A 144,179-nucleotide genomic window follows, 5' to 3' on the forward strand; every position below is an offset into this window, starting at 1 on the left:
GAAATGATGTTACGTTACCCATGGTGCTTTTCAAGGGGAGTGTAATTGGAGGCAATGGTGATTGTGATTGATGCTCTCTCTGACTCAGTCAGACCCCGCTGATGATATGTGGCCACATTCACAGTTGTTCTCCTGCATCTCCATCACGTGAACCTCGTCTCAGTCGATGGACAGGAACCACTTCACTGCAGAGGATAGACGCAGATTTCAATTCAAATTAAAAATTTCAACTTGTGTATTAAATAAATTCAATGCACACAGACTGAAGTAGTCTAAGTCTTTGGTTCTTTAAATTCTGAATTGAAAACATAAAATTTTGTAGTTTTTGTAGTTGTCTCAACAAATTAGAATACTTCATAAGACCAAAAAAAACAAAACATTTTTTCTCATGTCCTCTTGACAATTTATAACCTTTATTTTACCAGGAAAGAAGCACATTGAGATTAAGAATCTCTTATACAAGAGCGTCCTGGCCAAGACTGACCCAATAGCCCATAGATTCTCTCTGGGTTTCAGGATTGGTAACCAACACCATGGTCATTTAACCAACTTTTGGTGCTTTTGGCAGTGTGGGCAGGTGCCAAATCCTTCTGGAAAATAAAATCAGCATCTTCAGAAAGCTGGTCAGCAGAAAGAAGGATGAAGTGCTCCAAGATTTCTTAGTAAACGGGTGCAGTGACTTTGGTTTTCAAAAAACACAATGGACTAACACCTGCAGATGACATTGCACCCCAAACCCCAGATTCTGGAAACTTAACACTGGACTTCAAGCAGCTTGAGCTATGAGCTTCTCCACCCTTCCTCCAGACTCTAGGACCTTGGTTTCCAAATGAAATACAAAACTTGCTCTCATCTGAAAAGATGACTTTGGACCACTGGCAACTGTCCAGTTCTTCTTCTCTTAGCCCAGGTAAGACGGCTCTGACGTTGTCTGTGGTTCAGCAAATCTCTCGACACGTCTGTGTGTCGTGGCTCTTAATTGCCTTGACCCCAGTTCTCTCAATTTTTTGTAATCGATTTTGCTTGACAGTCCTCATAAGGCTGTGGTTCTCTCGGTTGGTTGTGCATCTTTTTCTTCCACACTTTTTTCTTTCCACTCAACTTTCTGTTAACATGCTTGGATACAGCACTCTGTGAATTGAATTACTGAAATGAACTTTTCCCACAACATTCTAATTTATTAAGATGCACCTGTAAATCAGTCATTCTGTGCATTCTGTGCATATAATCTACAGAAAATAAAAGGATTATTTGATTTGGTCACAGTGATTTTAAAGGAATAGCTCACCCAAAAACGAATATGTGCTCACCTTCGGGAAATACCAGATCAGGATGAGTTTGATTCTTCATCAGGTTTGTAGAAATGTAGCATTGCATCAGTGTGTGACGTCCCTGAGTCTCCTGATCCCATTGGTCCTGGACGTGGGAGTTCCTGATTGGTCTTCCTCATCCTAATTGATAATCAGTTGTGTATAAAAGAGTGTTGTGTCTTGTTTAGAGCAGGCACTCCATGGGGATACTCTCCTCATGAGTGGCTCATTGTGTTTTGCTTACACATGTTGTCAATCTTTTGTTTTCCCTTAACCCTAGACTTTTGTTTATTATTATTATTATTGTTACTGTTTGTTATATGTTTAACTCAATAAATCTTATTTTTGAATGAACATTTCCGTTTGATCCCTCTTTTGTGTTATGGCTTGAGCTGGTCGTAACATAAAATTGGGCGCTCGTCCGGGATTGCTGCATGTGTAAGTAAATACATTAATGTCCTTAGTGTGTTTACCTTTTTGGAATGAGTAGACTTCAGGTATTTAGTGTTCTCAGCTGGGTTAAAATCCTTCCATCGAGACACTGTTTGTTATTTTTTTTGTTATTTTGCCTTTCTTATTTTTGAAGGTTATTCTGGGCGGAGGTTTTAAATCTCTGTTGGGGGTACGCTTCAGGCTTTTGGTGTAAAACGCCAATTGTCCATGAGTTTAGCGTTTAAATACCACCCCGAGTCCGGTACACCTTTGAAGATTAGTTAGGTTTAGTTAGTGTTGTTTATAGTTAGGATCTGGAGTCTCTCATTTTTCATTTAAGGTAACACTTTGTTGTTTTTCTGTATCTCTGCGTATTTGAAGCCTGCTGAGTATGAGGATAATTTGAGCGATGACTTTTGGTAAGTCTTTATTTATCTCATAACCAAGGTGCGGGTTGAAGCTAGAGCGTGTATGTGTGACAATTCCGGGCGAAGTGGCTGATGGGATTTGTAGTTCTAATGCTCTAGTTTAGCGCGGCGTCTCACGCGTGTTTTTGTTTTGCTATTGTGTTTCTCTGCTGCATCTTTTAACAGATATGTCGTCGGTAATTGAGGATTTCTTCTCATTTCCTTCGGAAATTCTACTGGAAAGATGTACGAAGGATGAGTTGTTGCAGATTGCCGAGCGCTTTGATGTGGAGGTAACGAGTAATGATAAGAAGCTTAAAGAAACACTGTTGAAAGTTGTGAAAAATGCACTTTTTGAGCGGGGCGTTTTAGAGGTAAGAGCTCAAGATATTGATCCTGAAGAGTCTTTAACCTCTCCTCTTGATGCTGCCGATCGAAATGTGAAGTTTAGTGAGATGTCTCTCCAAGAGAAACAGTTAAGTGTTGATGCGGAAAAACTACGTGCTGAGCGTGATGCTTGTGCACTGAAAGAACGTGATTTAGAAATGAGAAAATTAGTGTTACAACAGGAACTTGAGTTACGTAAACTGGAGTTGCAATCTGAAAGGGAGGAAAGAGATTTTCAGTTGAGGAAATTGGAGTTAGAATTGCACGCCCAAACAGTTGAAACTCCACGTCGCGCATCGTCTGTTGAAACCTTGTTTACTGCACCTGTTTTTGATGTTTACAAAAACATTAGACTTGTGCCACTGTTTTTAGAGAAAGAAGTAGAGAAGTATTTCCAACATTTTGAGCGCGTTGCTGAGTCTTTGAAATGGCCAAAAGAATTTTGGACCTTACTGTTGCAATGTGTTTTAGTAGGAAGAGCTCAGGAAGTTTATTCAGCGCTGACTATGGAACAAAGTGGTGATTATGAAATCGTTAAGACTGCTATTTTGCATGCTTATGAACTGGCACCTGAAGCATATCGCCAGAAGTTTAGAAGTCATTTTAGGGTTGAAAACTGTTCATATCTTGAGTTTGCCAGAGAGAAGGAAAATTTGTTTGACCGCTGGTGTACTTCAGTAAAAGTGACCACCAAAGAACAGCTTAGAGAATTGATTCTTTTAGAGGAATTCAAAAACTGTGTTCCAAATACTGTTGCTATGTATCTCAATGAGCATAAAGTCAGTAAAATGTCAGATGCTGCTCTTATGGCAGATGAATTTGTTCTTACTCATCAAATTGCTGTTAATCATTTTAATGATTCAAGTAGATCTAAGTTGAGCGTTTCTGTTAAACCTAAAAAGATGGTTTCACACCAGAATGCGGTGTCAAATTTTCCTGATAATACTTCCGTTACACGTATGAAAGGTGTGATGGTCTGTTTTTATTGTAAGAAGCCAGGACATAAAATCTCAGACTGTATTGCTCTCAAAAAGAAAGAGAAAGGTGTTAAACCTGTTGGTTTAATTACTACATCAAATGTGAATCATACTCCTGCTCGAGTTAACAAACAGATTGAACAAGTAGATATCACTGAGATGGAGAGTGTTAAACATAGTGTTGATTTTGCACCATTTATCACCGAAGGGACCGTGGCTTTGCCCAATTCGGATGAGACTGTACCTGTACGCATCCTACGAGATACTGGGGCGGGGCAATCTTTTTTGTTGGAAGGACTTTTGCCCTTGTCTGAACGTACTGATACAGGAACACATGTACTGGTTAGAGGACTTGAGATGGCGTTTATGGAAGTTCCACTACACCGCATATATCTTGATTCTAAACTTGTGTCAGGTGAGGTGATAGTTGGAGTTCGTGCTATGCTTCCTGTCTCAGGTGTCACTTTCATCCTTGGCAATGATTTAGCCGGGGGAAATGTTTGGGAAAAGTCAGACACTGGGGTTCCACCTATAGTAGCTTCTGCTGTTGATAAATTAGATGGATCTTCTGACTGTCCGAATTTATACCCTGCATGTGCCATAACTCGAGCAATGGCTAAGAAAAATCTGTCAGATGAAACTGAAAATATTCTCTGTGATACTTTTATCGTATCTGAAAATTCCTCTCAGCCAGAATTAAGTACTGTGTGCACAGATGGGGAAAATGTGATCTATGATCCACATGCTGTTGATGACCATAAGTCTAATCTTCTGTCAGAATGTCCATTTATCTGTGATGACCCTGTTAACACATCTTGTTCTTTATCTCCGCTCTTTAGTGTGACTCGAGATGATCTTATCAAAGCACAGCAGGCAGATGATACTCTTCGAGAATCGTTCTCTTTAGCTCGTGAACAAGACAAGACTTCATCTCCCTTCTATTTTTTTCAAGATGGTTTGCTATATAGACAACAACCTATGAGCTTTGACTTTTCACTCGATCCTAGGATCCAAATTGTGCTTCCACTTGATTTCCGTCAAGACCTCTTAAAACTATCACATCAGAGCATGACTGGACATATGGGGGTACGAAAGACCTATGATAGACTCTTACGAAAATTTTATTGGCCTAGGTGTAAGCGAGATGTGATTAATTATATACGTGCATGTCATACTTGTCAAATGACAGGGAAGCCAAATCAAAAGGTTCCATTAGCTCCTTTACAACCTATTGCTGCAGTTACAACACCTTTTGCACACCTGATTATTGATTGCGTTGGTCCTTTACCGCGATCTAAGGCTGGACATGCATATTTACTTACCGTAATGTGTCAGACTACACGTTACCCTGCAGCTTATCCTCTGAGATCCATTACTTCCAAAGCTATTTTAAAAGCTTTAACAAGCTTCATGTCAATTTTTGGCATTCCGGAAACTATTCAGTCTGACCAGGGTTCAAATTTCATGTCCCGAAACTTTTCTAAGGTCATGCGACAACTTAAAGTTAAGCATAATATCTCAAGTGCCTATCACCCGCAGAGTCAAGGATGTTTGGAGAGGTTCCATCAGACTCTTAAGTCACTTTTGAGGTCGTATTGCGTTGAGCTTGACTGTGACTGGGAGGAAGGTCTACCATGGATGTTGCTCGCCATTCGTGAGGTGGTGCAGGAGAGCATAGGGTTTAGCCCTAATGAGTTGGTGTCTGGACACACTGTTAGGGGCCCTATTGCTGTCTTAGCAGATGAGTGGACGAATTTTGATTCTCCTGAGAATGTCTTAGACTATGTAAGTAGTTTCCGTTACCGACTGTATGAAGCTAGAGCTATTGCTCTACGGAAGTTAGCCAAATCTCAGGGAAAGATGCAGAGGTTGTTCGATCGTAAAGTCAAGTCCAGACAATTTCAAGCAGGTGACCAAGTGCTGGCATTGTTACCTGTGTTGACTACTCCTTTTCAGGCTAGGTTTGCTGGACCGTATACGATCGCGAAGTGTTTTCCAAATAACAACTATTTATTAAATACACCCGATCGTCGAAAGAAAATACAGGTGTGTCATGTTAATTTACTAAAATCTTATGTGACTCCTGTTCCTTCTCTTTTTGTTGATGTTGTGACAGCTACTGAGACCGCAGAAACAAGTGTTTCGGAAACATCTATAGAGGCGGAAGACCATCTAGAAGAGGTGAAAGGACCTCTCGAGGAGAAGTAGAAGGCCGGTTGAATAATTCTGAGATTCTTGTTAACTTGGCTCACCACTTGTCTCATCTGTCTGAGTCAGAGAAGGCTGATATAATTGAGGTGGTAAGCTCGTTTCACTCTCTCTTTTCTGATATTCCGACTCGAACTTCTGTCGTTGAGCATGATATTGATGTGGGCACGGCTCAGCCAGTGAAACAACATGCATACCGTGTCAACCCTATCAAAAGGAAGTTACTTCAGAGAGAGGTGGATTATTTGCTTGATCATAACTTGGCGGAACCCAGTTTTAGCTCTTGGAGCTCCCCATGTATTTTAGTGAGTAAACCTGATAGTTCATATCGTTTATGCACGGATTACAGGAAGCTAAATTCTTTGACAAAACCAGACTGTTACCCTCTACCAAGAATTGATGACTGCGTTGACCGTGTTGGCTCCGCACAATTTGTGAGTAAATTCGATCTCCTGAAAGGTTATTGGCAAGTGCCATTAACATCCCGTGCTAAAGAACTATCTGCTTTTGTAACACCTGATAGGTTTCTGCAGTACACAGTCATGCCTTTTGGCGTTCGAAACGCTCCTGCTACATTTCAGCGGTTAATAAATCGAGTGTTGTCTGGGATGACCGGTTGTGAGGCTTATCTAGACGATGTTGTTTTATACAGTTCTTCTTGGTCGGAACACCTTGATCAAATTAGAGAGCTTTTTGTGCGTCTAGCTAAAGCCAACTTGACTGTCAACCTTGCCAAGTGCGAATTCGGAAAGGCTACTGTGACGTACTTAGGAAAGGTAGTGGGCAGGGGTTGTGTGAAGCCGATTCACGCTAAAGTGAATTCAATCTGTAGTTTTCCCAAACCAACTACCCGTCGTGAGTTACGACGATTCCTTGGGATGGTGGGTTACTACAGGGGGTTTTGTCATAGTTTTGCAAGTGTAGTTGCCCCTCTGACTGATTTGTTAAGCCCTAAGAGACCATTTCAGTGGTCAGAGCAATGTCAGTGTTCCTTTGAGAACGCCAAATCCTTATTGGCAAATGCTCCGGTGTTGGCTACTCCTAATTTTGAAAACCCTTTTTTACTTGCTGTTGATGCAAGCGCTTATGGTGCTGGTGCTGTTCTTCTACAGGAGGATTCTAACGCAATCGAACATCCAGTCAGTTACTTTTCAAAAAAGTTCAATCGTCACCAACAAGTGTACTCTACAGTGGAAAAAGAAGCGTTAGCCCTTATTTTAGCCGTTCAACATTTTGAGGTCTATTTGAGCTCTGTATGTGGTCCGATTACAGTATACACCGACCACAATCCGTTGACTTTCTTAGATCGCATGCGCGGTAAGAATCAGAGAATAATGAGATGGAGCCTTATTCTTCAACCTTTCCACTTACAGATTAAGCACATACGTGGCAAGGATAACATAATTGCGGATGCTCTCTCGCGTATGTAGACTGTCCTAGTAGTGTCCGGTACTCTTCTTCTCTCTCTTTTCTTTCTCTTTTATCTCTCTGATATCCTAGGGCCCAGGATTCCGGGAGCGACATGGAGTGGGATTTATTGAGATGAGTATTAAGTGTTGGATATTCACATTAAATGTTTATTTTGCATCAGTTCTATTTTTTGTTATTTCTGTTTTCTTTTGTCGGTTCTTTAGAGAACCTCCTTTTGGATTGGGAGGTGTGACGTCCCTGAGTCTCCTGATCCCATTGGTCCTGGACGTGGGAGTTCCTGATTGGTCTTCCTCATCCTAATTGATAATCAGTTGTGTATAAAAGAGTGTTGTGTCTTGTTTAGAGCAGGCACTCCATGGGGATACTCTCCTCATGAGTGGCTCATTGTGTTTTGCTTACACATGTTGTCAATCTTTTGTTTTCCCTTAACCCTAGACTTTTGTTTATTATTATTATTATTGTTACTGTTTGTTATATGTTTAACTCAATAAATCTTATTTTTGAATGAACATTTCCGTTTGATCCCTCTTTTGTGTTATGGCTTGAGCTGGTCGTAACACAGTGTCTCATCAATGGATGCTCTGCAGTGAATGGGTGCCATCAGAATGAGAGTCTGATAAAAACATCACAATAATCCACAGCACTCCAGTCCATCAGTGAACATCTGGAGAAGACAAAAGATGAAACAAATCCAGCATTAAGATGATTTTAACTCAAACACATAGAGTCTATAATCCATAATAACACAGTGAAAAAGTGCATTTGGACTCTCATTCTGACGGCACCCATTCACTGCAGAGCATCCATTGATAAGACGCTGATGCAATGCTACATTTCTACAAACCTGATGAAAAATCAAACTCATCCTGATCTCAGATGAACTGAAAGTGAGCACATTTTCAGCAAATGTTAATTTTTGGGTGAACTGTCTCTTTTACTCGGTATGCAGCTCTTCTCTGAATTCTCACAGAAAGCGCGTGCATCATTCTCTGCATTACAACGGATGGCATCTTCTTACTCTTCCATTTCTATATTCTGACATGCTAATGCAGGGATCTTAATATGGTGTCATACATCAGTTGACAATTACCCCGTATACAGGCATCAGTCTTTGCCAAGTCAGAAATTCATCAGAGGTGGACGGCTGTCTGGTGTAATTATATTACTCTGACACGCCACACACGTCATGATGAGATGCAAGAGCACTTAAGACCAGAACTGCAGATAGATAACATGAAGCTCATCGAATGGTTTCATCATTATTGTTATTACAGACCAAACACTGACAAATCTGTTGCATGTCCTCAGAAAAGATGCAATGCAATTAATTTAGCCAATTCAAAACTTCAAATGTTGAAATTTCTGTTCAGGAATTAAAGACTTCATTTTGAGTAAAATAGACCACATCTTACAGTACAGTACAGGATGCATGTGTTTGAGCTGTTCATTGATATTCCAGATCAAGAGGAAAAAAATCAATTCATTTACAAATGTCAATGTGTACTGAAAAAACAAAACAAAACAAAAAACAATAGTTTTCCAAAAACAAACATTTCCAAAGAAATTACAAAGAAACACACTGAATTAAACATGAAATTTTGTAGTTGATGTCTTTACTGCGAATCATGAAATAGATTCAGAATTGAGTAGAATTTGAAAATTGATTTTGAATGAAAGGAAGAGGAATTTGCTGATTGCAGTTCAAAGAAATTAAACACAGATGATTCTTCCACCCTCAACCACAAAAGATTAATTATTAATAAGATAAAATATATGAAATACAAATTTCTTCTATAAGAAATTTACAAGAGTTCTTAAATAAAAATATCTGTGTCCCTGCAGCACAGAAGCAGTCATCAGTGTCACAGACGTATATTTGTAGAAATAGACAACAATACAGTGTATGAGTCACATTTATACATTTCTCTTTTATGCCAAAAATCATTAGGATATTAAGTAAACATCATGTTCATGAAGATATTTAGTAAATCTCCTACCATAAATATATCAAAACTTAATGTTTGATTAGTAATATGCATTGCTAAGAACTTAATTTGAACAACTTTAAAGATGATTTTCTCAATATTTAGATTTTTTTGCCCCCTCAGATTCCAGATTATCAAATATTGTCCAATCAGACGAGAGGACGCCAGAGCGGCAAGAGACTGATTTGTTTGGAAAACTAAAAAAAAACGACAACCTGTCAGAATAAAATTTTGGTATAACTTCAAGAAATTTAAACAGAAATATAGTACTATTGCACAGTAGATATGCTATACATCAAGTAGGCCTAATAGCTAATAATAATTATAATAATAGTTTATTAAAAAACACAGAAACTCTGTCTACCCACCTCTACAAATGTCTACAACCCAACAAAATAAAAGTTCGGTCTAACTCAAAAAAAAAAAAAAAGTAAGCAATTGCACAGTAACGTATACTTTACAAAAAATCTACTAAAACGTTAATGTTTATTATTATTGTCAGCTAAACAGTATGCTTCCCCTCTCACACATCTGACACTCATCACCTGTGTCTTAACCTTAATGTCTCTCCTGTGATAATGCCCCTTACTTCTATCACACTTCTATCTCTTATTAAGTGAGATCACATTGTATGGTCACTTATTCCTTATATGAACTGTTTCAAATGCAAGACATTGATTGCATGAGATTAAGTTTGTAAATGGCAGCCTGTGCCCTTTTGTAATGTGTACATATACTATTTATCATCAAACTGTGATAACTGTGACTAAATTCAGTATACGGGTGATAGTCATATAATTAGAAGATCATCAAAAAGTTGATTTATATCACTAATTCCATTCAAAAAGTGAAACTTGTATTTTATATTCATTCATTACACACAGACTGATATATTTCATGTTTATTTCCTTTAATTTTGATGTTTATAACTGACAACTAAGGATAATCCCAAATTCAGAATCTCAGAAAATTAGAATATTAGAATATCTCGCTTCAAAAAGGACTGGACTGATGCTGAGTGGTCCACAGTTATGTTCTCCGATGAAAGTAAAGTTAGCATTTCCTTTGGATATCAGGGTCCCAGAGTCTGGAGGAAGAGAGGAGAGGCACACAATCCACGTTGCTTGAGGTCCAGTGTGAAGTTTCCACAGTCAGTGATGGTTTGGGGTGCCATGTCATCTGCTGGTGTTGGTCCACTGTGTTTTCTGAGGTCAAAGGTCAACACAGCCGTATATATTCTCAACATGACCTGATTATGAAAGCGTCTATATAGCGGAGAATGGGAGGAGATTGAGAGCGAATGTATGCCACCGGCCGATGCTCTCGTGCCAAACTATATTTACTGCTCTGCTGAGTGTGACCATTAAATAACGCCGAGTTCACACCTTTCATCTCACGCAGTGTTTCAGAGTAAACTGGATTTATAGGGTCTGTTATTAGATATGCAATATGCAAAAGGAGCCTCAGAAGTCTGGGTTATTATATTATTCAGTCAGGCTGCGCTCTGATTGCTGGACTGTGCAAACAGGCTTTGGGATGTCTGCTCTGTCATTGGAGGAGACGAGCTCTCCGTTCCTCTGGCGTCAGGTCAATTATTCACCGTGAGGGAAGCGCACCTGTGTCCCGAACGGCTACGGCTGATGTAGTATTGGACATTTCCATGGCATTGCCAGGTGATGGATTCGAGAGGCTCGGGTTCTCCGGAGGTGACCTTCAGCACAGAGCTCTTCCCCGAGCGTTCCCAGCGGACTGAAACAAGCATAGGCTCTCAAGTGAACAAAGAAGACATGCCACTGCGTCACTTTTTATTCCCAGATGTATTAACTACTATATATCATGAAATATCTCGATTCTCAAATATGTGTAAGTATATGCATTTTGCACCTTTATAGATTATGTTAGTTGATCTGTAATGTGCGATGGGCAAACTATAAAATTCATCTTTTTACTTATGTCATGCCATAAAATATTTAAATACAACTGACTTTGGATTTGGATGTGAACACTGAAAAAAAAAATTCTCTTACTTAGTATTTTAGTCTTTCTTTTTAGTATAAATATCTAAACATTCTTGAATCAAGATGAATTACTGTACAAGTAAAAAAAATGCCATATGCTGTTTTTTAATTAAAAAAAAAATACTTTTTAAACTTTTTTCCTAATTAAGGAAAAACTAAGTTCAACCATTTAAAAGTTTCGGGCAAGAAAAAATACTTTTATTAATCAAGAATGTATTAAATTTATATAAAGGGCCAGTAAAGACATATATCATTTAAAAAAAGATTTTGTTAAAAATATACCTTTTTCTATTCATCTGTGAATCCTCAAAAAATAAAATGAATCACGGTTTCCTCAAAAAATATTGTGCAGCACGACTGTGTCCAACATTGATAATAATCAGAAATGTTTCTCGAGCAGTAAATCATCATATTTTCATGATTTCTGAAGATCATGTGACACTGAAGACTGGAGGAATGATGCTGAAAATACAGCGGAGCATCACAGAAATAAATTACACTTTAACACAGATTCACACAGAAAACTGCTGTTTTACATTAGAATAATATTTCACATTTATAATGTGTTTTTGATCAAATAAATGCCTTTGTTCCTTGGTGAACAGAAAAACTCTTTCAAAAAGTCTTTTGTCAACAACAAGTCAACAATGTATGTAAAAAATAAATGCTTTAACATTATTATTGCTTTTGTGTTTCAAAGGTAAAAAAAATAACAGCATGCAGATTTTGAACATTTCCGGAAACTTTCCAAAAATCCCTGGAAGATTCCAAAAAATACTGGAAAGTTTCCAAAGTTTCTGTAATGTTTCAGAAATTGACTGGAAATTTCCAACCCCAGAAACAACATGACGGTGAGCAAACAGTACCAGAATCTGACCTGATCATATTTCTCTGTATTTCTGATCAAATAAATGCAGCCTTTCTTACAAACCCATTACAAAGTCTGATTTATTCCTAATGTTTGACTGGTCGTGTACATCTGGCAATGCGAGATCAATAAAAAAAGTGTTCTTAAATATCTTCTTAAGTGATTCTTGTCATGTGGATGTTCAGACAGATCCATCAGAAGAAAGAGAGATGATCTGAGATGTCCCACAATGCCGTTCTGACACACACACATGTGATTGATCATATTAAGGTCCCTGTTCTATAGATTTATGCATTTTAATTCCGCTGATGCTCTTTAACATGTCTCATCCTCATTCAGACTCATTACAAATGCGATAAGAGCGGTTGTTTATATGCGTGATAATTTATGGCACTCGAAGAGTTTCCTTCATGAGCATCATTTTCAGAGCGATGGCTCTTGTAACACAAGCATCTGTCGGTACATTACTAAAACAGAAAACAAAAGAATCTGCTGAGCGAGTCTTGATAATGTCACTGACTTTCTTTTGTTCATAGCAGTTAGGACCGTGGCAAATCGTTTTCCAGTAAAATATCCAAACGTTATTAAATCAAGATACATTTACTGGAGATTTTCTGAAAATGTTATGTTTTGGGTTTTTTTAAACAAGAAAGGATCTGTCAATGATGACAGAAAAATAATCTGGTTTCGCCTTCGAATTGCATTTATTTTTCTGACCCCATTGGCAGACATTTTTTTTTTCTTGTTTTAAGCAGAATTTTTTTTTTTTTCAGAAAATATGTCACCCTGTAGTTCAAAACCTTATGCGTCAAATTTCCGAAATTCAGATTTATGCATCATCTGAAAGCTGAATAAATCATCTCTCCATTGATGTGTGGTTTGTTCGGAGGACAATATTTGAAAATCTGGAATCTGAGGGAGCAAAAAAATCTTTAAAGTTGTTCAAATGAAGTTCTTAGCAATGCATATTATAAATCCAAAATTACGTTTTGATATATTTACGGTAGGAGATTTACTAAATATCTTCATGGTACATGATCTTTACTTAATATCCTAATGATTTTTGGCATAAAAGAGAAATGTATAAATGTGACTCATACACTGTATTGTTGTCTATTTCTACAAATATACGTCTGAGATACTGATGACTGCTTCTGTGCTGCAGGGACACAAATACTCAGTCTTTTTGCTTCTCAAGTATCTTGGTTCAAGAATGTTTAGATATTTATACTTTTTTTTTTTTGGTGTAGAATTGAAAACCAAATAATCTGCTGAGCGAGTGCCGGACAAACTGATGACTGCATGCTCTAAGAAAGCTGCAGGACAGTAAAGTAAAAACTCTTGAGTTTCTGTTGTTTTTGAGGTGGGATGCAAGACTCAGCATCTCTGCCTCGCCAAAACAAGCTCGTGGTGCTGCTGGGCCGACATGTGCAGCGCTGCAGGGATGAAGAGACGAGCTCCGATCCAGAGCCACAGCTCCACTGGAGCGTGCCGGAGCCCATGGGCTTTAGATGAGAGCGGGGCCACACGGTGCGCTTTGGCCCCGCACCAGAGAGACAGGTGAGGGACCTGACGGGGTTTAGAGACAGGACCGTCGCCTCGGATCCACACCCCTCCGTGTGTCGACTCCGGCTCCAACTGTTGATGTGTCTTCATACCAGCGTGTGTCAGCTGCTATCAGTGAGCAGAGCCACTCAAGTGTGCAGCTCCAGTCTGCCACGGACAGGCCCCAAACCTGGAGCCGCTTCCGCCATCCTGCTCTTGCTTTTGTTCAGAAATCAGAGCGACTGACTGGCCTTTGTGCTAGCGAGCAGACGAGCCGGACGGAGGAAGTTGGCGTGATGGAGGCCGTGCCAATTTAGCGCAAAACAGCGGGTGGACATCAAAACGGGAAAGAAGAACATCTCTATACTAGCTCAGTTATTTCTCACTCAAATGGAAACATTTCCTGAAAAAAGAGCTGAGTTCTCTTACATGCAAGTTCTCAAACTGTTCTCATATTTGCTAAGATACCAACTGTATAAGCTCAAGCATTTTCATTTTCAAACATTTCATTGCTCTAGACTCTCACTGTATAACTAACAGGGACTCAATTAGGTCTGGTTTTATCGCTGACGAGGCAAATGAGAAATAACTGAGCAATAACATTCTCCTTTGGGAATTCTCTTCAGTACTTGTCACACTTTCGAACAGTTTTAAATCGGGTATTCATGATTTCCTCATATGAGATCTCTTTTAGCAATACAGTCAAATGGGGACATTTTCTGAATTCTGAATCTAAATTTAACGCTGGAGCGTGTCATATCAGAAATGTCTCACATTAGATGGTTTAGGTGACCCGACATGAATGATCATAAATATGCATGAGCTCGCCAAACTACATAAACAAAACAAAGCCTCTTGGTTCTCGTGTCCCAACAAAATTAAGCATTTCATCAGTTTGGCCCTTCACCACGACACTCACAATTAATGACGTCTAATTCGAGCAGCAGACGTGTGACTGATACGTCTATTAGAGGCACAAAGACGACATGTCAGCCATTAATCAATCGCATCGAGATCATTTCACTGATGATCATCCTCACAGAAGTGTGAAGCGTTTCTGTATTCTCTGGATCTGTCAAGACGAATAGAGTTCACCCAAAACATCGATTCTGTTATTATTTTGCTGTGAAAAAGGAAAGCAGAAAGATCATTAAAGGGCTCATTTTTACAAACACTACTGTTTTATAACCTTGGGGGATTGTAAGATGTTTTTGAAAAAGTCGCTTCTGCTCACCAAAGCTGCTTTTATATGATCAAAACACATAAAAAATTGTGAAATATTATTCTAATGTAAAGCAGCTGTTTTCTGTGTGAATCTGTGTTAAAGTGTAATTTATTTCTGTGATGCTCCGCTGTATTTTCAGCATCATTCCTCCAGTCTTCAGTGTCACATGATCTTCAGAAATCATGAAAATATGATGATTTACTGCTCGAGAAACATTTCTAAGTCTTGAAAACAGTCAAGCTGCTGAATATTTTTGAGGAAACCATGATAGATTTTATTTTTCAGGATTCACCGATTCAATCACAATCGTCATTTTTGATCAGTTTAATGCATCCTTGATGAATAAAAGTGTTCATTTCTTTCTCAAATCTTTCTGACCCTAAACTAACACACCATTAACAACAGTCTCTATGACTTTAGTCTTTATGTGAGGAACAGACTAGAGCTCAATATTCTCATTATTCAATCCAATTTTACATAAGCATTCAAATTAAAACTGAATGTCTGGAAATAAACATGAGATCTGAGAGCTGCTAAGGAGATGATAATTAGTGAAGTGCTGTAATTACAGTCTGTTCTTCACACAAATCAAATCATCATTTGAGATCAGAAGACTTGGAGTACAAAATCCTGAGGTGCATGGAATTGGGTTTCAAATTATCAGTATATGTTTGGATCAGCTATACTGAATGGTCAATAATGTCAATGAATTGTTCTGTTAATTAACAAAAGCATGCCTCGTGTGGTGATTTTTAGAGCCAGCTCTTGTAATTAATTCTACATTATTAAGCTTGATTTTCGTGCATATTTTCTGTCTGTTTCTGTAAAGCATCGTGGATTCATTAATCGGTTTTGAAGAGACAAAAGCAATGTTTCTGCTTCTTTGCAGCAGATGATAAAACCCAACGAGTTCACATCCGCAGTGTGAATCCCAGCAGCTCGATCCGAGCAGAAAGGTCACAGTCACGCTAATAAAGAGCTCCAGCCACGACAGAGACGCAGATCCGCTCTCAGAGAGAGAAACCCATCAGAGATTCAGAAACACAGCTCTATCATTCATAAGTGTGCCCCCTGCAGTTGAGTCTCATTAAATGGACAGATCAGGAGGAGGAGACGCATGATCATTCACTGGCCTCTTCTCATCCACATCCATCTGTTATGTCACAAACTCACTTCTCCTGCACAGATTTTAAAGACACATGGATGATAAACGAAGCCAAGAGCACAGAGAGAAGCGACAGCAGGCAGCAAACACTAGTTCAGAGCATGTGCATGCAGCAGTGAGGTTGTTTAATCTGGATTCTGTGCAAATGTATGTGTTTACTTGAGAAAAGCGAGTGAGATGATGCACAACTGATTTAAGAATAAATAAATAAATAAATGCATGCGGCACATTTAGTGCAGCTTTAACCCTGTGTAAAGCCTGACATATAAAATAATAGTCCAAAAACAAAACTGTTTTATTTTAAATGGAACCATTGACTGAAACATTTTTTTATGAAAATTTTGCATATGCATTTTATGTGATGTATTTTAATGCATCAGGCATTTTATGGCTCATGTAGTCTGATACAGTAAGAAAATGGAGGAAAAACATTTAAATTTTATCTAGCGACTCAAACTGATAAATATTTATGTGATGAACTGAAATGAGATTTTTCTAACAGTAGAGCAGATACTGATATAAACTGACCTGAATATCTCTCTGTATCTCCAGTAATGAGATGAGATGTAAATGATCCGCACATATAACGCAGTGACTGAGAGCTGAAGAAATCAAGGCTCCTCAGAAGATGTGAGATGTTCTGGAGGCTTGTGAAGATCATTCCTCCGCTGAGGAACAGTGAAAGTAAAGCTTCTGGAAACAAACGCTCCTCAAAAGATCCTGAGGATCAGATTTGAGACTCTAAAACATGATTGATGGAGAATCAAGTAAAGCTGAGCGGCTTCAGTCCAGAAAGAGTTCATCTGGAGATATTACTGACCTTATTCTGACCTTTACTTGATCACAATCAGGAAAGATGTGGGAGATTGTGCTCCAGCGGCATTATGGGCTTTGTTAGTTTGTGCTCTTTGTGCAGCAGATGATCGTCTCTAATTAAACATCAGACATAAAACAAAGAAAGGCTGGATTCTAAAGGTCTTTTAATGAGTCCTTGTCCCGACATTTAGAGCGGATATCAGTGCAGGCCATGTTCTGTAAATCAAGGCTCATAAAGTTAATAATACGATTGGTGATGATAAGAGGAAAGGTCAGCTCACAGCTCGCCTCTTCTCTCAAACACACAGACGTGAGCCTGTGGAAGACACTTCCAGAACATTTCAGCCGTGGAGACCATCTAATTAATAGTTTCAAATGGTTTCCTAAAATGTTTTACAATAAAAAGAAATAAACAGTAGGTTATAAAGGTCAAGAGCTCTGGGACAGAAAAGAGCCACACTTGAAAAAAACTGCTTATTTGCAGTAAAGTTTGCATCAAAGCAGGATTATTTTAGTTAAATAAAACTAAACCTGAAACTAAAACCTCAAAAATAATATTAATAATTTTTGCTACTTGAAATAAAATAGACATTAACTGAAATTAAATAGAATAATATATATATATATATATACTGTATACAGTGGTGGCCAAAATTAGTTTTTGTTTATTAAAACTATACAAAAAATAAAACTACTAAAGGAAACAAATTCACTAAAACTTTAAATAATTTAACAATAAAATATAACTGAAATAAATGACAAAACCTTTATAAACAGTAATTATATATATATATATGTGTATTTAAAATAAAAATCTATAAAGAAATGTGGTAAAATAACAAAACTTTACATTTTAAACTTAAAATATGCAAATTAAAATTTTCTTTAACTTGTACTAAAATAACTAAAATTTAAATAAAATAAACAAAAACTATATAGGTATACATAAAAACTTGAAATAATTAAAATAAAAATGGAAAAATGTTATTCTATAAAACTATAAAAATACCTCAAAGATATTACTATAACACCGCATTAAAGTAATGTTTGCTATACATTTTCAACAGAGTTTTGCTTTTTTGTTTTAACAAATTATAAAAATATAAAATATATTTCACAAGCATAAAAACAAACACCATAAACTAGTTGCTCCATTTGCAACAGCCTTAAATTATTATTATTTTCTTTAAAGAATAAAATCATTAAAAAGAAGCAAGTGAAGTGCTGCATTTAAATAACTGACGCCATACATCAACAAAAACCTTCATGACTAGACCTACATAATGGACTTACAGCATTAATGGACAACTTTAAGTGCTTTTTGTCATTTCTGAAGCTTCACAGACATCAAAACTGTCACTGTATGAAAAAAAAGCTTTGTAGAGATTCCATAACATTCTCTCTTATGGCCAAAAACAGCATACAGGTTTATACCACTGTAAATAATGGTCGAATTTTCTTTCTTGTGAGCGAATGGCTCCTTCAAAGACCGGCCATGTATCGTGTCCTGCAGATGGGTTTATTTATATATAATTTGGCTATGATTGCAGAAACTGGATCTTTTTGTTTGATATTTCTTGATGTCCTCTGTTAATAAGTCTCATAGGACCGTCAATCAGCACAGCTGTCCAGCTTCCCACAGTTTGCTACTCATTTGAATTGTTCTGAAACCTATGGGATTTAAATCCTGCCATGATTCAAAACTGAAAATACAGGTCTGAAAGGTTGAAACTAAGTGTTCGAAAACTCACAATCTTACAAAAAAAAGTTTTGCAAGATTGAAAAATAAGATTTGCAAGCTTGCAAAATGTAAAAAAAATAAAAATATCTCTGCAAACATTATGTTATTTTTTAGATTTCCTTCTTCAGAACTGCAACATTTTTTTACGATGTTGCGCAAATAAATTTTCAGAGTTTCAAATTTGTCAGTGTTCTCCCACTGTATTAGATTGTTTTCCAGGTTTGAAACCTTGTAAATGGTGATCTGAAAACTGGTGTGCGAATGTGTGAATTTTTTTTTTGAAACTCTGAAAACAGAGCTTTGCAGGCTTTCAAAGTGGTAAAAAAATTACATCTCTTCAAACGTAATTTTGTTTTTGAGTTTTCCCTCTTCAGAAGTGCAACACCCTTTTTTATGGTGTTGTGCAATCATTTTTTCAGAGTTTCGAATTTGTCACTGTTCTCCCAGTGTATAGTTTGTTTTCAAGATTTGAAACCTTGTAAATAGTGATCTGAAAACTGGTGAGCGAATAGGTGAAAAAAAGTTTTGAAACTCTGAAAACTGAGGTTCGAAAGGGCGAAGCTTATTACATTACATAACATTTGCACTTCCATTGCAGAATATTTTTTCAGAGCTGAGTTAACAACAAACACTTTGTGGAGATACGCACACACAGTTGTGAGCTTGCGTCTCACGTGATTTGTGGCAGTGTTGTCACGCAGCTCTGCTCTGAAACTCTGAAACTCAGACTGAGCGAAAATGAAGCTTTGCAACCTCGCAAATAAAAAAAAGCCTGGAGGGAGGGCCTTCTGCTCTTGGCCAATGCTTTGCTGTCTGCTGACGTACAGTCCAATCACAAGTCGTATTTACTGGAAAGGTGGGATTGACCGACTGCTCCGCCAATGACAAAAGCGCACAGGATACGCAAACAGAGGATGCACAGATTTCTGTCCACAAGGCGGTCCCGTCGCGGTCCAGTTCTAAAATAAAGGTTTACCCACTTGTCGCTGAAATTCACCATACAATTGCGAGTAGCTACTGAGTTTACCACTGATAGACCGGCGGTGCATCAGTATACACACTCACCTCACTTTCCTCAGCTGGCGACTCACTTTCCTCACGCAGCGAACGATTCACTTTCCTCACGCAGTGGACCACTGACTCTCTCTTCATGTAGAGACCGAATATTACAATTAAAGTGACTTCAATAGTGCATCCAAAAGAATATTTAGATATTATATTGAAATATTCAGAAAGGTGTACAGTGTATTTTTTACTTTTATTAAAATATTTCAGTAAAATTATAAATAATTGCCTATTACAAATTTATGAATGCATGGTTAACTTTTTCTGCAATCACTATAGGCTATATGTATTGAGACGTTTTAAAATCTATATTTTGTAAAAATAAACCTGAATTATAATCTAAACATCTGTATTTTCATATATATATTATTAACACCCTTAACACGGTGTTTTGTTCCTTGAATTCATCAGATTTTCAACGAATCAAGTGAGCCAGTGATTCAACAGTCCATTCAAATGGACTCTTTTGTTTCCTTTCTAATAGAATCAGGCGTTTTGAACGAAAAGTTTTATTTGAACGATTCAATAAATAGCCTACTTAAAACCATGGTTTTGCTGTCACCTACTGCCGTTTTTATTGTCATCATTATTTATCAATGACAGGCCTAAACCAGACAAGGTGCAAGTGTGTATACTGATGCACCGCCGGTCTATCAGTGGTAAACTCAGTAGCTACTGGCAATTGTATGGTGAATTTCAGCGACAAGTGGGTAAACCTTTATTTTAGAACTGGACCGCGACGGGACCGCCTTGTGGACAGAAATCTGTGCATCCTCTGTTTGCGTATCCTGTGCGCTTTTGTCATTGGCGGAGCAGTCGGTCAATCCCACCTTTCCAGTAAATACGACTTGTGATTGGACTGTACGTCAGCAGACAGCAAAGCATTGGCCAAGAGCAGAAGGCCCTCCCTCCAGGCTTTTTTTATTTGCGAGGTTGCGAAGCTTCATTTTCGCTCAGTCTGATATGGAGGTAAATCAGTAGCAAAACTCGAGAGGTTGAAGATCTGAATGTGAGAACTTGTCATATTAATATTTGTATTTGTAAGTTAAAATTTACACTCACAGCTCTGATGTGAAAAGCTGAATCTTTCAATTTGCACACACAGACAATGATCAAAACACCCGTGTTTTGAATTGGAAGTTGTAGATTAATAGTCACAAATGTGTAGAATGACATTCACACAAAGAAAATGACATACACACATGTTTACGACATATTTACTTTTGCACTTTACTTCAGTTTCGCTGCACAACGTCAAGTCGGCACTTACAACCTCTCAGATCTGGAAGTACAAGTTCAAATCCTAGCGCTCTGACTTTTGCTACTCTTTTTGCCGTATTCTGTTGCAGAACTCACTTGTGCACTTGTATATGCAGATGTGAGAGAGCAGAGCTGGGGGCGGGGCTTTGGTGCGAATGAAGACATTTTATTGGTCGATGCCCGACCAATGAACAACGCCAATTGTTTTCACTGAATATCCTTAGCTTTGACAGGATTTTAAGACACTGCATTAATTTTGCCATTCAGGTATTATCTGGTAGACAAATAATGCAACATATTTTATATGTATATCCCACTGCATATTGCAGAGTAAACTCGCTGTACCAGAGCATGCTTTGATCTCACCGCCACGCGGTGACGTGGTTCATGGAGCTATCAATAGTACTAAACTAAGCGTTGTGTCAATACGCTTGAAATGTATTAATTGGGACAGACAGCAGTTTCATTATATATGCAGCGATTTCTAGTAGTGATGGGATTTATGGCTCTTTGAGGGGATCCGGATCTTCGCGATCCGTTCCTTTCAAAGAGCCGTTCAAAAGAACGGCTCTTTTGGCTCTTTTTAAATATTTAGTCAGTTTTAAGAAGCCAGCTTGGGGGCATCTCAGTTTATCCAGGAAATAATCACTGGGAGGAATGATGAGGTGAGATTTGTAGCCAAATAATTAAAACTCAGATATCACACACCAATATCTGAGTTTGAATTATTCTGAAATATTGATTATTACCTCATTTGTCATGTGTGGACTATATTCCATAGGGTTGCACAAATCCCTCTGCTTAGACAGTGACATCACTATTTTGGATTTACCTTTAGTACAAAGTGTGTGTGTGTGTGTGTGTGTGTGTGTGTGTGTGTGTGTGTGTGTGTAAAGCTACGTTGACTTATGTTATTCATACAATACCTACTCAAATAAACATCAAAAACAAAGCCGGCTGCAATGAATTTCTGTGCAAAACAGCTTTTACTACAAACACTTCCACACAAGAACATTGTTATCACACAAGAACATTTTGATAGAAAACAAAAAATATTTAAAGTAGATAAAATTAGAATAAATAAAATGGAAATGTCTACATACTACATACTATTACTACTGTAAACTTTGCAAATAGGACATCAGCCCCTTCAAGTCAATGAACAATAACAAAGTGGGCTGCAATGAACATGCACAACTAATAACTAATATCATCACGCTATAAAGGGTTGGCCTGCGCTGGGTGCGCCCCTCCCCCTATAACTGTTCTGTCTCGCGGAGGAGCTCATTTGTGTGCATCTGTGTGAAACACGCATAGGAAAAAAGAACGACAGAAAGAACGGCTCCCCTCGAGCCGCGACTCGGCTCCCATCGTTCATGTTTATGAGCCGTTCAAAAGAATCGGTTCGTTCGCGAACGTCACAACTCTAATTTCTAGTCATTTGTAACACATAAAGTGCATTGATTATGCATGGATTACTACATTGACTAATGACTATGCATTACAATAGCATTTTATACTGGAAAATGGAACAGCATTATGTTTTCTTACTCCTCCTTGGCAGTTAAATGTGACTAAACAATTAAGTGTAACTTTTAACCAATAAAATAACTGTACTACATGTTAACTCAGTCCTGTTTAGGTAATTTGAAGAGATCATGGTACTAAATAATATGCGCAATAATTATGATCCATGAATGACCATTTGAAATATAACATTTTCTAATATGGTTATTTATACTACAATAACTGTAGTATTTAGGTTTAAATTCCAGTGCAAAGAGGCACGCTTTAAATTAGAGGCATATTCATATGCAATTCCATTGCTTAAACACTAGATGGCCTTGTTGATGTTTAATAAATACATGTATTTAGCTCTACTAGTTGCTCAAAACAGTATTTCTGGTCATAAGTGCTTATTTTTTAGGTTTTGCTGTTTAATGTACATTTAGACATTATTAAACACTCGATTTTTATTAAAAAAATAATAATAATGTTGCATTTAAAAAGGTTCATTACTGACAAGCAAATTAGGAATTTAACCCAATGAAGATGTTAAAATTATTTTTACAAAACATAAAAATAATAAAAACAGCATTATATTGCAACTCTGGTAGAGTGATATGCAGTCCGCCTCCGGCTCTGCTCTCTCACATCTGCATATACAAGTGCACAAGTGAGTTTTGCAACAGAATACCGCAAAAAGAGTAGCAAAAGTCAGAGCGCTAGGATTTGAACTTGTACTTCCAGATCTGAGAGGTTGTAAGTGCCGACTTGACGTTGTGCAGCGAAACTGAAGTAAAGTGCAAAAGTAAATATGTCGTAAACGTGTGTGTATGTCATTTTCTTTGTGTGAATGTCATTCTACACATTTGTGACTATTAATCTACAACTTCCAATTCAAAACACGGGTGTTTTGATCATTGTCTGTGTGTGCAAATTGAAAGATTCAGCTTTTCACATCAGAGCTGTGAGTGTAAATTTTAACTTACAAATACAAATATTAATATGACAAGTTCTCACATTCAGATCTTCAACCTCTCGAGTTTTGCTACTGATTTACCTTTATAGTCTGAGTTTCAGAGTTTCAGAGCAGAGCTGCGTGACAACACTGCCACAAATCACGTGAGACGCAAGCTCGTAACTGTGTGTGCGTATCTTCACAAAGTGGGTGTTGTAAACTCAGCTCTGAAAAAATAGTCTGCAATAGGAGTGCAAATGTAATGTAATGTAATAAGTTTCGCCCTTTCGAACCTCAGTTTTCAGAGTTTCAAAACTTTTTTTCACCTATTCGCACACCAGTTTTCAGATCACTATTTACAAGGTTTCAAATCTTGAAAGCAAACTATACACTGGGAGAACAGTGACAAATTCGAAACTCTGAAAAAATGATTGCACAACACCATAAAAAAGGGTGTTGCACTTCTGAAGAGGGAAAACTCAAAAACAAAATTACGTTTGAAGAGATGTAATTTTATTTTACCACTTTGAAAGCCTGCAAAGCTCTGTTTTCAGAGTTTCAAAAAAAATTTCACACATTCGCACACCAGTTTTCAGATCACCATTTACAAGGTTTCAAACCTGGAAAACAATCTAATACAGTGAAGTGACATTCGGCCAAGTATGGTGACCCATACTCAGAATTTGTGCTCTGCATTTAACCCATCCGAAGTGCACACACACAGAGCAGTGAACACACACACACTGTGAGCACACACCCGAAGCAGTGGGCAGCCATTTATGCTGCGGCACCCGGGGAGCAGTTGGGGGTTCAGTGCCTTGCTCAAGGGCACCTAAGTCGTGATATTGAAGGTGGAGAGAGAACTGTACATGCACTCCCCCCACCCACAATTCCTGCCGGCCCGGGACTCAAACCCACAACCCTTCGATTGGGAGTCCGATTCTCTAACCACCAGGCCACGACTTCCCCGACAGTGGGAGAACACTGACAAATTTGAAACTCTGAAAATTTATTTGCGCAACATCGTAAAAAAATGTTGCAGTTCTGAAGAAGGAAATCTAAAAAACAACATAATGTTTGCAGAGATATTTTTATTTTTTTTACATTTTGCAAGCTTGCAAATCTTATTTTTCGATCTTGCAAAACTTTTTTTTGTAAGATTGTGAGTTTTCGAACACTTAGTTTCAACCTTTCAGACCTGTATTTTCAGTTTTGAATCATGGCAGGATTTAAATCCCATAGAAACCTAAATATTTTGGCAGCGAAAGCTAAAAATGGTATTTCTGATTGCAATGCTCTGCTAATGTCCCGTCTTTGGTTTTGAGCCAGTATAAAGTATTTTTAGTTCTGCGTCAAATGTCCTTTAGAGATTTCTATCATATTTATTCAACCTGTCCTGTTTTTTGTTTAGTTAAGTTTAAGGTAATACATAAGTATCTTGATATAAATCTTGTTTAATCTAAAAAAATCTACCTCATAATATAAAAAGAAAATCTATAAAAATCTACCTCTGCTCTAAACCATAGGGAGCCCTTTTAAATTAGGAGATTCAACAAATCCTATGTGTTGTTAACAAAGTGGCCACTAGTATTCAGTATATTCCTGTACGCTATAAGAAAATACTATTTCAGTCTCTCTACTTAATTTCACATTTATTTCAACGTGCAACTTGCCATTTCTATGTAGTCATTTGTGATTTTTTTCTTCGGGCAAACAGAGGTCATTTCAAACTGCTGGAGAACAAACGCCATCACTTCAGAGTCTCACTTGTTAATTAGCACTGAAAAATAATAATGAATTGGCAGTTTCATAAATATGAAAGTCAAATAAACTCACCCGCAAGAGAAGATGTGTTCTCACTGGTGTATTTTTCGAATTCATTTTCTCAGTGATCTCTGCTCAATTCCCTGAGAGCGCCCCGTTATGGACTAAATCAATCAAAGGCCTGACTTCATTAATTGCGGGGAGGACCTGGGGCACGTTGTAAGTGGGGTTACTCGTCAGCCCGGAGCCGTGATGGAGGACGGGCCGAGCCTGAGAGAACCAATTTGTGCATCAAAGCCTGCAGCAGGACAAGAGCGCACTTAATGCAGATCACTGGAAATGCATCATTATATGCACCATTTACCAGATGCCCATTTAACATGCAATAATTAGATCAATGCTCTTGAGAAAGGAGGGTGGGCTGTATAATGGGGTCCCCTGCCATAACATTAACCGCACCCCAGGGTTGTCAAAATTATTATTTGGAGGGTCTCATTCTTTTGAGTGCTTGGGAACGCCAAAGCAATGCTTTTGTGTCGTTCTGCCATTCTTTCATTCCCCGTTTCTCCATTATTCTTTCGGTCTGAGCACATCCGGGCATTGAGCAATGTTATTCGGGTAGTTACCCTAAAAGATGATTCAGCCTCTGTACATCCACCAAATTACACTTCCATTCACATGCTGCACTCAGGGCCGCAGACATGAAAGAAAACATCATTTCTTATTGTGATGGAGCCGTCTTTGTGGCATTCACCATCCTCGTTTCTGCTTTTAAGATAAAACCAATAATGAGAACATCGGAGTGCTTAGAGTTGTAGCCGTCCTCTTAGACAGACAGATTAACAAATGCTGTTTTATCAGAGCACTCCCAACAATTGGACGACATGCTCGCTCGATCTGTCACGGACGATGGGAAAGCATTTGTTCTGCTGCTATGATATACGACATCAAAATTAATCACTGAACATTCTATTATTATAATCTGTTTAAATGATTTCGCCCTCGTCTGAGTAATTACGAGCCAGATTTACAAAACAATGCTAATGCAGATACAAAATGCAACTAGCCAAATAATCATCCATTCTCAGTAAAGCTAAATTAATACACTTATAACACAAACACTTCCTTTCAATTGCAATGTTTTGTTTCTGTTGAAAAGTTGAGTACCCACCACAGTATTCTGGTGTAAATATATCTGACACTTGATAGATGCTCTACAAATCAGATGCCAACATTTATAGACAGTGTGGACTTGTGTTACCATAAAAAAGTTACACTGATTTTGAATTTGGGGAGTAAACAGACCAACAGACAGACAGACAGACAGACAGAAAGAGCGACAGACAGAGGAACAGAAAGAGCAATATACAGACAGAGCGACACACAGACAGAGCGACAGAGAGAGCGATGGACAGACAGACAGAGTGACTGACTGACTGACAGACAGACAGACAGACAGACACAGCGACAGACAGACAGAGGAACAGAAAGAGTGACAGACAGACAGAGAGATACACAGATAGAGCGACAGAGAGAGCAACGGACAGGCAGACAGACAGAGTGACAGACAGACCAACAACAGACAGACAGAGCGACAGACAGAGGAACAGAAAGAGTGACAGACAGAGGAACAGAAAGAGTGACAGACAGACTGAGAGACACACAGACAGAGTGACAGAGAGCGACAGAGTGACCGACAGAGCAACGGACAGAGCAATGGACAGACAGAGAGACAGACAGAGTGACTGACAGAGCAATGGACAGTCAGACAGACAGAGTGAAAAACAGACAGAGTGACAGACAGAGTGACATATACAGAGAGACAGACAGACAGAGTGACAGACAGAGCGACGGACAGACAGACAGACAGAGCGACAGACAGAGGAACAGAAAGAGTGACAGGCAGACAGACAGATACACAGACAGAGCGACAGAGAGAACAACGGACAGGCAGACAGACAGAGTGACAGACAGACGACGACAGATAAACAGAGTGACAGACAGACAACGCGACTGACAGAGGAACAGAAAGAGTGACAGACAGACAGATCGACAGACAGAGTGACAGACAGACATAACGACGGACAGACAGAGTGACAGACAGACAGAGCGACGGACAGACAGAGTGACAGATAGACGGACAGACAGAGTGACAGACAGAGTGACAGACAGAGTGACAGACAGACAGACAGAGTGACAGATAGACAGAGCGCCGGACAGACAGAGTGACAGACAGAGGAACAGAAAGAGTGACAGGCAGACAGAGAGATACACAGACAGAGCGACAGAGAGAACAACGGACAGGCAGACAGACAGAGTGACAGACAGACCGATGACAGACAAACAGAGTGACAGACAGAGCGACTGACAGAGGAACAGAAAGAGCGACAGACAGAGAGAGCGACAAACAGAGTGACAGACAGACAGAGCGACTGACAGAGGAACAGAAAGAGCGACAGACAGACAGAGTGACAGACAGACATAACGACGGACAGACAGAGTGACAGAGACAGAGCGATGGACAGACAGAGTGACAGATAGACAGAGAGATGGACAGACAGAGTGACAGAAAGACAGAGCGACGGACAGACAGAGTGACAGATAGACAGAGAGACGGACAGACAGAGTGACAGACAGACAGAGCGACGGACAGACAGAGTGACAGACAGACAGACAGACGAACAGACAGAGTGACAGATAGACTGACAGACAGAGTGACAGATAGACAGAGAGACGGACAGACAGAGTGACAGACAGGCAGAGAGACGGACAGACAGAGTGACAAATAGACAGAGAGACGGACAGACAGAGTGACAGATAGACGGACAGACAGAGTGTCAGATATACAGAGAGACGGACAGACAGAGTGACAGACAGACAGAGCGACGGAAAAAAAGTGACAGACAGACAGAGAGACGGACAGACAGAGTGACAGATAGACAGAGAGACGGACAGACAGAGTGACAGACAGACAGAGCGACGGACAGACAGAGTGACAGACAGACAGAGAGACGGAGAGACAGAGGGACAGATAGACAGAGAGACGGACAGACAGAGTGACAGATAGACAGAGAGACCGACAGACAGAGTGACAGATAGACAGAGAGACGGACAGACAGAGTGACAGACAGGCAGATCTAGAACAACAGCAGATAAGCTCATCGGAGGCTAACAGCTGTTAGCTGCCTTCTGCAGTACTTTATGGAGATCCTAATGGTGTAATTTATGAAAGAAATAAATACGTAACAGATCATTAGCATTCTTCTTTCCTCCTTCGGCGGGATGTGAGATGGCGCACACACTTCAGAGTCGTTAAACCCAACATCCTCTGGAATGCTGGGAAGAAGTAAAGGGCATGGGGGGTTAATGGATCTCAAGGCAATCACATGGTGCCTATATGATGCTGAATCCGCTTATAGGACTATAGATTGCATAATGTGATTGTTGGGATGTTTGATGAAGCATTGGATGCCATCTGATGCTGGACTCAATGGAAAAACCAATGCAAGGAGTCGCTCAGGTAGCACTATTACGATCTGCCTTCCATCTGTTCAGGAGCTATAAAAATCACACTAAACCTGATATAATTTCACAGTCTTATAGCCCATAGAGTGAGTCACGCTTCACCATTTACATCGCTTATAATCCAGCTGACTTCCAGATGAAAGCTGACTAGGGATGGGAACTTAATTGAGGGAAACACTTTAGCGTTTGCAGCCGTCAAAAATTAAAGGCCAATGAGGATTTGTGTTGTTCTTTTGCAATAAAGCTCATTTGCAGGCATTTACAGTGAATGAAAGAGCTTTTATGAGACGTTAATGCTTATGTGTTTGATAAACTGACATAATGCTGATGAGAAACACATAATCACTTGTTTCTGTACATAGACATCACAGCTAATGCACGAGTGAACGTTATCGCTAAGATGATGCACTTTCACCTCTGAGGAGACAAATAGGGATATATTATTGCAGTTGTTATTAAATTACTTTTTATTTTTGGAAGTTTTAGTAATATCACTAATCAAAAATTACGTTTTGATGTATTTAAGGTAGAAAATTTACTAAATATCTTCATATAACATAATCTTTACTTAATATCCTAATGATTTTTGGCAAAAAAGAAAAATGTCAAATTTTGACCCATACAATGTATTGTTTGCTATTGCTACAAATATACCTGTGCTACTTTTGTGCTCATGTTTAAGATCTCTTCTTAAACTCTACAGAAGACACATGTGAGATTTCTGGAGTCTTAACCTCAGGAGAAACATCAGAGGCTCGAGAAAACCTGAGAAATGACAGAGATGCCGCTGGGTTATTGTGAAAGCGATGTGTTCATGTCAGACGTATAGATCCGATCTCTTCCTGGTTCCTCTGGCTCTGGAATGCCAGCCTGTGATTGGCTGTTGGCTGTTTAGTGTGTTTAGCTTTGCAGATAAAATTAAACTGGCTGTGACATGATTAATGGAGGCAATTTCCCTCAGCAGTCACACGGTCATATTCTGTGGCAGCCAGCGTGTGTTTCACTGTGTGTGTGTGTGTGTGTGTGATGACAGAATGTGGATGTGCGGATGGCACAATGTCTGTTGTGTTTGCAGGCAGTGTACATACATTAACAGAAATCACAAATGAGATCTCTTCAATATCGCAGTTTTTCCCTGGAGACGGTAATCAAATTTAATTTGCTTCTCTTATGTTTCTCCAGCAAAAAACAAAACAAAACGGCTTCATTAAGAGTTTCAGAAGAGATATCAATGTCAAAAATGTTTTCATATTCACAAAGACACTACACTGGTTTCCAGTACAGTTATCTAAACATTCAGAAGCAAAATGACTTGGGACATTAAGTTCTACTTTCTGAAAAAAATTATGAAAATAGAACAATCTGTCTTATTTTTCTGACGTTTTTCTTATTTTTGGCATGAAGGTTTACCATGAAGATTTTATTATTATTATTATAATTTTTTAGAAAAGTACCTATGCTTCCACAGTAAATCTGCATTTAACGGTTTCAGTAAATCTTTATTTAAAGTTTAGGTACACCGCAAAAAAACAAAAAATAAAATTCTGCTAAATGATTAGATGTAAGTTTTCTAGTACAAATCAAGATACATTTACTTGAGAAGCAAAATAACATAAGATATTAAATAAATATTTAAATAAGATATTTATATTAAAACAGAAAACAATATCTGTCAGCGGGGTCTGAAAAAAAAATCATTTTGACCCCACTTATTTTTTCTTGCTTTAAGAATGAATTAATGAATGAATGAACAAATAACTTACTTACTTAATTTTGATAAATGCCATTTTGCTTCTCAAGTAAATGTACTTTGATTTAACCTCGATAGTTATCATGCAGCGAGTGTAAACAGTGCTAAAACTAAATGCTGTCTACTTTTTATTATCTTGAGACTAACACCGTTGATATTTCATTGATATTTCAAACATCTAAACAATAGCAGTCTCTGGGTTACTTCAAAACAAATTCTCAATAGATTATCATAAACGTAAACTACATGAAAATGGACTCTTTATTTCCTGCTCATATTATTGACTGAGATATGAAACATTTAGCTGATGAAAATGAGACAACAGCGGCGTGGGATCATGAGGGATTCCCGTTTAATTACATATTAATCATTGATAAGCTGAAATCCCCTCCGCTGTTGATGTACAAAGAGGGATATTGACGAAGTGTCAGCCGTAAATCATCTGAGCAAACAAGACCTGAGTTTCACAATCAAACACTCTTTAGATAGTTATTCTGCAAAAAACATCTTTTCCGTCCTGTTTTCAAGAATAACAGCCATAAGCAAGAGAGAAATAAATCATTTTTTATCAACAAAAAAGCTTGTCTGGTCTTCTGCTGTCAGCATGAATTATTAACACGCTCGTCTCTGCGTACATTTAACATGATTCAATGAAAAGTGAGTGAATGAATGCATTTCTGAAACACGGAGCCGGTCTGGTTTGATTTGATTCATCTGTCCATCAGGTTTGTTCAGAGAGCAGAGGAAGTGATGGATGTGTTTCCTGTCTGCCTGTCACTTCCTGTTCCTCTGATATCAGTGAGAAGCTGTGTCCACGGCTCTGAAAGATCCGAACTCATTTAATTGAGAGGATCGATCGGCCGTACTAAAGTAAGATGTACAATAAGAATCAAACTGCAAAGAATTCAACAGAAAGAATTAATCTGATAAAGATTTCAGAGAAACGACCCTCGACCCTGAACTCAACCAGAGACAACCGAACTCAAACCAATAAATCATTCATAATAAAACAAAACATCCATCTTTATCTCAAGCTGACTTGGGTCCAATAAACTAGATCACCATCACGAAAAAACAAAACAATAGATAAATCTTTATTTTTATCAATGTAGCTTTCATATTTATTAATAATTCTAATGATTTTAGTAGTATGATGATTGAGCTGAGATATATATTATATATACACACTCTTAAAAATAAAGGTGCTTAAAAGCTTCTTCACAGTGATGCCATGGGAGAACCATTTTTTGGTTCCACAAAGAGCCATTCAATCTCTTTCTTATCTTTTTATAATCTGAAGAACCTTCTTTCGCCAAAAAAGACGTTTTTGTGAAACTGAAAGGTTCTTCAGATGTTCACGAATCTTTATGGAACCATTTAGACAAAAAAGGCTCTTCTATGGCATCTATGGTAAAATAATAAAGTGGTATATATAATAATATAATTAATAACATTATTACTAATTATTAACAATCATTCCTTATTTTCATTATTTGTTTTAGTTTATTTATTTAATTTATTGTGTTTGTTTATTTCCATTAGCTATAATGCCTAATCATTACATTTAATTGATTTCTAGTCTAATGTCTGCTGTCTAATAATTTATAATCACAGTTTGTCTTTAAGCATTATTAATTTAAATGAGTATGATTAAACAAAAAAGTACAGTATACTGTACTAAAATATTAAAATGCAATATTCTAAAATATTAATATATTAATATTGTGAAATATCATATTAATGACATAACCTTATTAATTTATATTATCAAAATTAGCTTTTTTAAAATATGCATGCATGTGTATGAATGAAAAAATATTTTTAGATTTCTTTTTCACTCTCCTGGTTGTGGTCTGATCTTAGCCATTATTGAATTAAAAAAATATATATTATAAAGTATATATCATAATAATACAACATTAGTAATACAATTAATATGTTTTTTTTTTTTTACATTTAATGCAGCTTTCTGATCTCCTTTCTAATCATTTTAAAACACTGAAATTTAAACAGAAGTACAATACTGAGATAATATTAAATACAATATAACTTCATAATTATTGAATGAGTATAGACAATACAATATTTTCTGATATTTTCAGAATGATTTTTATTCCTGGTCTCTGTTTTAACCATTATTAATGTAAATAAAAATGATAAAAAAATAATATTATAATAAATTAATATAAGTGATTCTATTCGCATACAAATGAATGAATAGTGAAATATGTTTAACAGAATTTTATTTTACTCTGGCAGGAGCATATTCTGTATGTCGCATCATGATTATAAGCTCCAAAATCATGTCTGATGCAACACAAATCCACAAACCCATCAGGTGAGATGATCTAGTTTGGTGTCTTTGAGATCAGTGTGTGGTTGAACATCTGTGCTCCTCCACGAGTCTGCCTCCTCGCAGCGAGATCCGAGCCACAACAAGATCAGGAAGCCCAAGCCAGAGCCAGAATCAAAGCGAACGGAGCTGGCAGCAGAGCAGCCGTTTATCAGCCCAGATAAAGGTCATTTCACTGGCCGCCGGACGCCCCAAACACGGCAGGGGTGCAAACCAGCCGTCAGATGCTGCTGCTCGATAGCAGCCGACCTCAATGTTTACTGAGACTGTAACGAGTCCCGAAAAATAAACAGCAGACATTAATGCAGAGGAGAATCAAAACCAGAGCTGTCTGATTAATCAACATACTATAAATCCGAAAACATAATACAATTATCAAATCACAAATGCTAGGATTTACTTTACTAAAAATAACATTATTTGGTATGATGCAATGTGTTTATGCAGTTTAAGGTTCAAAAAACACATTATTTTCCAGATGATGTTCATTGTTGTTTCTCCTCTATGCCCCGCCTTCTGAAACGTGTCGATTTTACAAGGCTCATCGTTCTGAAAAAACGAGGTGAGCTCTGATTGGCTTGCTATCCAATGTGTTGTGATTGGCCGAATGCCTCAAGTGTGTTACTGAAATGTCACGTCTCTTTACATACTGTGATGCCAGCAGCACGAGACCCAGTCCAGCTGCTCTCCTCGAGCACATCCCATCATCCGTTCTCTTTAGCAGTTCACTCAATGTACTGTTAGGAGTGACTGAATAACTCGGGATATTGGTTTATTTCACGTCAGAGGGAATGTAAGGCACATTTATAAACCAAATAACTTAAGTAATTTGTCGATTAGTGGAGATGTAAATGGTTTCAAATGATTCAGTTCGATTTGGTGACCTGGTTCGACCGGTTCACTAAGAAGATCCGTTAGCGATCCAGCCCCGCCCAATGATTTTACAGCACTGCCTGTTTAGCCCCGCCCAATGATTTTACAGCACTGCCTGTTTAGCCCCGCCCAATGATTTTACAGCACTGCCTGTTTAGCCCCGCCCAATGATTTTACAGCACTGCATGTTTAGCCCCGCCCAATGATTTTACAGAACTGCCTGTTTAGCCCCGCCCAATGATTTTACAGCACTGCCTGTTTAGCACCGCCCAATGATTTTACAGCACTGCCTGTTTAGCACCGCCCAATGATTTTACAGCACTGCCTGTTTAGCCCAACCCAATGATTTTACAGCACTGCCTGTTTAGCCCAACCCAATGATTTTACAGCACTGCCTGTTTAGCCTCACCCAATGATTTTACAGCACTGCCTGTTTAGCCTCACCCAATGATTTTACAGCACTGCCTGTTTAGCCCCGCCCAATAATTTTACAGCACTGCCTGTTTAGCCCCGCCCAATGATTTAACAGCACTGCCTGTTTAGCCCCGCCCAATAATTTTACAGCACTGCCTTTTAGCCCCGCCCAATGATTTTACAGCACTGCCTGTTTAGCCCCGCTCAATGATTTTACAGCACTGCCTGTTTAGCAACGCCCAATGATTATACAACACCTGCCTGTTTAGCCCCGCCCAATGATTATACAACACTGCTTGTTTAGCCCCGCCCAATAATTTTACAGCACTGCCTTTTAGCCCCGCCCAATGATTTTACAGCACTGCCTTTTAGCCCCGCCCAATGATTTTAAAGCACTGCCTGTTTAGCAACGCCCAATGATTATACAACATTGCCTGTTTAGCCCCGCCCAATGATTATACAACACTGCTTGTTTAGCCCCACCCAATGATTATACAACACTGCTTGTTTAGCCCCACCCAATGATTATACAACACTGCCTGTTTAGCCCCGCCCAATGATTATACAACACTGCCTGTTTAGCCCCGCCCAATGATTATACAACACTGCTTGTTTAGCCCCACCCAATGATTTTACAGCACTGCCTGTTTAGCAACGCCCAATGATTATACAACATTGCCTGTTTAGCCCCGCCCAATGATTATACAACACTGCTTGTTTAGCGCCGCCCAATGATTTTACAGCACTGCCTGTTTAGCCCCGCCCAATGATTATACAACATTGCCTGTTTAGCCCCGCCCAATGATTATAAAACACTGCCTGTTTAGCCCCGCCCAATGATTTTACAGCACTGTCTGTTTAGCCCCGCCCAATGATTTTACAGCACTGCCTGTTTAGCCCCGCCCAATGATTCTACAGCACTGCCTGTTTAGCCCCGCCCAATGATTCTACAGCGCTGCCTGTTTAGCCCCGCCCGATGATTTTACAACACTGCCTGTTTAGCCCCGCCCAATGATTTTACAGCACTGCCTGTTTAGCCCCGCCCAATGATTATACAGCACTCCCTGTTTAGCCCCGCCCAATGATTATACAGCACTGCCTGTTTAGCTCCACCCAATGATTATACAACACTGCCTGTTTAGCCCCACCCAATGATTTTACAACACTGCCTGTTTAGCACCGCCCAATGATTATACAACACTGCCTGTTTAGCCCCGCCCAATGATTATACAACACTGCCTGTTTAGCCCCGCCCAATGATTTTACAACACTGCCTGTTTAGCCCCGCCCAATGATTTTACAGCACTGCCTGTTTAGCTCCGCCCGATGATTCTACAGCACTGCCTGTTTAGCCCCACCCAATGATTCTACAGCACTGCCTGTTTAGCCCCGCCCAATGATTTTACAGCACTGCCTGTTTAGCCCCACCCAATGATTCTACAGCACTGCCTGTTTAGCCCCGCCCAATGATTTTACAGCACTGCCTGTTTAGCCCCACCCAATGATTCTACAGCACTGCCTGTTAAACCCCGCCCAATGATTCTACAGCACTGCCTGTTTAGCCCCACCCAATGATTCTACAGCACTCCCTGTTTAGCCCCACCCAATGATTTTACAGCACTGCCTGTTTAGCCCCGCCCAATGATTTTACAGCACTGCCTGTTTAGCCCCGCCCAATGATTATACAGCACTGCCTGTTTAGCCCCGCCCAATGATTTTACAGCACTGCCTGTTTAGCCCCGCCCAATGATTATACAGCACTGCCTGTTTAGCCCCGCCCAATGATTTTACAGCACTGCCTGTTTAGCCCCGCCCAATGATTATACAGCACTGCCTGTTTAGCCCCACCCAATGATTTTACAGCACTGCCTGTTTAGCCCCACCCAATGATTCTACAGCACTCTACAGCACTGCCTGTTTAGCCCCGCCCGATGATTCTACAGCACTGCCTGTTTAGCCCCGCCCGATGATTTTACAACACTGCCTGTTTAGCCCCGCCCAATGATTATACAGCACTGCCTGTTTAGCCCCGCCCAATGATTATACAGCACTGCCTGTTTAGCCCTGCCCATTGATTATACAACACTGCCTGTTTAGCCCCGCCCAATGATTTTACAACACTGCCTGTTTAGCCCCGCCCAATGATTATACAGCACTGCCTGTTTAGCCCCGCCCAATGATTATACAGCACTGCCTGTTTAGCCCGGCCCAATGATTATACAACACTGCCTGTTTAGCCCCGCCCAATGATTTTACAACACTGCCTGTTTAGCCCCGCCCAATGATTTTACAGCACTGCCTGTTAAACCCCGCCCAATGATTCTACGGCACTGCCTGTTTAGCCCAACCCAATGATTTTACAGCACTGCCTGTTTAGCCCCGCCCAATGATTCTACAGCACTGCCTGTTTAGCCCCGCCCAATGATTTTACAACACTGCCTGTTTAGCCTGTTTTTTGTCTCGAGCAAGACTGTCCGACATTTACATTACATGATTTGACTGATTTTTTTACATATAAAGGGCGACAGCTAAAGCTCTGCATTTCAGCCCGAGCCCGACGGGCCCCGACTTATTTATGCCCCTAGGGCCGGGCTTCGGGCCAATTTTCACGTTATAGCTCACATGCGGGCCGGGCCTCGGGCCTTTTTTGAGTTATCCTTCTATTTATATTTTTAGACATTAATAAAAATAAAAAATGAGAAGTTGACGTCGACGATAGAAAAAAAACCTAGACATTTCATAACCTCATAACTTTCATAATCTGATAATTCAACCCGTTATAATTACACTGACATACTGACATGACAGTCTCATGCACGCACGCACGCTTTTCCATCAGCGCGACCCACGATTATACTTCACTTATATCCACCTACTGTAGTAGTAGCTATTATAGGCCTCTAAATTAATGTATTAATCATAGCGTAGTTGGCCAACTAATAATTATAAAATGATGATTCATGCAGCGGCGAGCATTTCTGTGTCTGCACCTGTTGTTGCGGGTCACGCAGCAAAGAGAGCGATGGCCGAGTTTGAAAGTTTGAAAACATTGTGAAGCAGGAAGAGGATGACGACGATGAAGTACAGCAATACATGTGCCTCAATCACAACATGGAAGGTGATGGACGATATGTGCTGCTATGGTGGAAACAGCACGAGACCCTGCTACCGCAACTGTCAAGACTGGCTCGCTCTGTCCCACCAGCAGCAGCAGCAGCGAACGTGTCTTCAGCGCAGCGGGAAGAGTGATAGAAGAGAGGAGTGGGTTAAAACCTTCCACTCTGGATGCTATTCTTTTTCTCCATGATGCTCTGTAAGAGACTGTTCTAACTTTTCATTTGACTGGACTTTATTTTTGTTTAACTGTTGGAAACTAATGGAAAAAAGAATGGACATGTTCTGTGGTGCATTTTTGAGGCAAGATAACCTGCAAGTTTGTTTTTAATTAATTTAATTTGTTTAGATTGTAGGCTATTTCTCATTTCGTTTGCGAGAGCTGTTGCGAGCCTGCCTCAGTATTTCACATTTTTTTTATTTTACTCACTGTGGTTTAATAAATAAACATATATTAAACTAACTGTCTGTGTGGTATGCTTGAAGTGTTTTATATCTATGGATTTTATTGTAGCCAAGTAAAGTATTAGCGTTAATTTGAAAGGCTTAATTGATTAAATATGTTTTAGGATACTCGCTGTCGGCTCGGCTGATTAACGTTAATTGTCATTTTAAAAAAAATGCTCCAAACATTTTTCTAAATTAACTTGATCAAGAAATGAAAAGAAACATAACACAAAACTGACCCCTTTTTTAATTGTTGCAAATAGGGCAGGCTTCTGTTGTGTAATAAAATAAATAAATAAATAAATAAATAAAAACACAGGCTCGTGTCGGACTCGGGCAGATAATTCTGATGAGCTGTCGGACACGGGTCGGGCTAGGGCCTGAGCGTCTCGGGCCAGGGCCGGGCTCGGGCCTAGATTTGAGGCCCGTGCAGGGCTCTAGCGACAGCGCACTGCATTTAAAGAAATTATCATTCATGTTTTCATGAACACTGGCCAAATTAAAAAACAAAACTAAAATTAAATAATCATTGAGAGCAAGGGGGGCTCCTGGTGTTTCGGGGGCCCTACATAGCTTGCGTATTTTGCGTATAGGGAGGATCGGCTCTGACTGTGACAATGCTATGTTAAAAATATTGGATCCGACAGCAATGTCACAACTCATGTGAGTAACTGTCTTTATTACGTGATCACTATTGCTTTGTCTCTTCTTACAGATCGTTTGATATATTTTGACTTATTTATGCGTTTTTGACCTAAATCACTGCAGCGTCCATCTATGAGGAATGTATGCTGTCAAACATAAACAACTGTTAGCCAATCACAGCAGTGGGCGTTTACTTCTGATTTTACAATCGGCCACAACTATTCAAACAGTGTTCAGATAAGGGGGTTAAAAACAGGACACAAAGTAGCTTATTATTTCTAAATTTTGTTTTTTGATGCAAAAATAAAAGTGGACAGAAATAAGGACAGAACATATAAATAGTAATAAAAACAGTATTAGCATTTTACGTGAATGTTTTTATTTAGTAATTTAGTTGTTTTCAGTAATAATAATAGTAATAATAATAATAAATCTTTGAATATATTTCTTTTACAATTATATTATATTATATATTATTAGCCAAATTGTGCATTACAATTACAATTATTTAGTAATAATGATAATAATCATAATAACAATTATTATTACACAAAGTTTTTCCCAAATTGTGCAGCCCTACAAACAAGCACACAATACCTCGAATAAAATATTTCATGTTTTAAATTAAAGAAGTTAATTCATTATTATAATTAGTATAATAATTACTATTATTATAACTTTCTAGCCGAGTTGATATATAATCACAACATGTTGGCTAAACAAATTATTTTTAACAGAAGAAACAGTCGAGCTACAGAGAAGGACAGCAGCTTGTGAGTGTTTTGCCTTGTTTTCTCATCAGACTAGTGTGTGATCGTCATTGCTAGGAAAGTTTTTGGTTTAAATTGTGTGTGTCTTACCCTGGTTAATACGTGCTGAAAGTGGCGCTTGGTTTTGCGTTTGCGGACTGCCTGGTTTCGATCTGCTAAATAGTGAGGCGTGGCCAGCTGACTTCAATCACAGGTAATCAGGCTAATACAAAAGCGCTAAGTTTCACCGCGGCAGCCCTCGTGTGAGCCCTCCTCGTGTGAAGACGGACGAGTGTAAAGACAATCGACTCTACCTGCGTGACTCCACCGAGCAAGGACACGGACAGGGCACTTGAGTATTGCTTTTCTCCTCTTTCTTTACTTTTTGTATACCTTGTTCTCAAATATCTCTTACACTTGTAGTCACTATGTGCTTTCAGATCTCTACTATCACTATTAACACTCGGAGAGCATGCTATGTACGTCGCAGGAAGGCCTGTCTGACAAACCTACGGCCTGTCCCTCTGACCTCTACTACTACCCTCTCTAATCCAGTTGGTCTCTGGAACTGCCAGTCTGCAGTTAACAAAGCAGACTTCATTTCTTCTCTTGCTTCTCATTCCGGTCTCAACCTCATGGCACTGACAGAGACTTGGATCAAACCTGAAGATACTGCCACCCCTGCAGCCCTCTCCACTAATTTCACTTGTTCCCACACTCCTCGTCCCACTGGGAGGGGTGGAGGTACGGGTCTCCTTATATCAAAAGAATGGAAATTTGATCTTCAGCCATCACCTACAGGTACTGGTTCATTTGAATCACATGCCATTACTGTAACCCACCCTGTTAAAATCCACTTTGTGGTCATTTATCGTCCCCCTGGTCAATTGGGAAACTTCTTGGAGGAGTTGGATGTGCTGCTATCAAACTTTCCTGAAGATGGTACTCCTCTGGTTCTGCTTGGTGTTTCAACATCCACCTAGATAAACCCCAGGCTGCTGACTTCAAAACTCTGCTCTCCTCATTTGATCTCAAGCAAGTGTCTACTACAGCGACTCACAAATCAGGCAACCAACTGGACCTCATCTACACGCGCTGTTGCTCTGTGGACAACTCTTCAGTTGCTCCACTGCACACCTCAGACCACTTCCTCATTACTGCTGACCTACCACTTACTCCTGAAGCGGCTCACACTCCAACGCAGGTCACCTTTCGACGGAACCTACGCTCACTCTCTCCATCTCGCCTATCTTCTGTGGTTTCATCCTCGCTTCCTGCACTCTCTCAGTTCTCTGCTCTGTACACAAACAGCGCTACGGACACTCTTTGCTCCACTTTAACATCTTGCTTGGACAACTTTTGCCCACTGTTGTCTAGACCAGCACGCACTGCCCCATCTGCCCCCTGGCTGTCTGAGGTTCTCCGTGAACATCGCTCTAAACTCAGGGCTGCTGAGAGGAAATGGCAGAAATAAGAAACTCTACAGACCTCAGTGTGCATCAGTCTCTCCTCTCTTCCTTCTCTGCAAATGTCTTCACGGCTAAAAAATCCTACTATCCGCCGCCACTACCTTCTCCATCGACTCTTACAGCAGACGACTTTGCAGTTTTCTTCACAAATAAGACAACATCCATCAGTGACCAATTCTCCACACCGCAGACTGAGGACAACTTCACAATGACCGACCCACACTCTTTCTCCTCCTTCTCCCCACTCTCAGAGATGGAAGTCTCCAAACTTCTCCGTCCAATCATCCTACTACTTGTCCACTTGATCCGATCCCCACTCACCTCCTTCAAGCGATCTCTTCTTCAGTCATACCTTCGCTTACTCACGTTATCAACTCCTCTCCTCACTCTGGAACATTTCCCTCAGCATTCAAGCAGGCTCGGGTAAGCCCACTGCTCAAGAAACCATCACTAAATCCAGCGCTTCTTGAAAACTACAGACCGGTATCCCTTCTTCCATTCATTGCAAAGACACTTGAGCGAGCTGTGTTCAACCAGCTTTCTATGTTCCTTGTACAGAACAACCTCCTGGACAGCAACCAATCTGGCTTCAAAAGTGGCCACTCAACTGAGACTGCTCTGCTCTCGGTTACTGAAGCCCTGCGACTAGCAAGAGCAGCTTCAAAATCCTCAGTACTCATCTTACTGGACCTTTCTGCTACAGAACATGCCAAGAAAAATCACAATTAGTATTTTCCTCAAATTGTGCATCTCAAGAATGAGAAGTGTATATTTTCCACACATGCAGCAGAATCCACACGGTGTTGACTTGATTCGGTGTGACGCAGCGGAGCGGGTCAGAACAGGCCCGTCTCTTTGGAGGGTCACATTATCTAAATCAGCTCCATTAACCCCTTGTGGACGGAAGCATTCTGACAGTCGCACAGCTGCAAATGAGCGGCGCTAAGCCACTGCAGCGCTCTCGTCCTTTTCTGATTTACATACAAATTGATCTTGAGGTAAATCAGTTGTCATTTTTCTGCAGGTCACAAGGAACATGGAGAGATAATGAAACGGGGCCGTTGAGTGGAACGGGGCCGCCCAGATGGGGCTCTTCTGTTAATGTACTCCCTAAAGCCATCAGACGTGCAAACACACTCCAGAGCCGGTGTTTAAACACTCCAAACACATCTGATCTGGCCTTCACAAACACACACTTCAGCACACAAACTCTGATCTGAGATATCTTACCAGGAGTTTCACAGACATTCATCATGCTTCCAGAAAAAAAAAAAAAAATGTAAATCCAATTCCAAACTGAATTAAATAAAAATGCATATCTACAGTGTATGTGTGGCAGCTCTGTATTAATATTCTGCTAACATTATTATTATTAAGTATTAAACTCCTGCATTTAATTGAGCTGACAGGGTTTAACATACAGACTTTCTTTCTTTGCTTATTTATTAAAAAATGCTCAAAAAGTTGCCCCATGTATCATCAGCCTAAGAGAAGTAAGAATATATAAAAAAAAACTATAACACCAGTAAAGCGTAAGTAAATTATACATAACAATTTAGCAATATTTTCCATGCAAAGAATTAAATTTTTTAAAATATATATATATATTTTTTTACATTCTTCTTTGTTTGAAATTTCTGAATAAAGCTATTATTATTATTATTATTATTATTATTATTATTATCCAGCTATACTCATATTTAATCACAAAATTGTGCAGCCTTACAAACAAGCACAGCAAACCTGGAATTTTATGTTTGATTCTTGAAAATGAAGAAATGAAAAGTTTTAATATAATATAATATTCATAACAACACTAAAACTCTTACTCTTTTAAATAAAGAAAATTATACATAATGAATTAATTTAACAATATTTTCAATATTATTAAAATGAAATAAAATAATTAAAAATAAAATAAAATAAAATAAACAATTTTCTAATTATTCTTTTTAAAAATGTCCATGTGAAATTTATATACGAATATAATTTATTTAAGCATCCAAACTGCTTTTACAGATAAGTAAAGTTAAAGACATAAAATGAATATTTAATAAATAGATCTATTCTAATATGATGAATATTAGATTAATATACAAAGTTTATTATTGTAATTTAATATCAAATACAATAAGAAATTGTCATACATTAATATTTTAAAATAAAATCTAACATTAAAAATGTTAATAGCCCCAAAAAGGTAAATTTTTATACAAGTTGGATGAAGATCAGATGAGATCTGACCCTCATTGCAAAGGTTGACAAAGCCATTCAAAAACAAACACTAACATTGTTTTGTCTGGACATGCATGTCTAGTTATTAAAATAAAAAGTATGAAATCAATATTTATTGATTAATATATTCATATACTCCAGATATGGTCAAACACAATTTGGCTTCAGTGACAGACGGATGATTTGTGTCTGGAAGTTCCATCTAAATTCACGACACCTGAATAGATGGAGTAAATGTTGACTGTCATTAATGAAGCGAGGCTCCGCCCACCACAGATTGACAGGAGCTCGTCAAGGGCCTCCAGGGGGTGGAGCCAAGGGGACGAATGGATCGGACCATTGCACTCCATTAATGTTGTCACGGCAAGATGAATAATGAGCGGTTTCTGTGGTGATGAGAAGAGCCAGACGAATATTCATTTGCCAGCGTTTCTATAACTAAAGGCTGTTTTGTGATCCCTGGAGAGCAGAGTTTACACTTAATGAGCTGCTGAGGGATAATTATTATGTTTAATACACAATCTAGCTCATATCATCACCAGAGGTGCGGCGTTTTGACCCGTCTGAAAGACAGCAAACAAGTCAATCAGCTTCATGTCAACTCAACATAAGCACTCGTTTTCATCTGAACCAGTCCAAGCAGATCTCAGGTGCACAAAGATCTGTTAATATGAACCAAACCATTTACTTAAAAGCTCTTTTAAAAAGGGCCATCAATATTTCACTTGTATAAGCCAATGCATGGCTATAAAGTTGTGCATGCAATTCTTTAGCACAAAAATACAGACGTAATGGGTTGCATGGATGTAAAAGCATCTGAGAGAAAGATGTAGCTAGAAGAGTTAGTAGCATCACTTATTTAACAACCCAACATCTGACATCATCTCAGACATCATTATTATATCATACACATCCATAAGCAGACACACTCACGACGCATGTTGTTTTCATGGATCTAAAGGTTAATGGTCATCTGTGCCCCTCGAGCTCATTTCCTCCAGCGCTCTGGCATTTCAGACCAACTCAGAGATCATATGTGTTAAAATTACACAGACAAAGCTGGATCAGACAGCAATCGAGTCTAGACTGCCGTCGTGACTTTCAGAAATCAGACAGATCTGAGTCTATATAAAGCAGCACCATGTGAATCCACCACAGATGAGCGTGATTAATCGTGGATCAACCTGACTGCCAAGATCACAGTCTGCAATTAAGACCTCAGTATGAACTCCAACATTTTTAACAAACTCACCCACAATCAAATGAACTGAACTGCTGTCTATAATAACTACAGCACTGCTTCACAACCAGGAGTCCACCAAGGGCCTCAAGATGACTTCAAATCACCCAAAATAAGACAAAACAAGCTTTAAAATAAATTCCCATGACTTCTTATTTTTTAACCAGTTCATTTATATGAATGAACAAATGAACCGATTCACTAAAAAGAATCATACTGGATATAAAGCTGTGCTTGCAATTAACTGTGAAAAGAAAAAAGAAAAATTAATTGCACTTATTATTTTATAAATTCCCTTATAAATTGTCGTTTTATTGATGAACTAGGGTGTCCTGGTCATTGAAAAGCTGGATATATGAGATAATATAAAAGTGTGATTTCCAGTCAAGGAAGCTAATGAAATCTTCAAAAAAGTTATTAAAGTTAATACAAATCTTTTAAACAATTATACTTTTGTTGATTTTGATTGATTCTGTTGTCCTTATTTCACTTTGTATAAAAGTATCTGCTAAATGTCTAATTGTTAATTATTAAAAATTTTTAATTAATAAAATAAAAAATCATACAAATGTATAAAATATTAAAAAAAAATATTGATAGACTTAAAAAATATAGAAAATAATAAAATCATGCAAATTAATACAATATTTTGAAGTTATGGACGTTATTATAAAAAATTATAATTTAAATGAATAGAACCTTAAAAAGGTATAGAAAATCATCTTTAAAAAGACAAGGACATTTTTATAGTAAAATGTAAAAATAGTAAAATAATAATAACACTAAAAATAACACATGACTAGAAAATTAACTGATTGGTCATGAAACATGTAAAACCTGAAGATAATTGTTTTCTCTAAAATAATGGAATTTAATTATTCCATTTACTCATAATTATTTTAATAAATCATTTTATTAAACTGACACTCCTGGTTTCTGTAAATACAAAACGTGTGAAAAGTGCCTTTACGAGTACAGTAGACATATCAGAAACATCTGCAAATATTGTCTTTAACAATGGAAGTCAAAAAGGTTGAGTTGTGTGACTTGTGTGAAACCCGACTGGGGAGAAGCCAAGCATCCCTGAGAGCTCCATGAAGTCTCTCTGTGTTACTACGGTAAACAGTGTCAGGTGAGAACATTTATCTGATTACATGCGGAGGAACGTGAGCTCTGACGGTGCATTACAGCTCACAGTTATTAAAGCAGAAACAGGTGCCGGTTTCTCTCTGGACGTTTGATCCTGGTTGTTCACGCTTCTCTCCCCGGAGGGATTTTACTCATCTCCTTGTCTCCGGGCCGCTGCGCGCCGCGGAGTTTAATAGAGTCTCGCCCTCATCTTACTCCAGGAGAGGCTGATGGATGGCAAATGCTTTACACTGGCTTGCATGACTAGATTCAGACTGTTTGTCTATTAACTGTGTGATACAGCCGGAGTTCATCAGAACAAACACACTAAGAGTTCACACAAACATGAAGATCTGCTAAAAGTGTGCCCAGTTCAGGATGAGTTTGTGTCTTCATCAGGTTTGGAGAAATGTAGCACTGCATCAGTGTCTCATCAATGGATGCTCTGCAGTGAATGGGTGCCGTCAGAACGAGAGTCTGATAAAACATCACAATAATCCACAGCACTCCAGTCCATCAGTGAACATCTGGAGAAGACAAAAGATGAAACACATCCAGCATTAAGATGATTTTAACTCAAACACATAGAGTCTATAATCCATAATAACACTTCCTCCAGTGAAAAAGTGCATCTGCTGTTGTTTCTCACATATTTGTTTAGAGCTGTTTAAACGCTGCTTGATCTGTGCAGATTTCTCTCCTGATTCAGACCAGAACACTTTTTCACTGGAGGAAGTGTTATTATGGATTATAGACTCTGTGTTTGAGTTAAAATCATCTTAATGCTGGATGTGTTTCATCTTTTGTCTTCTCCAGATGTTCACTGATGGACTGGAGTGCTGTGGATTATTGTGATGTTTTTATCAGACTCTTGTTCTGACGGCACCCATTCACTGCAGAGCATCCATTGATGAGACACTGATGCAGTGCTTCATTTCTACAAACCCGATGAAGACACAAACTCATCCTGATCTTGCGAATGTTTAAAGTGAACTATTCCTATAATGCCATTTCTAAACTATTCCTAAGTTCACATTATTGCACATTTGTCAGATTTTCAAATACTTTTTGCCTCCAATCAAAGTTTGTAATGCTGTGATTCCCCAGAAACATTAGACATCCGGCAAGTCTTGAGCTATAATATGTCTGGCTGCTATTTTAGTTCATATTTCATGACCGAGTTGCTATCAGCTGCAGGAAATGACCTCGTTCACACAGACAGAGGACAGAGAGAGAGAAAAACTGAAACACTGTTATCAAGCTAAATGTGCCATTCGAAACCTACAGCTCTTCTATATACAGTAAATGGAGTATAAAATAACAGTCATCCTGAACATACTTCTGAAGTGCTTTTCTGAGAAACTTTCTTCTTAAACTCTAATGCTGAATTTCAGAAACAAACACAGGTTTTTTCTTCATTCTCTGGAACTAAACAGAGCAGATTTTATGAACTCCAGATCTTCATGCAACATCAACTTCAACATATTCATTCTATTGGGATATTTCTGAAAACGTTTTCATCAACCCAAAACAAACAACACAACTGCATCCCATAAATGAGTATATCTTAAATATGATCACCAGAAACCATGTGGACATGCTCTTATAATTAGCTCAAAATCACATCTTTGTACACATATGTAAGCTTCAACAACAAACTGAACAGATATTAAACAACAGCGGCCCTCCATCAAACAATATTCAAAACACTGTCTAATAATTCTTATTAGTCATTAACATGAATGTTATTCAGCACATACTTCATATTTACAACTGCAGCCTGTATACTGTAATTTAAATGTCCTTCTCAAGGTGAAGCTTTGCTCTTGAATATTAATTACATTCCTGACGTTCACCCAGTAGACCTGACTACTGAAATAAAGACATTACTAATTAGCTGCTGAATTAACAAAACCTACTGTTAAAAGGACACGGCTGATTAATGAGGATGAATAAATTAACGTTTATTAAGCTACTTGACTTTACTTAGTGGAAAGTTACCAGGCCTGCTTTCTATGATGGTCAAAACAAACCAAGATGGGCCAAACGAAGCTTTGTGCAACTCTGAATCAAATGAACCATTTGCGAATCGATTCATTGATTCGTATTGCTCGATTTACCACAGAGTCGCAGCATGCCGTGAAATAAAACAAAAACGGCAAATCTTTTCATGAAAGTGTTATCTATTAAATATAATCCACAAATAAAACAATATGATTTTATAGGTTTTCTACAACTTGTGTTCTTTTATTAATGTATAAAGCGTAAGTTTTGTGTGTTATTAGAGGGGTCTTGCAAACTAGGTCAATATCACTGTCCTTTTATTTTTAATTACACAGTATTCAAATTCTTGAAGCTAATTAAAAAGAAATAAGAGGAAAAAAAGGAAAATATGTAACGCTGTCAAAATCTCACGATATGAGATAATTGCGATATGAAGTCCACGATACAATATTTATTGCGATATTTAAAAAGATAAATGAAGAATTGGGAAAAATATTAATTTTGTACATTTTAAAGTTAAATTCTTTTATCTAATGCACCTTGAGAGGTCAAAACGCACACTAAACTCACAGCACATGAAATAAACGAATTTACTGCGTTCATTTAATGTGAACGAAATCATTCTGAGACAGAAAACATCGGATCACGAGCTGATCATCTGAACGAGGTGAGATCTTAACTTTAAAACACGCTTGATGAAGGGATTGCGCATATTGTGCTTTCAGTTTGAGTTCGTTTGACAGACAATGTGCCAAATATAAATTTTTGTTAAATACACTTTTTGCCCGGAAGACCTATTGTTTCATATCGTCAAGTGAACACGATAATATCGAGACGGTTTTGCTATCGCGATATCGCGATATCGATAATATCGTTACATTGCTAGCGAGCGCACATTCACAAGCGATTTCAATATTGAAAGTGCAGAAATTACATATAATATTAGCAGAATTTGAATTGAACTTTTCCACTCTCCAGACAATTTGACTACCCAATTTTTTATTAACCAGCCATTCATAACTTCCAGTAGCCAAAAAAATTAATAGTAATAATTACATAAATAAACCAGCAGCTTGTGGCTGTATGCCTGTATCCTCTCTCTCTACATTTTCTTTTCAGTCAACTTAAAAATCACAAATTGTTCACAATAACTGCTTATAACATGTTATAGCCTCCAATTCTCTCTCTACATTACTTATTTATTTATACATTTTTTAGGATACTTTTAAAGATATATCACTTTTTATATAACTCATGACATGTTGTCATGGCCGAACATTTTGTAAATATAATATAAATGGTTCCGTTTCTTTTATTCAGGTTGCATTCAGTCGTATATTCTACATATATATTTGTAGCGAGTCGTGATTTATTGGTGCCCATATTTCTGACGTCTGTGTTTGGACAGAAGTGTTGATTATAAATCATTTCGAGCAGAAAGGAAGGCTATTTTCCTGTGTCTTTCTAACCAGCAGCAGCGTGTAGAAGCTCTTGCATTACTGTCCCCACAGGCCCGGCACAAATGCCACTTCCTCTCCAGTAACACCACAGACCCACGGGGAGATGTGAAAGCAACGTGTCCACAGACATCTCCTTCATAATACAGCACTATCAAGGTTACATGTCCGTGCTTGTGAGCGCTTTATCCGAAATCACTGTTGAAATTGCCATGATGGTTATTCAGCAAGGCAATCGAGCGCCACCACGCTTCATAAATGTGACATAAGGGTCACATTTTTTAAATCGAGATTTAAACATCATATGAAAGCTTTCCTTTGATGTATGGACAATATTTGGCTGAGATACAACTATTTGACAATCTGAAAAAATACAGTTAAACTTATATTATGTTTAGCTCATTTAGCAGATGCTTTTATTCAAAGCGAATTACAAACGAAGACATGACAATGTCATGAAGACAAAAGAGCAATGATATGCATGTACTATAACAAGTCTCAGTTAGCTTAAGTTTATTATTATTATTATAAATATAATGAAAACAGATTGAATAGAGCAAGTTAGTATTAGAGGCCTAGTTGTTCAAATGAAGTTCTTAGCAATGCATATTACATGATCTTTACTTAATATCCTAATGATTTTTGGCATAAAAGAAAAATGTATAATTTTGACCCACACAGTGTATCGTTGTCTACTGCTGCAAATACATTGCTAAAAATTGAGTGTTTACTATTGTTCTTTTGAATGACTGAAACACTATTTACCCATTTAATACTGTAAAGCTGCTACAGTATTATTGTTAAAAGCGCTGTATAAATAAAGGCGACTTGACTGGTTTTGGGCCCTCGACACTTCTTCTCATTAAGAGCTCCTCCACCGAGTGTGTTTTTATTCACGACTGCCCTCATGAGTGCGCCAGCATGTCAGAACGTTTCATTTCGACGCGTGCATGAATTGATGGCTTGCTCGCGTCCGCTACAGGTCACTTTGCTGTAAAGCCATCTATCTGAGGACGTCTCTGTAGCCGTGCACACATGTTGGCCCCGATTGCTTCTGTGGGGCGAATGAATGCAAGGAAACACATGTGTTTGGATCCCTGTGAATCCGTGCGTGCGCGAAGCCCGAGGCGATGACAAGGCCATCAAACCGCATGTGTCAAATATAAATTGCTTTGACCTTTTTCCTCTCAGACTCGTGGCTCTGTGTCGGCAGGGGACGTTTTTAATATGAACTGAAAATAGTGTGAAAGTCTGCAAAATATTAGAGCGATGGAAAATGCAGAGAAATAACGAAGGTGAGTTTTATTCTCTGTGGGACAAACTCAAATGATCCTGAATATTTTATGCAATTTCCCTGTGGATGCGCAGATAACCTTGAGCGCAGTATGTTTGGATGCTGACTGGCCAGATTTAACGCTTTCCTGCATCTTTTTACATCACAATGTCTGAATGCTGTATAACATTTAATAAGGTATTGATTAAATTTAAACGAATAGAATGCATTCTTTTGGGAACGAGTCTAATTAGAAATAGTGATCAGCAAAAGCGTGTATCATTTATGAGTTCTGTGTTATTCGCTTTGGCAAGGTGAAAGAGCACTTTATTAAATTATTCTCCAGCTGGATCCATATTTTGTAATATTTTTCTTAATTAGTGCTGTTTGCTGAGTCGGGCATCGCTGTAAATGCTGCTCAACCTCAGCAACATTGAACATAACAGAAATATGTTCCAAAAACATTTTGCTAACGATACTGTTAAGATATGAAAACTATTTGTTTATTTTGCAAACATTATGGGAGAACTGCTTTTGCTGACACTTGTAACTTTTATTAATGTAAAAAAACAAAAAAATCATGAACAATGTATGTTTTTGTGCTAATGTTTTGAGAATGTTATTAAAGGCCAACCAAACAAACAATTTATTAATATTAATGAATGTAAGTTTGTAACTTTGAGAGAACCTTGCCAAAAAATTCTGAGAATGTTCTTTGTTTGCTGAGCCAAAACCACCCAGACCTGAATAGCAACACACTAAAATTGTGATTTATTTGGACGATTTCGGGATGACGACCTTCCTTTTTGGTGTTTTTACATTCTATAAATAGCCACTGCATAATAATTTAAAATTGGGAGTTCATACCTCATAATTCTGACTTTCTTTGAATTGCATCTTGTGATTCAAATTAAACATTATAATGATATTTGCTATTTATCTCACATAATAAAAAAGATAAATTAAATTATTGCAATTCGTATCTCACAAATCTGACTTTCTCTCAGAAATTCTGAAAAGAAAATTGAATGGCAAAAAACAGAACTGTAAGATATAATTAAGAGAAAAAACAGAATGGCAAGAAAGTATAGTAAGTCTCTCTGATTTTATATCTTGCAATTCTGGGTTTATATTTCATAGTTAGACTTTTTTTTACATGCGCTCAGATTTGCAAGATTTAAACTCAGAAGTGAAATACATCTTGCAACATTTTTTTTGTCACAATATAGAACATTTCCATATAAAATGTTTCAGAAAAACATTCCATGTTGAATGTTTTTGTGCTACGTTGTGAGAACATGACTAAATTAACACTCTATTGACTTTACTAAAAGAATGTTTCTTTATAACATTTGTGAAGAAGCTTTGAGAATGTTCCCTGTTTGCTGGGCAGAAGCCACCTAGCAATCGCATAACAACACACTAAAAATGCGAAGTGGTTTTGGGAAGACTGGATCCTCATTCTTGATGCTTTGACATCTATAATAGCCGTAGTGCAATGATTTCAAATAAGGAGTTTGGCCCAAATTTTCCAGAACTGGATGGTCGCCTGGAAACCGGAACAGCAACAGCTTGCCTGGATGACTGATGAATAATCCTTCAAGGATCATAATCTAGCATAATTAAAACATAATGCAATATGTTGTTTTCCGCCGTTCGACTTCACCTCTTCCTCGCGGCACCTGAGTCGACCCATGACGTGTTGTAATTAGCAGGATTTAGTCACGCTGCAGTCACTATGGTGAAGTGCTATTTTCTCCCCGAGCCAAAAGACGCCCATTTGCTGGAAAACACAAGAATGCTTTTACCTCCTGCTTATTCATCAGTTCCATTAGATAGAAAAATCACTGCGAGTGTAGAAAGCACTTTTTCCCGTGCTTCTTTTGTCTGGCTGTTGCTATGACAACGCATCGTGCCAAACAATACAGAGACTTGGGAAAGATGGGTCACCGAGGAGCATCTGGATTTGTGCCGATTACTGCACTCAACATCGCTGAGGTGAGAGCGAGTCAGTGTCCTCTGCTCAAATAACACCACTGACGCTTCACTACAGTTCCCAGTGTGTGTTTTAGGCTTGAAGAAGGAATGACAGATAAAATGTCATGTGCAGACAGAAACGAGGGTCAGAAATGAACACAGAAGATCCAGCTTCACTTTGGTTTAATTTAAAAGTGGCAGCTAACTGGGAACGTTCCCACAAAGTACACTACTGCTTCTTAAAAGTTGTTTAACTGATATATATGTTCTCATAATGTTGAGAGAAAACGTTCTGAGATCTTGGACTGGTTGCAAGCTCTTCTTAGAGTTGCTGTTTTGTCAGGTGTCTTTTTTAATTATATGATGTCATCACGTTGTTGTCTGGCCGCCAGCCAATCGCTGCATTGCTGATCGTGGTTTCGAGTACTGACACATCGCCGCTTTTAAATTATCTCAGAAAGCTAAAAAATTACACTAGTGCTACATCAGAATCAAATAACTAACAGTTATTGAAATGAACTGAATCAACATTGAACTAAACTGACTTGAATTGAATTCTTTAGAGCATTAAGTTGAATTCGTTTAATGATTGTTGAATTTTGAAACATAAAAACTATTATTTTCGTGTTTAATTACTGCAAAGCTGCACTGAAACAATCTGCATTATAACAAATGTGAATTGATTTGAGGCTAATTCAACCATGACCTCATTCATCATTCAGTTTACACCACTTCTGAAATAGAAACAAACTAAACTAACTAAACTGAGTTAGCTGGTCATACTTGGTTTAAGTCTGCCCAGACAAGTTAGACCTCTCTAAAAAAACTCTCTAAAATCACAAACTATGCTAGTTTGGTGGCCATTTAAGACCAGCAGACCACTCAAACGATCTCTCTCTCTCCTCGTGCTGGACATATCAATTGAAATTTCTGAGGTGAAACTTTTGAAATAGAATTAATTTCCGTTCAGACAGACTCTGAGGAGGTTTGAAATGAAGGCTACAGAGTCCTTCTGTTTGTGACGTGAGTGTTTCACGGTCTAGTCTGTGATTTAAAGTATAAAGATGGAGGTAAGTTTCCACACAAACTCTGTCATACTTCATTTGAATTCAATGGAGATCTTATTCTTGTTCCACAACTTTTCCATGATGCTTCACTCACAGGTCCCAGGGCCAAATAACAACATAAAAATGAGTTGACTATGGAAGGAAAGTTTTTTTTCCAGCTGATAAACAAAGAAACATTGGCAGCCAATCAGAATCCATCGACTTTAAAGACCTTGAGGATTTAAAGCAACAGACAACATTTAACAGAATGTTATTATTCATTCATGTGGGAGCCAAAATATTTATTGCTATAGATTATGAGTGTGAACAGACCTATACAGATATAAAATGAATGTGAATCAGCTGTGATAAATAATTAAACTTAGCTGAATCTGAGACATCATTGAGATCCGTTCTGAGACCCATTTGAGATCTTCCCAAACTGAGAAGTTTCAGCAAATGGCTCCATTTGCTCCTCATTTCAAACAAATGATATTCTGAAGTCGATTTTTCTTTCCTGTGGGTTTTGAGGCCCGTTCATTTCTCAGACTTGACATATTTATTGTTTAATATCATCATAGGTGATTATATTTTATTGCAGTGATGTTCTCTTTGATCATTAACGATCCTTTTCCTTGGATATTTAGGCCGCATTTCATTAGACACACAGCAGGCTGCAAACTCCAAATAAAAGAAGTGGCATAAATAAAGCCATCGAGTGCAGCTAATAATCGAATGCTCTTGACCTCAGAGAGGATTTCTTCAGTGAATGAAGCACTAATGGACGATTCCAACAATGCAATGAGATATACAAAAGACAAAGAAACGAAGAAGCCAATCGGTCTGTATGTGATGGCACGGGCGATTCTCAATGCAACGGGAGGGTGAAGCCTTGCTCTCGCCACCTGTTATTTAGCGCTGATGGCTCGTCTGATGCGTCGGCACGGTTAAACTGTACGCAGAGGATGGGTTCCAGCTGGGAGATGTGTTCACACATGCTCAGCGGCCCAGACACACACACACACACACATATTAGCGTAATGAAATGTGTACAGATCGTAATTGCAGTAATAAAGAGCTGCTTCCCTCGAGGACGCCTGCAAAAACAAGTCACATGCAACCAGGCAGAAAAACAACCAGAGAAAGAAAAACACCAAACTCATTCTGTGCATCTGCTGTCAGGGGCCCGGGATGCTTTTGAAGATCACAAACTGTATGTATCTAACATATATTGTGTGTTCTTTATATTGATTTTGTCATACAATCTTAAAAATAAAGATTCTCTATTGGCGTCTGTGGATATATGAAGAACATTAACACAAAAGGTTCTTTATAGCAAAAAAAGGTTCTTTATTGCAAACTACAAAATGGTTTTTCACATTCACTAATGTCATTTAATGTAAATATTTATCGAACTTAGTAATTTAGTTCAAGCACTCAGCATTGTATTTACTGAATAAAATCCAAAACTTGTTTTTCACAAATTTTTGGCTGTTTATTGCAAAAATCCGTTTTGCTTAGGCACGTCACACTTTAACACTAAATATTTTTGCTTTAGAGAAAAATTTGCAAAGCACCGAAATATTTGATTAGCCATTACTCAGCAGAAAAACTGCCACAAAGACAAGACTACTCAGAGCAATGCCTAGAATACTGTAGAGGATACTGTCACAGTGTCTGGGTTGTGTCCCTGGGTTTCCACTAGATGTCCTCCTTTCTCACGGTGTCTGTCACCTTATTAACTGTCTGTTCCCTTATTTGGTCACCTTCCTCCTGTTGAGTAATTGATTGTTCCCCACCTGTCTCCTGTTCCCTCATTATCCTTCTGTGTATTTATACCCAGTCTGTCTGAGTCTGTGTTACGGAGTCCTTGTTTAATGTCTTATGATTATTCATGTCCGTCAAATCAGTCTTGCCCTTGCCTTGTCTTCTTGTCTTGTTTTCATGTTTGGATTATGTTTGGTTTTGACCCCTGCCTGGACTGTTTACCCCTTTGGATTACCCTGTAATAAATGACTTACCTGCAATTGGTTCTATCTCCGTGCCTCATTGGATCCCGAACGTGACAGAAGGACTCCGTCACACTAGGAACCAGCGGTATGTCGTTTTTCCGTTCCCCAGCCAAGATGGTGGAGCGGCGAACCAAGTACCTTCGGCTGATCGCCCTCCGCCAAGAGGGCAATGAAGTGGGGGCCCTGGCTCAGGTGTTCTGGTCCCTGGCCGAGGGCATGGGCTACAACGATGCGGCCCTCAAGGACTATTTTAATGGCGGGCTGGATGATCCAGTGTCTCAGGAGGAGATGGCGCAGTTAGAGACACTGGAATTCTGGGAATTCGTGCGCTACCTGCAGCATCGGCTTCGGTGGGATGCCCCAGCCACTTCTGTCTCTTCCGGCGGGGTGGTCATCAGCCCAGCACCACTGCCCAGGATGGCAACCAGCCAAGCGCCACAACCCAAGATGGCCGCCAGTCCAGCACCACTGCCCAGGATGGCTACCAGCCAAGCGCCACAACCCAAGATGGCCGCCAGTCCAGCACCACTGCCCAGGATGGCTACCAGCCAAGCGCCACTGCACAAGATGGCCGCTAACCCAGTGCCAATGCCCAAATTGGCCACCGTTCCAGCGCCACAGCCCAAGATGGCCGCCAGCCCAGCGCCAATGCCCAAATTGGCCACCGGTTCAGCTCCACAGCCCAAGATGGCCGTCAGCCTAGCGCCACAGCACCAGATGGCCGTCAGTCCAGTGCCACAGCACAAGATGGCCGTCAGTCCAGTGCCACAGCACAAGATGGCCGTCAGTCCAGCGCCACAGCACAAGATGGCCGCTAACCCAGCGCCAATGCCCAAATTGGCCACCGGTCCAGCGCCACAACCCCAGATGGCCGCCAGTCCAGCGCCACAACCCCAGATGGCCGCCAGCCCAGCACCACAGTACAAGATGGCCGCCTGTCCAGAGTCATGGCCCAAGATGGCTGCTTGCCCAGCGCCGCTGCACAGGATGAGAGTCTCAGCTGACCCTCCGGAGTCGAGTCAGGTGCCAGTTGACCCTCCGGAGTCGAGTCAGGTGCCAGTTGACCCTCCAGAGTCGAGTCAGGTGCCAGTTGACCCTCCAGAGTCGAGTCAGGTGCCAGTTGACCCTCCAGAGTCGAGTCAGGTGCCAGTTGACCCTCCAGAGTCGAGTCAGGTGCCAGTTGACCCTCCAGAGTCGAGTCAGGTGCCAGTTGACCCTCCAGAGTCGAGTCAGGTGCCAGTTGACCCTCCAGAGTCGAGTCAGGTGCCAGTTGACCCTCCAGAGTCGAGTCAGGTGCCAGTTGACCCTCCAGAGTCGAGTCAGGTGCCAGTGAACTCTCCAGAGTCGAGTCAGGTGCCAGTGAACTTTCCAGAGTCAGGGCTAGTCACCGCTGGTCCTCCAGAGTCAGGGCTAGTCACCGCTGGTCCTCCAGAGTCAGGGCTAGTCACCGCTGATCCTCCAGAGTCAGGGCTAGTCACCGCTGATCCTCCAGAGTCAGGGCTAGTCACCGCTGATCCTCCAGAGTCAGGGCTAGTCACCGCTGATCCTCCAGAGTCAGGGCTAGTCACCGCTGATCCTCCAGAGTCAGGGCTAGTCACCGCTGATCCTCCAGAGTCAGGGCTAGTCACCGCTGATCCTCCAGAGTCAGGGCTAGTCACCGCTGATCCTCCAGAGTCAGGGCTAGTCACCGCTGATCCTCCAGAGTCAGGGCTAGTCACCGCTGATCCTCCAGAGTCAGGGCTAGTCACCGCTGATCCTCCAGAGTCAGGGCTAGTCACCGCTGATCCTCCAGAGTCAGGGCTAGTCACCGCTGATCCTCCAGAGTCAGGGCTAGTCACCGCTGATCCTCCAGAGTCAGGGCTAGTCACCGCTGATCCTCCAGAGTCAGGGCTAGTCACCGCTGATCCTCCAGAGTCAGGGCTAGTCACCGCTGATCCTCCAGAGTCAGGGCTAGTCACCGCTGATCCTCCAGAGTCAGGGCTAGTCACCGCTGATCCTCCAGAGTCAGGGCTAGTCACCGCTGACCTTCAAGGACTGAGTCAAGTCACCGCTGACCTTCAAGGACTGAGTCAAGTCACCGCTGACCTTCAAGGACTGAGTCAAGTCGCCGCTGACCTTCAAGGACTGAGTCAAGTCGCCGTTGACCTTCAAGGACTGAGTCAAGTCGCCGTTGACCTTCAAGGACTGAGTCAAGTCACCGTTGACCTTCAAGGACTGAGTCAAGTCACCGTTGACCTTCAAGGACTGAGTCAAGTCACCGGTGATCTTCAAGGACTGAGTCAAGTCACCGGTGATCTTCAAGGACTGAGTCAAGTCACCGGTGATCTTCAAGGACTGAGTCAAGTCACCGGTGATCTTCATGAACAAAGGCAAGTCACCATTGATCTTCATGAGCAAATGCAAGTCACCAATGATCTTCATGAGCAGTGTCAGGCCAGCACCAATCTTCTGGAGTCCAGTAAGGACACCAGGGAATTACCAGAGTTTCGTCGTCCCATTGGTCCAGCCGCACGGAGGTCTGCTCCGCCTTGGGGGGGCTCTGGTCCTGACCACATGGCTGTGGTGGTCTTCTACTCCGCCCTGGGGGCCTTCCGCCCTGACCCCACGGCTGTGGGGGTCTTCCGCTCCGCCCTGGAGGACTCTGGCTTCATCCACAAGGACGTGGTGGTCTTCTGCTCCGCCCTGGGGGGCTTCCGTCCTGACCACACGTTTGTGGTGGTCTTCTGCTCCGCCCTGGGGGGCTTCCGCCCTGACCTCACGGTTGTGGTGGTCTTCTGCCCCGCCCTGGAGGACTCTGGCCTCAACCCCAAGGATGTGGTGGTTTTCTGCTCCGCCCTGGGGGGCTTCATGTTGTTTTTTTTTGCCTTTTTGTTTTTGTGTTCACCCCTGTCCCTGTTCCTCTCTTTTAGTCTGGCCCTCCGTCCCTCCCCCTGAACCTCCTCCGGTCCTCCTCCCTCCTGGTCTCCCTGTTTTGTGTTTACATTCTGGTGTCTGTTCCCCATGTTTTTCTTTTCTGGCCCTCCGTCCCTCCCCCTGAGCCTCCACCTGTCCGCCTCCCTCCTGGTCTCTGTTTTGTGTCTGTCGTGGAGCGTCTGGGAGCCGCTCCGTAGAGGGGGGGTACTGTCACAGTGTCTGGGTTGTGTCCCTGGGTTTCCACTAGATGTCCTCCTTTCCCACGGAGTCTGTCACCTTATTAACTGTCTCTTCCCTTATTTGGTCACCTTCCTCCTGTTGAGTAATTGATTGTTCCCCACCTGTCTCCTGTTCCCTCATTATCCTTCTGTGTATTTATACCCGGTCTGTCTGACTCTGTGTTACGGAGTCCTTGTTTAATGTCTTATGATTATTCATGTCCGTCAAATCAGTCTTGCCCTTGCCTTGTCTTCTTGTCTTGTTTTCATGTTTGGATTATGTTTGGTTTTGACCCCTGCCTTGACTGTTTACCCCTTTGGATTACCCTGTTATAAATGACTTACCTGCAATTGGTTCTATCTCCGTGCCTCATTGGATCCCGAACGTGACAGATACACAACCTTTCAGAATAAAAATGATTGCAACAACATCAAAAAAAATGTTTCTAAAGCCAAAAGTCGCATATTCTCCACAGTATTCTGGTGTAAATTCATTTGTAGATGCTCTATGAATTAGATGCCAACATGGACAGGCAGTACGGCTTGCATAAAAACAAATGTAAAAACACTACATTAAATTATAACTGAAGCAGCAGAGAACAGAAAATAGAATGATAGAGCATTTGATCGAATGATGGAATGACAGAACAACAAAGTGACAGATAGATAGAGTTATATAGAGAGCAGCAGAACTCTAGATAAATCAATGGAATGACAGACAGAGCGACAGAATGATGGAGCAACAGAGCAATGGAGTGGCAGAATGATAGATAAAGTGATGGAAAGGTAGTCTCAGAGAGATGGATAGAGCAACAGAATGATAGAGCAACAACACAGAGTGGCAGAACGATTGATAAAGTGATAGAAAGGTAGTCTCAGAGAGATGGATAGAGCAACAGAATGATAGACAAATGAAACAGAGTGGCAGAATGATTGATAAAGTGATAGAAAGGTAGTCTCAGAGAGCTGGATAGAGCAACAGAATGAAAGGGCAACGAGACAGAGTGGCAGAACGATTGATAAAGTGATAGAAAGATAGTCTCAGAGAGATGGATAGAGCAACAGAATGATAGAGCAACGAAACAGAGTGGCAGAACTATTAATAAAGTTATAGAAAGATAGTCTCAGAGAGATGGATAGAGCAACAGAATCATACAGCAATGAAACAGAGTGGCAGAACGATTGATAAAGTGATAGAAAGGTAGTCTCAAAGAGATGGATAGAGCAACAGAATGATAGAGCAACAAGACAGAGCGGCAGAATGATTTATTAAGTGATAGAAAGGTAGTCTCAGAGAGAGGAATAGAGCAACAGAATGTTAGAGCAATGAAACAGAGTGGCAGAACAATTGATAAAGTGATAGAAAAGTAGTCTCAGAGAGATGGATAGAGCAACAGAATGATAGAGAAACGAGACAGAGTGGCAGAATGATTGATAAAGTGATAGAAAGGTAGTCTCAGAGAGATGGATAGAGCAACAGAATGATAGAGAAATGAGACAGAGTGGCAGAATGATTGATAAAGTGATAGAAAAGTAGTCTCAGAGAGATGGATAGAGCAAGAGAATGATAGAGAAACGAGACAGAGTGGCAGAATGATTGATAAAGTGATAGAAAGGTAGTCTCAGAGAGATGGATAGAGCAAGAGAATGATAGAGCAACAAGACAGAGTGGCAGAATGATTTATAAAGTGATAGAAAGGTAGTCTCAGAGAGATGGATAGAGCAACAGAATCATAAAGCAATGAAACAGAGTGGCAGAACAATTGATAAAGTGATAGAAAGGTAGTCTCAGAGAGATGGATAGCGCAACAGAACCATACAGCAATGAAACAGAGTGGCAGAACGATTGATAAAGTGATAGAAAGGTAGTCTCAGAGAGATGGATAGAGCAACAGAATGATAGAGAAACGAGACAGAGTGGCAGAATGATTGATAAAGTGATAGAAAGGTAGTCTCAGAGAGATGGATAGAGCAACAGAATGATAGAGCAACAAGACAGAGTAGCAGAATGATTTATAAAGTGATAGAAAGGTAGTCTCAGAGAGATGGAAAGAGCAACAGAATCATACAGCAATGAAACAGTGGCAGAACGATTGATAAAGTGATAGAAAGGTAGTCTCAGAGAGATGGATAGAGCAACAGAATCATACAGCAATGAAACAGAGTGGCAGAACGATTGATAAAGTGATAGAAAGGTAGTCTCAGAGAGATGGATAGAGCAACAGAATCATACAGCAATGAAACAGAGTGGCAGAACGATTGATAAAGTGATAGAAAGGTAGTCTAAGAGAGATGAATATAGCAACAGAATGATAGAGCAACAAGACAGAGTAGCAGAATGATTGATAAAGTGATAGAAAAGTAGTCTCTGAGAGATGGATAGAGCAAGAGAATGATAGAGAAACGAGACAGAGTGGCAGAACGATTGATAAAGTGATAGAAAGGTAGTTTCAGAGAGATGGATAGAGCAAGAGAATGATAGAGAAACGAGACAGAGTGGCAGAATGATTGATAAAGTGATAGAAAGGTAGTCTCAGAGAGATGGATAGAGCAAGAGAATGATAGAGCAACAAGACAGAGTGGCAGAATGATTTATAAAGTGATAGAAAGGTAGTCTCAGAGAGATGGATAGAGCAACAGAATCATACAACAATGAAACAGAGTGGCAGAACGATTGATAAAGTGATAGAAAGGTAGTCTCAGAGAGATGGATAGAGCAACAGAATCATACAGCAATGAAACAGAGTGGCAGAATGATTGATAAAGTGATAGAAAGGTAGTCTCTGAGAGATGGATAGAGCAAGAGAATGATAGAGAAACGAGACAGAGTGGCAGAACGATTGATAAAGTGATAGAAAGGTAGTCTCAGAGAGATGGATAGAGCAACAGAATCATACAGCAATGAAACAGAGTGGCAGAACGATTGATAAAGTGATAGAAAAGTAGTCTCTGAGAGATGGATAGAGCAAGAGAATGATAGAGAAACGAGACAGAGTGGCAGAACGATTGATAAAGTGATAGAAAGGTAGTCTCAGAGAGATGGATAGAGCAAGAGAATGATAGAGAAACGAGACAGAGTGGCAGAATGATTGATAAAGTGATAGAAAGGTAGTCTCAGAGAGATGGATAGAGCAAGAGAATGATAGAGCAACAAGACAGAGTGGCAGAATGATTTATAAAGTGATAGAAAGGTAGTCTCAGAGAGATGGATAGAGCAACAGAATCATACAACAATGAAACAGAGTGGCAGAACGATTGATAAAGTGATAGAAAGGTAGTCTCAGAGAGATGGATAGAGCAACAGAATCATACAGCAATGAAACAGAGTGGCAGAACGATTGATAAAGTGATAGAAAGGTAGTCTCAGAGAGATGGATAGAGCAACAGAATGATAGAGAAACGAGACAGAGTGGCAGAATGATTGATAAAGTGATAGAAAGGTAGTCTCAGAGAGATGGATAGAGCAACAGAATGATAGAGCAACGAGACAGAGTGGCAGAATGTGATATAAAGGTAGTCTCAGAGAGATGGATAGAGCAACAGAATCATACAGCAATGAAACAGAGTGGCAGAACGATTGATAAAGTGATAGAAAGGTAGTCTCAGAGAGATGGATAGAGCAACAGAATCATACAGCAATGAAACAGAGTGGCAGAACGATTGATAAAGTGATAGAAAGGTAGTCTCAGAGAGATGGATAGAGCAACAGAATCATACAGCAATGAAACAGAGTGGCAGAACGATTGATAAAGTGATAGAAAGGTAGTCTAAGAGAGATGGATAGAGCAACAGAATGATAGAGCAACAAGACAGAGTGGCAGAATGATTTATAAAGTGATAGAAAGGTAGTCTCAGAGAGATGGATAGAGCAACAGAATCATACAGCAATGAAACAGAGTGGCAGAACGATTGATAAAGTGATAGAAAGGTAATCTCAGAAAGATGGATAGAGCAACAGAATCATACAGCAATGAAACAGAGTGGCAGAACGATTGATAAATTGATAGAAAGGTAGTCTCAGAGAGATGGATAGAGCAACAGAATGATAGAGCAATGAAACAGAGTGGCAGAACGATTGATAAAGTGATAGAAAGGTAGTCTCAGAGTGATAGATAAAGCAACTCAATGATAGAGAGAGAACAACAGATGGAGTGTCAAAACAAAGGTTAAAGCAATTAAATGGATGAGTGTCAACAGTAGAGCGACAGAACAAAAGAGTGACGTAACAACAGAGTGATAGATTGATGGATAGAGTGATAGAATAATAGATAAAGTGATGGAACAGTAGAGAGGCGGAACAATAGAGCAACAGACTAGATAGATAGATAGATAGATAGATAGAGTGGAAGAACAATAGATAAAGCGATAGAGTGACAAAGTGATGGATAGAGTAACAGAATGATAAATAAAGCGATAGAGTGACAGTGATGGATAGAGTAACAGAATGATAAATAATGCTATAGAGTGACAGAGTGATGGACAGAGCAACAGAATGACAGATAAAGCCATGAAAAGGTAAAGTGACAAGAGAGCAACACAATGTTAGAGCAGCAGATAGATAAAACCAATGTAGCCACAGGACAAAAGATAGAGCAACAAAAATTATAATAAAGTGAAGAAATGTTGGAGTGACAGTTATAGACAAAACATGATGAATACAGCAACAGAATGACAGAAAACGTGATGGAATGATAGATTGATAGAATGATAGAGCAACATATAGCAATATAGCGATATAGCAATAGATAGCACTACAGAATGATAGCTAAAGCACTTGAATGGTAGAGCAACAGAATGATAGATAAAGTGATGGAACAGCAGAGAGACAGAACAACAGAGCAACAGACAGAGTAATAGATAAAGTGACAGAAAGGAAGATAAAGCAAAAGAGTGACAGCGTGATTGATAGAGCAACAAAACAATAGATAATGCCATGAAATGGTAGAGTGACAAGAGAGTGACACAATTTTAGAGCAACAGATAGATAAAGCTATATAGCCACAGAACAACAGATATAGCAACAAAATGATAAAGTGAAGAAATGGTGGTGACAGTGATGGATGGATACAGCAACTGAATCATAGATAAAGCGATGGAACTGATTGACAGAATGATAGAGCAACATATAGATAGAGCAATAGATAGCACAACAGAAGGATAGCTAAAGCGACTGAATGGTAGAGTGACAGAATGATAGATAAAGTGACGGAATGGTAGAGTGACAGACAGAAAGAGCACCAGAATAATGGAAGGAAAATGTAATTTTTTTTTAATGGTTTTTAATGGTATTTTTAATTGAATGATTTTTGTAAATAAGAAAAAAATTATTTTTAAAGATTAAGGTCTGAGTTATTTAGAAAATAAATGATAGTATGAATGACATTGTGGTATTTCTCAAGAAACTTTCATTTAATTCTTTTAAATCTGTCATTATGAATGATCCAAAAACTCACTCAAAAGACACTCACCTGTCGCCACCTGCTGCTGTAATGATGTAACCTACAGAATTAATGGTGAATTAATCTAAATGCAAGATTTGAGTCACTGAAATGAATCAAACTCCACGATAAATGCTTTTACATCATTGTATTATTATGATAATGTAGTGTAAATGTTCATATTCCGTTATTTAACGTCTGTATTACCTGCAGGTTTCATGTGTTTCGACTGCAGATGGCTGTGCAACTCATGATGAAACAGCTTTGCATCATCACAGTCTGTTTGGCTCTTAAATAAAGAGAAATAAAAGTTTTTTTCGCAGCCGCAATAAGCACAGATTTGATTTGGAACACAGACTCCTCGTTCTCAGTCTCTCACTCTCTCTCTTTTACACACACAACACACACACACACGTTTAATACAATATGCCCTATTTAGAGAAAACACAGCATCTATGTTCCATAAATTTGCCAGTGTTATCTTCAGACGGCTTCCCAATGAGCTGGAAGAGCAGACGAGAGCGCGGGAGGAAGAATTTGGCTCATTCCGAGTGATGTCAGCTGCATTCTAATGTCTGATGATTGCATCTCCTCCTAAATGTCAAGTGCATTTCCATTTAAAGTACTTGCTTAAACACCCATGAAGAGGGGACATGCGGGTGCTCCGTGCATAAAGGCATGAAGAGGGAGTCTCTCAAGAGCCAGCGGCCAGAAGAAAATCACCTCCTTCCCCTTTTTTCCCTCAGCACCTTTAGACAATGTCTGCTAATACCGTGTCTCTCCCTAAAGATAGAAACTGGTCGCAGACTCAGAGGAGCGCTGACACCATCCCACACATATGCACACGTATATATAATTTGTTAACCTCAAGATAGGAGCTGTATATTACATATATTATCTCCCTGCAGCATTGAACTGAGGTGAGGCATTGCTTCAGTCCATATTGCATCATTTACAGTGTCAGAAATTCCAATTTGAACATACATAATTAAATTCCCACCTGCTAAGTTTAGTTTTTCCGACTGGTTATTGAATATTGCAAAACCCAAATTGCATTTGATTTTCTCCAAAGTTAAATTCTCTATATTAAACTTTAACAAACCTTAGTCAAGGTAAATTACTAACAAACTTTCTGGGCCTACCAAAAATGCAAAATTGCATGCAAAAACACCTTAACCCTATAAAGCATGCTCTGTCAGCATTGGATTGCATTGCATTATATGTTTGGATCATTATAATCTCATTTTACTGAGACATATTACTGGAGATATAGAGTGATCACTGATATTAAGATCAGTTTATATCAGTATCTGCTCTACTGTTAGAAAGTTCTCATTGATTTACATTACAAGCATCAGAATCTTTACATTACAAGCCTTTAGAGTAAAATTAAGCAATTTTTCCTCCATATTAATCTCACTGCATCAGACTATATGAGTCATAAAAGCTTGATGCATCACACATAAATGTTCAGTAAAACAAAAAAAATGCATTTTTAATATACATCAGGCTTCGCAGGGTTAAATCAGTATGAAATATTAAGAGTTGCACAGCCTCATTTTTATTCGCCTCAAATTTAACATGGCAATCCTCACTGAAAAGAGCTATAATGCCATGAAATAAATAAATAATGAAAAGCATAATTGCATTAGCAAGCGGCATGAAGGATTATACCAAGATCAGACAAGACCAACGACACACTCGCCACATTTCATTTTGAGTCATTAGAAATGTAAAATGACACGCTTGAATAAAACTCGAGTGAACGACGCCAACCTGTGCCAACGAATGTGACGAACCTCCTCCAGCATCCATCACAGCCACCTTTTCCTGAGGCCTATAAACATCATAAATGATGCGTCGTGTGGAAGCATCATAAGGGAGATTTATTGAATGACACGTTTGGCCGTGCATCAGCCCTGTCGTTTGATACATTCTATTTAATTAGTATGCTGATGTAGAAATGTTTGCAATGATGAAAAGGTAAAGGCAAACTCACATGCACCATAAATAACCTGCGTAACGACAGCAGTTTAATGTCCAATTAGGTTAAAAGGGTCTGAGAAACAATGGCGCATTGTAGACGGACGCCTTAAGAGACGTTGATGGAAACGAAACGGATTCATTAGCTCCATCCAAACATGACTTATCAACAGCTCTGACCGTCTTGAACTCGTCCGGCGTGCTTGATTTGGAGCTCTGAGAAAAAGCATGTCAAAGGAGTCTATAAGGTTTTACATGCATCAAGCACCGTTCTCCTGCATTTATGGTGCTGGTTTGCATAAAATCTTATTTCTTACACTTTTCAATATGTTCCACTTTTCAAAGTAAACCTTTTCAAGGTCTAAAAATGGGTTTTCGCTGAAGAAGAACCATTTTTTGATCCCAAAAGAAACCTTCAGATAACATATTTTCAATTTTTTGTGTGTGTGTGAAGAACATTTAAAAAATACCCTTTGCACTATTTAGAACCTTTTGTGGATGTTACAGTTTCTTCATAGAAACAACCATTGCCATTAAGAACCTTTATTTGAAAATGTTGTGTTTTCAAAGACACTGTGTTCTTAAAAAAAAGGGGGTTTTCAAATGCCATAGAAGAAGCATTTGGGGTTCCTCAAAGAACCTTTCAGGTTTCAAAGATCAGGTTTTTCAAGAAATAAAGGTTCTTTATTGGCACTGAAGGTTTCATGAAGACACTTTAACATTTATGCAATAAAAACAGGAAAAAGTTGTCAAAATGTTATTCACACTAAGAAAAAAAATGGAATGGTTCCACTGAAAGAATGAAAAAAATTTGATTTATATTATATAATTTTATTTTATTTTAATCATCCCCTTCAATGTGTATGGTGATTATGACCATACAAACTGAGACAGTTTAATATGCAGCTGAATCCATTCATTATGAGGTTGCTATGACAGACTTCCACAATTAACCTGCAGACAAACCACAGAGCAACAGTGGATCAAGTAGATGCTCCTCCCATCGACTGCAACCGACCAATCACATGGCTCCGATCTGAGACACAGACGCTCCACAGAAACATCCAGAACTTCAACCAAGGACAGAAGAACGTGGCACACATCAGAAGCACATGCGGCGTCTGGGTCCGTCCTGAGGGTGCGAATCAGCCTCATTTAAGAGACTGTGAGTATTCAAGCACAACCTCGAGCTCAGACACACTTCAGGAGAAAGGACACACTCTTCTGCACCAACCAAATCTTAACAATCCATACAGAAGTGTTTCTGTTGTATAATAAAACAAGGCCGCTGTCGGCTTTGGCTTGCCCAGCTGGGGTTTAAAATACAGTTAATATTTAGTAACATCACTGACACCATCAGATAAAAAACAAACTTACACTGATCTGATTAATGACACGTTTGTCTTCTGCAGAGCTGCTTTAATTTGCAACATGAACACTATTTGTTTAATAGAAAAAATCAGTTTTGTATAAAGCACTAATAAATGTGAAATAATAAGAGCTTAAATGTAAAATATATATTAAATAAACATATATATATATATATGTGTGTGTGTGTGTGTGTGTGTGTGTATGCATAAATAAATTCTAACCAAATATTTTAAATATGCTAAATATATGTTGTATACTGTGAAGCTCATTGAAAATATTTTTGATAATGCTTTTAAAAAAAATTTTTTTTTCACATAAATACAAAAACTGGCCTAAAATATATTGGTAGAAAATATATGTACGTTAATATTTATTATACATTTTTGTATATTTCTAAACGTATTTAAAAACAAATTATTATTATTATTATTATTTTTTTTGGTTTTTGCTATTTGAGATCTTTTCAACTAGTTTATTAATTAATGTTTATTCTGATTATTTTTCACACAGTTTTTGTCATCTACAAACCATCAAGTTCTGCCCATCAAATGATGCTTTGAGAAATCCGATTCATTTTAGTGAATCACTTTGTTCAAATCAATATTGATTCAAAATTTGAGTGTGTGTTCATCAGTAGTTTTCCATTAAAATATCTAACAATTCTCAAACCAAGATACATTTACTTGAGGAGAAAAACTAACAACTTAAGATATTGAGTCTTTTCTGAAAAAAAAAAGAATAAATTTAGTTTATGCTTAAAATAAGTAAACAATATAAGTCAGTGAGGTCAGAAAAATGAATGTAATTCAAAGGAAAAATAAAGTTAGGCATACACTCACTTCATTTTGATCAAGACTTTATATCTCCAACAATTTAGTTTCTCAAGTAAATGCATCTTTATTTAACAATGTTTATATATTTGTACACAGGAAAAAGCATTTTTTGCAGTCTAACGAATCTTTATTAGTGCCTTGTGTAGTTAACTTTTGTTTTGTTTCCAAAAACTCACCATGAACAAACACACATTTCTAAAATTGTTATGCATAACGGTTTCCCGATTCTTATTATTTCATAATGGAATTAAACTTTGATTATGAGCGCATGGGATCCTGTTATCACGACTTCAAAAGCAGATCATTACAGCACAGATGAAGACCAACACAAGATTAGGGTAATTAAAGCTGTGTCCCAGAGGAGAGCCGCTAACCAACACCTCCATCAGACGAACTCCTCGCTCGCTGACAGAGAAGGTCGACGCACAGATGTGAGTTACACTCATTACACAGATCTCAGGGAAGAGAAGAGGAACTCATCTGATGTCTCAGCACAAGCTCCTCTGTTCTCGGCTTTAATCAATGTTATCAGTTCACACAGACGCTCAGAAGCTCTTCAGTTCTACCCCGCCGGCAAAATCATTTCTGAACGCTGTGCACTTTCAGCTGCTGTGACATTAGTTTATCTACAGCAGCACAATACAGACTTGGGACGGATTGATGTTAGAAAGGCTGTTAAACACTGGAACCATTCACATTCACACAGGATCTGATCATTAAGGGTCAGACCGGAGTCCTCGGCTATTAAGAAAATACTGCTAACGCTGTCATTAAAACATTATTTCTAAATGCTCTCCGGGTGTTCAAAAAGTCAAGTTTCAACATGTTTTTAGTTTTTCTTGGTTACTGTGAACGTCTGAATATTCAAAAGCAATTTTCCTCTTTTGAGAAAACATTAAAGGAATTTTTCATTTAGTCACAAACATTATGGGAATGTTACATTTGAATGTTTAAAACTAAAACTTGCTTTTTGCGAACATTAGAGAAAGCTTTAAAGGGATGTTCCTTTTATTATTTTGCAGACATTGTGTTTTTGAATATTCTCTGACTGTTTAAACTTGCCATTTTCTCATGTGAATGTTACTTTGGATTGTTCTCTGAACATTCTATTGTCTCTTCTGCTCATCAAGGTTGCATTTATTTAATTTAAAAAAAGTGTAAAATAGTGAAATATTATTATTCATTAAAGCATCTGTTTTCTGTGTGAATCTGTGTTAAAGTGTAATGTATTTCTGTGATGCTCCGCTGTATTTTCAGCATCATTCCTCCAGTCTTCAGTGTCACATGATCTTCAGAAATCATTCTAATGATTTAAGAAACATTTCTGATTATTATCAGTGTTGAAAACAGTTGTGCCGCTCAATATTTTTGTGGAAACTGATGCATTTTATTTTTCAGGATTCACAGATGAATCGAAAGTTCAAAAAACAACATTTATTTGAAATAGAAATCTTTCATCTCATTATAAATGCATTCACTGTCACTTTTGATCAGTTTATTGTGTCCTTGCTGAATAAAAGTATTTATTTTTTGTATTCAACTTTTGACCATAGTGTATACATATAAATTCCCTGATGACGGCCTTCTCTAATCATCACCTGGAGCAGGAGGTGTTTAACACATGAGAGGAGGAGAACAGAAGCCGGGCTCCGCTGGGGAATCGTACACTCGTAAGGAAACAATCCACTGCGGACTGATAAGGGAAAAACGTTAATTACACAGGTAAGCCTCGGGGTTGATGTAAAAGGCCTGTGGAGGAGGACGACCCCGAGCTACACGCCTCTGCTTACCCACACAGAAAATCTGATTGCCTTCAGAGTTTCACCGGAATGCTTGTGTTCTCGCTCCGGGACACAAACTCACTTAGAATTCATTAGAATCACTGCATGTTTTTGGATTGGGGGCGGGACGGGGGCGGGGCTACATGATGAGTGACAGAAGAAACTCAAACTAGATTTAATAAAATTTGTGAATTGCCACCGGTAGCTTTATATATTAACATTCAGGAGACGTCAAATTATTTAAATAGAAATCCACTTATTTTACCTTGCCGTGGAAGGCTTTTCTTCTCAATGTCATGAGTTCTGGGATGCTTGGATTGATTGACCGGAACGTCAGGAACGTCAAACACAATTGGATGTGAATGAAAATGAGTCTGAAGAGCAAAGTACAGTGGGTTTTTACTGTGACATACACTGACGCTGATTATTAAGGCAACAAAACACTTATTTTAAATCTTTCTTGTTTGACAGTACGTATCATAAATCAAGGTACAAGCTAAGTGACTAAAGATAGTAAACGCTGCTTTCTGAAAAAATGTATAAAAATGATTTTTATGCTTAAAATAAGGAAAAGATATCTGCAAATGGGGTCAGAAAACACTTAATTCAAAGGGAAAACCAGATTACTTCTTTAACACACTGGAAGCTTTTCTTTTTTTCTTATTTTAAGCATTAAATCACTTAATTTAGTTACTTTTTTCAGAAAAAAGACTTAACATTTTATGTTATTTTGCTTCTCAAACCATAAATATTTACTTGAAATAAAACAATCGAATGAATGAATGAATTCTGATTGGATGTGACCCTGAAGCTCTGCCCACAATGACCCTTATGCAAATTAAAGATGCATGTCATATATTTGCCACTGCATTGATCATAATCTACTTGCTTTATACAGGAGACTTTATAATCACAAATGAGATCTCTTTAATATCTCAAATGTCTCTCAACAAGATTAAAAAGGAGGTTTCCTGCTCCTCAGATATTTCGAAAAATAGGTTTTATGCCAATACACTCACATACTTTGTGTGCTTTTATCGTTCCTGACAACTTTAAGGAGAAACATCCGAGATAAAGTCCACTAATAAATGAAATAACAAGATCTCCTGAGCTGTGGAAGCTCAGGCATTTTTCCTCAAAGATGAATAATTAGTGTTGTTTAGCATTATAATCACACACTGAACTCTTCCTCTTTCTGTTGCTCCTCTAGCATTGTTTTCAGATGAGGAGATGAATGCTGTGTAGTGAAGTGACATCTTTTCTTAATTTAGCTGCTGCCTTGAACACCTGCCTGACCTCTGACCCCTGCAGAGTTTATAACGAAAAGATAATGCAGACACACTCAGACCTTCAAGTTTGCTTGTGGCAAACAGGGAACCTTGAAATAGCTTCATATGTTCATCAGCATCTCATAAATGGACCGGTTTGCTGCATTTGCATCCTGTCAGTCAACTGAATTTAGTGAATCAAACTTGTAAATATTTTACACGCTCCTCTATTGTGTTTTATAATTCATACAGGTGAAGCTCTTACAGTCTCAGCTAAAGCTCAAACCGCTTGTGACACAGCTCAATGTTTTAAAGCTTGGTTTTGCTTCAGGATCAAAAGTAATACTAGCAGTGTTGGGGGAAACGCATTACAAGAAACCTGAGATGCTTAGTAACTAGTAAAGTAATGCATTACTTTTTAATTTACAAGAAAATATCTGAGTTACTTTTTCAAAAAAGTAACGGCAGCTACTTCGTTTTCACAAATATTGTTAACGAGACGTAGTTCTAAAAACTGATTTAGTATTCATCAACACTGTTGGGAACGTTACTTTAAAAAAGTAATTAGTTATAGTTACTCACTACTTGTTCCAAAAAGTAACTGAGTTAGTAACTGAATTACTCTATAATAAAAGTAACTCGTTACCAGGGAAAGTAACTATTTGCGTTACTGTAAAAAAAAAAAAAAAAAAAAAAAAAGTTGCTATATGTCAAAGAATTTTTTTTTTTTAGCAGTTTTCACAAGTCAGTTGAAATAAGTAGAACAGACAGGTGTTCGTACATAACTTTCGAGATGTATTGCACGTAAACAGACAGCAAGAGTTTTATCCTGCACTCTTTGTAAGAAAAGTGTTTTTGGCCACTAGCTTTGTAGATGCGTGTGTCACACATTACATGCACGTTCTTGCCTTTGACTACAATGAATTTGAAGTAGTGCTTATATCTCCACCTTGAAAATGCCAACTTTTCATCGAATTGCTCCTTACTCGCCATTTCTGCTGCTGCTGCGAATCTCTGTGTAGCTGTTGCGTGTGTGTGACTGTGTTTGGCGCCGCTGGCGCGTGTGTGTAAAAACACTGGCTCTGATTGGCTACCATGAAACACATGACTCTGCCTTAGCCAATCATAATCGCTTATCTCGTTATTAACCCACCTTCTCACTCGCTGTGTGAGCCAGGGGTGCGTTCGGATTGCATATTAAATCAATGCATAGTAACGCACCGCATTTGACGTTCAGTAACGTTAACGGCGTTGTAACGACGGGAAAAGTAATTAGTTAGATTACCCCGTTACTGAAAAAATAACGTCGTTACCTAACGCCGTTCTTTTAAACGCCGTTATTCCAAACACTGTTCATCAAAGTGAATTAAAACTCAGAATTTGATGCAAACCTGCAATAATTAAACATGTGAAATAACATAAATGTATCTAATCCCATTTTATTAACTAATGTCTTTGCTGCTGACCTTTGATGATACTTTTATACATACTAATAACCAAAAATTACTTTAGATAAACTAACGACTGGGCTTCATTGTTTTTGTTTTTTATTTGCTAAAGAGTGTAGAACCTTCTTCTTCTGTGTTCTACTCCTTCAGCCTGAGGTTTATTCATTACACTTTCTGGTGTAAAGCGGTTTTATTTTTGCAATAAAAATAATTTCTTATATTAAAAACAATCAAGCCCTGTTCATATTTAAAAAGTAATGCATATGTAACGCAAAATTAACAATGCATTACTTTCCATAAAAAGTAACTAAGTAACATAATAAGTTAGTTTTTTAGGGAGTAACGTAAATGCGATAATGTAATGCATTTATGTAATGCATTTTTTAAAGATAATACTAATTAGTCATTAGATATTAGTTATGATTTATTAGACACTAGTAGTTATTTATTAGATACCAGTACTTGTTAGATACTAATGTTTATGTATTAAATACCAGTTCACATTTATAAGATACTAGTACCTGTTCCAATTTGTTATATTAATTATACATTTAAGTACTGAGTAATATTAATTAACCACATGTACTTACTAGATGGTTTGGATTAGGATTAGGGTTTGATTAAGGTTACTTGCATGTAATTATGCATAATTTATTATTAAATATTTAAGTATTATTGAATAGATACTGTATTAGCACTATTAACATGAAAATATATACACGTACTGGAATGTTTGAGGATTAAATATGAGCACAAAACCAGTCATAAGGGTCAACTTTTTTGAAATTCATCTGTATGCATCATCTGAAGCTGAATAAATCATCTCTCCACTGATGTCTGGTTTGTTCGGAGGACAATATTTGTCTGAGATACAACTATTTGAAAATCTGGAATCTGAGGGAGCAAAAAAATCTAAATATTGAGAAAATCATCTTTAAAGTTGTTCAGATGAAGTTCTTAGCAATGCATATTACTAATCAAACATGAAGTTTTGATATATTTACGGTAGGAGATTTACTAAATATCTTCATGGAACATGATCTTTACTTAATATCCTAATGATTTTTGGCATAAAAGAGAAATGTATAATTGTGACTCATACAATGTATTGTTGTCTACTGCTACAAATGTGTGCTCCAGGGTCACAAATGTTAAAACAGCTTGCCATAGTGTTTCTTTACATTCACTGCACACTGCTAAACTCTGGTTTCAAAACTGAAGTGATTGGCGAGTTATTAGAGCTGATGGTGTCACTAAAGTGTTTATTAGGCGTATTGTCGTGTAGTTTCTCCACCCACCGGCAGCCATTTATAAACTGGTCTGGGAAGTGATTCAGAGAGGCGCGTTCCTCCAGAGTCTCTGCATCTTCAGAGGTGACGTTCGTCCTCAGGTAGAGTCTCTGTGGATAGGGTGGCCACATTAATGACCATCTGCTCAGAGAGACCCAGTCAACGGCTCTTTAATGAAGACGAATGTGAGGAGGGCCGGACCAGGAGGCGGTCAGCGGGGGTCTAATGACACACCTTCAGCCGTGAACCTGCCACCCGCTGTGACTGATGGAGAGAAACACTCAGAGCTCCTCGAGTGACCAGCGCTGGAAGACAAACACAGGAGCGTCAGTACAACAAACCTCCTGCGTGCATGAACAATACTGACTTTATAATGTGCATTATTACTTTAAATTAAATTAAAAGATATTAACTGTCTACCAGTCAGAGGTTTGAATGATTACGATTGTTTAACGCTTTTGAAATAAGTCTCTCCTCCTCACCAAGGCTGCATTTAATTCATCATAAATGCAGAAAAACAATTATATTATTACAATTTAAATCATCTGTTTTCTGTGTGAATCTGTGTTAAAGTGTAATTTATTTCTGTGATGCTCCGCTGTATTTTCAGCATCATTCCTCCAGTCTTCAGTGTCACATGATCTTCAGAAATCAGAATAATATGATGATTTACTGCTCGAGAAACATTTCTGATTATTATCAGTGTCGTGCTGCACAATATTTTTGTGGAAACTGTGATACACTTTATTTTTCAGGATTCACAGATGAATGGAAAGTTAAAAAGAAACATATATCTTTTGAATTTGAAACATTTTCCAATATTGCAAATGCATTTACTGTCACTTTAATTTAATGCATCCTTGATGAATAAAAGTATTATTACTATTTTTTTTCTTACATACCCAAAACTTAATGGTATTGTATCATGGTTCACAAAAATATATTTTTTAACTTTGATAATAATCAGAAATGTTTCTTGAGCAGTAAATATTTTCATTTCATGATTTCTGAAGATCATGTGACACTGAAGACTGGAGGAATGATGCTGAAAATACAGCGGAGCATCACAGAAATAAATTACACTTTAACACAGATTCACACAGAAAACATATATATTAAATTGTAATAATATTTCACATTTTTTCTCTGTTTTTGATCAAATAAATGCAGCCTTGGTGAGCAGAAGAGACAAAAACATTGTAATAATTAAGTTCAAAAAGATTTGACGGGAAGCGTATGCATAAAAATGTCTACAAAGACCTAAAGTAAAAATATCATTAGATTTTTTTATTGTTCATATAGGGGTCATTCTGAATATAATAATCCCACTTTAATTCCAGAATCAAACTGCTACTAGAACCAGTAACTTAGCCAAAAACTAACTTCACTGCTGTTCTTAAAGTGACAGTACACCCAATAACGTCATGTAATGTCTTTAACATTAGTACTTTGGTGGTACCACACTTATGGTAAAAACATGGTACTTTTTGACCCTTTGTGATAAAGTCGTATTATAGCAGCAGCAGTGAGTCTTCAAGACTGTTTCTGTTCATTACACACTGCACCGCTTTACTTACTTACTGAACAAGCACAAGCAGTTCATCACATAAACCAACAGCTGTTTAATGTCAGCGGCTCATACAGGAAAGCGGTCAGTCGTTAACAGTGTTGCTCTCCATGTTTTAATTAGGAAAACATGAGAGTTATAACCCTGGAGGAAGAGAGCGGCAGAGGACCTTAAAGAACACACACACATCTGCCCGACTCAAAATTACATTTTATTGGGTTCATGAAAACCGTGCTGACATATTTTATTGGATTTTGAAGAACTATGTTGACACGGTGAATTTCACAGGATGTTTAATGCGAATCTCGGCGCTCACAAACGCCGCCACAATAAAAAGCTAACAAAACATAATCAAATCGTACTTTGCTCAATCGCCGCGCTCCTCCAAATCAAATAACCACAAATAACTCACAACAGCAGTTCCAGTTGTGTTCATGACACGTTTGAGGATGAAAGTGTGAAGAATAAGTGTCTGTTATGACTAGCTATACTGATATCTTTCTCTTCACAAGAATATGTAAATATCGCAATATTACACACATTATAAAATGACATTATCATGTATAAAGTGTGACCAGATAAACATCAACTTAAGTATGATTGATATATATATATATATATATCCATTTTGATTTAAAGTACTAAAATAAGTCAAATGAAAATGATATAGAATTATTTAAATAAAAGTGTAACATTTTTCAGCTTGCTAATAAACATTACTTGAAATAAAATATAAAAAACGGTTATTTTTGGTATTGTGTTTCAGCTATTTAAAACATTTTTCATGTTAATTTAGTTTAAGCTGAAGTACTAAAGTAATTAAAACTAAAATTGTATTTTTTTTAAATATCAAAAGCCATATTAGTATCATTACAGATGACAACCACAACTTCTTACAAGCTAAAATCTAATTTTTTCCCATGTGACTTCTTTCACCACGAGGCCTTCAAACTACATCTGGCTTTTATGATATAAACAATTTCTACAATAGTTTTCTTTCTAGTACTTTTACTGTACTGAAAGCAAGTGCAGGAAGTCACAAAGTCATTTTAGCAATAAATAAATAAATAATCAGAAGTCAGAAAGAGCTTTATTGCCAAGTATGTTTGCACATACAAGGAATTTGTTTTGGTGTCACAAGCTTCCAGCACACAGAGACAACACACACAGATAATAAAAAAATAAGATGTAAATAAAATACTTATGCATATATAAATACACAAAAAAAAAAATAGAAAAAAAAAATAAATAAATAAAATAAATTGTATGTACAGGTGTGTTATAGATCAAATAAAATATAAAAAATATTATTATAAATAATTAAAATAATAATTATAAAAAATAGAAATACAATTAAAAATTAGAATTTTAAATTCATTATATAAATGGCAATTATAACAAATTTTAGTAATTTTACTGTACTGAAGTATAGCAACAGGAAGTCACAAAGTCTTTTAATATAAATAAATAAATAAAGCCCAGACAGTCTAGAGGGGTTATTTTTTAGGGCAATAACCTGCTCTCGTATCCTGGAGTTTCTAGAAAGTCTGAGAGATGAAAGGTTCAGCTGGTCTGTTCAGTGCTCTTTATAACTCTCAGCGTAACAGAAGGCAATGCTAGTCTGCCTCGGGCCAAAGCCCTGAGCACTTCTGCAATTAAAACAGCATTTCTTCCTAATGAGACGCTGATGATTCAGCTGGAGTACAGTATCACTGGACTACAGTAGAGCGCGGTGCATGGAGAGACTTTAAAATCCTTTCATTTCCTCTCATGTATCCGTTCACCTCCAGCGATAACCTGAGAGCGTCTGAGAACAACAAGCGCTCGCTCTCTCCTGATGAGACGAGATGAACACAGAACTGGTGACAACACTGGTGGCTTTCATGAGTGCAGCATTGAGCCAGAGGATCATGGGGACTGTTTGTCACGGTTGGTAAACCGTGATCTGTGGGTTTTGCACTTTGTGGGTGAAGTCTGTGTGTTACGCGTCAGCACTGATTAGTTTGTGGGCATCTCTGTTAATTGTCATCAGCAACGGCTGTCACTCATTACTGATCCCTATATATTGGCTTGTCTAGCGTCTTGTGTTCATGAGAGTGTTGTTTCATGTTTGTGACCTATGCTTTGCTTTCTTGTGTGTTTCTGCGTTGGATGTCCGTGTCTCCCCGGAACCCCGTCCACTCTACGCAGCCCACCACCAAGCACAGGCCCGGCGCCACAAGGGGGCAAAAGGGGGCAATGCCCCCTCAGATCTGACTTGTGCCCCATCCGTTTCATTTTTGTATTCATGGTTAAAAATAAAATGTTCAACCTTTTGAGTTAAATAATAATTGAACATTATCCCCATGGGATTTAGAATGTTCAGTGTTGTGACTCGTGACATTACTGCCAGATTCAAACGTCTTTCGCGTTGGTTGGCGCTGAGCCAGATACTGACGAGCTCAACGCTGTCATATATCACAACTATGCAGTGTTTCCAACCTCATAATGTTTATTTTAGATTTCAGACATTTAAATAGGCTACACATAAGCACTGGTGAAACAATAGCCTACATTTAGAGTCTGTGGAAGCAGCAATAACAATCTATTCAAATATAATTTGCTGACGTGTGTTTTTCATATCAGACAAACACAGTGGAAGTAGGCTCACTATAAAGTTTACTCTATTGTTATAAAGGTTTTTAAACGACCAAACACACTCACATAAACATATTTGAGAATCGGAATATCAGATAGTTGATGACATGGTAAGTAAGTTTGTGAATATTTCTAATAAAAAAGGAAAAACGAAATGAAGGATAGCCTATATCTGTTATACAGTGTTATTATTGTGGCTGCGGTGTTTCACGTGACAAATATGACGCGTTGCCATGTAAACATTAAGGGGGAACATTCTAAAATAACTGTCGCCTTGAAAAATCTTACTCTCGGGAGTCAGTTAGAATATTTTAAACTTAAGAGTGAAAGGGTTAATTATTCATATTAAATGACGCTGGCTTATTTTTTGTCGACTGTGTGATTTCCTGAAAATACAGTTGTTACTAAGGAGATTCAGTGCCAAATCAAGGAGACTGCAGCTCTTCTAAAAAGGTATAGGACATGATCTATCATCATTACGCTGTTTAAAATTTTCTAGTCTCTGGTTAGCTTACCTGCAGTTGCATATGGAGTGTTTTAGGGAGCTCTGTATTTAAAAATCTGTCGTTGCAAAGCGAGATCTCAGTGTGTATTAATCATTGATGGTGTAATGAAGTTAAGCCCCCTTAACAATTTCACATGCCCCCTCAGTCATTTCATCCTGCAGCCGGCCTGACCAAGCAACACCACTTACCTTCGGCTCGCTTCCCCGCAGTTCCTGTGCCACCCTCTCCTGCTGCCAACTCACCTCCAACTTCCGGATTCGTCACTCATCACCACCATCTTGGACTGTGAATTCCTCCCAGCGTTGTTTGTGTCTCAAGTACTGTCTGTATCATTGTCTTCATTAAATCTCATTAATCTCGCACTTGCTTCCTGCCACTCCTTCACCCAGTCGTTACAGAACGCTCTCACCAAACATGGAAGCAGCGAGCACCACTTCACTGTCTGAATTCATTCACCACAGCGCCAACCGCATGGATCAGCAGCAGGAGAGCATCGTGAACACCGGATGCGAGATCCAAGTGCTGGTGACACAGGTGTCCGAGCTCACCCAGCAGATTCATCAACTCACTTCTCCCACTGAGAGTTACTCCGGTGAGCCAAACTTTTGCAAGACTTTCCTTAACAAATGTTCCATGCATTTTGCATTGCAGCCCGCACCTTCGCGACAGAGGAGCCCAAGGTTGCGTTTGCTCTTACCCTACTCTCTGGCAGGGCCGCCTTATGGGGGACGGCGGTGTGGGAGAATCAACATCCGTGTTGCGCCTCGTTCCACTCCCTCTCCGAAGAGATGAAACGGGTGTTCGATCGAGGCCGCTCACCAGCTCTTGGACCTGAAACAAGGAGAATCATCAGTGGCGGACTATTCCATTCAGTTCCGCACCCTGGATCGATTCCTGCATGGGCTGGCCGACCGTGTTCGGAAGGAGATCTACCTCCTCAAACTGCCCCCAACGCTCAACGGCCGAATCGACCTGGCCCTTCAGGTGGACGCTCGGATTAATCGCCTGGGTAGACAAGTCAGTCCTACACGCCATTACCTCTCTGGAAAAGGGCCGCTCGAGTCGAGAGAACATGGTCGGTCCCGTCTATGATCACGAACCCATGCAGGTGGGTACAGCTCGGTTTTCCCGGAGGGAGAGAGAGGGGCGGAGGTCCCAAGGACTGTGTTTATATTGCGGTGGCTCAGAGCATTCCATCCATTTCTGCTTGTCCTGTTGTGCCTGTTTCTGTCTTTCAGAAAGAGAGCATGGTGTTATCAAACGTGCCCGCAGAGTACTTGGACCTGAAGGAGGTGTTCAGTAAGTCCCGTGCTGCTTCTCTTCCTCCGCATCGTCGCTACGACTGTGCTATAGATTTAGTGCCAGGTAAGTCTCTGCCTAAAGGCAAACTTTACTCTCTTTCTATTCCGGAGAGGGAGGCCATGGAGAAATACATTTCTGATTCCTTGGCATCGAGGTTCATCCACCCTTCCTCTTCTCCAGCGGGGGCGTGGTTCTTTTTTGTGGGTGAGAAGGATGGTTCTCTGCGACCTTGTATTGACTACCAAGAGCTGAACAACATCACAATAAAGAACACCTATCTGTTACCGTTGATGTCTTCAGCTTTTGAGAGGTTACAGGGAGCATCCGTATTCACAAAATTGGATTTACGTAACGCTTATCATTTGGTCCGCTTCAGGAAGGGGGATGAATGGAAAACCACCTTTAACACCCCTAGAGGGCACTTTGAATATTTGGTGATGCCGTTCGGGCTCTCCAACTCGCCAGGGGTTTTCCAAGCACTCGTTAATGACGTGTTGAGAGACATGGTAGATCAGTTTATATATGTTTACCTGGATGACATACTGATTTTTCTTCATCTCTCCAGGAACATGTTCAACACGTCAGACGAGTGCTCCAGAGGTTACTCGAGAATGGGCTTTTTGTCAAGGCGGAGAAATGCGTATTCCATGCACAGTCTGTTCCCTTCCTAGGGTATATCGTCTCGTCCGAGGGAATACGTATGGATCCTGACAAGGTTAAGGCTGTGACAGATTGGCCATCTCCAGATTCCCGTAAGGCCCTACAGCTGTTTCTGGGGTTCGCCAATTTCTATCGACGTTTCATTCGTAATTTCAGCCAACTAGTCTCACCTCTGACGGCCTTGACCTCCCCCAGTACTCCATTCAGGTGGTCGGATGCAGCCGAAACTGCATTTACCAACCTCAAGAGCCGCTTCGTTTCGGCTCCCATCCTTGTAGCTCCTGATCCCACACGGCAGTTCGTGGTGGAGGTCGACGCATCAGAGGTGGGGGTAGGAGCAGTTCTTTCCCAACCTGCTGCCTCGGACGATAAGATGCATCCCTGCGCGTTTTTCTCTCATCGTTTATCCCCTGCTGAACGCAATTAAGACATTGGTAACAGAGAATTGTTGGCCATCAAATTAGCGTTAGAGGAGTGGCGTCACTGGTTGGAAGGTTCAGGGGTACCTTTCATTGTTTGAACCGATCACAAGAATTTAGAGTACATTAGAACTGCCAAAAGACTCAATTCCAGGCAGGCTTGGTGGGCACTTTTTTTCGGTCGTTTTGATTTTACTCTGTCGTAAAATCTCTGTTCCAAAAATGTCAAACCCGATTCTTTGTCACGTCTTTTTGATCCCTCCGCCCGCCCGGTGACTCCCGAGTGTATTTTACCTGAGAAAATTGTCATCAGCACTCGTATGGGAGGTCTAATTGAAGGTCAAGATGGCCTTAGAAGGGGTAACGACTCCGCCCGGTTGCCCACCGAATCATTTATTTGTGCCGGAAGAGTTACGGTCCGAAGTTATTCAGTGGGGTCACTGCTCTAACGTTGCTTGTCATCCAGGGATAAGCCAAACCAATGGGTTAGTTAAACAACGATTCTGGTGGCCACTTATGGCTCGTGAGGTCCACGATTTTGTTTTGGCTTGCTCCGTTTGCGCCAGTGGTAAGTCGTCTAACCGACCTCCTGATGGGCTTCTTCAACCGCTGTCTGTCCCTTCGAACCCTGGTCACATATCGCACTAGATTTTTTTACCGCCCTCCCGCCCTCTAATGGCATGACGGTCGTTTTGACCGTAGTGGACCGGTTCTCGAAGGCGGCACATTTCATTCCCTTGCCCAAATTACAGACAGCCAAGGAGACAGCGGTCACTGTCCTAGATCTCGTCTTTCGGTTACATGGCCTCCCGGTAGACGTGGTTTCTGACAGGGGATCCCAATTCATATCCAAATTTTGGAAGGAATTTTGTAAATTGCTAGGAGCGATGGTTAGTCTGTCTTCGGGTTATCATCCCCAGAGTAACGGGCAGTCTGAGCGAGCCAACCAAGATTTAGAGAGAACGTTGCGATGTTTGGTCTCCAAGGATCCTTCTTCCTGGAGCCAACAACTCTCTATGGTGGACTACGCTCACAATTCGTTACCAGTGTCAGCCACGGGCCTCTCTCCATTTCAGTGCAGCATAGGTTACCAGGCACCAGCTTTTCCTAGTCTGGAATCTGAAGTCGCGGTCCCCTCCGCTCACGCATTTGTCCAGAGGTACCACTGCACCTGGACCAGAGCCCGCGAGACTCTCCAAAGATTAATTTTGTCTTATTTCATTTGATTGGTAACAGCCTTGTCATATAATTATTCAAAATGCATTCATTACATGTAAGATGGACACAAATATTTAAAAAGGTTAGAAAAGCTGCCTTTATAAAGGTAAATATTCCCTTTTAATAAAAGTTTTGGCCATTGCTTATAGGTTTGGGGTAATTTTTCAGCTGTTTTCTGATGTTGTAGAAATAGCAATTATGTTTGATAAATGCATGGCTGATGGATAAATCTATAGTGAATTTGGCATTAATTATAACTGGTCCAGGCTATAGATCTATAACAGTGAGCACTACTGTTACAAACGTCTTTCTGACTGAGCTGATCTGGCTTTTCTAAGCTGCTAGATTTACATTTTTACCCTGGAAATTGATTCTGACAAACCTCTGTTTCATTTTACAGTCAAACAATAACACCACCCTGCTGTTCCTCTGGCCAGAATCAAACAATCAGCACACTGCAGCTTCACCTACAGGACCTGTTTGAGACAGCCTGTGTCTGTTCTTCTACTGCCCTCTGCTGGAGAAACCAACACCAACAACACACAAGAGCAAAAGCATTTCCATCAAATCCAATGCTTTCGGATGTCACTGCACATTTCAGGAATAGTCTCACATAAAAAGGCTGTTATATATTTCTTTCTTTCTTTAGTAAAACATTACTAAACATTATATTATTTATGCAACATTATTATAAACATGATGTATTATTAAGCCAATATAATGGAGAGATATTATATATATATACCTTATTATATATACCTATCAGTGCAGGCCAGATTTATTTTAGTATTATTTAAAGTATTTATTAATATTTTTAATTATCCTTCCTGTTTTCATGATGATTTTAATTTTCTTAAAAATTAAATTTTATTTTTAGATTTTCTGTTTTCAGTTTTTGTAACATTATTCTTTGATTTTGTCATTTTTATTAATTTTTGTATTTTTAATAAATTGCTTTATTATGCTATTTCAGTATTTGTTTTGTTTCAGTTAGATGCCATGACAAAGTAACCTTTCAAAACTATCATTTAAGATTTTAATCTAATTGATATTTTAATTCAGTTTTATTTCAATGAACAAACACATTAGTTTTAATAGTTTTAGTAAACAGCAGATATCAGTATACACCCGAATTATTTAGTATTTTGACTTAGTCTTAATTTAAATTTTGTAGTTTAACCTGCACCAGAACGTCCTCGTCCTCAAAGCCTCTCCCACACGCACATGTCAGTGATTACGAATAGATTAAATGAAACAGGACAAATTTAATCTTGACAAACTATGTATCATTATAAAGATCTAAGCCTCAAGCATCGACGACAGATCGCTCTTTTTCAATGGAAAGCTTATAAAGACTGTATTTGCTACATTTATGTAAGCAGTACACATAAAAAAAATAATTAATGAAAACGCTGTACATACTAGATCCGTTGTAATAACGAGTCATAAACACATCCACAGCTGTAAATCCCGGTTTAGTTAAAAAGGTAAGGGTCCACTGAACAGTATCTCATGAAGCACGTTTAGTCCAACGAAGCAATAACGTTGTAATATGGATCATAATTCCCTTGTTTACATTTCATTTCTTCAGCGGCAGAATTGTTTGTGTCCGTTATGGAATAACTCACGGTCGAAAACTGCGTCTTGGTAGTAAAAACACGGCACGGTTTTGCAGCGTACAGTGTCGCAAACAGAATGAGGCGATCCACCGGAAAAAAAGAATGAATGAAAAATAGGCGGGAAATAGTTTATTTGAATTTGGCGCTCTCTTCTGAGAGCTGGTGACGCGCTCTGACGCACCTGTCAGCTGATGGAGGCGGAACTTACAGCGAATCGCAAATTCCTGTCTTTCTTTTTATTTTAGAGAGTTTTTATATATGTGAGAGTGTGTTTTATGTTGAATGTGAATGTATGTGCATGATTACCATCTGTTTGAGTGCAAATCAGCCCAAATCAGCTCGCTATTACTGAATGGTCACGGCTATCAAAGTGAACGCGTCTATATGAATAGAGAGAGTGGATTATTTACTTTATGGCACATTTGTGTTATTACCATCTGTATAAGTGGCCATCAGCACATCAGCACTTATTTGCATCGTAATTCATTGTAAAATATGCATCTCTAGCAATCTCAGGATGTTCTATATTGGCAAACAAAGTTAAATCTTTTTTTATTTTTCTTATTATTCTTATTTTTCTTACTCAAATTATTCTTATTGTATTTTTCTAGTGCTCAAATAAATCATTTATATGATGTCTAAGTTTCTGTCTAGTGTTTTATAATTTAAAAAAACTATGCAGTGGTATGTTTACTGACTAAATAGTTTGTAGACGCCTTCAATACTATTGGGAAATATATTTTCTTATATTTGGGGGGTGGGGGGTGTACAGATAGTCTCAGAAAAGTATTTGCAGTCTCATTTTTCATGATATTTTATTCAGATTTGAAATAGAAACTCATGAGACATGTGGCTTTCAACCCATGACTTTTCTAGATTGCTCCAGGACTCATTTCATGTATTTTTATATAAAATAAAAAAATATTTAAGAGTGGTAAAAAAAATTCAAGGCACTTCAGTGTCTATAACTTTTAATATTTTTGAGCATTATCAAATCTGGTTGATAAAAAGTGAAGCCCAAAGGGTCTTCTTTCTAAAGACACCACAATTATGTTTGTAACACACTGAAGTAGGAAACTATTACAATTATAAGTTAGTTAGAGCACTTTCAGCTGTGAGTCCCACATTGGGGGCTCAGGTTAACAGGTTAAATTCATTTTTATAATTTTGTCTTTTTATGAGTTTTTGTTTTTCAGTATTTTATTTTGTAAACGATTCTAATGAATATTCTATTTTTATTTCAGTTATAGTTTTAGTAACTTTAGAACGTAAACAAACATATATTATTTCAGTTAGTTACCATGGGAAATGGCAAACTATTATTATTATTTTACTTATTTTTTTGTCTTGTATTAATTTTAGATTTTATTTCCATTGTAGTTTTCAGTTTTTATTTTAATGAATGAAAGAATTGGTTCTGAATACTGGGTCAACAATAGAATTTCATGTCTAATTCTTTAGTTCAGCAGCACCTAAAGCCTGTTTGCCGTTCCACAGTCAGCACTGCATTAGTGAGAACAGATTATTACAGAGCAAACACAAATGGCCCTCATTTCTAACACAATGAATGCAGAGCAGAAGCTCAGGCCTGAGTCACTCATTCCTCCACTAGAGGCCAGCATTTATTCCTGTTTGGTCAGCACTAGATCACAGATGAATAATAATACTGGGCTTTTATCAGCTGTGTGTTTCTCAGGTTTCTCAAGTGTGGACTGAAGCTAGATATAAAAACACTACCTGTGTATTATTTATGTATTTAGTGCATGCACATAATGAAAACATTTTATGAAGTGCAAGGACTGTCATGAGCAGTTTCAAGCCAGCAGACTTCCACAAGGTCACCTGTGAGATATACACCTAAATAAAACAGAGAGTATTGGAGTGTGTTTTGCATAAAAACATTTTTTTTAAAAAACATTTCTGCCTTTCCACTTCAGAATGTTAATTTCAGGGTCAATGCTACTTGCTGATTCTTTTTAATGGCAATGAGTGAAACTGATTCAGAGCAAATTCTACACCAAGTGTTTATGCACTATTATACAATCTATAATATTTTGACTTGGCTTTTATAATTTCTCTTTACATATTAAGTTTTAGTTATTGTTGTGCTTTTGTCATTTTGCTAGCTTTTTTATATACGTATTTCTATTTTATTTCCTTTTTAGATTTTATTCAGTGTCACGCCGTTTCTTTGCAATTATTTGTGATATTTACTAGCAATGTATGAGTGAAAATTGTTTCAAAGAAATCCTACACCAATTCTCAGTGTTATATACTATTAAGTTATTTATTAATATTTTGATTTAGCATGTTTTTTTTCAATTATTATAATTAAGTCTTTGTAATTATTTCTGATTGAAAATGATTTCAAAGTTAATCTTGTAATGCATAGATATTAAACTCCAAAATGCACATACTTCCAAAAGTTTAAAACAAGTTACTGTAGCGTCGGTTTAATTATTAATTATATTAACAAAAGAGTCCAAATACGGTGTTTAGCCGCCCCTGACAACCATCACAAGCACACACACAGCAGCAGCAGCTCACATTTCACAGCAAACACGCTTTAAACACGACAAACTCCGCAAAACTCACCCACAAACAATGCGGGAAATAACCAACTCGGCCCCGATGACGTCACTTTGGCAGAAGTTCGTGGGAGACTAACGGGTGAGTTACCGACACCGAGTGACGTTACACCTACGATTCATCAGTGACTGTCGGAAACATGAACTGAAATCCATAAACTATTCATTCAATTGATTAATTGTATTTGTTTCATGGACTAACATGATTTGTGAATGTGCGATTTTTAAATGGCTATGTTTATTTCACATTATTGATTTTATTATTTGTACTGAAGCTTAATAATTAAATATTAAAAACTAAACTGCTTATAAAGAACACTGCATTTATCTCACTGTTAAAATGAAAACATTACAAATATTCATCTGAAAAATCACATTTTTACAATTATTTTACTCGCTGTTTATGAGATCCCGATGACGTCACCGCGGCAGAAGTTCCGTCTGAAGCGGTTAATTTCATAAAGAACACCATCACGACGAAATCTTAAAATATACTGTAGCCTATTTGTCTCAGTCTCACAAAAAATAGGAATCTAAAAAAGATCTAATTTTTGCGATTATTTTGGACGCTGTAATTTATTCTATCCAGATGACGTCACCGCGGCAGAAATTCGTCCTTCTTCGCGCGCTGAGCCTCTGCCGGCAGGTGCTGACCAATGGGAAGCTGGGCTTTCTGCAGTCCTTATAACATCAAGCCCCGCCCCTTTCACTCCCAGCATCCTCTTCTAAACAGTCAGCTCTACCCAGCAGCCCAGACAATAGTACGAAAGGTACACAACAATAAACATCTAAAATTGCTCCATTGGCCATGTTCAGCTGTCTGACCTCCAGTTTACCCATAATGCACAGCCACACAACTATACACATAATTTTGTCTTGTCCTCAAAAACACATAGTACTGGTTCACATACTGATTTATACAGGGTCCGTCCATGTCTTCTCCCCAAACCCTAGCTCTCACAGTTTTGATGATTAACTAAGCAGAGAGCTTGTACCCAAAGCAAAGCAGAGAGAAAAACTCTTTAGTTCTTAACACTTCCATGACCATTCATGTGTTTCTGTTTGAGAGAGACCAAGAATATCACGTTAGAGGACGAAAGCTCTGGTGGTCCAAACAAAATGCTTTTCATTAAATGTAATGTTTGCTTTACAAAAATGTACTAGGTTTTTTTTTTTAAATAACATCTGGAAATTACAGATTGATTTATGATTTATATCGTAATATTGACGCCTCTTTTTTCTAGCAAAACCTCAATCATATATTAGCCAGCTTGTTAACTTAATCAGCACAATTTGTGACAACAATATTAAACTTAATATTTAATAATCAGCATAAATTTGCAAAGCATGAAAATACGCCATAGACGGTCATTATTGAGCCATGAATCTCTGCACTTTGCATTTGTGTCCCTGCAGCACAAAAGCAGTCTTAAGTGTTTGGGGTATATTTGCAGCAATAGACAACAATACATTGTATGGGTCAAAATTATACATTTTTCTTTTATGTCAAAAAAATCATTAGGATATTAATTAAAGATCATGTTCATACTTTGAGATCATTCTGGGGTTAAAACTGATTTAAAACCATAACAAGAGATAGTTAAGTAGCAATGATACTGTTTTTGAGATCAAAGCTTTCTATAGCTTTGACACTGGCATCTATAACAATGGCTTGGAAAAAAATTGTAATCTTAAAAAAAGTATGTACCTAAACCAAATTGGTTATTGAATAAGCATGTGTCCTAGACTCCTGAAACATTGGTGTCTCATATATTAGAGCAGTCACTGCAATTTATGATAGAAATCGATAAAATCCATATGTATTAAATCAAATGTAACCCCCTTGTAATCATTAACATTTTCTTAAGTAACTGTAATTTAATAAAGCAATAAGCCCTGTGAAGCCATGCTTTACAGTGAATTTATAACAGCTGAGTGGCGTTAGCCGAAGTTAGCTGTTATAAATTCACCGTAAACCATGGCTTCAATGGGGTTAATGCTTTTATAAAATGGTTATTCCAATTTGAAAAACTAATGGAATGCATAGTCGATATAAAAAACTGGATGACGAGTAATTTCTTACTGCTAAATTCTGAAAAAACAGAGGTGTTAATTATAGGACCTAAAAACTCTGCTTGTAATAACCTAGAACACTGTCTAAGACTTGATGGTTGCTCTGTCAATTCTTCGTCATCAGTTAGGAACCTAGGTGTGCTACTTGATCGCAATCTTTCCCTAGAAAGCCACATTTCTAGCATTTGTAAAACTGCATTTTTCCATCTCAAAAATCTAAATTACGGCCTATGCTCTCAATGTCAAATGCAGAAAGGTTAATCCATGCATTTATGACCTCAAGGTTAGATTATTGTAATGCTTTATTGGGTGGTTGTTCTGCACGCTTAGTAAACAAACTACAGCTAGTCCAAAATGCAGCAGCAAGAGTTCTTACTAGAACCAGGAAGTATGACCATATTATCCCGGTCCTGTCAACACTGCACTGGCTCCCTATCAAGCATCGTATAGATTTTAAAATATTGCTTATTACTTATAAAGCCCTGAATGGTTTAGCACCTCAGTATTTGAATGAGCTCCTTTTACATTATAATCCTCTACGTCCGCTACGTTCTCAAAACTCGGCGGCAGATCCTTTTCCTATTTGGCGCCCAAACTCTGGAATAACCTACCTAACATTGTTCGGGAGGCAGACACACTCTTGCAGTTTAAATCTAGATTAAAGACCCATCTCTTAAACCTGGCTTACACATTACATACTAATATGCTTTTAATATCCAAATCCGGTAAAGGATTTTTAGGCTGCATTAATTAGGTAAACCGGAACCGGAAACACTTCCCATAACACCCTATGTACTTGCTACATCATTAGAAGAATGGCATCTACGCTAATATTTGTCTGTTTCTCTCTTATTCCGAGGTCACCGTGGCCACCAGATCCAGTCTGTGTCCAGATCAGAGGGTCACTGCAGTCACCCGGATCCAGTACGTATCCAGACCAGATGGTGGATCAGCACCTAGAAAGGACCTCTACATCCCTGAAAGACAGCGGAGACCAGGACAACTAGAGCCCCAGATACAGATCCCCTGTAAAGACCTTGTCTCAGAGGAGCACCAGGACAAGACCACAGGAAACAGATGATTCTTCTGCACAATCTGACTTTGCTGCAGCCTGGAATTGAACTACTGGTTTCGTCTGGTCAGAGGAGAACTGGCCCCCAACTGAGCCTGGTTTCTCCCAAGGTTTTTTTCTCCATTCTGTCACCGATGGAGTTTCGGTTCCTTGCCCCTGTCGCCTCTAGCTTGCTTAGTTGGGGTCACTTCATCTACAGCGATATCGTTGACTTGATTGCAAATAAATGCACAGACACTATTTAACTGAACAGAGATGACATCACTGAATTCAATGATTAACTGCCTTTAACTATCATTTTGCATTATTGACACACTGTTTTCCTAATGAATGTTGTTCAGTTGCTTTGACGCAATGTATTTTGTTTAAAGTGCTATATAAATAAAGGTGACTTGACTATTCCGTATACATTGTAAGGTTTCACAGAATAAAACAGAGCAAATAAAGTGTAATGATATTAATAAAAACAGTATTCTTCCACTAAACAATGTAGCTCCTCAGAAACAGTTGTGGTTGCAACAAAGTGGTTGCCGAGCAACAGACAGACGTAAACAAAGGTGTTTGTTACTTTGTAGAGTAATTTACAACAGCTTTGAACACGGCTCAGCCAATCAGAATCAAGGACCGGAACTCTTCGCTTTATAATTACACATTTTTTCTCAGTAACAATACTTGGACGTTTTGCTGTAATTTTTGGGTGATCTATCAAGGCTGTTTTTTAATTGTAAATATGATATAAAAACAGCAGATGGTAAAGTGACGGTGCAGATATAACATTTATCATAAGTAAGTGACTGACAGTGTTTGTTACTCCACTGAACACTTTTCTGGTTCAGTTCCAGAAAGTATCCTCTGTATCTTAAACGCTCTCTTTGCAACTGTGTTTCCAACACAAACCAGAATAAAAGGTTTTGAAATTGAACTTTTGATATCATTAAAGAACCATTAAGGAACTTTTTATTTAGAATAATTAAGAGATGTGCACAAACAAGCACTTGATTAAATGATTGTGTTTTAGTGTGCAGGAGGACACCTTCATCCATTGAGCTCTTGTTTTTCATTTTTGCAGCACATTGCAACACTGCAGTGCTTCAGGGTATTACTTGTTTTCTTCCGTCTATTGTTGCAGCATTAACAGCACTTCTTCTGGAGAAAAGGCCCTCTATGTCTTCGTGTTTAGGAGAGACTCTTCTGAAGCTAATAATCACCTTTAAGACATTAACAAGAAACTAAATCCCTGGCGATGTAATCAGTATAGTTGTGTGCTTTCATGTGTTGTTGTGGAGAGGCTGCATTACGCTTCATCTGTGAGTTTTTCTCCTCTCTTGTAACTCCAGCCATCAGATAATTAGTGATTATCCTTTATAACTGACATGGGAGTTTGTGCAATTATGCAGTTATTAAAAAGGGACAAAAGACTCACATTTAAGCTCTGGCAGAGACTCGACTGACTCTTGTCGTACACTTCAATCAAATTGACAGCGTGCTGGACATTGTCACATGCAATCGGGTTGAGAGGCTTTTTTTTATATACTAGATTTCCTGGAGGAAAAAAGCAGCATTTGAATATGCTTTAAAAATGGTGTGAAACTAAAGTTTAAAGCACACACATATACAAAGTTTGGACATGATTCATAAAGGTTAAATGGTCCTGAAAGAAAGAGCCACCCTTGTACTGTTGGCAGTCAAAAGTGACTTCATTGGAATTGAATGATATGAATTTCACTAGTGGAAACATTTGGTACTGCACCCAAACATAATTACACTGACAGCTCATTTCTTTAATATTAACCTCATATTTGGAACACAATTTGTTTAGATTTTCTTGCTGTTTTAGAGTAAAACTTATTTTGGTGAATATATATTTCAGATAACATTTTAAAATAGCATTTTTGTGTATCGGTCATAATTTTTAATAGTTATAATTAATAAAGTAAATACAATAATTAATAAAAAGTTACACTTTTTAAAACCTTTTTAAAATTTGCAATAATCTACCAAGTGTCTGCTTTAAAAAGAGTTTTTTTAAAAACTCAAGTTTACAACAGTTTACATATTTAATTTTCAGGTTTATGTTTAAAAAGTCCTTAATAGGTTATAATGGATTACATAATGGATAATAATTATAATAGATTATAATTACTGCATAAATATAATTTAGTACTATAACATTCCCTAAAATTACAAAATAATCAATAATAATAAAATATCAAAGACATTAATTTATCTAAAAAAACTGATAAACTAAATAGAAATTGGTCAATTTTGACAGCCATGGGAATACCAGGGAATTAAAATAAGAACAAATATCTTGTACAATGTACATTTACCATATTAGCATATTGTGCATTCGATGTAAGTCTTAATTTGACTTTCATAAATCCTGCAAAGTATCATTCATTTAATATTATAATACAATTAACAATGAGGAAATTGAGCTGAAACCCTGAAAATGGTTTTAAAAAATGCATAGTAACAAAGATTGAGATTTATACATCATCTGAAAGCTGAATAAATAATCTCTCCAATGACGTATGGTTTGTTAGAAAATCATCTTTAAAGTTGTCCAAATGAAGTTCTTAGCAATGCATTGCATACTAATCAAAAATTACGTTTTGACATTTATATTTATGCAAAATATATTCATGCAACATGATCTTTAATTGATATCCTAATGAATTTTGGCATGTTGACATTTTCATATGTATTGTTACAAATATACCCACTTATGACTGCTTTTGGGTTTATGCACACGATATCATGCTAAGGAGTAGCAGCATAAATGAATTGTGTATGATAGTATATTATTATAATAGCATGGTAGCACACAGTACTTGTTGTGCTTGATGCCTCTGGCTGTGTTTGTGATAATCTGATTAGCACATGCCTTATAGATGCCAAAGATGAAACTCTGTTGTTTTCTTAGTCGCTTAATACAATCATCATCACGATCAGATCTGCCAAGAATACTGGCGGTTTTCAACAGCTCTCTCTAATCTGTCTCTAAAGAAAACGCTCATTGTTCATGTGAAAAGGGATCAGAGCTTTTAACCATTTAACAGTTCGGATCTCAAACAATCGAGATTTAAACACCCCTCACAGCTAAAATACAGCGATTTTAGCTTGTTTTGATCATGTGAGTGATCTCTCATCCTCCAGTTGCCTTGTTAACTTTACGATTTGATTGACCTTTTACTTCAAACCCACATAAGGATATAAAGGCCTTACGTTCTGCTTCATCATACACTCTTAGAAGTAAAGGTTCTACATAGAACCTTAAAAGATTCTATCAGGCGCTACGTATTTGGAACCCCTAAAAGGTTCTATATAGAACCCTTTTAAAGGGTTCTTTGTAACCAAAAAGGTTTTATATGGAACCCTTAAGGGGTTCATTCATGATTATTTCTTTTTTCCTTTCCGGATTAAATATTTCATATAACTGACAAACATCAAGATCCTAAAATATAAAAATGTAATTCACATAAAGTCACACATGAATACTGAAAAAAGCTCACCCAAAGTGCATAGAACTAGTCATTTATTTACATTAACAAAAAGTTATTTCAAATATTCAAGGCTTTAAATTTACAAATCAACATTAAAACACCAACCATTTAAAAAATCTCACAAACAATGAAAATAGAGTTTCACCTACATCTACAGATTACAAAATAAGCCCATTATAAAATTACATTAATCTATCACTAATAAATAATGCAAATATACAGATTTATCTAAATTCCCATCAGGGTTAGAACAACATCCAGTACCTTAAACTACAAATCCATATTAATATAACTCACAATGGAAATATACAGATATAGAAGTACTTCAAATCTACAAATTTACATTAATATCACTCATAAAGAATTGTAATTACAGATTCAAATTCAGATCAGCATTTCAGAATAACATCAAACGCCTTATATTTACAAACTTACATTAGCACTATTCACGAAATATCAAAGTATTATGATAATTGATTATAATATTGATAATTGAAAGGGCAACTCACAAACAATCATGACCACAGAAACTTCGTGATCAATGCAAGATTCATTAATAAAATAGCTTGGATAGCATACTGAAAAACTAAAAAGCAACAATGTATCTGTTTTTGATTTAACTAAACTTGCAGCTTGATTATTGAAGAGACACTACACAAACATTATCCACACATGCGGTTTCTCACTTTCTCTCTGTTGTTAATTTAAATATTTAAAGCATGCAGAATGCTAGATCTAAAGGCCGGCTGCTAAAAAAAAATGCATCAGTGATTTTTTGCCTCCACGTCTTTCATTTAAATTGTGCAAATGTTTTTGTGAGAAACTGAGCAGCCCTCTCTCAATTTCAACATCTTTGTATTTCTCCTGATATTACAAAACTACATCTACATATTACAAAATAAGTCCATTATAAAATGTAATTAATCTATCACAAATAATGCAAAACAACTGTCAATAAGAGTAAAACATTCTTCATTAGAACATTATTCTACAAGAGCAAGACATTTGTATTTAATTTTGTTATCACATTCACAGAGCTACAATCAAGTGATCGTGGCTCTCAATTCTTTAAAACGATGGCATCTCAAATATCTGCTCATCACAATGAACATCACACAGTTTGGAGCTCAAGTTCAGATCATTTTCTGGGGTTCGATTCCCCAGGAACACATGATAGGTAAAAAATTGATAGCCTGAATGCACTGTAAGTCGCGTCTGCTAAATGCATACATTTAATTTAATTTAAACTGTTCAGAACTTGAAGAGCAGTCTCTAGATTAAGATGAAGGTCCTTCCCAAACCACATCTTCACTGCAGCAGCTACCAAAAAAAGAAAGAAAGAAAAATTCATTAAAACAATTGACTTTTTATTCATACAATTTTTTTTTTTGAAAATGCAGTGGAAATACTGAACTCAAAGGAAACAACACTAAAAACAAATACTCACAAGTTGTGGAACCTGAAGAAATGGGAGCATGTCCATGACCTCTCATGTTGATTTTGTTATAGAGCATCACAGTCCCGCCCACAGCCGGTGCCGGAAGTAAAAATTCAATACAATTTCTGCATTGACATTTGGGAAATAAGCCAATAAAAATGTTACCATACATGGTAGACTTAAAACCAGCTCCGGCTGTACTAAGCGATAGTATATGCTCATATAAGCGCCAAAGGTTCATGGGGCACTAACCTTGGATAAGTACTTCATTACCCACAATCCTGAACAATCCCACAGTGATGCATCCGATTGGTGGAACTCGTGTAACTGTCTGGTTAAACCCCGCGAAGGTCCGTGAAGACTGAAGATCATTAATAAAAAAATAAAATAAAACCCTATGTTGTGTTTTTGCACGGTAGACTTATCAGTGCTATCATGATCTCCTTGGCTGCCATGATGGCTTTTTTCAAGGAGGAAAACAAGTGTTCAAAGGGGTGAAAAACACCTTAGATAGGGTCATGTAACATTAGTTGAGTGTAGCGTGTCCGAGGGTCAGCTTGTGGGTTTTGTAAGGACCAGCATGAGGGACAAGACCTACAAAGTTTTGGTGAGTTTTGCAGGGAGGTTGGTAACGTTAGTTAGCATTATCGTCCACTTTAGCTAGGCTACTGTAGCCTTCATATGGTAGGAGTCATATCAAGCATTTTATGATGGCACAGTCAAAACAATATTTAGTCTAGGCATACCTTTTTGTGCATTTACTGAACATTTGTGTAATGGCAACGACATGTGTTGACGACTGAGCGGTGATTTCAGTCAGGTACAAATCACTGCACCATGTTGCTGACGTTATCGTTAACCGCTTTCAAACACGCACACAATATATAAAATACACGATGATAAATATAAAAATCAATACACAATACCTATATAAAACACTATTTATTTACAACCCGAATTCCGGAAAAGTTGGGACGTTTTTTAAATTTTAATAAAATGAAAACTAAAAGACTTTCAAATCACATGAGCCAATATTTTATTCACAATAGAACATAGATAACATAGCAAATGTTTAAACTGAGAAAGTTTACAATTTTATGCACAAAATGAGCTCATTTCAATTTTGATTTCTGCTACAGGTCTCAAAATAGTTGGGACGGGGCATGTTTACCATGGTGTAGCATCTCCTTTTCTTTTCAAAACAGTTTGAAGACGTCTGGGCATTGAGGCTATGAGTTGCTGGAGTTTTGCTGTTGGAATTTGGTCCCATTCTTGCCTTATATAGATTTCCAGCTGCTGAAGAGTTCGTGGTCGTCTTTGACGTATTTTTCGTTTAATGATGCGCCAAATGTTCTCTATAGGTGAAAGATCTGGACTGCAGGCAGGCCAGGTTAGCACCCGGACTCTTCTACGACGAAGCCATGCTGTTGTTATAGCTGCAGTATGTGGTTTTGCATTGTCCTGCTGAAATAAACAAGGCCTTCCCTGAAATAGACATTGTTTGGAGGGAAGCATATGTTGCTCTAAAACCTTTATATACCTTTCAGCATTCACAGAGCCTTCCAAAACATGCAAGCTGCCCATACCGTATGCACTTATGCACCCCCATACCATCAGAGATGCTGGCTTTTGAACTGAACGCTGATAACATGCTGGAAGGTCTCCCTCCTCTTTAGCCCGGAGGACACGGCGTCCGTGATTTCCAACAAGAATGTCAAATTTGGACTCGTCTGACCATAAAACACTATTCCACTTTGAAATAGTCCATTTTAAATGAGCCTTGGCCCACAGGACACGACGGCGCTTCTGGACCATGTTCACATATGGCTTCCTTTTTGCATGATAGAGCTTTAGTTGGCATCTGCTGATGGCACGGCGGATTGTGTTTACCGACAGTGGTTTCTGAAAGTATTCCTGGGCCCATTTAGTAATGTCATTGACACAATCATGCCGATGAGTGATGCAGTGTCGTCTGAGAGCCCGAAGACCACGGGCATCCAATAAAGGTCTCCGGCCTTGTCCCTTACGCACAGAGATTTCTCCAGTTTCTCTGAATCTTTTGATGATGTTATGCACTGTAGATGATGAGATTTGCAAAGCCTTTGCAATTTGACGTTGAGGAACATTGTTTTTAAAGTTTTCCACAATTTTTTTACGCAGTCTTTCACAGATTGGAGAGCCTCTGCCCATCTTTACTTCTGAGAGACTCTGCTTCTCTAAGACAAAGCTTTTATAACTAATCATGTTACAGACCTGATATCAATTAACTTAATTAATCACTAGATGTTCTCCCAGCTGAATCTTTTCAAAACTGCTTGCTTTTTTAGCCATTTGTTGCCCCCGTGCCAACTTTTTTGAGACCTGTAGCAGGCATTAAATTTAAAATGAGCTAATTAAGTGGATAAAAGTGTAAAATTTCTCAGTTTAAACATTTGCTAGGTTATCTATGTTCTATTGTGAATAAAATTAAAAATTCCTTTAGTTTTCATTTTATTAAAATTTAAAAAACGTCCCAACTTTTCCGAAATTCGGGTTGTACCATTTCTTTCAAACACATGAAAATCTAACCAGTACCAAACTTTTGTCTGTGTAAATGTATAATTTTATGTGAACAGATCTCTTAGGTGCCGGCGTCGAGCGTCAGAAATCGCTCTGGACGCTCTTTTCTATTTGAAGCCGCAAAGCAAACAAGTGTATTGATCTCGTGCAGACTAGCCACAAGGAGGGTAACGTTATAAGTTAACCTCCTTAAATATTTAGTATTAAGATCCTTTACCTAATAATGTATAAAGCACTGTACAAATACTCTGATGCAAGTAAAAGTCTTGCATTGAAAATGGTACTTAAGTAAATATAATCAAGTATAAACATTACTTAATGTAAGTATAATCAGGGAAATTTGTTTAAAAGTAAACTGGGACTACAGTAGGCTACTATTATTTGTTATATCATTAGATTATTATTCCTATAACGTTACTGCACATCAGGAAAATGAACAATCTCAGACACCTTGGTCCACGTATCACTTTTATTTTTTTATGTCCCTGTACGCAAGCAGGGACACATCATAGATTATTACAAACGCGAAACAGCAATATTCAACATTGCAACTGTCCTCCATTGAGCTTGGGAACTAATGTGGGCGGAGCTGCGTTCCCCTGGATTCTCTCAAGCGGTGGACTTCTACGTTCCGATTGGTTGCTGCCCAACCGCGTCATAGTTCATTACCATAAAGTTGCCTTGATTTCAACTCTCCTCGACGCTCTCAACGGCCAAGTCACGCCGCACCGCTCCTCGACGCCGGCTTACATTGAAAATGAATGACTTCCGGCCACTTTGACGCTCTCTTTATCCATACTGACACCGCCAAATATCAAATATCTGACTTGACATTCTGTTTAGAAAACAATAATTAACATTTACTACTAGGCATTAGGGCTGTCAAAATGGCTGAAAAACTAAATTCGAATTTTTTACTTGTATATTATCAAAATTCTAATTATTTTCGAATTTAAAATGCATAATTTCAGTTAGGGTGAAGAGCTTCTCTGTGTCTAGGGGTGACAAGGGGAGTAACATATGCCATTTAAGAAAAATTAACAATTGTGTCGTTGAACCTGCAAACAAAATAGTGAGAGAGAGTTGACTATCTGTAATCCCAGCACTCACGGAAACTCTTCAAGATTTTATTTACAATGTAAAGTCTTTGTACAGCGTTAAAGGGTAAGGAGAAATTAGAGGTTTAACAATATGGATAATTCAAAAAGAAAGAATAAGACGCTTGTAGCTTCAGGAGGGGGTTAAGGCCAAAATAACAAACAAAAAAGGGGATGCTAACTGAAACAAAGTAATCTAACTTACCTAGCAAAGAAAACATCAAAATCAACAACATGTCTCTTCCCTGACTTCCTCACTGTTCCACAAAACCAGGAAAAAAGCATACGTTGATAAAATAAAAGTGGCACCCACCTCCTTACTGCGCCTGCAGGCAGAAGAAAAAAGAAAAACAAATTTCTAACCACTACAGCCAGTACAACAGGCTGTCTTGAAGATACACTACAGGCCCTGATCACACAATAGCAATCAAATACAACAGGCTTTCTTAAAGCAGCACCACTGCTTAAACCACCAACTGGGAAAACAGACCAGCCAAACTCTCTCTGGTGTTTTGTCCGTTCCCTCGGTTTAAATACAAGCTCCTCTCCACAGCTCTGACGAGGAACAGGTGACATCAATTAGGTCTTCTGTGAGAGGACAGGGAGGAACAGAGGAAAACCAGCAAAAACTACAATTCCCAACAGGATGTCAGGCATCAATGAAGCACAGTTACATTTACACAGTATTAACAGTAACAATGACATACGTCTTAGGATGTAACACTTCTATCCTGATGCCACAAGAGGGCGCATCGAACAAAATATTACTAATGCACGTTTAATAAATGCATTAGAATACATGAGTGTTAAGTGAATAATATTTAAAAAATGTTTATAAACCAATTATAATTAAGTTGCTTAAACAACTATAAACAAAACAGCATCATGTATACATGCATAGTTTAATACAGAGCGCGGAAAGCCAATCACAGAGTCCATTTTACATTTAAAAACATGAGATGCAGTGGGATGGGAAAAACCCACCATAAATTCTCGAGATAAGTTTTTTAAAATTTCAATTTAATTTTACATGGCTTTCTAAACATCCGGCTCTCTTGTGAGAGACGCGAGTGTGCGAAATGCGTTCTATGTGAACAGCTTGATTTAGGTTTTGAGGTAAACAACATAGACAGTAAAAGAAATGGACACCGCGACCCCATTGGAACTCAATTGAGACAAGTGAAGGCCATTTTTAGCGTTTTTTAGCACTTCCGTTTCTGACGCGCAGACTCAAACGAAGCTTGATGACGTCAGCAACCTGTCTGACAGATGTAAATCTTCTAGTAGCTGTGCGTGCAAACTGCCATCGTTAATCTTGCAGAGACGGCGAGCTTGAGGGGGGAGTTCATTGGCGTGAGTAAGTATTCTGATTAATTATTTTGTATAGTATTTTAAAATGTAACGCCAGTACGCAATATTAAGTTAATTGCCTGCGAGCTTCTCCTCCTGTCTGTACGGTAATGCGACAGAGAGTCGAGTGGTTATGACGCAATCGTTAGCCTATTTTTACAAAAACTGTTTCTACGGGGCCATAATGTAACATAGAAGGTAATGGAGCCCTTTATACATTGTCGTGTATCTTTAGAAATAAATAATGGACAAATGGAGTCTTTAAACGCCTCAGATGTAAAGTTATTCGCTGTCAAAGCGACGCCAAAATGAATGGGAGTCAATGGGATGCTAACGCAAGTGAAGTTCTGCTACAAGATGGCGGCACTCGGCCGACTTCAACTTCCGGTCGACTTCCTTGCCGCCTGGTAAACAAAGTCTTCTCCACATTGTTGTTCTTTTTTCCGCAATATTTTGAAAGAACATCGCTGCAGCACGGCATCTAGTGGCTTTAACTGGAAAGGCTAAAAAGAAAATTATAATGCAATGAAACTTACATTGTCATCGCATCTCGAGCTGCACTTTTTTTAGTTCCGAACAGAATCGAAAATTTGAAATGGACATTAACCGGTTAATAACGTTATTTTATCGTTCCGTTTAATATTAGAAATTTGCTGTCAACCAATCAGAATTCCAGCAGTACAGCATACGCAAATGTGACTCTGAAGCCAGCGAGTGAAATGTCCGCTCAGCTGTGAACTCAGTCAAGTCTCAATGGCAATGCACCGCCTTCAGGGCCGGATTAAGACCAAAGTGGGTCTGATGACGCAGCGCAAAAAGGGCCTTTTTTTCTAGGCGTTGGTGCATGTGCATACTACACTCAAGTAGAGACCTGCATTCCCGCGGGAGTACCGCGGGACCCAGCGCAACCGAGTGCGTCGCGGGACAATATTTGATTGGTGAATGCAGACGCGGGCGGCAAGATATTATTGTGTGCGGGTTTGGGAGAAAAAAAGTTATTTTCGGGACTCCCGCAAAGTGGAAATATCTAGCAAAATAAAATTACTAAAAACAGATAAACCTTTATTTCTAATAGACTAAAATAAAATAAAATAAAATAGACTTTGCGGAATGGGAGGATGCTGATGAAACCATGGACAGCGACGTGTAATTCCATTCCGAAATAGCGAGAGATCCAGTGGTGGAAAAGGCGATATCAAGAGTTTCCCAGATTAAGCAAAGTAACACGCCATGTACTTTGCATTCCAGCTCCCAGCGCACCATTGGAGAGGGCTTTCAGTAATTGCGCTCGCATAAGTGCGCAGAGACGGATTAATCTGAAGCCCTCATCAATGAAGGACATGCTATTCCTGCACGGACTACATTAGTAGTCGTAGTCTACAATTTTTAATTCCGTTCATTTGTAATTATTTATTTATTTTGCTAAATATTTAAAATTGGTCTATTTTGTTATTGAGGAATTTTTTTTTTGTTTTGTTTGTTTAATGTTTGAGGAAAAGAAGCCATTCTTAAGCAGTATAGGCTAATTTTCCTTTGAACATGAAATAAATCCAGGTTTATTATTATTATATAATTCATTAGGCTATAGCCTAATATGTATATTTTTTATTTACATTTCTTACTTTTTTACTGTATTTCTATGTTCTATGTTCTAAGTTCCATGTTCATTCCTTTCATCCATTTAATTAAACGCAAATAAAACGAAACATTTGTTTCTCTTTTAAATTTATATTCAACAGGGGAGCAATTGAAAAAATAACAGAGTAGCAGGCAGAATATGCAATGCATTTAAAAAAACAAACAAAAAAAAACCCTATACTTTACCCGCAGGATTTTGCAGGCGGTAGCGGGACGAAACTTGATCGTTCGCGCGCGGGAGCTGGAGAAAATAACATATTTTTGCGGGAGCGGGATAAAATCTTGCGGGAGCTGGACAGAAAAATCCATCCCGCGCGGTCTGTACACTCAAGCGCCAGCATACTTAGCCTTTTCCTGCCCAACCGAGGACCGCAGCTCTCCTTTGATTATTCCCAACTTTGAGAAGCTCCGCTCGCCAGAGTCATTGGACATCATCATGCACAGATAGACGTTTCCATATGTCGAAATTGGTTAGCGCATCTGAGAAAGATTTAACGATGACAAAAGCTCGTACAAGCTCTGCTGAGACACCGGTTTCTGAGTGCAGCAAACTCAGATCAGCTGATTTTGACCGATTAATAATCAGTTAAACGGTTTAAAAAGTCATTTATTTTCAGTAAATTATCAAAATATTTAAAAAGGTTTTCCTGCATGGTTAATATATATATATATATATATATATATATATATATATATATATATATATATGCAACTAAAGCAGCCTCCTTTTATATTTAAAATTCGATTTTTTTTTGACAGCCCTAACGTTACTAGGTATGTCCAGATACTGTTTTTATGATAAAGTTATGTAAAATAACTGCTCAGTACTGCTGCAACAAACAACTCTACTAATGCTAACTTAATTCTATATAAACTACAGTATATAACAGCATAGGCTTATTAGTTACTAGCCTAAACTGGACGGAGACGAGAAGCGCCCTGTAACTCACTGACCTGCCAGCGTTCACAATTCACACGGTTCAGATGGGAGGGAGAACGGCTGACTACACGGTTTATGGAAATAAATTGTGCATCTCCCTCACAATTGTCACAAAAAAACGAACTAACCTGTCTGTCTGGGGCCTCATTTATAAAGCGTGCGTACGCACAAAACGGGGCTGGAAACGTACGTACGCCAGTTCCCACGCAAAGGTTGTGATCTATAAAAAACAAACTTGACGGGAGAATGTGCGCACCTTTAAGCAAACTTTGAGCCGTGCGTACGCACATTCTGGAGACAAAGGGAATTGGCGACACCGATGGTGAGGTCGTGAACTGAAGTTAGATTGTAGAAAATAAATGTGAGAAGAACGATTATAAGAATGAATGACATTTAATTTTCACTCCATTTCATACGTTATATCCACATTATCATGAAGATTAAATCCAACAGTGTTATTTGTGCCGATTGTTTTAGGCTATATACATCTAGTAAAATCCAAACGTAATTCAAAATGTATTAAAAGTAAAATAAAATAATAATCAGCGCTGCCTTACAGTCACATTGTCCACAACGGGAGCACAGGAGGACATGGCGCGATACATGTGATAGCCTACAGAATAGCATGAAATACCCTTTTATTAGAGAACTGCAGAACACAGTGTAAAAAGGAAATATTTTCCTTAATGTACATAGCCTATATCATAAAATGTCAAAGTCTGCAAATACAGTCATGAAGCACAATCGCTACTCATCATCGGTCCTAACTATTACGGTGTTCATTACAAAACCGTCAAGAAGCATGTGTTCACTATAACATTTTCGTCTTAAATTTTCGCCCACAAATTAATTAAGTGATTTTGTCAAGGTGTTAACGATCAGTCTATTTGCTAGAAACATATAAATTCTCCGGTGACCCGGGTATGTAATGCTTCATGATGGCACTCCTGGCACTGTTGGAGGATTACGCTAATGGCAGAATAAGGAGAGAACGAGTTTTCAGGGACCATGATGATTTCCTGGCCCATGATGATGACTGGCTAATAAGCCGATTTAGATTCCCTAGAGCTGTGCTCTTGGATCTATGTGCTGAATTGGGTCCAGTATTAGAGAGGGCAACACGCCGGAACCATGCCATCCCAGTCCAAATACAAGTCCTCACCACTCTGGGGTTCTTGGCAACCGGCTGTTTCCAGCGGGAATTGGCAGACAGGTAAATTAATAATATAAAAAAACTATAAGTAATCCTCAAATTTGTCTCTAAGACCTTTTTGTATATGAAATAATTCTATTGGAATCTATCATCTCACCCTATAGGTCTGGTATATCACAGCCGTCCCTGAGTGCCATAATATCTGTCGTTTTAAATGGTATACTTAATATGGTTAGTCGATACATCAGGTTCCCCTACACTGTGCGAGAACAGGCCGAAATTAAAACGCAATTTGCAGCAATGTCTGGTTTCCCAAATGTAATCGGCGCAATTGACTGCACTCATGTTGCTATAAGGGCACCATCTGAAAATGAATTTGCTTATGTTAATAGAAAGCATGTGCATTCTATTAATGTGCAAATCATATGTGACTCCAACATGACCCTCACAAACATTGTGGCACGCTGGCCTGGTTCAACACATGATTCCTTTATCTTGACACATAGCAGTGTAGGGAACAGACTAAATGCAGGCGCAGTACGTGATGGCTGGCTTCTTGGTGAGTTTAACAATATTAAAAAGTAGAAACTGTAACAATTTTGTTTTTAATATAATTATAACCTGCAGGCGACAGTGGCTACCCCCTGAGACGCTGACTCCTCACCCCATTTTTAAACCCGCAGAGCGCAGAGGAAACTCATTATAACGAGGTCCACTCTCGTGCCCGCGCAGTTGTGGAGCGTGCCATCGGCATCCTGAAATGCAGATGGCGTGCTCTGGATGCCTCGGGTGGCAGACTTTTATACCATCCAGCAAAAGTGTGCAAGATTGTCAGGGCGTGTGGTGTTTTGCACAATATAGCACTGAGAAACGGTATTCCTCTCCCTCCTGATCTCCCTCTACCCCAGCATTACGACCCCGAGCCACAGCCCCCTGGCCGACAAGAGGGATATCAACGAGGTGCAAGAATCCGTGAGGATGTCATGCGGCGTTTGTAAAGAAAGACAAAACTCAAGGTTCATGTTTTAACTGCATCTTTTAATGATTGTGCAATTTCTTGCATCACTTCTCTCATCTGCCGTAGCTCATCTGCAACCCTGTTGACAGCGTTTATTGTCTCTCGCTGTAACTGCAGGACTGCGTCAGTGAGTACCCGACCACTTTTGGACGTGCCAGACGCAGAAGGGGCACTGCTTTGAGCCGGACGCTGTGCATCTGCATCTGAGAACCCCTCCCCCTGAACCTCCTGTTCATTTACAGCTTCAGACTCCGGAAGGACTGGAGGACAAACAATTGGCAACATTTATCCATTTATCACCCCACACACTCAAATGTACAGCGTTAATGATTAAAAATCGGTTTAACCTTGCTCCTCTGTGGTTTCAGTCACGTCAGTGTCTCCCTCCTTTTCCGACACAATACCACACACGCTGACCTCCCCAATTATAGCCGCGATTTTGCTGTCCACTGATGTGAGATCAGCTGTACATGGGCCCCCACCAGTTGCAGCCACGCTCTGGCGGTGGGAGGACAGTTTTCTCTTTGCCTCCACCTTGAATGAATGAGAATCTTTATTTCACATATTTTGCATACTGTAAGCACATGTAAATAAAACTTTTTGAAAATCAATATTGCTATTTATATAGGTATATAGCCTAATAAAAAAAAAATTTGTAAACCTTCAGGTCGGACCATTTTTTCTTTAATTCTGCAACTGTCCGTTCTGTCCCACTGACACAATTGACGGCAGAAGCAATACTTTGCCACTCGCACTGCTTCTTTTTATTAGTGACCCCACTGCTGTGGCCACCAAATAACACAGTTTTCCGAGCCTCCACCTCCCCTACAAGTGTTTCAATCTCAGTATCTGAGAAATTACGTTTTTTTCCTCTTTTCTCACCTGTCGCCATTATTAAAATTAGGCTAACAGAAATGCACGTTTTCACTTTCTTGGATTAATTAATTGGCGGGTCGCATGCCAGTTTTCCAGGTATATATGGGATTCCACTCTCATTTACATGCTGATCAGCAATCATGAGGTGATTTGCATTGACTATTTATGGTTAAAAATGGGCGTGTACAGGGCGGGATATGAGGCTGGTTCACGTACGCACATCTGCGGGTGATCTGTGATTTATAAAGGGAACATTGCTTACAGGTGTGCGTACGCACGGTTTTATAAATCGGAATATTTTTTGGCGTACGCCATTTTTGGCTTTTGGGCGCACGTAAACTTTTAGTAAAGATCCTACGCATAGTTTTATAAATGAGACCCCTGGTCTCTCTGCGAGTTGCTTTGCGAGATCATGCGGCGCAGTTTTTTCCTCACTGCTGCACTACTGCGTGAGAATATGGGGGTGTGGCGTGAGAGCGTGAGAATTGGGTCAATTGCGTGAGTCTCACGCTGAATGCGTGAGAGTTGGCAGCCTTGTCATTACCATTTAAGTGTGCTGTCAAAAACTAGCTTAGAGCACTATCTGCAGTTAAAAACTAAGCTTGGGATCAGAAAACACAAAATTTAACAGTTTGCAACAAGCACAACAACACTTAAGTTACCGATGTAAGGCAACTTGTGACACTGTCGCGGTTCAAATTTGTCGCGGTTCTCTGTCGTGTTTTAGTGTAAATCCGCTGTAGAAACATTGACAACTTAATTACTAATGGGTTTAAAGCTTATAAAACGTAAATTACTTTTTAAAAACTGTATTTCTCTGACTTACCACAACAACATTTCCGTCAGACCATCAATTTAAATCAGCAGACGGGGATCAATCTCTTCTCGACCGTTGGAATTCAAAAACATGCACTGCACTCGCGAGACAGCGCTGCGTGAACATGCTCTGAATTGTTTACTTTGTAAAATTAATGAAAATAATGAGTTTATTACTTCTTTTTGTTTATGTTTGGTGTTCGACAGATAAAAAAAAATTTAATCCATAAAGCAAAACTGTTAAGTTGTGGTACATAATTTCACATAAATGACAAAGAATGAAATTAAAGAGCAGCAAACAAGGCTATAAGTAAGGGGCCGTTCACATATCGCGTCTTTTGCGCTCTCAAGTTCGTTATTTCAAATGTAGGCGCACGGTATGCGCGCTCATAATGGAAGCGACGCGCGCTCATTTTCCCAGAATCATTTGAGTCAGTTCGGGAGTTCAAAGCGGGTTCGCGAATCATTTGAGTCAGTTCGGGAGTTCAAAGCGGGTTCGCGAATCATTTGAGTCAGTTCGGGAGTTCGGAGCGGGAATGCGAATCACTTGAATCAGTTCGGGAGTTCAAAGCGGGTTCGCGAATCATTCCAGTCAGTTTGTCCAGTGTTGGGCAGTAACGCGTTATTAGTAAAAAATTAATTAATTTTGACTGAAGTGCAGCCTAACCTGTTTGCAGCAGCGACGTATTGTAGGATTGGTGGATGCCAACCACTGTAAACATGAAGACGCACTGTGGGCGTGTCTCCGTTTATTCAAGTATGTGCGGCAGTCATGGCGAGTCAAGGCGAGAGCAACACGAGTTTCTCAACGTGGAAATATGCTCATTATTTCACTTTAGTTGAGCATAAAGGCAAAAACATTTTAGTCAAATGTAAGCTGTGTCTTTATGGTTTGAATGTCCCATCCTAGCCCACGAATTTCCAATCCGTGCTCTCAGATTTTGTAAACCGTACCCTCGGTTTTTGAATCTGTACCCACGAATTCATAATCTGCGCGCACACTTTCGCAATCCGTTTCCATGGATTTGTAAACTGTAGCCTACTCACGGATTCATGCAGCAAGCTCCTACGTGTTAACATTAGTGATGGGTCGTTCGCGAATGAGCCGACTCTAAGAGCCGGCTCTTGTAGGTGAACGACGGGAGCTGGCTCGCATATCTGAAGAGCCGACTCTATTAAAAAAAAGTAGCCTATAGAAATTAAATCATTATGTAATAATTAAAAAATGGATGCATTTTAATTTATTTAAAATAATTGACTAATTCAAAGAAAAAAAAAGTTATATTTCGACTGTCTGATCAGCCTCGGGGCCGAGCCATCACACACAGACCACACACACTAGCCTCTTTCACACAGTAATACCAGTAAATTGCCGTAAAATTACCGAATCGACTTTACCAGTAAATTCAAAAATGCGCTGTTCACACAGTCAACAACATTCCGTCTTTTTTCCGGAAAAGCACCATTCACACATCCATTCCAAAATACCGGTAAATTATGTGACGTCATTAACCTCTAAACAGCTGCGCTCATATTTTTAAACATGGAGGGTAATACATGGTCAGTATTTCTGTTTAATTTTTTGTTTCAAACTTTAGTATTCATGCAACTGCTTTTGTTACAGAGACATCGTAATAGACTGGTTTGAATAATTATACTCACCATTAATAAAACACCTGATGCTGTAGGGAGCTGACCAATTCAGTGAAATTCGTCTTGAAAGGATTAATAGCCCAATGAAGTTGCGATTGTAAATTGCAGTCTGTAAAACGCGCCACATCGCAGAAAAGGTGCTGTTCACAAATGTAAACTATGCTGATCCAAATTAATATCAAATAGTCTATCAGCGCAGATTCTGCGTTCAAATTGAGTTAAAAATATGTTGCAAAGTACCGGAAAAAAAGTAATTACCATGAATTTGACAGAGGGAAATAGAAAAAAAAAAAATAATAATAATAATTTATATATATATATATATATATATATATATATTTGAATTAGATAAACTAGTGTTTTCTGAGTCTGTGTCCCAATGATGAAGTTGCCTGACTTGTCATCTCCTTATTAGACTCGCCTTCTATACGGATTATGATTGTAATAAAATAGTTTTTTTGTTTGTTTGTTTGTTTTTGTCATTTCGTTAAGTAGTAATTTAAAGCTTTCTACTGATATATGTATCATGTCTGTGAGGCATGTATTCAATGAGTTTCGGTTTATTTTTGTAAGCGCTCCTGTTCAAGACAAGACGGCAGAAAGCATGTTTATTATCTTTATTTTATATTTCTTTATTTAATATTATTATCTCGCTGGCACCTATATGTCCCAAAAAAGCGTGTTTTATCTTGCACTTTCCGCACAAAATATTCGATATAGTGTACATTTATATGGGTTTAACGTTAAAACATCGTTACATGCTTGAACTGTTTTATATCTTTAGATTTTATTTTAGACAATTCGTGATGATTTGAGAAGGCTAAACTGATCAAACAGGCTATGATCAACTCTCCCTCTCTGTGCTGGCCGCTTGTTACTTTAAAAACAAAACGTATAGGCCTGTTTAACGATCAAAAACTGCTCCAAACATACAAAACTGAACTATTTTAATAGCTGAAACAGTAGTATAAGCTGTTTTGGGAGAATAGGGAAAAAAGATGGGCTGAACATCCTCAAGTGAGTTGCGGGGCAAACTGAAAGTTGATGCCGAATGTCCAGCACTCTTCGTCACTGCTCCGACTTCTCGTTTGTACCCTATGTGTTTTTCCCTAGGTGGTACAAACTAAAATAAGTTGTAAAACTTAAAAGTTTGTTTTTTATTATTATTGTGTTAGGCATGGTGGGCCGCATGTGATTTCATGACGTAGCTAGGGTTGAGATCCACTGGTTTAGAGCTACAGGATTTGTGGAGTAGCAGGATCCCCAAATAGATTGACAAAATTCATAATAGGAACAAGAAATACTTCCACTACTACTTCGTTTGTGATGGTCGTTTATTTTTTAGATATTAAGACGCAATGTTTTCAGTTTATTGATGACCTGACTTTGTCCTGTGAATGCATTGCTCTCGGAGACAGTTGGCAGGGTAATAAATGTATAAACAACTTTCTTCCAAATTTGTTTAAACTTTCTATATATATCAATGCATAATTAAAATGTAAGTACTCTGATAAAAAGAGTATAAAAATCGAGTGACTCTAGACCGTTTAATCTGTATTAAACACAGCTCATTATTTCCATTTCGGGACGAAACATAGGATTGGCTTAGGCGACTGTCACTCTCTCGCAACCATAGCAACCACCCTTTTGCCACACATGACCTGCCCACTTGCGCGCGCACGTTTGATTTGAGGAATTCAACAGGCACGGATCCTAGGAATACCAAAACAATGGCAGAGAAACAGCATGCAAAATTCACAGTACCAGCCTATGCAGTTAGTGAAGGCAAACCAGGCAAAAAAAGGAAGACAGTAACAGTACAAGAAAAGGCAATGAACAAAAAGTCTTTGGATAAACAAAGAAATAAAACGCGAGTTAATATCGGCGTGGCTTTCCAGCGATGGCGAGAACTGAGGGAACTCAAGGGGCTGAAAAGTGACTCCTTGATGGCTTTATTTCTGCTGGACAGGTAAATCTTTCTTTTTGTATTTTGATCATACATATTTTTTTGTTTATTTTTTCATGAAGCATGTGTCATTAGCACACGTAGCTGCGTAATATAGCTAACATAACATTACTTAGCGAGCCGTAGTAGAGAGGATAAATAATCTATAGGAGCCCAGAAGGGAGGGGGTGGAGTGAATGGAAATAATGAGCTGTCTTTAAAACAGTCGTGAGAGGTCTACAGACACTCGATTTTTATACTTTCTTTTTCAGAGTACTTACATTTTAATTATGTATTGATATATAAATAAAGTTTAAACAAATTTGGAAAATAAGTTTTTTATACATTTTTTTTTACCTACCCTGCCTTTAACAGTTATTTTATCATTCATCACTGCATCACTAACAGTTTCTCTCAGTTGACGACAAATTTCTTCATCCGCCCGGATAAGGAGAAGCGCTTTAATTTCACTGTCGCTTCAGTTGGATGACATTTATTTAATTTTCTTAAACGGTGCGTGAATGCGTCACATTGTTATGATTGGCCCGGAGTAGACGTCTTACGTCACCGCGTTCTGAACTCGTACGTACTCATACCGATAATTTTCCTTCTGTGTTAACACCAGAGCAGAATTCTGGTAATGTTACAACTTCTCATACCGGTAAATTGCCTGAACGAATTTACCTGTATTTTTAAAAGATCCTGTTCACACATGATCTCTTTACGGCAATTTACCGGTAATTTTCCGGAAAAGTCTGTATGTGTGAAAGGGCTTACTGTGTCAAACTCGGAGGAGAGGAGAGGAAAAACACAACAGCTTTTGAAAACAACAAAAGCAGGAAAATGAGTCGGAAGCACAGCAGCATTTGGAATCATTTTAATGATCATCAGCCCCTCGAAAGTAAGGCAGCTTGCATTTCTGAATGCAAATCTCTCATAAAATAAAAATATGATCAGCATTGTGTGTGTGTGTGTGTGTGTGTGTTCATGCTAGTTATACAAAACATAACTAGTGAGATAGTTCATGCTGACTATATAACATGCCAAAAAAGGGACCAGTTTAATCCTTTCAGTTATTTATTTTTCTTTAATATGGGTTCTATTATGTTGTTCAGATTCAGATTGTATTTGTTTTGTAATGTTGTTGTTTCTATACATTCAAAAGTCGTAATTTAAATGCAAATGTTTAATTGTATTCTATTTTCATAACAAATCAATGCATTTTTAAAGAAATTGTGAGTATGATTTCATTTAATAATTTAATTAGAATTGTTTTCACACCTATCATAGTCAAAACATTATTGTTTTTTAAAGAGCCGTTTGTGAGCCAAACGAGCCGGCTCACAAAAAAAGAGCCGAAATGCCCATCACTAGTTAACATACAGTTTTAATGAATATTATTATGTGGAATGGAAATAGGCGGAAATCACGGGGGGGTCCGGACCCCCCCATCTGAGGGTATAATTGAAATAAAATATAATAAAATATAATTGAAATATGTGTATTTTAAATAATATAATGATATATAGTTAAACTAATTGTGTAAGTAGTAAAACAATACAAATGCAAACGGAGCAACAACAAAAAAGTTTTAAACATCTCGAGTTCCCCCTGCTTTGCTTCACATTGCTTTGGTCCACTGCCTGCTCCCCTTTTACCTCAACACCACCGACACACACACACACACACACACACACACACACACACACACACAGACCGGTGCGAGAAAACAACGTGTTTCAGTAGTTGTGGAACTCCATAAGTCTAGCTTACTTTATTCACATTAAACATCGGATGACGCAATTATTTTCTCTTTATATAGATGATGCTGAGTCATTAATAAATCATGTCCAAAAATATTATTGTGTACCAATTTACTTTTGTCACCGATGTAGTCTGCGCTGTTAGCGATTATAACGTTTACCCTTGTTTTATAGTATATCGGCTTTTCCTCAGCTTTCCTTGTCCTGTTTGCAACTGGCTAAAAGGGAAGAGAAAATAATAATAAAATACATAGAATCAGTTCACAGTTTTATGAAAAGCAATGAAATCCTTATAATCAAGTGATGATAAACTTAATCGGTAACACTTTAGAATAATGGTCCATTAGTTAATGTTAATTAACTTCTTTAGTTAACATGATCTAAGCAAGAACAATACTTCTAACAGCATTTATTCATCTTAGTTGATGTTCATTTCCACATTTACTAATGCATTATTTAAATCAAAAGTTGTGAATTAGTATGAACTAACAATTAATAACTGTATTTTCATTAACTAACATTAACAAAGATGAATAAATACAGTAATAAATGTACTGTTCATTGTTTGTTCATGTTAATTAATGGATTAACTAACATTAATGGACCATAATTCTAAAGTGTTACCACTTCATCTTTGTAAATAAGTAACAGTAGTGATGCTTTAGCTCCATCACTATTCTAGACAGTCAAAGTGCTCACTGTACATATTGTGCTCATAAAACCATTTAGTTTATGATATAAACGTAAATAAGAATTCATTTAAACTTTGAATTTTTATAAAGTCTCAGCTTTTACTGCTAACTACCTAACTACCGATATTGCTATTAATAGTCTGACACTAGCGGTTAATTAAGCTGTCAACATAATGTTAAAAATGACCAAAAAACATCGAGTTACTTACCTATGAAAGACCCCGAGATCTGTTTTTATTATCGTGTGACGGTTTGTAGGTGTCCAATCTGTCGATGAGTCAGGTATGTTTTCTTCTGTCCTGATGCGAGTTATGAGAGTTGCCCGCTCCAATATGGCGGCGACCTTGACGTGCGGTCGAGCGGCCAATGAGGCGTCTAGGTATTTATATGTCTATGGAACCAATCAGCATCGAGCGTTCACTTTCAGCGCTGAAGAGTGCTGAGAAAAGTAACATCATAGAGGAGGCTAGCCTCTCTTCTGGAATATCAACCAACCATCATAGAGACATAAATTAGATGCTATTAGTTTGATCCTGTTTTTATACAGTCTATGGTCTGAACGTCTCCCGGAGCAGCTGGGCTGATAATTTACCAAGTATTTATAATGAGTAGCGATATTGAATAAGTTTTCTTTACGGTTTCTGACTAAAAGCTGCCAAAAAGCCATTTTAAAGTGGTTAAGCAAATAATAATAATAACAATCGGCAGGGATCCCCAGACCAATACAATTAGTTTGCCTCCTCTATTTTAAAATCCACGAGCCCCACTGGTCGGTTTATTTCATTTAATATAGTTAATCTAATATAACATCAGAGGTGGAAAGTAACGAATTACATTTACTCGCGTTACTGTAATTGAGTAGCTTTTTTGTGTACTAATACTTTTTAAAGTAATTTTTTAAATCTGTAATTTTACTTTTACTTAAGTATATTTTGTTTGAAGTATTGTACTTCGCTACATTTTAAAACACATTAATTACGGAGTAAAACAAATAAAAATAAAAAAAATAAATCGCTCCCTGGAAACTACGGCAGTAAATAATGGGCAGGAGGGCAAACTGGCGCTAAAATCACAAGAAAGATGCAGACGGACATAACAGGCATTAGTGGTGCAGCCAGCGCTGAAAACGAAACCCCGTCATATTCTGAAGTTGAACTCGAAGGAAATGAAGTGAACCCCTGGCCATATGTATGCTCTATTATGCAGTGTAAGCTGTACTTGCCTAGGAAGACCAAACTAGCAGCTTATAAAATCTCGACAAGACATCAACCCTTCGCAAGAATGTAGAGGTAAGCTAAATAATTGCATTGGTGGTTAAAATGAAGCTTTGACATTTTAGCAAGAGGTTTTGCACAAATTAGCCAAAAAGACAGTGGTGAGGAGTGTGCTATTTTTGTTTTAATGATGTGCGCGCGCATTTATAGTGCGTTCTTTCACTGTGTGATTCAGTCTCCTAAAATGCATTTAGAATGATCACAAAATTTAAGATATAGGGGCAGAAAATTCACATGCTGCGTTGCAACGTGATCTCATGAGAATACGTGTCTATTTTTATGTTAAATGTGGTTCTACCACACGTACATTTACTTACATTTTCATGCACATAAAAACGTACAACTTAGACGTATATTAAATCAAAATCACACAAAGAATGCCATCTTTTCCTCCAAAAATCATCATGAATATATACATATATATATAACAGTTCAGTAAACAAGTTAATTAAGAGACTTGCGTTTTAGACACCATATTGCTTTTTTTAGCTCTATTTCTACAACAGAAAATAATTCCAAACACAGCCACCAAAGCACAGTTTTGCGTCTCTGAGCAACATGACAGTGTTTCGTTCCTGAATGAATCAACAGTTTAAATGATTCGGTTCAATCGCAATGACTCACTTATTAACAGTGACTTGCTGACACATACTGGCCATTTTAATTTCACATTTAAAGTATCTTTTGATTTTTTTAAATAATTAATTTCTTATCATTTCAAATGAGTATTCAACATTTTATTTCTTGTATATCAAAACATTAGAGATTAAAGATGAGTTTGTTGATACTGATTTGCCTGGTAACAGCCCAAATGTTTTATTATTCTAAATAACTGATTCCTTTAATTAAAAACAACTAGTTTGAGATTAATAGACCTATCCCAAGGGTGTCAAACTCAGTTCCTGGAGGGCCATAGCCCTGCAGAGTTTAGTTCTGACCCTGCTCCAGCACACATGTCATGTAGTTTTCAAATAAACCTAAATGATTAGATTAGCTGGATCAGGTGTGTTTAATTAGGGTTAAATCTAAACTGTGCAGGACTGTGGCCCTCCAGGAACTGAGTTTGACACCCTCGGTCTGTCCCATTTTTGACTCCCTCCCACTGTTAAAATGTAACTAAGTAATTTTTACTCTGAGTAAATTTTAAATGAGCTACTTTTTACTTTTACTTGAGTAGATTTTTAGACTGGTACTTTTACTTGTACTTAAGTAAAATTTCATTAATGTAAAGGTACTTTTACTTGAGTAGAATATTTTTGTACTCTTTCCACCTCTGTATAACATCATACTAAGAGTGCAGTTGTTCTCCAGATATTAGCATAACAAATGTGATTTAGATTTTTATAAAAATTGAACGAAAGATGTTGAAAACTAATCTACAGCAGTAACAGCACTAATTTTGAGAAACACACTAAGGAGGTGTTTCCTAACTGAGTGAATCCACTTTTTGAACAAATCAGCCATTGACGTAATAAATTATTATTTTTTAGTTTTTTCCCCTCTCTTTCACGTCTATACCGATCTCACTATACAGTTGTGTGAGGGTGTATGTCTAAGAGTGTGTATGCCTTCATTTTGCTAGGCATAGTAAATATTTTAATATGCATGTTTTAATTATAACTGTGAAGCAACAACATTGCTATTAAATGTGCTATATAAATAAATAAAAGTTGAAGTAAAGTTCAAATTCCATTGTGTTTTGGTGGCTTGATTGTGTAAACAACTTCAAAAACAGTGAAAAATAAAATGTTTTGAAGAATGTTTTGGTCAATTTAGTCAGCTTTTTCATTGAACCAGAAAGAAACTTTGAGAAGAAGGATAATGGAACGGTCTCCGTGCAATAGTAAGGCTTTCCTCTCTGTACACATATCCTTAAGTACAATTTTGCCTGTTTTATTGGTGTCCCCTTCAAAACTTGCTCGTGAGAAATGTTATGTTTATTGTCCCCCCCAACATTTAGATGAGATTTTCGCCCCTGGGAATGATTCTACAGCAAAGTGTCTTAAGTGATTCTCTGTATGTTTTTCTCATACAGGTGAAACATTATGGTGGCCGAGACAGCTCAACACGCTGCATGTGTTGTGATGATTTGCAACACTTGTGTTGTCAAACTGATGAAGATGTTTTCTTCATTTGCTGATGTTTTTTCAATTTGCATGTGTTTTCTTAAGCTGCAGCGTGTTGAGCTGTCTCGGCCACTGTAAAACTGTTGAAAACATGCAGCCTGTCTCTACTGTGGAGTCGCCGGCTTTCAGTCAGCTCCTTAGCATGATAACTTCATTTTTAAACAGCATTTATATATAGAAAATTGATTCTGAATAATTCAGATTGCTTTCATTTATTTATTTCAAAATGTTCTGTGTTATGTTGTCCATTGTTGATAGTTTTCATCCTTAAGCTGTGAAAGGAACATTTTTAAGAGCTCAACACAACAGCTTTTATGATGCAGAAGCCACTTTAGTTTTTGATTCTGAATATATTATTCAGGTGTTTTGTTATTTATTTCAGAAATCCTTGTGATATACAATATTCAGTTTGTGCTGGTCTGGCTTAATCAAAACAGTGTTTAAAAATTACTTTCTGTTTTACTTTGTGTTTGTATAGACCATAACGCATAAAAGCACATTAATGGGAACATTAAAGAAAGCTCTTTAAAAAAGTAACTAAAAAGTTACTTTTAACAGTAATGCATTACTTTTTGGTGTAAGTAATCAACAAAGTAATTGAGTTACATGTTGAATTAAGTAACTAGTAACTGTAACTAGTTACAATTTCTTAGTAACTAGCACAACACTGGTGTTGTCATAACGTTCACCATGGAGATTGAAAATGTTTCTTTTTTGAGACCCCAGGAGCCCAAATTCAGACCCAGAACAATAAAACCCACAGAAGAGGTGGGAGTTCAAAGGAGGAATCTTTTAACCATTTAACAGTTCGGATCTCAAACAATCGAGCTTTAAACACCCCTCACAGCTAAAATACAGCGATTTTAGCTTGTTTTGATCATGTGAGTGATCTCTCGTCCTCCAGTTGCCTTGTTAACTTTTTCGATTTGATTGACCTTTTACTTCAAACCCACATAAGGATATAAAGGCCTTACGTTCTGCTTCATCATAGAAGTGAATGCAATAATTTATCAAGTCAAACAACAAACCACATTCATCTCCGGCATTTCCTAAGGGATATTCTAAACTGCTTAATGTGAAAAACGCTGGCTTAATGCATTAAAATGTGTTTTTAATGTGTTTTTAAGACCAAACTCAGTAAATACATTATGAATAAGCATATTGTATGTACTGATTGTTAATTAGAAATAAAAAAAAATCCAAGATGGCGCCAGGATGTGTGTTGGCTTGCCATCGCTCCACATTTAGAATGTCTGTTTTTAGTTTATTTGTTTTACTTTTATGTTTTATCAATTATTTGGACTGCTCACAGTTGATCTATGATCGCCTTTCGCTGCTAAGTCTTCATTCTACGGCCTTGAATATGTGCAGCCGTGATTTGAACTTGAAATTGTTTGCTGAACAGCCGTGCATGTTCCAGCTGCCGTTTAAAGTCTGTCAGGTAACTGGATGCGCGTGCTGGAAGAGGAGACGCCGCAGGAGACGAGGCATACGGGCTGGAGTCTTGGTGAAACTTAAGAAATTGAGGATCCTGAATAGTGGAGCTTGACCAACAGTGGAGTCGCGGCCTTCCTATTTGTTACATGTTCTGCCTCCCACATCAACATCATTGCGTTGGACTACTACACAGAGAGAGACCAGACGCGGAGGCGTGGTGCACTCAAATTTGCGCTCCGTGAGACGAGCTGGGGCAATGAAGCTAAGTGCTGTTTCTTTCCCTAATCGGCCCGTTGAGTCGACCACAGTGCTCATGGCTTTGATAAACGCACGCTCAGTTGTCAACAAAACATTCATCTTAAATGACTATTATGTAAAGTATGGTCTGGACATTCTTTTTATCACTGAAACTTGGCTAAATGACGCTGATATGAGTCCTCTTGTTGAGCTTTTACCAAGGGGATGTAGCTATTTAAGTACTTCGAGAAGTAATCGTCGAGGTGGAGGCTTGGCTGTTATTTTTAATAACATGATGAAGTGCAAGTTACTGCCTGTTGAAAGTTCAAAGAGTTTTGAAGTTCAATTAATGAAGATTGACTTGCCCTCGCCAGTGATTTGTGCCTTGATATATAGGCCTCCTGGTTATAATAAGAATTTTCTTGATGAATTTTGTGAGTTTTTATCTGTGGTTGTTCCATCTGCTGACAGGATTTTGATTATGGGTGATTTTAACATTCATGTTTGTTGTCCTGGTAAACCTATGACCAAGGAATTCTTGAATTTAGTTGATTCTTTTAACTTATATCAATGTGTTTCCGGACCTACACACGATCATGGCCACACACTTGACTTGGTCTTTTCTTTGGGGATAACAATAGAAAATATTTGTGTTCAAGAAATGGCCATCTCGGATCATATGCCTATTAGGTTTAATTTTACCTCTACAACAAATGACTGTCATCAGCCTCCATCATTTTTGTCCAGGGTTATCACTACTTCTACATCTAGTGTGTTCTCAACTGCTTTTACTGAATTAGCCCCTCATATTGAGCCTACCATACTGTCAGTTGTAGGAACTGATGAATTGGTGGACTCTTTTAATCATGTTTGCTCTGAAATTTTGGATAATGTTGCGCCTTTTAAAATGAGATGTCAAAAAGTTAAAAAACGACCGTGGTTAAATGATGTAACGCGTAATTTGAGGCGGGTTTGTCGGCTTGCAGAGCGTAAGTGGCTGAAAGATAAATTGCAGATATCTTATGATATTCTTAGAGAATCTTTATCAAACTATCAAAACGCTGTTAGAGCCGCTAGATCTTCATATTTTTCGCGAATTATATCACATAATGCAAATAATCCGAAGGTACTATTTTCAACTATAGATAAATTATTGAGGCCGTCTATCAACTATTTTCCATCCCCGTCTAAGGATCTGTGTGATAGTTTTTTAAATTATTTTATTGATAAGGTTGTTCTTATTCGGTCGAATATTGTGCCTGTAGGCAATGTTGTAGCCAATATAATTAATCCTTCTCGTTGTTTAAGTAAATTTGCATCTATTACATTAGTTGAGTTGGAAAAGATAATAATGCATTTAAAGCCGACTACCTCACTTTATGACGTTCTCCCGTCGCGATTGTTTAAAGAGGTTGTAGACACTATTGGTCCTAACATACTTCTGATTATCAATAGTAGTTTATATCATGGAACTGTACCTTCAGGGTTTAAGCATGCTGTTATTGAGCCGGTATTAAAAAAACATAACTTGGATTCACATGAGTTAAAAAATTTCAGACCTATTTCGAAATTGCCTTTTATGAATAAGATTTTAGAGAAAGTTGTCCATAATCAACTTACAGATTTCTTGATTGTAAATAACATAATGGATATTTTTCAGTCTGGATTTAGGACCAAACATAGCACAGAATCAGCACTATTGAAGGTTACAAACGATATTTTGTTAAGTATTGACTCCGGGAAAAGTGTTGCCTTGATGATGCTAGATTTAAGTGCAGCCTTTGATACTTTAGATCACGCAGTTTTAATAGACCGCCTTAGAGATTATGTAGGGATCAATGGTGTAGCCCTTAAGTGGCTTTCCTCTTATTTGCATGACTGGACATGCTCTGTTAAAATTGGAAATTATGTCTCTGCATCTGCTGCTATTTCTTGGGGGGTTCCTCAGGGATCAATCCTTGGTCCGACTCTGTTTTCTCTGTATATGTTACCCCTGGGGTCTATTTTTAAGCTGCATAATATTAACTATCACTTGTATGCTGATGATTTACAATTGTACCTTCCTTTGGAGTGTGATGGTTGTGCATCTTTTACTAATCTTTATAAGTGCTTGACTGAGGTAAAGGGATGGCTAGCTAATAATTTTTTACAATTAAATAAGGATAAGACTGAGTTTATTATGTTTGGGAACAAGGAGTTTGGGAATGCTCCGGCTGGAAATAATAAACTACTGTCCAACAATATGCAAAGTTATGTAAAGAACCTTGGAGTATTTTTCGATTCGGAACTGCGCTTTGATCGTCAAGTTAATAGCGTTGTGAAATCATCTTTCTTTCATTTAAGAAAATTGTCTAAATTGAAACCAATTCTTTCGTACAAGGACTTGGAGATTGTTGTGCATGCCTTTGTTTCAACCCGGCTGGATTATTGTAATGCTCTTTATCTGGGCATAAGTGAATCACTGGTTACTCGTCTTCAGTGTGTCCAGAATGCTGCAGTGAGATTTTTAACAAATACCAGAAAACGGGATCACATAACACCTTTATTGATATCCCTTCACTGGCTACCTGTTAAATACAGAATACAATATAAGGTGTTGATGTTTGTTTTTAAAGCGCTACATGATCAAGCTCCTGAGTACATAAAAGACATGTTAATTCCTTATCAGTCTCAACGTCACCTTCGCTCCTCTCGGAATATGCTCCTAACCGTCCCACGGAATGTTACATTCAAAATGTCTACAAAATGTCACATCTTTAAAAATTAAGAGAACAAAGAATGAACTGCTTTAGCGCATCTCGGTCTCCTTGAACATCGCATGCCACAAACATGAACCACAACGAATACTTGTCTTTTAAAAAGCTTCATTTAGATTATCTGACATTAAATGCATCACACAAGTCACTTTGGAATAAATCACAGTAGGCCTATGTATCATGATACAATTGTTTTGGATGAACTAACCCTTTAATGTAATCTATAATGAAGACGGAAGCCAAGAGTGAAATTTGAGCGAAATTGCTACAAAGTCACATCAGTTACACATCAGATCTGTTCATTTACAGTCAGTGCACTGTAATGATAGTTTGTGATGGCATTGAATGAGACGTAAACTCGTCATTTGAACAGCAAAACACTGACCCCTCCTGGTTAATCTGTGTCATGTAGTCCAGAAGGCTGTGTTAGAGCCCTGCACGGGCCTCAAATATAGGACATGGACATAGACTTTGCAGGTTATGGAGGTGCCAGTGCGATCACTTGCACTTTTTTTCAGTGGATACGCTCATTTTTGCTCATAAAGGTAAGAGTAATAAATCATTCATAACTGTAAAGGGTCTATGTTTATTTGTGTGCACTCCCAATATCAGCAAAATGTTGTGCTTTTATAAAATAAAGAAAACTTTCGCTTTCTGCCGACTCGTCTTGAACAGAAGCGCTTCACAAAAATGAACTGAAACTCAGTGAATGCATGCCTCACAGACATTATAAATATATCTATAGAAAGCTTTAGATTACACCTTAATTAAATAAATTAAATCGAAAACAAAAACTCTTTCATTATAATCATGATCCTTAAAGATGCACTTCTCTCTAAAGGTGTGTCTAATGAGATCGTCGTCCACATTTTTGCAACACTGACACAAAAAACACTAATTTGTTAATAAATACTTCAGATATCTCTTTACTATTTCCCCCGACACATACATGGTAATTACTTTTGCAGTTGGTTTGTGGCAAGCTTTAGCCTATTTCCTTATATCTTATTTTTTTTTAGATTACTCGTGTTCATTCAGTCATTCTACTTTTTTATCTCTTCTTCTTTATTGGTTGTCATATGTGTCTAAGATGCTCTATTTAGTTTTAAGGGTGACTTTTTAACATTCTGTCAATGGTCTTCAGATAAAAAATAGCCTCTATGGGTAATTCTGGCACATTTACAGCCATGTTTATTAATGTGCGTTGTCCCTGTAAATGTCTTAGTATTTCAGTCTTGTTTTCAGTCTTGAAATTACTTTAAGATATTATGTCTTGTTTTCTGCAAACACATCAAATCACACTCCTTAAAGGAGCAACAAACCTGGAAGAAGGTAGGAGAATCATGAAAACACTGATACGACTAAACGAGAAGAAGAAAGTCTTACTTCTGCTGTCAGTTATTCATTCTTGTCTTTCCAAACTCTGTTGCTGATCTATTTTTCCATGCACCACAAAAAGGACAAATGGACAAAAGTTTTGAACAATTAAGACTGTTTAAAGACATCTCTTCTGCTCACCGAGGCAGTGTTTATTCAAAAATGCAATAAAATTTTTAAAATGTTATTAAATTGTGAATTGTGGACTTCAGTGTCATATGATCTTCAGAAATCATTCTAATAGACTGATTTGCTGCTCAAGAAACATTTCTGATTATCATCAATGTTGAAAATAGTAATACACAACTGTAAGTATTGATAAGTAAAAGAAAAGAGGTAAATTGACACATTTATAATTTTACAAAGGATTTATATTTCACATAAATGCTATTCTTTCGATTCATCTGTGAAAATAAAATGCATCAGTTTCCGAAACAATATTGTGCAGCACAACTGTGTTCAACACTGATAATAATCAGAAATGTTTCTTAAGCAGTAAATCATCATATTATCATGATTTCTGAAGATCATGTGACACTGAAGACTGGAGGAATGATGCTGAAAATACAGTGGAGCATCACAGAAATACATTACACTTTAACACAGATTCACACAGAACACAGATGTTTTACATTACAATAATATTTGACTATTTTCACTGTATATTTGATCAAATAAATGCAGCCTCGTGAGCAGAAGAGACTTCTTTCAAGCATTAAGCTGTCTTTTTAATAGCATTTCTGTCCATCTAAACAAAGTCTTTAAAAATTATGCTTTTGTCTCAAAAGCATATAGGTTTGGAAAGACATGAAGGTTTTTGTGTGAACTATGATTGTAAAAACAGAAGCACTGTCTCACAATGAACGAACACAGAGAGTTGTAGGTTTGTGACAAAATGCTGAACTGAAGCTCACATCCCCATAGATACAGATTCCTCAGGTAGATGTATCTAGGAGAGAAAAAACACCTGTGATTATTATGAATTACTCAGAATATACTGTATTCTTAGACACACTAAATATAATCACGCTGTGATATTTAAACCGTGTGCTCATGATTAATTACTGTACATTCAGCTCAATTAAGCAAAAGATTGGAGCCAATTATCTGAGACATCATCTCCACTTGTTGTCATCTATTTGCGTTAATATCATTTGGAAAGTGAATGAAGTCAACATGAAATCAAACTGGACATTTGCTTTTTTTAGTCTTATTGTGATTAATTGGTGCATGTCATTTCAAATATATAATCCTCATTATTTGTATTGCTTATAATCTAAGAAAAATATATATTTACACTTTTCGTTTAAGCATATAATTTACCTACACTCAGAAACTGCATTTAAATTTCATAAAAATAAAAACATGAAAAGGGCGAGTAACACAGAATTAAATGCTGAAAATCCAGGTTTGATCGCGGAAATAAATGACCTTTTAAAATATATTGAAATACAAAGTAATTATTTTAAATAGTAAAAATATTTCACAATATTACTGCTGTGTTTTGGATCAAATAAATGCAGGCTTGATGAGCAGAAGAGACTTCTTTAAAAACATAAAAAATCTTACTACACTTAATACACTGCATTATAAGATGCATAATTAATGCATTAAAACTACTTTTATAATGCATTGTATTTAAAGGCTTTAAGTAAAGCGTGTCATGTTGATTTGTGACTGTGTTTGATGTGACGTAGTTGAGATGCAGCACAGATGTCACATCCTCGCTCCACTGGACCTGATTGAGACCAAGCGCCAGTCACCCACTAATGATCTCTACACTAGTATATAACACTAATTAACACATATATATATTAGAATAACAGGGGCTGTTCACTAGAAGCAGAAACATTTTTCTTGCATATCATGTCTTCTTTCAGACTAGTGGAAAGAAAACATCTTTTGAGTATAGAGAATGGGCAACTACGTCATCGCGCAGTAGCGGCGGCCATCTTTTAGGACACGGCTGTGGTAACTCCAAGTCTCTTGAGGCCCATCACCAGTTTACTAATGGTTGGGTTCAGGACCTGGAGATTTACAAACTCAACGACCAGAAAATCGTCGTTCGCACAAAGGTAGGTAATCACCACGCACCAGACACACCTCTCTGTCACCATACTAAACGTAACAACAACACTGCAAGTTAAATTCTGCATCGTAAAGTTATATATTTTCCTTTTTTTACTTAGGAAACATTTTGGTTAAGTTGTTTACTTTTATTTAATGTAATTTCCAGGCGAAACGCTGTTGTTGTTGTCGTCGTTGTTGTTGTTTTTGCACTGTTCTAGACTAGTTTCTGTACTAAATCAGAATCAGGTTTATTATATAAACACAAATAAAGAACTAGTAAAGAGATCAAAAATACATGTCTACAAAAAATACACTTATTTATGTCTTAGGTTTTGCACTCTCAACGCCTCAATGAACCTCCACTCAAGCCATGGGTGATCCTCAATACCAGTGGGCAAGTGGAGTGGGCACACTGCACATGCATGGCTGGCATAGCTGAGTCTTACACACATGTCGGGGCCCTCCTGTTTAAGATTGAAGTAGCAGTGCAGATACGGGGTACCAAGACAGTCACTGATGTGCTAGCCTACTGGATGATGCCAAGTAGTGTCGACAAGGTCCAAGCAGAGGTGGGCTACAAGATTGACTTCTCCTCTGGCGCAGCTAAGAAGAGGGCACTCGACAAGTGCATCAGTGGAGAGAGCACAATGCCAGGGATACGGACTCGTATTGGCTGCACAAGTTCGTGTGGACACACAACAACACTTTTTCAGACTTTCACCTCTACTTGAAATTTTACATAATAAAAGTAAGGCTGTTTGCCTTTCTGGAATGGAGGGCTACTACCAAAATTATGCAGACCCTGTTAAGCCTTGTGTAGTCCCAAAGTCCCTACAGCACCTTTGTGACCCGGGGAAGGATGGATCTGAACTGTCTGTCCTGCAGCAGCATTGTTAGGGCCTCACACACGGCAGCGGTAACAGAGGCACAGGTGGTTGCGGTGGAAGCTCTGACAAGACGGCAGCATCGATCCCCTGCCTGGTACACATCAAGAGCAGGAAGAATAACAGCTTCCATGCTGTTGTGTCCACCAGTGTTGCCAGACCAGCTTTGTCAACTGTGAAGAGGGTGTGCTGCCCCAGAAAAACAGCATCCACAGCTGCCATCAGATGGGGGATAGACCACGAGGAAGAAGCAAGGCAGACCTACGTCACAATGAAAAAGTGGAGCAATGTGGGTTTATCATAAATGCCACTACACCTGAGCAGCCTCCACAACTCTGCATCCTTCAACCGTATTACAGCAAGCTCACACAAAAAGGGCAAGAACACAGACAGTGCAGAATACAAACCAACTCTGGTGCGTTTGCAGAGGCCCTGAAGACCAGGACGACATGGTGGCTTGCAACAATGAAAACTGTGCAATAAAGTGGTTCCACCTCAGCTGTGTCGGACTGAGTCAGGCCCCTTCAGCTAGTGAGCCGTGGCTCTGTGCCTCATGCACACAGAACTGATTGAATACTGAACAAACACTTCGTTGTTCAATAGATTGTGAATAGTTTGTAGTACATAGTGCCTTTTTTATTATGACATGTTGTCATTTCTTGAAGTTATATTTGTTATATACTGTTATATTTGCACTACATTGTTACTGTGCAGGTCCTGTTATAATTACTTATTTACTTACCATATTTACTTCAACATTGCACTAAGTTCATGTTATGTGACACAAATAAAAGGATTTATATTTGACGTAGTTTTCCATCATTTATAATAATAATAGTAATAATACATTTTATTTGTGGGTGCCTTTCATAGCACTCAAGGACACCTCACAGATTAAAACAGTTAGAATACATTTCAAGGAGGCAATACAATAAAAAAACAAGACAATGTAAAGAATAAGAAAAAATAAAATAGAGAAAAAAGAAGCAGTTAAACATGAAGCTGTTTGAAGGTGAAGTTATGTGGGGTAGGCTAAATAACTCTATTAACTTTAATAACACATGGTTAACTTTAACACATGGTATGCAACATATGCAGTTCATAAGGTTTATGGCAAAGCTGAAAAATACTCCATTTGTTGTACGTTTTCCACGCCGATCGTGAGAACGATTATGACAGTTTACAATGCAACATGCGTTCACCATTCTGTCGTTTTTCTAAACTGAATTAGCCTACTTCTAAAATATACCAATATACTACCGCAAATACTAATATTTCTGCTACTCTACGCTTCTCCCGTAACCTCCGTGTCCTAAAATCCCACAATGCCTTGCGTTACTGTGATCCGCTCACATCACGATCCCGAGCTCTATTTATTTTATTGAACTTTTTATATTTGTGTCAGTATTTCAGTTCCATTCCATGTCTTTAAAGAGCTTTTCTCTTACATTAACCAAACTTTTATACAGTTTTATTCCTTTCTACACTGCAAAAAAAAGTATTAGCTTACTCAGTATTTTAGTCTTGTTTTCTAGTATAAATATCTAAACATTCTTGAATCGAGATGAATTACTGTACAAGTAAAAAAGTTTTTGCAGTTTAAAAAACAAAACAAAATGTATTTAGTTTTTGCTTAAAACAAGCAAAAATATCTGCCAATTGGGTAGCTAAGAAAAATAACCTTGTTTAGCCTTTGGATTAAGAGTATTTTCTTACCTCACTGACTATTCACTTGTATCTACATGTTTACATAGAAAAAACAGCGCAGTGTAATGCAAAAATGCATTCTATGTAAACAGGCCATTAGAAGCTTTCAGTATATTTGGGTTATTTAGTTAGTTTTCATTGCAGTGATGGCTAATGGCATCTAATCTGAGTGATGATTCTGTGTTTTGTCTTTGGTCAATGTGTAAGTGTTAAACACGGCGTTTAACTTCTCTGAAAGTGAAAGTTCGTTTTCTAAATGCATTGATCTTATTGGGAACAATTAACCTATGCAAGTTGATATTTTAAATGTTTAGAGCTGGTAATGTTTAATCAGAACGTCAGAACTGGATCTTCCTTCAATATTTGCTCTTAAGCCCCGCCCTTGAAAGCCACGCCTACATCTCAACATCCAATCAACATCAAGTCCATCCTACATTTTTTTTCTTCAATATTCCAGAACACTACGAAAAAACATAAGAAAAGATTTGCGACTACTTCCATTCATTCATTTTCCCTGTGTATGCGATCATACATTAAACATTACATTATGATGAAAAATTTGAATTCTGCTTTCACTATAATTTTAGTTAAAGTTTAGTAATTTTGTTATTTTTTTCTGTTTATTTTATTTAGTTTCAGTTTATTTATTATAAATGCTGGATTCTTGGAAATGTATTTAAATGAAATAAGTCTAAATGTTTTTTTTTTCATATTTTATTTTATAAACAAAAATAGTAACACTTTTTTTTATGGTTTAATTAATAATAAAATTAATATTAATGCTGAAAGATTATGAAGACAAATATTTTTCCAAAAGTTTTGGACCAGAATGATTTGTAATGTTTTTTAAAGAAGTCTCTTCTGCTCATCAAGGCTGCATTAATTTAATAATAATAATAAATAAATAAAAAACAAGAAAAAAGCAATTTAAAAACAGTTAAAGAATCTGTGTTAAAGTGTAATTTATTTCTGTGATGCTCCGCTGTATTTTCAGCATCATTCCTCCAGTCTTCAGTGTCACATGATCTTCAGAAATCAGAATAATATGTGATTTTATCAGTGTTGAAACTGCTTAGTTTTATGGAACCCGTGATACTTTTTTCCAGGATTCTTTATTCCTCTATTCAGCTGTTTCCAACACTGATAATTCTAAAAATAAATCAGCATATTAAAATGATTTCTGAAGATCATGTGACACTTTATACTGGAGTAATGATGATGGAAATCATGCATCTATGAATCACCTCGCTATGTGCTTAATCAGCTGTAAAATACCTCTGACCCCAGATTCCTTGTTCCTGTGCCACTGTTCTGATGCACTTTTATACGTCCAGGAATGAACACATTGCTGTTCGGAGGACTGAAATTTACGATTCAGGCAAAATACTTGCTTTAATCCTGTGTGCCAACAATAAAATGAAGTGTTTAAAGGGTTAATTCACACAAAAATGAAAAATCTGTCATTAGTTACTCACCCACATCGTTCCAAACCCATAAGACCTTCGTTCATCTTCAGAACACAAATTAAGATATTTTTGATGAAATCCGAAAGCTCTCTGACCTTCAGTAGACAGCAAGGATATTACCACGATCAATACACAGAAACATAGCAAGGACATCGATAAAATAGTCCATGTGACATCAACGGTTCAACCGTAATTTTACAAAGCACAAAGAAAACTATTTTGTGCACAAAGAATACAATAATAACAATTTGTTGAGCAGTTCTCCTCAAGTTAACGTCTTCCACCATTTCAGACAGTATCCACTGAATGTAATCAATGTAATCTGCATTGTTTACGTTCAGCATGCATGTAATTAATGACAGAATTAATTTTTTATTTCACTACTGCACAGATTGGAGCTCCAAACGAATCATTACCACACATACTCAGGATCCAAACGAATCACTACTGCATAGACTCAACTTGAGTTCAGAACAAATCAATACCACACAGACTCAGGATCCAAACGAATCCTTACTGCACAGACTCAACTTGAGTTCAAAACAAATCATTACCACACAGACTCAGGATCCTAACGAATCACTACTGCACAGACTCAACTTGAGTTCAGAACAAATCATTACCACACAGACTCAGGATCCAAACAAATCACTACTGCACAGACTCAACTTGAGTTCAGAACAAATCATTACCACACAGACTCAGGATCCTAACAAATCACTACTGCACAGACTCAACTTGAGTTCAGAACAAATCATTACCACACAGACTCAGGATCCTAACGAATCACTACTGCACAGACTCAACTTGAGTTCAGAACAAATCATTACCACACAGACTCAGGATCCTAACAAATCACTACTGCACACACTCAACTTGAGTTCAGAACAAATCATTACCACACAGACTCAGGATCCAAACGAATCACTACTGCACAGACTCAACTTGAGTTCAGAACAAATCATTACCACACAGACTCATGATCCAAACGAATCACTACTGCACAGACTCAACTTGTGTTCAGAACGAATCATTACCACATAGACTCAGGATCCAAACAAAGCACTACTGCACAGACTCAACTTGAGGTTAGAACGAATCATTACCACACAGACTCAGGATCCAAACGAATCACTACTGCACAGACTCAACTTGAGTTCAAAACAAATCATTACCACACAGACTCAGGATCCAAACGAATCACTACTGCACAGACTTAACTTGAGTTCAGAACGAATCATTACCACACAGACTCAGGATCCAAACGAATCACTACTGCACAGACTCAACTTGAGTTCAAAACGAATCATTACCACACAGACTCAGGATCCAAACGAATCACTACTGCATAGACTCAACTTGAGTTCAAAATGAATCATTACCACACAGACTCAGGATCCAAACGAATCACTACTGCACAGACTCAACTTGAGTTCAGAACGAATCATTACCAAACAGACTCAGGATCCAAATGAACCACAACTACACAGACTCAACTTGAGTTCAAAACAAATCATTACCACACAGATTCAGGATCCAAACGAATCACTACTACACAGACTCAACTTGAGTTCAAAATGAATCATTACCACACAGACTCAGGATCCAAACGAATCATTACTGCACAGACTCAACTTGAGTTCAAAACAAATCATTACCACACAGACTCAGGATCCAAACAAACAACTACTACACAGACTCAACTTGAGTTCAAAATGAATCATTAACACACGGACTCAGGATCTAAACGAATCACTACTGCACAGACTCAACTTGAGTTCAAAACGAATCATTACCACACAGACTCAGGATCTAAACGAATCACTACTGCACAGACTCAACTTGAGTTCAAAAAGAATCATTACCACACAGACTCAGGATCCAAACGAATCACTACTGCACAGACTCAACTTGAGTTCAGAACGAATCATTACCACACAGACTCAGGATCCAAACGAATCACTACTGCACAGACTCAACTTGAGTTCAAAACGAATCATTACCACACAGACTCAGGATCCAAACGAACCACTACTACACAGACTCAACTTGAGTTCAAAACGAATCATTACCACACAGACTCAGGATCCAAATGAATCATTACTGCACAGACTCAACTTGAGTTCAAAACAAATCATTACCACACAGACTCAGGATCCAAACGAATCACTACTGCACAGACTCAACTTGAGTTCAAAACAAATCATTACCACACAGACTCAGGATCCAAACGAATCATTACTGCACAGACTCAACTTGAGTTCAAAACAAATCATTACCACACAGACTCAGGATCCAAACGAATCACTACTGCATAGACTCAACTTGAGTTCAAAAAGAATCATTACCACACAGACTCAGGATCCAAACGAATCACTACTGCACAGACTCAACTTGAGTTCAGAACGAATCATTACCAAACAGACTCAGGATCCAAACGAACCACAACTACACAGACTCAACTTGAGTTCAGAACGAATCATTACCACACAGACTCAGGATCCAAACGAATCAATACTGCACAGACTCAACTTGAGTTCAGAACAAATCATTACCACACAGACTCAGGATCCTAACGAATCACTACTGCACAGACTCAACTTGAGTTCAGAACAAATCATTACCACACAGACTCAGGATCCAAACGAATCACTACTGCATAGACTCAACTTGAGTTCAAAAAGAATCATTACCACACAGACTCAGGATCCAAACGAATCACTACTGCACAGACTCAACTTGAGTTCAGAACGAATCATTACCAAACAGACTCAGGATCCAAACGAACCACAACTACACAGACTCAACTTGAGTTCAAAACGAATCACTACCACACAGACTCAGGATCCAAACAAACCACTACTACACAGACTCAATTTGAGTTCAGAACGAATCATTACCAAACAGACTCAGGATCCAAATGAACCACAACTACACAGACTCAACTTGAGTTCAAAACGAATCACTACCACACAGACTCAGGATCCAAACGAATCACTACTGCACAGACTCAACTTGAGGGTTCATCTTGGCAGTAAATGTTTAGAGAGCTCCACGTCAAGGTCATTTTATATGTTAAGATGTTATGAATTAATTTCATAATTGATGAATGTTGATGCATTAACACTGTTATTGAACCGAACTGAAACAACACAATCAAATCGATATGAATATTGACACTACTGTCTTCTGTAAAGCTGCTTTATGCCAAATATTAACATTTGTCTCAAATGCATTATTAAGGCTGTTATTTTCCAGTTAATTGCTGTCAAGCTGCTTTAAAACAATCTGTACTGTACTGTATTTCTGAAATACTGATAATGTCAAGAGACAGAGATATATTTGCAAGTTTTTACATAAACTTTGTAAAGTGAACGGTTAATTTAAACTGTAAAATTACAATATACATTTTTATGGATGACTTAATTGTTTTATTTTCAAATGTTAAACCATTAAACTTTTGTTGAATTTTATGTGCAGTAAGTTAACGTCTTGCAACCTTTTTACAACCACCTGCAGATACAAAAAAAAGCATAATTTAAAATGTTTTATATATATATATATATATACAAAGCCATACTGCGATTTTGTTTTCTGTTTAGATTGATTGTGCAGCAAAAAAATCGAACAGCCTTCCTAGCAACCAGGCAACACCACCCTAGCAACCTCAATAGGCAGCACATCTGTGTGGCATCCAACAGTATATTATAAGCACATTCACATATATTGCATATGTGCAGCAAGCAGATGCTAAATGCATATTAAAGATGTGACTGCAAGCTGAGAACAAACCGATCAGCGCTGAATGATTCACAATCTGGTCGTTCCACTCTTACAGCAACAGATGGCAGTCTGTCAGGCGAAGTCAAAAATAGATCCACGTCTAATCTCATCATACACATTATATAAAGTTTTCCCAAGCTCAAATATCGCCCCGAGGAAACATCATTCAAACCTGGAATCTGAAATGATGGACTACAGCTGTAAGATGGTAATGTCGTTTGGTGTTTTGAATAATCAAATGGCGTGATGTTTTTTTGCATTAACACCCGTCAGGTTTCTCTGCCGATGCCCAGACCGTGTTCTCATACGATGCCAAACACATTACTCCCTGTCCCATGATCCAGATGCCCATGTTTGAGGACAATCTGTGCTCCTCAGATACGTCTCAGCCAGAGCTCGTCCTCCAGCACAACTCAGAAAAACAAAAATACTATATATCAGCATGATTGCATTGCAGAAACTCTCATGCTTCACATCTGTACGGTGGAGAGAAGCCCGAGCCGGATCTCATGCGTCTTTACTAAAGGATGCATCTGCTGTTGTCTCTCACATCAGAATCCAGACACATATTTGTTTAGAGCTGTTTAAACGCTGCTTGATCTGTGCAGATTTCTCTCCTGATTCAGACCAGAACACTTTTTCACTGGAGGAAGTGTTATTATGGATTATAGACTCTATGTGTTTGAGTTAAAATCATCTTAATGCTGGATGTGTTTCATCTTTTGTCTTCTCCAGATGTTCACTGATGGACTGGAGTGCTGTGGATTATTGTGATGTTTTTATCAGACTCTCATTCTGACGGCACCCATTCACTGCAGAGCATCCATTGATGAGACACTGATGCAGTGCTACATTTCTACAAACCTGATGAATGAAGAAACAAACTCATCCTGATCTCAGATGACAGATTTTTAGGTGAACTATTCCTTTAAAAACATATTTGTGCTTTTAATTACTGAGCACATGACAGCAGTAGTGTATTTTGTGTAGTTTTGGATAAAATGTTTGACTAACTACCAAAATATCACATTCATGCCATTTATTGCAATATTCCAATATTGCCATTTTCAATTGGGTCATGGCTAGAAGCAACACAACTTAAACCGATTATAACCGATGATTATAACTGACAACTAAGGAAAATCTCAAATTCAGTATCTCAGAAAATTAGAATATTACTTAAGACCAATTAAAAAGAAAGAATTTTTAGAAATCTTGGCCAACTGAAAAGTATGAAAATGAAAAGTATGAGCATGTACAGCACTCAATACTTCTCCTTTTGCCTGAATGACTGCAGCAATGCGGCGTGGCATGGAGTCGATCAGTCTGTGGCACTGCTCAGGTGTTATGAGAGCCCAGGTTGATCTGATAGTGGCCTTCAGCTCTTCTGCATTCTTGGGTCTGACATATCGCTTCTTCCTCTTCACCACAGATTTTCTATGAGGTTAAGGTCAGGTGAGTTTGCAGGCAAATTAAGAACAGGGATACCATGGTCCTTAAACCAGGTACTGGTAGCTTTGGCACTGTGTGCAGGTGCCAAGTCCTGTTCGAATATGAAATCTGCATCTCCATAAAGTTGGTCAGCAGCAGGAAGCATGAAGTGCTCTAAAACTTCCTGGTATACGGCTGTGTTGACCTTTGACCTCAGAAAACACAGTGGACCAACACCAGCAGATGACATGGACCCCAAACCATCACTGACTGTGGAAACTTTACACTGGACCTCAAGCAACGTGGATCTTGAAGCACTATTGCTTGTACACTTTTTTTCTAACACATCTTTTCCTTCCCTTAGCCTCTCTATTAATGTGCTTGGACACAGAGCTCTGTGAACACACAGCCTCTTTTGCAATGACCTTTTGTGTCTTGCCCTCCTTGTGCAAGGTGTCAATGGTCATCTTTTGGACAACTGTCCAGTCAGCAGTCTTCCCCATGATTGTGTAGCCTACAGAACTAGACTGAGAGACCATTTAAAGGCTTTGCAGGTGTTTTGAGTTAATTATCTGATTAGAGTGTGGCACCAGGTGTCTTCAATATTGAACCTTTTCACAATATTCTAATTTTCTGAGATACTGAATTTGGGATTTTCCTTAGTTGTCAGTTATAATCATCAAAATTAAAAGAAATAAACATTTGAAATATATCAGTCTGTGTGTAATGAAGGAATATAATATACAAGTTTCACTTGTTGATTGGAATAAGTGAAATAAATCAACTTTTTGATGGTATTCTAATTATATGACCAGCCGCCTGTAGTTGGACAGTGTGACGTGCGCATGCGCAAATTAGTCCTTTCATTCACCTCAACCACACTTGCTTCAGCAAGCCCCGCCCACACGGCGACAAGCGCCTCCTATTGGTGTATTAACATTCTGTGTGTGAACAGCACACGGTTGCGCGCTGAGCTTTATAGCAACCGTTGCCCTGAGCTGCAGCGCCATAGTCACCGTAGTCCTGGCGACTGTAACCCACCAACAATAACAACATCCTAACCGTCACCTTCCTCATCTTCTTCCTCATCTTCACACCAGTCCAGGTGAACACTTCCATAGTACCCGCTCGCTCATCAGTAAGTTCCCGCTTTAACTGCTGCTGGATGCTCAGGTGTGTTATTGCTGATGATTGGAGTCGAATCTGAAGATCTTGTGACGGTTTCATCGCCGTCGATCTTCCTCATCCTTCTCTACAGATGTTTCTCATCTCAATCGCGTCTCTTTGTTAAACACGAATATATAAACGACATCTGTCGCGGTTTGAATGCTGTTTACGAGTAAATACGACGACAACGACACGCGTTTGAGAGACCTTAACGCAGAAAACGCGATGAAATCGGTGTTTTGTTGAAGCGCAGCATCATCTTCTTCTCACGAAGCAGGTGTTGCTAAGCGGCTAACGTTAGCATCGCGACGCGATTCTTCATCACTGTTTGCGTTCGTGTTCGAAAACACACCGTTTGTGTGATAATTTTCACGTTTCTATTCGCTGAAAACGATTTGGTTGTAATAAACGTGTATATGTGTGTTTCGTTTTTGTGAGGCGTTATCCCCAGCTTCATTCTGACGCTCATTTGTGGTGAAACCGAGTGAGTTTTCTCTTCTCCGAGTTGTTTGAGCTGTTGGTTTTGGCTGATGAATGATCCTGAATGGTTTTAAGATGGGTTTTGTGGGGTATAATGCTGCATATGAAGATTATGTGTCTGTCTTCTATTGTTATAAAGCAGGAGTTACTCTTGCTAAGCTATTGGCCCTCAGCCTCTGTGGCCGCGTCTCGAAACCTAGTGTGCTCCCTACATAGGGCGCACATAGTTGGGCATCCATACACTAAAACTTGTGTGCTGGATATCTAGAGCTCATTACTAGGCAAATGTCAAAGAGTAGTGGACATCTCATCCTAAATTAGCTGTGTAAAATCCATTATAAGCTCATAGTCACATTAGTATTGACATCACTTGTCGATTCAAACATGGCCTTTTGACATTATATTTTGTAGCTGGTTAGGTTGCATTAAAGGAAGAAATGCAGGGAATTGAAGATGTGTCCTGCTGTTGAATGTTGTCAGAATTGCTTGGTTAACAACCCAAATTAGATTTCTGTAGTTATAATCCTTTATTTTTCTATGAAAGGCTCAAGTATAATAATGCATCATCATCAGTTTTCTAGTGCTGCCAAGCGATTAATCGCATCCAAAATAATCCAAATATTATTTACATATGTGTGTGTTATGTATATTTATGTATTTATATATAAATACACACATGCATTTTTATATTTAAGAAACATGTTATGTTCATACATTATATATATTAACAACTTTTATTTTGGATGCGAGTAATCACGGTTAATCGTGGACGTTAATGCAATGTTCGTGTGTTGTCTCTTGAATGCGGGCGATCCTCACATACTCCAGACAGAGTCACATCGACTAAACAAACTGCCGAGGGTTTCCTGGAGTTGCATCAGGGTCCTCTGTGAGATGAAGAACGTCTCGCTTCCCCTGTTGTCTTCATTATAGACCGAGGAACAGGTGTGTGTCATGAAGAAGACCTGACATGTGCTCAGTGGAGAGAGGCATCATGGGATATCACTCCAACCTGCTTCACGGATACAAATGCAACTTTTGATATTCTGGAAATGAATAGTGAATTTAGTAAAAGGAAATGTGTTGTGCTTAGTGTTTCTCTGAAAGCAAACAAAAGCAATCCAGCTAGCTAAGTTGATCTTGTTATTCTAGGTGTTTTTCTCATGTCCGGTGTTTTTAGGTTTATCTTCTGTCGTTGTCTTCCTCCTGTTAGTCTGTTAATGGTCAAACCGAGAGGAACGACGGATGTCAGAAAGCGCTAGTTGCCACCTGTCCGCAGTATCCCGTTCCCTTCCCAATCTCTTTAAGAGATACTGATTGAGTAAATAATTCATATCCATTTCAGTTCAAGCTAAACGCTTTGAGGTTCATAGCTCACGAGCACGTGGGCGGATGCTGCTCGGGAAAAGAAAAATAATTAAGATTAATCAAGTCTCTCTCTTTTTTTGCTTTATTTTAGTGTTTTTTTTTTTTTTTTCTTAACCACCCCTGGCATTGCTAAATATACATCAGCAACTGTAATCACTTCAGAAGTCTTTGTTTTAATGATTGTTACTGCGTTCTGAATATTTTCGCTTCAAGCTCAATTGGCGCAGTACATTCATTTTTGGGCTACACCCTTAAAAATAAAGGTTTCCGAAAGAGGGGTTTGCAATAAAGAACCATTTTTGGTTGCCCTTCCGGTGAACCATTTTTAAAACGACCACTTTCATAATCTTTAATAACCTCAAGAACCTTCTTCCACTTTTTGGTCAATGCAAAGGGAGGGGAAAGGTTCTTCACAGAACCGTCAATGCCTATAAAGAACACTTATTTTTAAAATAAATGCAGTGGGTTTTTTAATAACTAGAATGCCTTGATAAAGCCATCACACTTTAATCTTAAAAAAAAGGCTCTCTTTATTGGCATTGATTGTTAAGCGAAGAATCTTTCAATTCTGCAAAAGCTACTTTATAGTTGAACAAAGATCTTTAGGTTATTAAAATATTCTTCGCACTTTTAATAACAGACCACTGAATGATTCTTTGGGGAACTGAAAATTGCATTGTTGCATGACCCTCTGTTGTAACCTATGTGCATGCATGAGACTCAAACTCAGATTGTCCTGCCTGATATATATATATATGTATATATGTATGGCACCCCAAAAGCAGGTTTGACCCCTCGCTCCGTGGGCTTTGGGGGTAGAGACAGCAAGTGTCGCCCTCTTCTTGGGCCTTTGTTACCCTTCAGTTTTTGAGTCTGCAGAAGCTCAGCAGAGCTGTGTGTTTAAGTGGCCCACAGGGAGCGGATGAATGAGAGGAGCTGAAGGTGAAGCTGGGGGGTGGAGGAGGGACCAGACAGGTGCATGATTATACACGGCCAGGGAGCAGGTGGGGTCACTTCAGACAGAGCCCTGCTTCAACATCCACACTTTTACACTGGACATCAAGTCCCAGAATGATTTATCAATAAACAAAAGTAGATATAAAATCAAACAATGCAACATATTATTTCCATGAACCGTAAACAAAACTATTCACTTTTTTTTTGCACTCTTAGATGTCGGTTATTTGCTGTGCAAAATGCATAGATGTTAACAAACTATTTTGGTAACACTTTAGGGAACAATTCTCACTATTAACTTATTAGCATTCCCATCATTATTGGCCGTTTATTACTACGTAATATAAAGCACATTCTGCATAACCTACATCCCTAATACCAAAGCCAAAACTACCTTACTAACTATTAATAAGCAGCACATTAAGAGTTTATTGCAGGAAACGTCATAGCTAATGGTTTGTTAATAGTGAGAATTGGAGCTTAAAACAAAGTGTGTGATCACAATTTGAATCCTTGTTGGAGTGAATGTGTATTCAATGTAGTGTGGGTTAGGATGAGGGAAACATCTGTCAAGCGTTCGAGTAACAGATGCATGTGTGCTGAAATAATGTAGAGTTTGACTGGGCAGAATTCAAAGCTGTAACTGAAATACTTTTATAGATATGCTTCATTAGTTTATTTCACTAAGTGCACAAATGGATAGTTGCAATGTATCCTTTGCATTTACCATATTTCTGTGAATCTGATGCTATGTAGATTACTTAATGCAACCAGGAAGTAAAAAACAAGTAACTGAAAACTAGAAACTAGAAAATAATGTCTTTTTAACTTTAAACTGCATAAACATATTACACCAAATACAACAAATAATGTTATTTTTAGCAACGTCATATGACCCCTTAAAAAATATGGCAATCCAAACTGGCATCAAATGTTAGAAATGCTATCTCTGAATAGTTTAAGCGTGTTCTAGTTGGCTTGTGCATTGGAAATGGCCATGATTGTGTGAGTCAGGAATGCTGGGTAATCAGACGTTTAGGGCTGAGGGGGAGGTGAAGTGAACACAACAGCACCTGCACCCTTCAGGTAAATGAGGAGCAGAGGAAGAGGAGGAGGCAGGGAGTCTCTGGGGAGAGAAACTCGGCTATAGGGTAATTAACCTGCAGAGACCTGATCATGGAAACTTTTACAGCTGAGAAGCCTTGGGCTGCGTGTACGGTCGAGCGCCGCTGCTCAAACACGGCTTGTTTACATGCCGCATTACGGCTCGCATGCACGGGAGCAAAAAAAAACCAATGCAATTAAACAGTTTCTTACATTAATGATTTAAGCAATACTGCATTCAAGAGGAACGTCAGCTGTTGCTTTTGAAATCTCATCAGCTTAAAGCGTGTGTATAGAGAAACCTGTCGAGGTGGTTAAATATTAACTACATTTATTGCTTTGGGTACAGGCAGTGATCTCCACTCACTAACCTGCCCAGAACACACAGATCCCGTCCAAATCAGCACTGTGTGTTTGTGCAAGCAGAAAAAAAAAAGATTTCCTCAGGGACCAACCATTGGACCGATCTCATTGCACAGCATCTGAAATGCCATTTTTGTTATTCTAAAATGCTTGAGCAAAGTCTCGTAAAAGTGGTTCGTGAGAATTAACTCCCAGAACTGTTCACAAACAACAGACTCCGAAAATTAGATAACACGACCGCGTTTCGTCTTCAGACCCTGAAGCTCGTGATTTATTGTATACAATAATTATTAAATACACTGCCTTCTCCTGCTGCAACAACTTAATTGTTTCTTCGTGATTTTTAGGGCAAGTTAACTCTTTCCCCACCAGCATTTTTGCTGATTTTCACTAAAATCTCATGGCCTCCAGAATATTTTGTTGTATGAATATCTGAACTTGCAATACATTAAAATAAAAATATTATTCCAGCTTCATTGTTTTTTTTTTTATTAACACTTGAATGTAGGTAGGTTTCATAAAAAAAGCAACATTTTGAGCAAAAAGCTGGGAAAATCAAATTTTTCTCAAACTCTACATCAGGATCATATTCAGTAATATAATCGAAGTAAAGCTGCAGTAGATGTCTTCCATCAGAACTCCTTTAACCCCTTAACTGTCACTCACGTTTTTGAAGATAGACTTGAATGTGCATGACACAAACCTAAATTTTTGTAATTCATGACTGAAAACATTTTGTAACATGATTTTGATGTGCCATTTACATGGTAATGCAATGTCTGATTTTAAAATGGGTTTTAAAGGATGAATTTTGAGATGTTATGTTTTCAAGTGATATATAACTTCTGATGATTTCTAAAATGTGATAGAAAAAAAGGCAACGAGGACGTTTTTTTTTTAAACAAAGGTCAAAACTCCTTTTGTAATGTAGATTTCTGAGGGTACACTCTTGTCATAAATTAATCTATTACTTTTCCTACATAATTTTTAACAAAAAATATTGGTAAAATATATATTTGGGAGTCTTAGACCTTTCCAACGATATATAGTTTGTCAAGATTAGATTAGATTTGATTGTAATATAGTATAGTCAATGTAGGCGTCCCGTATTCGGGACGGGGTGACAGTTAACAGGTTAACACTTTCTGGATCCACACTTCACTCGCTAGCATCAGACTGTTCTTATTTATACACTGTTAGTGTTGAGGATCGCATTATTGTTCATACGAGATGCTCGTTTCTGCGTCTTCCTGGTCTGTGTTTTTGATCAGTGACTCATTCAGGAGATGTGTAACAGCGCCCCCTAGTGTATAACAGTGAGAACACTGAAAACACAGAAAATTCTGTGTTTGTTAGGGAAAGAGTTAATCAGGAATTATTCCCAGCATTTGTGAATGATGGTGATTCTGTGTGTCCAAGGCGCCATGCAGACCCCCGAGGCCGGCGCTGAGTCCACGTCCAGCGTGCCGCTCCAGACCAGCGTGCCTGTGCCGTCTGCGGTCAGTGTCCAGCAGGTGGCGTCTCAGGTCCAGCAACAGGTGAGGCAGCCCACATCAGTCTGACAAACTATTATAGCTCAGCCAAAACTGCTGAAAATGTGCTCACCCCTCAAGCCTTCCAAGATTAGGATGAGTTTGTTTCTTCATCAGATTTGGAGAAATATAGCATTGCATCAGTGTCTTTCTGTTTGGATCTTGATGAATGAATAGTAACTGTAATGTACTGCTGTTTGTTTCACTATCATCTGAAACCACTTATTTATATATTCTCCCGTCTTTATAGAGACGTGAGTCACTCTGGGAGTAATTGTGTCGTTTGTTTCAGGCGCAGACTGTTCAACAGGTCCAGCATGTGTATCAAACACAGGTGCAGTACGTTCAGGAGGAAAACAACGCCGGTTACACCAACGGGACTATGTGAGTGTGTTTATGAGCCGGCAATACGTACATGATCTCTACAATGTATGTGAGAGCCATGGCTTTGTCATTAGCACAAATGCTGAGAAGTGCTTTTGGACACCATTAAAATTCTGCAAAATGCAGAATTAGCTTCTCATACTGTTTTTTACATATGTATATAAATAAAATAAGGGTTACATGTAGTGCTGGGTGATATATGGAAAAAAAATTATCTTGATTTTTTTTTTTTAATTCAAACATTTGAACGATTCTCTGAACTAGTCAACTTGAAAATGGAACTACAACGGGATTCAAGGACCGTTTTCTTTCTTAACCATCTAGTTAAAGAAAATACTATTCTGGATGTAGCACACATGAAGCTAATGTTAAAAGACTCACTTTTTAAATATCTTTGCTGAAAAAATGTAAATTAAATGTAAATGATTAATAATTATTAATTATTTTATGTAAATTTAATTTTAATTTAATTTAAAAGATGTATGACCTACAACTACATCGCTCATATTTAGAAATTCACTCAGCAAGAGGCTAAGATCTTTTAAATTGGCTATTATAAATAAAATGTCATCAGCCAAATGGAGAGAGCACATATCAGAAAGGCAATCAGAAGCAATGTTCTCAATAAAATAGTTATGCTTTGGTGATTTGTGTATCCATGGAAACAGCACTCTCACCTGAAGCTGAAAGGGTGCAAATGCATCAAGACGAGACTTATTATGTTTCTCCATTCAATTAAAGAAACCATATAATGTCTGAACTCATTTGAGTGAAAAACCAGCTGGCACCCGTGTCTGAAGCGCTCTTGTTTTATCGGCAGACGGACGTATTCATACTCAGAACCACAGCTGTACAACCAGAACAGCGGCGGAAACTACTTCGACACGCAGGGCAGCTCGGCTCAGGTGAGCTCTCACAGTATGACCAACAACGGGAACGGTGCTCTGGCCATGGGGCTGTCAGGAGGACAGATCATCAGCAGCTCAGGAGCGTATCTGATTGGAGGAAACTCCATGGATGGCTCCGCCCCTCACAGCACGGCTCAGACCACTAGAGCCTCCCCCGCCACGGTGAGCTCCAATCACAGACGCATACGACTGAACTTACTCTATGTGTCCCTGCAGTACATTGTATGGGTCACAATTATACATTTCTCTTTTATGCCAAAAATCATTAGGATATTAAGTAAAGATCATGTTCCATGAAGATGTTTAGTAAATCTCCTACCGTAAATGTCAAAACTTAAGTTTTTATTAGTAATATGCATTGCTAAGAACTTCATTTGAACAACTTTAAAGATGATTTTCTCAATATTTAGATTTTTTTGCTCCTCAGATTCCAGATTTTACAAATATTGTCCTCCTAACAAACCACACATCAATGGAGAGATGATTAGTGTAAATCTCAATTTCACCAAATTGACTCGACTGGTTTTGTGCTCCAGGGTCACGTATGTGCTTGGAACGATTAAAGCCATATTTAATCATTTTTCTATTTAGCCCATGATTTACTCGCCCTCAAGGCATTCTAGGTGTATGTGACTTTCTTCTTTCAGATGAATCCAGTCAATCCGATTTATATAAAAATTGTCTTGCTCCTCCAAGCCTTATGTTAGTAAATGTTTTTTTTTTTTTTCAACAGTCCAAAAGTAGTCAAATAAAGCGCACCCATCCAGAATAAAACATGCCTCATGTGGCTCCAGGGGATGAATGAAGCCCTCCTGTAGCAAATTAATGTGTTTTTGTAAAATAAAATCCATATTTAAAACGTTACAAACACTTTTCTCTCACAGTAGACAATTTGTAATATAACTGATTGAATTCATCTGAAAGAAGAAAGTCATATATGCCTAGAGGGTGAGTAAATCATGGGCTGATTTTCATTTTTGGGAGAACTAACCCTTTAAGTGCTAATCATTTTCAGACTGGTTTTTTAACGAGAGATGTCTATGAGAGCTGAAAACACACTTCAGAATCAAATGAATAGTCAATCTCAACAATTGCGAGCCGTGCTGGAAGAGTGAGTGAGAATGCACACAGGCTAATTTTAAACTTCATGCAAACAAAAAAACCCCAAAAAAGTGAAAAATGTTAAATTTGAGGTTTTTACAAAAATGAGTTCATTAAGCCCTCGTCTAGCAAACCTAAAATGATCTGTATTTGTGCTCCGCTTCTTGGCATAAACATCCACAGATTACAGTATTGAAGTGCTCACACAACATAATCTGTTAGGTTTTAAGAAAACGTTTGGGAGAAACATGGGATGTGTAACATTATATTAGATCCGTGCAGTGCAGTAGGTCTTAATCTATACTGTCTGTCTGTCTGTCTCAATATTAATCCACCAATAAAATAAAAGAGGGAGTCACTCGCTGCTTTTTGTAACAAAAAACAAATTTTTGCTCATTAGGTCTAATTTTTCATATTAAATTAAAAGTAAATCAACACATTTTGGGAAAATGGGTCTGTTCCAAAATGCTTCCTGCTACTGTTCTCTTTAAAATAAATGTTCCAAAATTGGGTTTTCACATAGAAGGACCAATTTTTTTTTTCCTTGATGTGAAGAACATTTTAATAATCTAAAGAACCTTTTCCCACTGTGAAGACCATTCGTCCAAATGAAAGTTTCCGTGGATCTCAAAGGTTCTTCATGGAACCAATAATCTCCGTTTTTTTAGAGCGTGCACAAAAGTTTACACTCAGTTAACGGGGTTCCTTCGAAGCCAATAAAGAACGTTAAGCAACATCTTAAAAGAACGCCATGCACACATATTACGTTTTTTAATTCGATTGGACTGTTTACTGTTTATGTGTATAAATAAACACACAGTGCATATGCAAAACAAGACAGCATATTTGACTACTGCCTCAATATATGAGCATCATTAAAGGGTATCTTTGACAATTTTCAGCCAGTTGTGTGTTGTTGCACTAATGTCAGTGCTATATGTAAATGCACAAAGACGTAAAAAGCATCCGTTTGTGAATGAAAGTTAACAGAAGCTGGATGATTATGATTATATGTGCGGTGCAGGGCTGAAGCGTGTGTTTGGTGGCTGGGATGCTTCAGTCGGGTCTGTTTCTGCTGCTCAACTCTCTGTCGCTACAGCCTTCGTTTGATTTACTTTCCCCCCTCTTTTGTTTTTGTTATCCTTTATTCTTTTGGTTTTTGGTCTATCAGATTGAAATGGCGATTGAGACGCTCCAAAAGTCTGAAGGTTTGTCCAGTCAGAGAAGTTCGCTGCTCAACAGTCATGTAAGTTGTGAACATGCACCGCTTTGCTTTCTTTGCACTTCGCTTTCTCTCGCTTTCTCTCTTTCCTACTCTGTGCCATTCAAAAGAGTCATATTATAAATTCAGAACATTTTATCGCATTCCATACATTTTAAATAAAGTAAATGTTTATTTCCAGATTTTCAGTGTGGACTTTTTAAATGGCAACGTTTACTTGTATCGTTCTTCCGTGTGTATAGTTTCAGTATTTGTAATATTAACTGTTTTACTCATCCAGCACCATTGTCATTCCAAATCTGTGACTTCCTTCCTTCCTTCCTTCCTTCCATAGAACACAAGATGCAATTTTTTTTAAAGAAATGTGCACTTTATCTGATGAATTCTTCACAGCTGCAATGGCTCCTGGATAATTACGAGACAGCGGAGGGCGTGAGTCTGCCGCGCTCCACTCTCTACAGTCACTACCTGCGCCACTGTCAGGAGCAGAAGCTGGATCCCGTCAACGCTGCGTCCTTCGGGAAGCTCATCCGCTCCATCTTCATGGGGCTGCGCACACGCCGCTTGGGCACCCGGTAAAATCAGCCCCTCACACGCTCAGCTCTAGAGGTGTAACGCTCACAAAATAGTTCTGATTTAAGCCATGAAGGGCGAGCTAATGGATATCACACACATGTAACATGCACCGAGGCGAGGAGATTCACTAGAAAGTCTCTTCTGCTCATCAAGGCTGCATTTATTTAATCAAAAATACAGTAAATGTTTTTACAATATAAAATAATGGTTTCTATTTTAATATCCTTTAAAATATTATTTATTTCTGTGATGCAAAGCTGATTTTCCATCATCATGACTCAAGTATAAAGTGTCACATGATCTTCAGAAATCTTTCATTTATTATTAGAATTATCAAATCAAATATTTTTTCTTTGATGAATAAAAAGTTAAAAAGAATCTTTTCTAACAATATAAATCTTTGCTATCACTTCTTATCAATCCTCGCGGAATAAAAGTTTTAATTTCTTTCAAAAAATGAATGAAATTTTACTGACTACAAACTTTTGAACTTTAGTTTATATTCTTAGAAAAGATGTATATTTTAAATAAATGCTCTTCTTTTGAACTCTTTTAAGATCATCAAAGGGCAGACATGTCGTTTTTGAGCACAGATAGGGCACTGAAAACTTTATATTTCACACACTTTAATCTCTTTATTTTACAGATGTAATCGAATCGTTTGGTTTGTAATGTGCACTGAACAGAAAGCCTCGTACCAAATGGTTTGATATGAATATGTGTCGTTACACCCCTACTCTGCTGCATTTATTCACAGCAGTCTCATTTCTCACCTTGATTTCAGAGGGAACTCTAAGTATCACTATTACGGGATTCGCGTGAAGCCGGACTCTCCTCTGAACCGGTTGCAGGAGGACATGCAGTACATGGCATTGAGACAGCAGCCCGTCCAGCAGAAGCAGAGGTACTGTAGACTCTGTCAAACCACAGGAAAGAGATCTGTAGCGCTCTTCTCAAGAGTATCCTGTGTTCTAGAAGTATTCCCAATAGAAGAGCATGACGCTAGCAACACAAAGGTCAAGGTTCAGTTTCCAGGAAATGCATGT

General features: G+C 38.3%; 1 protein-coding gene and 1 long non-coding RNA gene across 3 annotated transcripts in view; one reads left to right on the forward strand and one right to left on the reverse strand.

Moving 5' to 3' along the window:
* Positions 1-42,557: 42,557 nt before the first annotated feature.
* LOC132127668 (uncharacterized) lies at positions 42,558-85,903 on the reverse strand. 2 transcript variants are annotated; one of them, XR_009427573.1, is made up of 3 exons: positions 85,842-85,903; positions 73,328-73,623; positions 42,558-43,202 (listed from the first exon to the last, which is right to left on the reverse strand). It is a non-coding gene; the product is annotated as an uncharacterized LOC132127668 (long non-coding RNA). The 2 variants fall into 2 exon arrangements; XR_009427572.1 differs by lacking the exon at positions 42,558-43,202 and adding an exon at positions 69,579-69,687.
* A 46,996-nt stretch (positions 85,904-132,899) lies between these two features.
* The window catches only part of LOC132127427 (transcription factor RFX3-like), a 21,270-nt gene continuing 9,990 nt past the window's right edge, over positions 132,900-144,179 (forward strand). Inside the window, exons 1-7 of the mRNA XM_059539288.1 lie at positions 132,900-133,109; positions 138,830-138,948; positions 139,235-139,326; positions 140,147-140,396; positions 142,507-142,581; positions 142,951-143,132; positions 143,918-144,037. Coding sequence (XP_059395271.1) covers positions 138,835-138,948; positions 139,235-139,326; positions 140,147-140,396; positions 142,507-142,581; positions 142,951-143,132; positions 143,918-144,037 — 833 coding nt within the window. The 5' untranslated portion in view covers positions 132,900-133,109; positions 138,830-138,834. The remainder of the gene's footprint in view (positions 133,110-138,829; positions 138,949-139,234; positions 139,327-140,146; positions 140,397-142,506; positions 142,582-142,950; positions 143,133-143,917; positions 144,038-144,179) is intronic.

This window comes from Carassius carassius, chromosome 45 (genome assembly GCF_963082965.1).
Source record: "Carassius carassius chromosome 45, fCarCar2.1, whole genome shotgun sequence".
NCBI lineage: Eukaryota > Metazoa > Chordata > Actinopteri > Cypriniformes > Cyprinidae > Carassius > Carassius carassius.